A 144,179-nucleotide genomic window follows, 5' to 3' on the forward strand; every position below is an offset into this window, starting at 1 on the left:
TTATTTAGGCTGTCATGGCGAATAGGCTTTTCTATAAAGAGTGTTATCCTACATTGGAAGGTACTCACAAAGGATGATAGCAGGTAGAGATGGTGAAAGAGGATGCCTTAGCCAGGATGCAGGTCGCGAAGAAGGCAAAAGAAGCAAAGCAGGCCAAGCTGAAACGACTGAGGAAGGAAATGGCAGCCTTTAAGGTTAAGGAAAGGGAGTTCCTTGATAAGCTCAAAGCGAGCAAGGCTGCGCGAGCTAAGGCTGAAGCTGAAGCAACCGAGGCTGCGAAGAATTTGGCACAATAGCGAGGTGCCAACAACAAGTTGAACTCTGAGCTTTCCTTGGCCCAAAAAGTTTCCTTGGATTGGGAGGCTAAGTTCAAACAGACCTTGCTTAACCTTGCTTAGGAAGCGGAAGGTTGACGGAAAGCCGAATTGAGGCCAGGCAATTCAGGCTTCAAATTGAGGAGATGAATGAGTCCATCACCACTCGAGCCTAACAGACGTCGGTGTTCCTCGTACAAAAGTTCTTAAAGCCCACCCTTTAATCAACTTCTCTTTCCTTCCAGGAGCCTATTAGAGGGAGGTCGATAGGATGAAGGCCGAGGCTTAGGGAATGGCCTACGTGTCCTCAGATGGCTCCGAGGATGATGGTGAGGGCTAGGAAGAAGTCGAGAAAGGTAAGGAGGAGATTGACCTCAAGCAAGAAGTCGAGGATTCGGCACCCCTGGCCACACGTCCCCTTAGAGAGTTGCCGACCTTCCCCTAGGCAAGGTTCCCAACCTTGAAGAGGCCACTACCATTCCTTTAATCAAAGAATCATCTCTTCCAATCGACGACGAGCTCCCTGGATTAGCCAAAGATGATGCCTCCGCTCCTCTAGCTGCCTCTTTTATTGAAAAAGCATTTTGGTCGTGAACGACCTTACAATGAATTATAAAAGAAAGACTTAGGTGAAACCTAAGCTGCTTATTGGTAATGCCTTCACAAATACTTGGCGTTCCAAGCTCACAGTATTGCTTCGCCGTTGAGGTATTCTAGGTGGAAAGTTCTTAGCATAAGCTTTTCGGAGATCTTGAAAGGACCTTCCCATTTAGGCCCAAGAACACAAAAGTTTGGGTTTTGGATACCATGGACGACCTTTCTGAGAACTAGATAGCCCATTTCAAAGTCTTTGTTTTTGACTTTGGTGTCAAAATATTGTTTGGCTTGCTGCTGATATGAGGCGAGCCTTAACTGAGACTTGGGCCAATGCTCTTCGATTAGGTCTAGCCTCAAGCGAAGAAGGTCTTCATTTATTTCTTTATCGAAAACTTTCTTTTGAAACTAACTAATCCTCATTTCAATTGGGATCATTGCTTCACACTTGTATGATAGTGAGAATGAGGTTTCTCCAGTCGAGCTCTTGGCTATCGTTTTGTAGGACCACAAGGCCTCAGGCAATTCTTCGACCCATCTTCCCTTCAAGGCATCGAGCTTCTTTTTAATGGTATGCTTGATGACCTTGTTTACAGCCTCTACTTGGCCATTGGCTTGACGTCGATAAACAGTAGCGAAACTCTTCTTGATGCCAAGCTGTTCGTAGAAAACTTTGAAGTCTTCATTGTTGAACTGTTTCCCATTATTGGTTATTATTGTGTGGGGGATTTCAAACTGACAAATGATGTTTTTTTAGATGAAATCCTTTAACTTGTTCGATGTGATGGTAGCTAAAGGCCCGGCTTCTGCCCACTTGATGAAGTAGTCAACATCAACCACTGCAAACTTAATGCCCCCTTTTCTTTGAGGCAAAGGGCCAATTAGGTTGATACCCTAGATCAAATGGCCAGGGGCTTGTTAGTGTGGTTAATTCTTGAGGTGGAGCTCGTGGAGTATCTGCGAATCTCTGGCATCTGTCGCATCTGCACACATAGTCTGCTACATCGTCGAAAACCATTGGCCATTAATAACCTTGACGAAGAACTTTGTATGCTAGAGATCTACCTTCTACATTGTTCCTACAAATTCCTTCATGGATCTCCCTCATAACATAATCGGCGTCCTTGTGGTTAATCATCGCAGTAGCGGTACATTGAATTCGCGCTTATACAACTTATCATTGATGAGTGTGTATCGAGCTGACTTCGCGTGGAGTGTTCTAGCTTCAGTTCTTCTTTCTGGTAGTGTACCATCCTTTAGGTAGGTAATGATTGCGTTTATCCAAATGTATCTCCGACTCGTTGTTAAAACTGGCTCTTGTGGAGCGGAGGTGCTTGGTCTTGGGAGGAACTTAACTGGTATGAAATCAGCTTTCTCTTGGTTCATTGTAAAGGCTAGGCGGGCTAAAGCATCAGCTACTAAGCTCTTCTCACTTAGGATCTAAAGAAATGTAAAGGATATAAACTGCTTGAGCTCGGATTTCACCAGCTGGAAGTAGGATACCATCATATCTTCATTCACTTGGTACTCATTGGTAATCTGGTGGATTACGAGCTAGGAATCACTATAAATTTTAATCAACCTTGCCCCCATTTCTTTGGCAAGGCGGATCCTGTGAGTAAAACCTCGTACTTAGCCTTGTTATTGGAGGTAACAAACCACAAATCTTATTGTAGCTCTGATCGGGTTTCCTTTTGGACTTTTAAGCAAGAGCCCTGCTCCTGCCTCCTTCTCGTTCGAGGAGCCATCCACATACAGAGTCCATTGCCATAGGTCATAGAGCTTTGACTTCAACTACTCGACTTCTTTCGAGGTATTTGCCTTTGGCAGGCTTAGTTCCCCTTCCGACTGATAGGAGAATTCTGATATGAAATTTGCCAAGGCCTGACCTTTGTTTGCTCTTCTCAAGATGTACTTGATATCATGCTGACTCATTTTCATAGTCCACTAGATCAATCTACCTGATGTCTCGGGCTTTTGTATTATTTTCTTCAAGGGAAAGTTGGTCAGCATGTGAATGGAGTGCGCTTGTAAATAAGGCTGTAGATTCCGGCTAATAGTAGAATTTTGATATGAAATATGCCAAGGCTTGACCTTTGATTGCTGTTCTCGAGATGTACTTGATATCATACTGACTCATTTCCATTGTCCACTAGATCAATCTATCTGATGTCTCGAGCTTTTGCATTATTTTCTTCAAGGGAAAGTTGGTCAGCATGTGAATTGAGTGCGCTTGGAAATAAGGCCACAGCTTCTTGGCAACGATGATAAGGGCATAGGTGAGCTTTTCCATTTCAGGGTATCTCGTCTTCGCATCAAACGGCCTTTTGCTTACATAGTATACTGACCATTAAACTCCTCCCTCTTTGCATACTAATGTCGCGCTGATAGCGAACTTTGATACTAACAAATATAATAGCAATGGCTCACCTTGGACAAGCTTTTACAATAAAAGAGGTTGTCCAAGATGTTTCTTTAGCGCCTGGAAGGCTCTCTCGCACTCCTCTGTCCACTTGAAACCTTTCTTCTCTTTCAAGGTCTCAAAGAATGGTAAGCATCTGTCTATGGCTTGGGAAACAAACCTCCTGAGCGTGACCACACGTCCTATCAAGCTTTGTACATGCTTTATGATGATCAGGCTTTTCATATCCAGTAGAGCTTGAATCTTCTCTGGGTTGGCTTCAACACCTCGTTGATTTAAAAGGAACCCTAAAAATTTTCCCGAGCTACTCCAAAAGCACATTTTAGGGGGTTGAGCTTCATTCTGTGTTTTCCAAGGATGTCAAACATTTTCCCCAGATGCTCAACATGGCTTTCGACAACCTTTGATTTGACGAGCATGTCGTCGATGTATACCTCTATACTCTTACTGATTTGGTCGGTGAACATCTTGTTCACCAAGCACTGGTAAGTCGTCTCAACATTCTTTAGGCCAAATAGCATAACCTTGTAACAATAAATCTCACAGTCAGTAATAAAGGAGATATGCTCTTCATCGGGCTCATGCATCGAGATTTGGTTATATCCCGAGTATGCATCCATGAAGCTAAGTAGTGCATTTTCAGCTGTTGCATCTACTAGTTGGTCGATTCGTGGTAGCGGAAAGCTATCTTTTAGACAAGCTTTATTTAGATCCGTGAAGTCGACGCAAGTTTGTTACTTGCCATTCGACTTCTTAACTAGGACTGGGTTGAGGAGCCAATCCGGGTATTTCACTTCCTTGAGGAAGTTGATGTTCAAGAGTTTGTCAACTTCATCCTTGAGCGTTTTAGAGCGCTCTGTATCCATAGACCTTTTTTCTGTTTTATTGGCAGAGCTTTTGGGTCAATGTTCAGCCTGTGACATATTACCTTGAGGCTGATCCCCACCATATTCGCATGCACCAATGCGAACATGTCGAGGTTTTTCTTCAAAATGCAGGTTGCCAACCAAAAGATATGATTTTTGGCTAAAACAGCCAAAATCACCAAAAGGGTATCACTCTTTCGAATCAGACAAACCAAACAGAAATAATTTTTAGTCCAAATAGCTCAAAAACGAGAAGAGTTTCCCAATTTTAACTCAAATAGCCAAATGGTATTTGTATCTAGATCAAACAACGCTTGTAATTAAAACCAGAATCGGAACCGAATTGTGTCAGTTCCATTGATTTGGGAACCGGAACCGATACCCTGGGTATCCATCAGTTTTGGTTCTACCCTAAGAATTTGCAAACCTAAATTTTAATTGTAAGGTTACCAAAAAAAAAAAAAAAAAAATTAAGTGTATGATCTTAAAATCCTTTAAAAGGGCCTTTCATCTTAAGAAATGTAAAGAGATTGAGCAGAATACACTAAATAAGAAGAGAATCTTCCATAAATCGAGCTTGTTCAAAATTGGAGTATGTTGGTCATAGAAGTGTCTATATGAGAGGGTTAGAACCTTATATCTAGGGAGAGAATCTTCCATACAACAATCACAAGCTCGAGTTTGAAATGAGAGTCCATTGATCATGGTTACGAATCTTAAGATGGTGAAAGTGAGCAATTACCATTAAATAACAGGCCCATAACTCTTAGTATATCGTTATACAGATATATTAATATAAAATTCATAAAATAATATCGTAAAACTTGTAATACAGTATTGTAGCCTAAGCTCCAACATATAATTTATATCAATGCGTATTAGGTGACCCCCCATGAGATATTAGTTTTCCTCAACTACCTCAAATCACCGTTTGCTAACAAAAAGGATGGAAAGAAAACACGTAACATCCATAATGCTCTATAGACTTGCTATCAGTCCTGTCATTCTAAATTGGCTGTTTTTAATGTTAGGCAACCTTTTCACATTGTCCTGAACTGATGGAATAATATAATATATAAGATTTCTTTCTAATCACGCGGTAACAGGTAAATGTCACAATCGTTAGCAGCCAATTCTTATTGGATCTCAAACTTTCCTTCCAACTTCCAAGGCCAGCACATATATATATATATAAATAAATGAACGTAAACTTCTCAATGAATATTAGGCAACCTTTTCACATTGTCCTGAACTGATGGAATAATATAATATATAAGATTTCTTTCTAATCACGCGTTAACAGGTAAATGTCACAATCGTTAGCAGCCAATTCTTATTGGATCTCAAACTTTCCTTCCAACTTCCAAGGCCAGCACATATATATATATATATATGAACGTAAACTTCTCAATGAATATTATGTGTTAATTACATTTAATTATCATCTATAGGTTGCTTTGTTACCAGGATGCTCAGCTGCATATATCTTATCTTATACTCCAAAAATATATATATTAATGAAAAGCGAAACAGTTAGGCTTAATTTGATGTAGCAAATCCTTTGATTTATTAATATAAATTAGAGTAAACGACATATTCCCACCCAAGGTTTGACAAAATCTCAAGTTGGTATCCAAAGTTCTATTTATTCCAGATTCTCACCCTTAAAATAATACTGTTAACAATTTTTAGGATAGTGAGAGTGCAATTACCATAATGCCCTTAACCATAAATTAATAAATTATGTTTTAACCCCTAAATTACTAAAATTATAAAATTAACCATCTTATTTTGAAATTGCTTCAATTACACCCTCAGTGACTGGGCACAGTCTCGGTTTTCATCGAATCTGGGCTATTTTCGATGGCGGCGAACCCCCTGATCACCTACATCACCTTCCCCATCGTCTGTCATCCAAAACACCTCTGGTTCCCGACTCATTAGGCCCTCCAATCGCCGGCGCCATTAGGCTTAGGTTTTCGTCGTTCTTCATTGGATTCTGATCGATTCTGGCGACGAAAATGCAATTGGACATCACCACTGCAACCAGCATCTCCAAATCTACAAAACCCCTATGTCCCCAGCAACCGTTTAGTGGCCATTCATCGGTGGAGAGCAACGAAAACCAGTCGCATGTGGCGGTTATCGTGGCTGGCTATTGACGAGTGATGAGGGGTTGTGAAGGGTACGGTTTTGTAGAGGGAAGGATGAGTGTTCGAATGGTGGTGACAAGGGTGATTTTGGGTGGAAGAATCACCGGAAAAGGGCGAAAAAGGTTTGGCGGTGATGTTGGCTAACATGCGCCGGAGTTTTGTTAGGGACGGCGATCTGCTAATGTGTGCCTCCTCTGCAAAATGACTAATTTACTCTTGAGCGGTTATAGCTAACCATTTTCCGTTACTTTGAGAGTGGAAATCTGGAATAAATAGAACTTAGGGTATTAACTTGAGATTTTATCAAACCTTGGGTGGGAATATGTCTTTTACTCTATAATTTATTATTATCCTTTTGTAAATAGAAAAGTACTGGAAGGTGGTAATCTTCCCGTATATTCTTGCTTGGTTGATTATTTGATAAGTTAATTAAGAAAGTTACTTTTTTCTCTCAATCTCTCTTTATTCGTGGGTGGTAGGAGGGTGTTATGAATGTCAACTTGGCATGACGTGACAAAAATAATTAGGTATTTTCACGTAAACATCAGACAGTACGAATTGAAAATTCTTTATGAGAAATTTCTGGTTATATACTTCAATAGCCAATGACAGTGTTAGCTATATTCTTTGAGAGCAATTATTCTGATATGTACGGTCTACAAAATGATGATGTCCTTAACAATAAGCAACTCATTTGTCAAAGTGAAAGAGACAAACAATTTAAAGCTGATTTGATGTGACGTATTCTCAGTTTCTCACAACAATATGGAAGAATCCATGATCTGTGAATTTTTTGTCGTAAAAGACTTTTAATGATTTTGTCAAATTCATAGGACCCACAACATATAATTCGCCTATATAAACTCTTATTCTCTTATTTTTCTCACTGTCATTCAATCTCGCACTTATTTTCACTCTGTAAGTCTTTATTATTTTGTTTTCAAGTTAAGAACATAATGGCTCGATTGTTTTACATGAAGCATCTTACCTCTTCAGATGTCACCAACATATTAGCTATTGAAACCGACCATCTTGAGGATTTCCCGCCTTTCCCACACGGCCAACATTTTCAAAATTTACGATTTTTGGACGAGGAATGCAACATTGAGTGGAACTTTTGTCTAACCGTCCGACAGACTGCCAGTTATTTAAAGCCAACTATTGGCGGCGGTTGGATACAATTCTGCAAGATGAGGGGCCTTCAAGAAGGACATATCATTCTATTCTTTCAGGAAAGAGATGAAGCAACTGGACAATTCAAATATAAGATTAGACCCTTTTATAATTTTCTTTAATTTGGCAGTTTTATTGGTTGACCAAATGGTTTATTAGCGTTTAATTTGGTAAGTTTATTTGTTGAATAAATAGTTTATTAGTGTTTGGTCTTTGAATTCGAGTCATTTCAGACATTAATATAGGTGATTACAGAATGGATTTATCCGGTTGTTAATTTCAGGGTCACAATGGATTAGTTAATGTATGCACAAGCTTGTCTGGACACCTCTAGTCAACAAAAAATAATAATGATAATAATAAATAAAATATATAATTTAGTAATGTTGCACGTGTAGTTTCTTTTCCTATCTTCCTTCCTTTCTTCTATATATATAATTTACGGGCCCTATCAGCACAGCAAGTGCAGTGAAGTAGTGTGTGAAAACTAAAGAGTTGGGTATATTAATTCATGATAACATTGTAGATCAAAATTATTGTCCTTTTGATCCTTTTGCTTCTTTTTCTTCAACACATTTGGCTAAAAAGTTTTATTTATTTATCTTATAATAAAAGAAATGGAAGCTTCAGAGCAATATAACCGATTTTGTTTTCCTGTAATGATAGAATATACATCATACTCACATCAAGAATAGGAAGAGGGCTTTTTTTTTTCTTTTTTTTTGTTTTCTTTTTCTTTTTTTGGGTGATTAGGGGTGTTTGGGGTAATTTACACGTACTTCAACTAATCTCTCAAGGCCTTGAAGTGAACGGCTGGGTAAACTCCTTAGTGGCCTCTTATTAGTGCTTGGGGGGACTCGAACTGAGGAGTCCCATATTAGACCTCTTTACACTTTTACCATTAGACCAATCAGTTATGGTTATGAGAAGAGAGCTTCGAATATACATGATAAGGCAATTTGATTTAGAATGTCTCCATCCGAAATGTGTTAAAGCTGCTTGATTGACCAGAACTACTACAATTGTATGACTTGTAATATATATAGGGTGTGTTTGGTTGGGGATAATAGGGGATTACTGAGGTAATGTCATCTTATATTACTTGATTACCATGTTTGGTTGTCAAGTAATATAAGATTCCGATAATCTTTCAAAACGAATAATAATTATTGTTGGTAATATAGGAGGTAATTTGATTACCTCAATTTTCTTAAGTATTTTAAGATTACTTGATAATCTTAATTTTGTTATAATTTTACCCCTTATTTTGGAATTAATTTACAAATATATTCATAGACTATTTTATCCTTATATACAAATTTTTTAAGACATAAATACCCCTGGAATTTAAAATAATTACTCAAGGGTGGTGGCCGAATCTTGCAACTACTGCTAGCCATCAGCGGCTGACGACGACGAAGGAATGGCTCACGACCGGCCGAATCTGGCCAACTGTGCGAGGGTAAGGCTGTTTCATGACCAGATCTATGGCTGCTTCACAGCCATAGATGTTGCTGTGAAACGGCTAGATCTCCACTATCGCCACTGTCGGTGGTGGTGGCAAGCTGCCGACAGTGGCTTGGGGTGGGTGCGGGTATTTTTATTAAGTTTTAAACTTTTTTGGTTGTTGAGGTGTTTTACCTAAATCTAAAATGTTGGGGCTAAAAAAAATTATTCAAAACATAATAATAAAAATAATATTATATTAGTATTTAAAAAAGAGGGCAATTTAGTAATTTATATAACATATCCACAAAATTTATTCCTTCCAATCAAACATATTAATATAACATACCCACCAGTTTATTTCAACCAACCAAATACATTTTTATAAACATTCTCAGTAATCTTCAAAGTAATCTATCTTTCCATTAATATAACATTCTAGCTACATTTGGACCGAGGGCATATAAGATAACAAGGGTAATCTTCGTTTATTTTGCAAGGTTCTGGTGTTTGGTTTGCAAGTAATAAAATATTACGGAAATCTTTTATTGTAAATAGTGTTTACTATTGGTACTGTTGGGGGTAATCTGATACCCTCCCCGCCGGGATTAAAACATTAACGGGTAATCTTTTTTTACCTATTTTGCCCTTAATTAAATGCCATTTCGAACACAATTGTCTTCAAATGTCTATCAAATAACAATTACCTAGCCCTCCTACATTTGAAAAATTAGCTAAAACACCTCAGCCGCAAAAAAGTTTAAAAGTTAACAAAATACCCCCAGCCACACAAGACCACTACCAACGTCAGTTGTTGTAATGATGCACGGCTGCTAAGATCTAACCGATCGTGCATCGGTAAGGTGGATCACAGATCCATGGTCGGAAAAATTTAGATCTGGTGTTTCTATGGCCGTTTCACGGCCAAAGATGTGGCCATTTCACTGCCATATATCTGACGGTGAAATGACCATAATCTAGCTGTGAAACGACCATGGATTTGTGATCCATAGACAAAAATGGCTTTGCCCATGCACGACCAACCATATACGGCCATTCATACATCATTTCGTCGACTGCGGGCGACAGGTGGTGGTGGTGGCTGGCTGCCGGCAGTGGCTTAGATTGGGTGGGGGTTGATTTTGCTACAAGTTAAAGTTTTATATGGCTAGGGTGTTTTAGCAAAATTTCAAATATAGGAGGTTAAAAGAATCATTCAAAAAAATTAATAAAAAATACTATTATATTATTATTTAACAAGGAGGGCAATTTAGTAATTTATATAATATACCCACCCATTTATCCTTCCAATTAAACATATTATTTACCAATTTATTCGAACCAACCAAACACATTTTTTAAACATTTTTAGTAATCTTCAAGGTGATCCATCTATCCGTTATTATAATATCCCTCTATAATAAAACATTATATAATCCAAACGTCCCCTCCGAGTAATACAATATTCCCTAGACTAGGAACATAACAAAAATAGGTCGGCAGCGTGGTAGTCTATTGAAGCAAAAGATCCACCATGGTTTTGGGTCACATTTTGCATACCCATTTCAAATATAACATGATTCCTGATCATGATGATGGGCTTGGTTAGTTTTGAGTCAAAACTTTGCCATGGCTGCTGATTATCAATCATACATTGTGGTTTTGCCATGGTTGGTTGGTTGGTGGGGTTGTTGCTTTATGCTAAATGTTGAAGATGTTGATTTGTGTCAATGACTCAATAATGAATCATCTTATCAAGAAGAGAGATCACATAATCAAAGACTAGCTAATTGCAGCATTCTGCATTGGAATATAGAATAATTTCTAGTTCAGACGCAAAGTAAATCAACTATTACAATATTGCGATTACTATTGATAATAAGAAAGTTGAAATTTTAATTGATTTTGAAGGTAGCCGAAGCAATAATATTTCAGACTTTGACGAATCACACTTGGGGGCGCATATTTGGGCAATCGGTGCAGCAGAAGCGACCTTTAGCTTGACATTTTGAGCATCCGATTGACTTTATTTTTTGTTCATCACCACCTAAAATTGGATACAAGTCATCCATGAAATTGAAATTGAACGGTTCATTTGATTTAACTAATCCTGTTCCTTTACATCTTGAGCATGCTATGCTATCAATCTCACATCGCCACATTTCTTGCACATTCCCAAAGAACTGCATTTCAAGACAGGAAAGCATACAGTTATTAAAACGTATACATCCGTATGTACATAAAACCCAGGAAGTAAAATGTTTACATTGAAACATTAATATCTTTCTTTCACAACAGTTCAGATTAGTAGTTGGCAATTTTGAGGTGTAATTAACTGAGGCCACCTAACTCAATTCACTATTGTAGATGCCCAATTAACGCAAGTCAGCTACGCGGATTTATTTTCTTGTCTTGTGATGATAAAATGTTATCGATGATTCAGTGACCTATAAATTTGGATACAGCTATAGAGATGAAATCTCAGTAATACACATAGAGAAATGCTTGGGAAATATTCTGTAAGTTAAGAGTTCAGAAACATAATTAGCAGCTGAGTACGGGAAAAGCGCAATTAGTGTTTTTTCTCGGGCACCTGCCCTCTGCCACTAATTGCTCCTCTCTGCACTGCATTCCAGAGATTGAAATGGATTTGGAGTTGAAATTAGTAATCTTTTACTACAACTGTGCATTGTAAGCTTCTTAAAATTTACTTTCCGCCTCTTTTTGCAACTCAGAAATGATTCTCTTTTTGAAGATGTCAGCTCATTCCCCGTGTTTATTTCTGAAAAGAATGGAAAGGCAAAGAACCTAGTTGGGATTTATCTAACTTGCATTTTGAAAAGCAAAATAACTTAATTGATAATGTTCTACAGTTGATGCTAGACAATCAGCTGCAGTTTCCATCTTGGATCTAAAGATCCCCTGATCGGAAGAGATCCTAACAATCACAGGATAGGTGGTGGTGAAGACAAGAAGCTGAAAAGGCAACACTTTTAACACATATGCTGCAAGTTGAAAATCTAGATGGTGACAATGTTGGTTTGATAGTAAAGATTATAAACCCTTGTCTAGCATTTCAATCAATACTCCAGTCCAGTGCCAGGAATTCCATGTTTTCAGTTTTTTCATAATTGTTTTATGAAGTCTTCCTCCTTATAAGAGTGTGTTTAAATTTGGATAAGTGAGTCCATCAGATTGCACTGCTAATAATGTTATTCTCATAATCTCTTCTCATTAATTTTTTCTTACAATCTCGACCTGATAATTCATAATTAGTTGATAACCTTATCTCATATATTACTTGATATTTATTAAATGTTTAGCTTTCTTTAGAGTCAATGGCCTATTAGATTAGTTGATTAGAGCGTCATGCTAATAACGCGAAGGTCGCAGGTTCGAGACCTGCATGGGCCAATCTTGATATTAAGCAAAGTACGTATTTGACTGCCTGTTTGCGCCTGCATGTCTGCATGTATCATACGTTAATTAAGCAATGCTGACTGCGTTTACTTCACTTAAATATTATCCATGATGCTATAACATGCATATATGCATGATATTAAACCAATTTAACATAATTAAGAACTACTCATGATCACATTTTGCTTGCTCCTTCTCTCTTTCATTCGATCTTTGTCTTCTTAAAATATATAGTATCCTTCGTTGTAGCATAATTATTATTTGCCTCCCCTCCAAAAGAAAAAGTTGTCCCCGGCTGATTTTGCATAGCCATCTTGTTGCAATTACTTGTTTCTTGGTTACCATGCTGCAATGGAACCTCAACTTTCCACAGCCCTTAATCTGCTACCACATGCTGATCCGACGGCCCAGATGAAAAATCCTTATACGTAACAGCCGGCAAGAACTGATCGTACTCCAAAGTGGCGTGTATGAAAACCGTTTGCGGCTTTTCTTGTACTTCTCCAATGATATTTTTCACATTATTGCTTATATGATTATTATCTGCATGAGATGAGACGACCTTGAGCTTATTCATGTTATCTTGTTGTTGTTGTGCCTGTTGCTTTTGTTTTAGAAGTTGAGCCTTTCGTTTCTCTTGCTTTTGAGATGCTTTTTCTTTCTTCTTGAAATGGGTTCTCCAGTAGTTCTTTATCTCATTGTCTCTTCTCCCAGCAAGTATCCTGCAATTGTTGACCACCTATAACATTCATATATGCATTAATTAAACATATATATTTTTATCTTTATGTGAGTGAGAGAAGAAGAGAAAGATGCATTACTTGTTACCCCATAAACCGTGCAGTTAAAAAATAATCCCTTCTTCCTGAGGTGTTGATTGGCCTCTCTTGAGTCCAGGTCTTAGATAATTTACCCATCTCAGCCTGCAGCTCTTTCAACTCCTATTCAAACCTGAAGATAAATACACAAAATAATTAATGAAAAACAACTCAGAATTATGCTAATTAATTAGACTTGTATAATTAATAAAAAAAGTCAAGCTTCCCTTTAATCTCATCTTCCCATTCAAATACTTACCAGCTACCTGAAAGACAAGTTAGCTCCAGTCAGTAGTACTACTGTTTTTTCTTCTCTATACCTTTAACATGGAAACAAGTTTCTTCCTTATAACACTCCCACAAATCAACAATAGTGAAAAACAACTCACAAAGTAACAATATTCTTGTCAACTATATGTATATGATGCTAATTATGCTTGAATAACTAATTTTGTAAAGCATGTCAGGCTTCCATTTTGATCTCTTCCCACCCAAAAAGTACAGTTTTAAATTCACCTGGATGCTATAAGAATTATATTAGTCATCAACTATCTAAGACTAAGAGTGAAGCAGGGATTAATTAGCATAGAGATGATTAATTAAATTAAATTAATTAACTGAAGACCTGGCCACAGAACTCCATCTTCCTTCTCCATGCAAGTTGAAATACTTAGTAAGTAGCTTATCTTCTTCAGCAGTCCAAGGACCCTTCCTTCAACCTTGTTCTGTTGCTTCCCAACCCATCATTCCCATCATTATAATTCACTGTCACTTGCTATCTCGACATAAACCTTCCTTTATACATGGATGCTCCTCTTTGTAAACTGCAGCAAGCTTCAGTTCAAGCAGCTAAAGATTTCGATTCTCAAATTTCAAGACTTTCTATTTCTCTCAAACAAACTGCAAGTAGATCAAAATCAGTTGAACAAGTTGACAAGTTGCGGCTGATATTGTTATGCAAGTTGTTGTTATTCATTTGTTATGCAAGTTGATAAGTTGTTATCCATTAGTTATGCAAGTTGACAAGTTGCCATGCAACTTGTATCAACGTAAGTAAATCCAATGGTTAGAGTAAAAACATGCAACTTGTATCAACGTAAGTAAATCCAATGGTTAGAGTAAAAACTTTGTAATGTAGAATGAGCGGCTGAGATTCTAGAGAATAGGGACAGCACCTGACTTGCTTTCTTTATAAATTGTAGACGTAAAAGACAAAGATGATTCAGTGGAAAAGGAAGGAAATAAATGCTTCATTATTGATTTTTTTAAAGTCTGTTCTTACTCTCTGTTTCAGAGTCTTTACACTGTTTTTTATATTAATAATTTTATATGGTATCAGAGCTATAATTGACAAACGTCAATGGCTGATCCTAGGTACCCTGCATCAACTTACATCAACATTGATTGAAAGGTCTCAAGCTCGGTATCATCCTTTCCTCTGGCAAATGCTCTACCAAACATCATCGTCAAACTAGGAGAGAAGAACTATGCCTACTAGAAATCACAAGCACTCCCTGCATTGAAAGCTTACGAACTTGAAGGATTCGTTACAGGTGATAAACTGTGCCCTCTAGCTTACTTAATCTCTCAAAATGATAACTCTAGAAATGTTAACACTATATACACCATGTGGAAGAAACTAAATCAATTCCTGTTTGGCTGGTTGATGTCCTCCATTTCTGAAACAATGTTTAGGCATGTAGCAAATTGTGAAACAAGTTTTGATGTTTGGAAAACTTTAGAAATTCACTTTCTTATTGATTCAAAAGCTAGAATACTACATCTGCGAAATCTTCTACGAACAACCAGAAAAGAAAACTTGAGTATCAACGACTATGTACTGAAAATGAAAGAAGTTGATGGATCATTAACTGCCAATGGAGTAGTTGTTAATGATGAAGAATTGCTTATGTATATTCTTGATGGCCTGGGAACCGAATATGATGCAGTTGTAGCAAATTTAACCTATCGAAGTGGAGATGTTTCTCTTCAAGAAGCGTAGTTCCTATTACACAAGCATGAGATGAGATTAGAGAAACAACACTCAGCGTATATAGGATTTCATGAAGCAGCAGTTTTTCTTGCAAATAAACAGACCATGAACTCTCAGCCAAATCAACAAAACTCAAATGCAACAGCTTACCAATCAAACCAACCTGTGTATGGATCATCTCAAGGACAGATAGATTCACAGAATTTCTACTCAAGTAGTCAAGACATGCATTCAATGACTGGAAGCTTTGGAAGAGGCTGTGGCAGAGGTAGAAACTTTTATAAGCCAAGAATGATATGTCAACTATGTGGGAAAACAGGACACATGGCACTTCAATGCTATCTCAGATTTGATACAAATTTCCAAGGTACTCAGAATCATAGGCATCAATCTACACCAAATTTTTCCTTTACACAAGTTTATTTTGCAAACACATATCCTGCACCCTACTATACGAACCAATCTCCTTTGGTCCCCATGAATAAAATAAGTAACCAATCTCCAGCACTGAAGTATCAACCACATGCACTCAACTCACAACAGTAGCACCCTTTAGGATCAGTTACACGTGGTCTTGAAACAGTCTTTGATAACCGCCAAAATGAAAACTCTTCACAAATGGCTTCCCCTCTTACAGTCATGGATCCAAATTGGTTTATTGACTCAGGAGCAACTCATCATATCACCCCTGACCTACAAAATCTGCCTCTCAAAAGTCATTATAATGGTCCAAAAACTTTACAAGTTGGAAATGGACAAATCCTTGAAATCTCACACACAAGTATGACCACTTTTCCCTCGAATGATCTAAACAAATCCATTTACCTTTGAAACATACTCTGTGTACCTCATGTAACAAAAATTTTACTAGTATCTCTAAAATTAAAAAAGACAATAATGTTGTTGTTGAGTTCTCTGTTGATGGATGTATCATTAAAGACAAGTTGTCACAGAAAACTCTGCTTCAAGGAGTTCTGAATAATGGTCTGTACCAGCTTACAATACCAACCATCGGGAAGACTGAAAATAAATCAGAAGGTGACTCTCTACACAGCTTTCTCAAGACACTTCCTTATCAGTCCATTGAAATGGTTCCTCAACCTTCTCTACATGTTAGCTCGTGTGCTTTAGCCAAGATTCACTCTAACAATAACGTCACCAAACTGGTAGAAACTTCTCTAGCTAAACTGAGTGACGATACTGTGTTGTTATGGCATAGAAGATTAGGCCATCCTCATGCTTCAGTTCTTGAGACCATTGTGAAAAATATGAATGTAAAGCATCATGCTGATATAAATAAAACTCACTTTTGTGAAGCTTGTCAGTATGGAAAACTTCATTTCAATGTCCAGGCTTCAACCTCTTCCAAATCTCTTGAACCTTTTGAATTGGTGTTTGCGGATGTTTGGGGACCAGATCCAATTATTTCAGCTACTGGTTTTAGATACTATCTACTGTTTATGGATGATTATACCAGATACACCTGGATTTATCCTCTGAAATTTAAATCTAAAGTTTGTGCCACTGTCATTCTTTTCATCAAACTTGTTGATCAACAATTTGACAAGAAAGTTAGAGCTTTTCAATTTGATTGGGGCGGTGAATTCAGACCTTTAGCTACTTATTTTTCTTAACAAGGAATTCACTTTCGTCATCCATGTCCCTATATTCACATCAAAATGGCAAGGTCGAACACAAGCAACGCCACATTATTGAAACTGGACTTACACTTCTAGCTCAAGCCTCCATGCCACTTCGTTACTGGTGGTTTGCGTTTCACACAACAGTGTATTTGATAAACCGACTTCCCTCAGCCACCTTGATGCATAACAATCCTTTCCAAATGCTATTCAATAATGCTCCTGATTGCACAGCACTCAAAACCTTTGGATGTCAATGCTTCCCTTTTATCAGGCCTTATCAAAAACAAAAAATTTCTTTCCACTCTGAAGCATGTGTATTGTTGGGTTATAGTTCACATGACAAAGGCTACCTATATTTAAACAATCATGGCAGAGTTTACACTGTCCAAAGTGTAAAATTCAATGAAAGTTGTTTTCCTTTTGCTCAAAGTTTCTCTGACACAAATTCCACCCTTTCTGAAGTACCATAGCCAAATTCCACAAACACGCAGTCCCCTTGGCAACTACTTTTACCACCCTCACCTGTTCCAAAACCCTTTTCCACACTCCCTCAACCTCTTACTGAAAACCACTTACGAAATTCCATTTCTTCCTCACACCTTTCTGCTATCCATTTGGAGGTTGATCTTCGCCCAAAATTTTTTCACAACCTTTACAAACACCAACGCCTGCCTCTGTTGCTCCAAAAAAACAAAATTTTCATCTCATGGTTACAAGAGCAAAGGCTGCTGCTCTTCTTAGTACTACTGCAAACACTACTACACCTATAGAACCTTTATCAGTTTCAGCAGCTTTGCAAGATCCACTTTGGCATGCAGCTATGATCTCTGAATTTGAAGCACTGCAAAATAACACCACCTGGTCTCTTGTGCCTTACTCTCCTGACATGACATTGGTTGGTCACAAATGGGTGTTTCGTACTAAAAATAATGCTGATGGCAGCTTCCAAAGATGTAAGGCTCGACTTGTTCAAAAGGGTTTTCATCAAACCCTTGGTATAGATTATCTTAATACCTTCTCCCCTGTTGTCAAAGCCTCCACCATTAGAGTTATTCTCACCTTGGCAGTTCACCATGGCTGGGATGTGCAGCAAGTGGATGTAAACAATGCCTTTTTAAATGGAGACCTTTCCGAATCTGTTTACATGACACAACCAGAAGGTTTTATTGACAAACATCATCCCACCCATGTTTGCAAATTACATAAAGCTTTATATGGATTAAAACAGGCCCTCGGGGCATGATTTGATAAACTCAAAGCTGCATTTATGTCTCACGACTTCCACAACTCCACCTCTGATTTCAGTTTATTTTTTTTACCATCAAGGAGCAACTAAACTATATATTTTAGTCTATGTAGATGACATAATTCTCACCGGGAGTGATTCTAAACTGATGAACCAAATTGTTCAAGACCTTGACCACACTTTTGGTCTTAAGATACTCGGCAAACTACACTACTTCCTCGGCATTGCGGTTCACCATACTGCTTTTGGTTTACTCTTAAATCAAAGCTCCTATGCGCAAGATCTGTTAGTTGAATATGGAATGTAAAATTGCAATCCTTGCTCCACACCAATGATACTCTATTCTAAATTGTCCTTTGACGATAGTCCACTATTTGATCAGCCTTCACTTTATCAAAGTCTTATTGGTGCACTCCAATATCTTACCCTCACATGGCCTAACCTGTCCTTTGTGGTTAACAAACTCAGCCAATTCCTTAAAGCTCCAACAGTAAATCATTGGCAAGCTTGCAAACATATCCTTCGGTATACTCAAGGGACTCTTCATCATGGTTTAACCTTCATCAAAAGTGACACTTTGCAACTGGAAGGCTACACTGATGCTGACTGGGCAAGTAACATTTCTGATCGCAAATCTACCACCGGATATTGCATCTTTCTTGGTTCCAACTTTGTTCCAACTTGGTTCAGTGGTGTTCCAAAAAACAATATGTCGTAGCTTTGTCTTCCACTTAAGTTGAGTATAGAGCCCCTGCCCAAGCCTCTACTGAAATTGCTTGGCTTCAGAACCTGTTCCAAGAGTTGTGCATCTCCCTTCCGGGAATCCTTGTTCTTAGTGTGACAACACTAGTGCGGGAGCTCTCGCTTCAAATCTTGTTTTCCATGCCCACACAAAGCACATCGAAATCGATTTCCATTTTGTTCATGAGATGGTTTGTTCCAAACGTCTTGTAGTCCAATATGTTGCCACTGTCTTTCAAGTAGCTGACATCCTGACAAAACCTCTCTTTGGTTCTCGTTTCTGCACTGATCAACTTCACTTAGCTTCCTATGCTCCCTCTTCCTCGTTATTGCTTGAGGGACAATCAGGTTCAAGGTAAGCTACAAACTTCAAATTGTGGGACAATAAGGAAGATAACAAATGATTTTTTTTTAAAGAAAACATGTTTGGATTGAACGCTTGAGCTTCAGCTTGAGGGACGATGTAAACTGTAGCAAGCTTCAGTTCAAGCAGCTAAAGATTTCGATTCTCAGATATCAACACTTTCTGCATTTCTCTCAAACAAACTACAAGTGGATCAAAATCAGTTGGACAAGTTGACAAGTGATTGTTATGCAAGTTGACAAGTTGTTATTCATTTGTTATGCGAGTTGATAAGTTGTTATCCATTAGTTATGCAAGTTGACAAGTTGCCATGCAACTTGTATCAATTTAAGTAAATCTAATGGTTAGAGTAAAAACTCTGTAATGTAGAATGAGCGGCTAAGATTCCAAAGAACAAGGATAACATCTGACTCGCTTTCTTTATAAATTGTAGACGTAAAAGACAGAGATAATTCAGTGAAAAAAAAAGGAAATAAATGCTTCTTACTCTCTGTTTCAGAGTCTTTGCACTCTATTTTTTTTTTTTTTTTTTTTTTGGCCTTAGTACTTCTTATTCTTCAATATCAATCACTCACTTCCCAACTTTATTTTAATAAAATTTTAATACTAATCTGATTTCGTTATAACCAGCTCCATCACATACATATCTTTGAATCAAACTTTGATTTAGTTCCTTTCTTCGAAACCGAACCTCCCCTGGATTTAGCACAAGTGTTATTCGTGGTGATCACCACCTTATTTCAATATATTATCTTCCCCAATCATATTCCAAAATTTGGATCTTCTAAATTCTTGGTCACTGTAAGGCATATCATCAGCTGCAATATTCAGACAAGGCGATTCCGTACCTCATCAATTCGAAGCACATATAAAATCTTGATTTAGCTGAAAAAGCAATTGTGGGTTGTTGATGTTTCCTTGACAGCGGCTTTGTCTCTGTTAAAGTTGGTGAACTCGATTTCTTGTTTATGTGCCCATTTTAAAGTGCAGCGGAATATTTACCAAGTTGATTATGCAATTCCAATTAAAACACATCAAACATAAGTGCCAAAAATAAAGAACATAGCCATATACACAGTTCGCCTAAATCCACTTTTAGCCTACATCTATGGGACCTTGTTCAGATCAAAGCAATCCACTAAGTTAAAAACACATTACAAGATATAGTTTAAAGCTGATTTAAGTTACAGTAAAAAGAACTCCCAGTTCAACTTTACACTTAGCACCACTCTCTGAATCCTTGACGTGTAGTTACTCCTTGGATCTTCTTCATGCCGGGAACACACCCGAAAACAGCTTGTGAACCACCAAGCTTCAAGCACTGACATGACGCACCAGCATCAGTAAAAGAACCATGTTCCAAGAGCCATCTAGTCTATTTTGATATGGTGAGGTTTTGCCACACGAGAAATGAACCTTGAACCTCAAGATATAGAATACTCTAAGAAATTCATAGTACAATGAAACAAAATGTCAACAAGTTAGATTCATACATGCAAGTAAGAGTATTATATAAAGAAGGGTTTCTTACTCAACAATAAAGTGCTAAGCCAGCCAATAAGGGACTGACTAATGTTTGTCCAAATAAGGAAAGTATTCATTCTTTTGGTTTGGACCACAAAACAAATTAGGAAAGATAACTTTATTCCCTAGGACCACTTAAGGATATTATGACACATGTAAAATGTCCTAAAAAGCAAGAGACAAAGATAAACAATATGCAACTCGTGTTGGACTGCAAATATCTGAAGCAAGAGTGTAAGCACAAACCGTTGTGCACACACTCGAAACAAAACAAGCCAAGACACAAGTCTGGCAATCAGTGTGCACGTAGAACTGATGTGCACACACAAGACAAAGGAAATAAGCCAAATCATAAGATTGTCAATCAGTGTGCACACATAACTATTATGCACACACAAGTCATAAGTTTGACAAATATGAATATTCCACATTCTCCTCATTTGTCAAACTTATGAACAAAGAACATAAAAGAGATCAAGTGCAAACATGTTTAAATCAACCAATTAAGACCTGCAGATTTGTGCAAACAAAAAAAGTAGCAAACAAAGTAACAAACTCCCCCATGGAAAGATTAAAAATGGTTTCAAAGTTTAGTAAAAATAATCTCAAAAAAAAAAAAAAAAAAACTCGCCCATGCTTCTTGCTCCCCCTCTTTGTTCATAAGTCTTGAAGACTTTCGAGAGGGTAGAGAAGAGTGACCAGCTTTCCTCTTGGTTTTGCGTTTTAAAGGGGCAGTGATGGTGACCTGAGAGTCCTCTATTTGAACTTCTGGAACCGCAGCAGAGGAGGGATAGCAGTTTCATCTTGAATTGGAGAGGCATCATCAGTGTGCACATGGGAATCTGTTTGAGCAGCATGTTCATGAGTTTTTATATCTTTATCAGTAGGTTCTTGGTCATCCTCATCACTAACTTTTTCTTCTTCCTCAATAGTAGTGTCTTTCTCTTTTCATAAGTTGCCTATTCTTCTTCAACTTGAATCTCAAGAGCAGCATCTTTAGCAGGCATGGTAAAAGTAGGAATGACTGTAGGAGCAATTGGCGGTACCACATTCTGATCAGTAGGTTCTGTCAGAAAAATCTTATTTTTCTTCTTTTGCTTCTTTTTTAGATTAGCCTCCATTTTGTCCATCCGTGAACAGAGAGAAATGTGAATTTCCTTCACATATTGAAGGACATACTCCATTGAAGTTTCCAAATCCTGCATGGCAATAAAAAGCTTGGACTGCCAAGTGTAAGTCCTTGCTTGATTAGTTGAGGAAAATGGGAGCAAGTTCCCTATAGGCTATCTAAAAGATTTCTTGGTGACAGTCTTTATCTTTAAAATAGGTTCCATTTCATAGGATTTAGGCTTGTAAGTGGAAATGATCTTGCAGAGTAAAGAAGGAAAGCACAAAATCTGCAAAGAATGAGTTGATAGTGCTGCAACTCTAATACTAGTGAAAATGAACTCAGCCAAATCAATTTTTTTCCTTTGAGCAATTCCATAAAGGAGTTGTGCCTGTTCTGGTTGGCAGTTGAATTGTGCATGGAAGGAGACCAATTTGTCAAAGAGATTTTAAACAACAATCTATAAAACAGTGTGAGCACACCAGACTGAAGAACACCAGTTCTCGACTAAACAACAAATGAACCATTAGCGATGACTTTGACAATTTTTTCTAAGTCTAAACTCTTCAAATAAAAATTCTTTTTGCTCTTCTTCAAACCAAGGGCATCCCTAGCAACATCCTCCATAAACAGGACCCATTATCATTGTGCACAATTGAATTCGGTTCAACATTGTCCATGCCAAAATTGGCGTAAAACTCTTGAACAAGAGTTTGGATAGGGGCAGTCGAACTAGTGACAGTTCCTAACCAATTTCTTTCCTTCATCAAGGCATGGAGTTTATCAAAATCTTCTAACCTAACACTTGCTTCGCTCACAACTATCTTCTTAATGATGTGGCTCCTAAATCAAATCTCAGTAGCAAGTAAAACAAAAAAAGAGATTTTACTGGTCGAAGGCTCCTCCATAGCATCCTTTCCTTTCTTTTTTGCCAACTCTATTGGAGTCAGAGGCTTTGAAGGCGTGGCCTTTGAGAAACCTTCCTTGCGCAATTTCAGAGTGGCTATCAGCGTTTTATTTGAGGTGCAGTCTGATGCCGAAGAGGATTTTTTAGGCGTCTTCTCAAGTGAGGCAGACACAGACTCCTTCTATGAGCGCATGAAGTCTTGGTTATCACTAGAAGCAAGGGAAGAGATAGGTGAGGATGAACGACTGGTCTCTTCTTCATAGGACTCCTCTGGTGTCACTAAATCAAACTCCGATGGCGTTTTTTACTTCATCACCCTTTTCTTGCTGGATTTCTTCAGGTCTTGAAATCCCTTCTTGAGTGATTCCTCCATGGCCTTTCTTTTTAGGTTCTCAATAGCTTTCTTTCTTGAATCCATGTGTGAAAACAAAAGAAAATCAGTGAAATTTGAGAGAAAAAATAGTGAAGAACAGAGAACACAGATGGCTCAATAGGGCTTAGAATGTGAAGACTGACACAAAAATAAATAAATTAGGGTAACACATTTATGGCAAGCGATGATTCTAAGATGCTAAAAAAGAGTTATACAAAAAATGGAACTCTATCTTAAAAGAGTGTAAATATGATGTTGTGTGAGCACACAGCATCCCAAAAGAACACCATAATTTTTCAAAAGACTGGAATTTATCGAATAGAATTAAAAACATAAAATTAAGATGATGAAATGCTTCACATAAATTTTTTGAAGGTCAAGACAGTCAATCTGTGCAAAACAACCTAAGAGATCACATTTTCAATCTTAAAAAGGCAGAAAAAAAAACCTCATACGGAAGTTGTCAACATAATGCAATCAAAACAACACTTTCTTGATCACACACAAGAGAAATAAAGTCAGAAGAGCTTGTCTAAGTGTGTGATAATGTCCTTAAGTGGGTAAAACGACACATTGGTCAATGTTAAATTTTGCAAGATAAGCTCCCCTTCCGTCATCCCCAACTATATTATGTATTTTTCTTTTTCAGTATAGGAAATAAAGATTTTTCTTTTCATTTTGATTAAAGGGCTAGTAACTCTCATAAACGTAACCAAAATGTAGATTTCACACTTGCAAGAAGGAAGTCCTCTTAATGGTAGATTTTCCAAAATATAGGGGTTTCTACAAATGAGAAAATTACTCAAAACAACTTTCACACTTCATGAAAGGTAGCTCTTTCATAATGGTGACAATAATAGAAAATCAACTAATGATACAATAAGGTCATGTTATAGAGAGAGTCTCAGTGGACACAACATACTAGAGTTAGCACACAGATAAGAGAAAATAAATGACAATTAGAGTGTCAGCACAGATCAAGGAGTCTTGACAAACAAAAATAAAAGTAGCATGTTGATGCGTGTTTCCTACAACATGCAAATGTAGCAAGTATACTAGTTGTAAAAAGTAATAAAATGATGAGTGAGTATCGTTCCTACGAGGATTGTTAGCTAAGCACTAAGTTTTCTACCGTTTTCAAGTTGGAGCAACCGAAATCTTTTGGATAATTGGGAGCAATTTAACCTATTACTAAACTGCGAATTAACTAAGAATTCGAGATGAAAAACACGGATAAAAATCAATTCAATTAAAACGGGTAGGGTTTTGACTTCATTCAGATTTTATGGGTTAAACCTAAAAATTACATTACATTCACATTCATATGCATTGGTTGTAAACTGAACTCACTAAGGTGTTAAACATACCTTCTCAGGCTATGTTTTCCTATTCTTCCTTTTTAACTTTCCGCACCCAACAATTTGAAAGTTAACAATTCCAAACTCATTAAGCATAAGAATCCTACAATGATTTCATTAATTCTTGAATCTATCTCTAGCATCCAATACTATAATGGTGATTACCCAAGAAGCCTAACATGAATCATTTCTCAATCTCATCATATTCATCACATAAAACATTTAAAACTCAGAGCAAACACACAATCAAAGCATAGTCATATGAACATAACATGATCAATAACTTAACCCATTAGAAATCCGAATTACAATCAAAACCCTAACCCAAAATGGGTTAGTTCATAGCTAAATTAACACTACAAATAAGAAAAACGATAATAGTCAAGTTCAACATAATGAAAAGTAAGAGAGAGGACAAGAAATCTCCCCAAATGATGAATCCCTTGGTTCAAAATCCAATCTTCACCCTTCTAATCGCTAAATCTCTCCAAGCTTAATCAAAAACAATGTAAAAGTTGCTAACCCTAATTCCTGGACGACCCTGGCAAAAAGGTTAAGTGTTTCTTTTATACCTAGCCCCAAATTTCTCACTCTGCTTACATCTTCGATTCTCGGTGCTTTCTCTTTGGAACAAGCCTCATCGTGCTTTATCCTGCTTCAGAACTCTCCTAACTTCTGAGGTCCGCTAACTTCTGAGTCAAAAACTTCCAATTTTGTTCTTATTTGCTCAAAATGTCCATTTTAACCTGATACACAAAATGTAAAGAATTAAGCAATAATTTAGGTAAAAATGCACTAGAAAGTGTCTGAAATCCGATTAAAAAGTCTAATGAAAACTGTATAATCCACAGATTATCACATGTTCATGCTTTATTCATCAACTGAAATGAAAAACTATTCAAGTTGAAGTAGTCCAATGGACTTCCTCAATAAAACAAAAGTATCATAGTCAAGTGCTTTTGTAAATAAATCAGCCAATTGGGATTTTGTGTTCACATGAGCAAGTGCAATGATATTCTTCTCATTTAACTTTCTAATAAAATGATGTCTTATGTCAATGTGCTTAGTCTTAGAATGCTGGATTGGATTCTTAGAGATGTCAATGGCACTCGTGTTATTACAAAAAAATTGTCACACAATCTTGATCAACACCATAATCATTCAGCATTTGCTTTAACCATAAAACTTGAGTGCAACAACTTCCTACAGCAATGTACTCAGCCTCGGTAGTAGATAAGGAGATTGCATTTTGCTCTTTGCTGTACCATGTGACAAGATTGTTTCCAATATAGAAACATCCACTCGAAGTACTCTTTCTACTATCCAAACTTCCTGCCCAATCTGCATCACTATATCCAACCAAACAATTGTTAGAATCAAATGAGTACTATAGACCAAAATCACACACACCTAAAACATATTTCATGATTGTTTTCACTACATTCAGGTGCAACTCAAAAGGGTTAGCTTGAAACCTAGCAAAAACACCAATACTAAAACAAATATTAGGCTAACTTGCAGTTAAGTAAAGAAGACTTTCTATCATGCTTCAGTATATCTTATTGTCTACCTTTTTACCACGTTCATCTTTGGACAGTTTAAGGGTAGCACTCATAGGGATTTTAGCACACTTTGCATTCTCTAGACAAAATCTTTTCAACATGTTTCTAGCATACTTTGATTGGGAAGCAAACATGTCATTATATATTTGTTTAATTTGAAGTCCAAGAAACATATTCAATTCCCCTACCATCCCCACCATACTCATCTCAAACTTATTTTTCATCAATCTAATGAATTCAAGTGCATGTGAATGAGAAGTAGAACCAAACACAATATCATCAACATAAATCTGTGCACACATGATTTTATTGTTAGCATGTTTGATGGAGAGGGTTTTGTCAGCATTACCTCGTTCATAATTATGCTCAAGAAGGAAATTTGTCAACCTTTCATACCAGGCCCATGGGGCTTGTTTCAAACCATAAAGAGGTTTCTGCAATCTAAATACATGATCAGGTTTGTGGGGGTCTTAAAAGCTAATCGGTTGTTCAACATACACTTCTTCGGTGAGCATTCCATTCAAAAAGGCGTTTTTGACATCCATTTGGAACAATTTGATCTCAAGGCAGCAGGAAACAGAAAACAGCAGGAAGATTGATTCAAGTCTAGCAATGGGGGTAAAGGTTTCATCAAAATCGATTCCCTCAACTTGAGTATATCCTTGAGCTACAAGCCTAGTTTTGTTCCTGACAACATTACCAAACTCGTCATTTTTATTTTTAAAAACCCATTTGGTACCAATTATGTTGATTCCCTCTGGTCTTGGTACAAGCGTCCAAACATCATTTCTTTCAAATTGTTTCAGTTCTTCTTGCATAGCCTCGATCCAATTTTCATCTTCCAAAGCTTGTTTGGCATTCTTCGGTTCTGCAAGAGACACATAACAAAGATGGTTAATTTCATTTTCTCTTCTCCTCCTTGTAACCATTACCTCATTTGGGTCTCCAATCACAATTGAAGGTGGATGAGCTTTTTGAACCCATGTCAGTGGATCTTTTCTTCTTTGGTTGCTCTTTTGAATGCTTTCATTAGAAAGATCAACAACTAGCCCTATTCCTTATTTTTGCAATGATGAATCGTCAGATGATTCTTTGCATGGAGCAGATCCTGTTGCTATAGCACCAGAAGCAGGTGACAGCACATTTGACAAAGGTTTAGGTTCAGGAGATTCCAAACTGTTCACACCATCTTGTGTGGGCACACGAGGAACAAATAAGTCTTGAATTTCACATTCTTGAGTAATGGTGGAAAAATGACCTGCCCGGCCCGACCCGTGGCAAGTTATAGGGGTTGGTGGGCCGGGCCTAACCGAGCCCGCCAACAATGGCAGGCCGGGTTAGGCCCGCCTCTTGGCCAGAAAGGCTGGCCTAGCCCAGCCCGCCAACCCTAACTCGGCGGGTTATGATGCGGGCCGGGCCGAGTTAGCCCACAATTTTTTTTGTTTTTTAATTTTTAATTTTGTGTAATTGTTTTTAGTTAACTTTTCAAATATCAATAATTCAATTAAATTTTTTTTTCGTCAACATTTCAAATATTAATTCAATTTTAATACAATAAAATTGTAATATAAGAAAAATTAGATTTATTCATTTATCAAAAAATAAAATAAGAAATTACAACAATTATTACCTCGTTAAAAGCCTTACCAAGAAAAACCCAATGGGACAAAAACTTGGTAAGGAAAAAAGAGTGCAATAATTGACAATTAATTTACAAGTTACAATTTACAAAACAACTAATTTGGGGGTTGACTAGAACCTCCCTCATCCGTATCATCTGTATTACAAAATTGAAATGATTCTATTAAAGTATTATCAACAACCTTGTATTGATCTTGATGGCGCGACCATTCCCAATCTCAAAGACATGTGAGGACTTCAATCATTTTTTGTGAAAGTTTAGTCCTCCTTTCATTTAAAATTCTTCCACTTACACTAAATATTTGTTCGGATGAGAGGTTGAGACAGGAACAGCAAAAACATCCAAGGCAAGTCTTGATAATATCGGAAAAATATATTTTCTAGTTTTCCAATATTCTAAGACATCAAAGTTAGCTCTTTGTTGTGGATCTGCTGGTAACACTTCAAGGGTTCCCAAATATTGTTGAAGCTCATTACTCTGTGACTGCATGGAGGACAGTACATTCTCGTTGGTGCTTCTAAAGAGGAGGTCGTGCTTCGAGTTCGAGTCCTCTTCGGCGTATTAAGTGCACTCCAGGAGTCGAAGTCTTCATTTGTTTCTTCTGATGCAACTTCCCTAGGTATTTCGCCTCTTTGCTGGTTCTCATACCTATTTCATATTGCAAATATACCTCTACAAGACACTCTCTTACCTCTCCTAGTTGATTGGCATATGATTCGTTTTGTAAATTTTCAGTTAATGTGTCTAAACCATTTTCTAAACCTGCTATTTTAATTATAGGATCAAATATAGCACCTAAACAATCAAGAAAAGGAATGGGTTTCCAATTTTTTTTTTTTTAAAAAAAATTCCATTGCCTTTATTGGTTCCCCTAAAATTTTATTGTTTCTGTTTTTTCTAAATAAATCTGAAATTTTTATAATTGTATGTATTACCAATGGACTAATAAGATAATACACACCAGAAAGTTGTAAAGTGGATTGGTAAAAAATTTTAAGAAAAGAATGAAATTTTTTAGCTATATGCCAATCATTTTCTACTAAATAATGAGGACCTCTGTTATTTGCTAAAAAAAACTAATTAAATTTGCATAAGGTAAACATGAATCAAGCATTAAATAAGTACTATTCCATCTGACATGTATGTCTAATGCAAAAGTTCTGGGAGACATATTTGATTTTATGCAAGCATCTTGAAATTCAACATTTCTTTTATTACTATTAGTAATCCAAACTAAAGAATCCCTCATTCTATCAATATTATCTCTAATTGTTTTCATACCACTTTTCACAATTAAATTAATAATTTGACATGCATAGCATTGGTGAAAAAACTTCAAATTGTCATAAAAAAGGATAATTAATTTTAAAAAAAATCTATAGCTGTACTAGTAGCATTTGCATTATCTAAAGTTTATTAATAACATCATAATCTTCTAAAACTTCAACAATTCTATTATAAATTTGTTGACCACTATGATCCACATCTATTAATCTAATTTCTAATAAAAATTTATTTAATTTACATTCGTTATCAAAAAAATGACTAGTCACACAAATATAATCTTGTTTGGCTCTACCACTCTATATATCGGAGGTTAGAGCCACACTACCATGAAAACTATGTATTTTATTTTTTAATTCTAATTTCATTTTCTCAAACAATTTCATCAAATCATTTTTAGTTGTAGTTTTAGAATAGCTTTTAAATCTTAGAAAAAATGAATTTTTAATAAATCTTTTAAAATATTTATCTTCAGCCATATTAATAGGTTGATCAGTTGTAACAATATATAAAGCTAATTGTTCCCTCTATACATCAGAATTATAACGCCAAATAGTACCCACATTAGTTATTTGAGTTTGATAGGTTTCTTTATTTCCATGTTCAATAATATGTTTATTAGCATGTCTTTTTAAAGTACTAGTACCATTACCTGAATCAGCTTTATAAATATTTCCACAATACTTGCATCTTGCTTTCTTCACTTGAACTCCATTTTCTGTCTCATAAAACTTATCGAAATGCATCTAAACGTCTGATGTGTGCCTATGGTTTCAATAGCAGTTGATGAACCCCGCTTCTACTTGAGATGAAGTTGGACGAGGATGACTTCTATAACCATCGGGACCTATAACAGCGTGGGGAGGAATTGGAGGAATATTATGAGGTGTATCGGATTTTGAGACTGGGAAAGCGAGACTATTTGAATCTACTGTATTTATGTTAGTAAATTCAGGGGGACTAGGATAGTAGTTTCCTTCATCATCGAAATTGATGGGATGGAAATATCTATCTAATGTAGTTAAAAAAACAAAAAAAAAAATGATATAGAAGAAATAAAAAATTAAAGAAGGAGAATTGGAATTTGGAATTTGGAAATATGAATTGAAAATTGCAAAAACTAATAAAAATAAAAATGAGAGCAAATTGACAACAAAGAGAATAATTGAGAGATTTCAATAGATAGAGAAAATGAGAGAATGAGATAATTTGGGATGTGAGAAAATATGAGAGTTTATCGAAACCAACATCCTAGGTACCCGTCAGTTTCGGTTCTACTCTAAAAATTTGCAAACCCCTAAATTTTAATTGTATGGTTACCAAAAAAAAAAAATTCAAGTGTATGGTCTCAAAATTCTTTAAAAGGGTGTTTCATCTTAAGAAATGTAAAGAGGTTGAGCGGAATACACTAAATAAGGAGAGAATTTTCCAAAACTCGACCTTGTTCAAAATTGGAGTATGTTGGTCATAGAAGTGTCTATGAGAGGGCTAGAACCTTATATCTAGGGAGAGAATCTTCCATATAGCAATCATAAGCTTGAGTCTAAAATGAGAGTCCATTGATCATGGTTAAGAATCTGAAGATGGTGAAAGTGAGCAATTACTACTCTATAACAGGACCATAGCTCTCAGTATATCGTTATACAGATACATTAATATAAAATTCATAAAATAATATGGTAAAACTTGTAATACAGTATTGTAGCCTAAGCCTCAACATATAATTTAGATCAAGGCCTATTAGGTTTTCCCAAAAAACTCTGTTAGAATCCCTAGCCACCTCCCGTGAGATATTAGGCTGTATTTGTTTCACTATTTTTCCACTATCTTGTTTCACTAGCATATCTTAAAAACTCAAAAATACATTTGTTTCAATATTCTCAAGATTCAATCCTACTTTATTCAACTTAAAATATTAACAATTACCTTTCTCATAAAAATAACTCAATTCAACTCAATTTTACTTTTTTTTTTTAAAATACTATTATAAAAAGCATCAGAATAATGAAGCAACTAAGCCTTGGTTTTCCTCAACAGCCTCCGTCATCGTTTTCTAACAGAAAAGATGGAAAGAAAACGCGTAATATCCATAATGCTCTATAGAGTTGCTATGAGTCCTGTCATTCTAATTTCGCTGTTTTTATTGTTGAGCAACCTTTTCACATTGTCGTGAGCTGATGGAATAATATAATATATAAGATTTCTTTCTAATCACGCGTTAACAGGTAAATGTCACAATCGTTAGCAGCCAATTCTTATCGGATCTCAAACTTTCCTTCCAACTTCCAAGGCCAGCACTAATATATATAAAAATGAACGTAAACTTTTCAATGGATATTACGTGTTAATTACATTTAACTATGATTTGTACGTTGCTTTGTTACCAGTATGCTCAGCTGCATATATCTTATCTTATACTCCAAAAATATATATAGTAATGAAAAGCGAAACAGCTAGGCTTAATTTGACGTAGCAAAGGATCTATTAATATAATTTATTATTATCCTCTCGTAAATAGAAAGGTACTGGAAGGTGGTAATCTTCCCATATTTTCTTGCTTAGTTGATTATTGATAAATTGATTAAGAAAGTTACTTTTTTCTCTAAAGCTTTCTTTATTCGTCGGTGGTAAGTGGGTGGTAGGTGGGTGTTATGAATGTCAACTTGGCACGACGTGACAAAAATAATTAGGTATTTTCATGTAAATATCAGACAGTACGAATTGAAAATTCTTTATGAGAAATTTCTACTTATATACTTCAATAGCCAATGACAGTGTTAGCTATATTCTTGGAGAGCAATTATTCTGATATGTATGGTCTACGATATGATGATGTCCTCAACAGCATCTAAATAAGAAACTCATTTGCCAAAGTGAAAGAGACAAACAATTTAAAGCTGATTTGATGTGACGTATTCTCAGTTTCTCACGACAATATGGAAGAATCCATGATCTGTGAATTTTTTGTCGTAAAAGGCTTTTAATGATTTTGTCAAATTCGTAGGGCCCACAACATATAACTCGCCTATATTAACTCTCATTCTCTTTTTTTTTTTCTCACTCTCATTCAATCTCGCACTTATTTTCACTCTGTAAGTCTTTTTTATTTTGTTTTCAAGTTAAGATCATAATGGCTCGATTGTTCTACATGAAGCATCTTACCTCTTCAGATGTCACCAACATATTAGCTGTTGAAACCGACCATCTTGAGGATTTCCAGCCTTTCCCACCCGGCCAACATTTTCAAAATTTACGATTTTTGGACGAGGAATGCAACATTGAGTGGAACTTTTGTCTAACCGTCTGACAGACTGGTAGTTATCTAAAGCCAACTATTGGCGGCGGTTGGATACAATTATGCAAGATGAGGGGCCTTCAAGAAGGACATATCATTCTATTCTTCCAAGAAAGAGATGAAGCAACTAGACAATTCAAATATAAGATTAGACCCTTCTATAATTTTCTTTAATTTGGCAGTTTTATTGCTTGAATAAATGGTTTATTAGTGTTTAATTTGGCAGGTTTATTTGTTGAATAAATGGTTTATCAATGTTTAATTTGGCAGATTTATTTGTTGAATAAATGGTTTATTAGTGTTTGGCCTTTGAGTTTGAATCTCTCCAGGCACTAATAGAGGTGGGTGACCATTGAAGAGATTTATCCAGTTGATAATTTCAAAATCTTAAGAGATTAATGGAGATACGTGTAAGCTAGCTCGGATACCCCTGGTAAACAAAAAAAAAAAAGAATAATAATAATAATAATAAATAAAATATATAATTTAGTAATGTTGCATGTTAGTTTCTTTTCCTCTACCGTCCTTTCTTCTATATATATGATTTATGGGCCCTATCAGCACAGCAAGTGCGGTGAAGTAGTGTGTGAAAACTAAAGAGTTGAGTATATTAATTCATGATAAGATTGTAGATCAAAATTATTGTCCTTTTGATCCGTTTGCTTCTTGTTCTTCTACACATTTGGCTAAAAAGTTTAATTTATTTATCTTATAATAAAAGAAATGGAAGCTTCAGAGCAATATAACGGATTTTGTTTTCCTGCAATGATAGAATATTCCTATTGTTTTAACTTCTCTATACCTATAACATGGCAACAAGTTTCTTCCTTATAGCACTCCCGCAAATCAACAATAGTAAAAAAACAACTCAGAAAGTAACAATATTCTTGTCAACTATATGATGCTAATTATGGATCATTTGCTTGAATAACTAAATTTGTAAAGCATGTCAAGCTTCCATTTTGATCTCTTCCCACCCAAAAGTACACTTTTTAATTCACCTGGATGCTATAAGAATTATATTAATCATCAACTATCTAAGACTAAGTGAAGCAGGGATTAATTAGCGATAGAGATTATTAATTTAATTAATTAATTAACAGAAGACCTGGCCACAGAACTCCATCTTCCTTCTCCATGCAAGTGGACATACTCAGTAAGTAGCTTAATTATCTTCTTCAGGAGTGCGAGTGCAAGGACCCTTCCTCCAACTCTGTTGCTCTCCAACCCATCATTCCCATGATTATAATTCGCTTTCGCATGCTATACAACTTATTATTTGTCTCGAAATATAATGACACAAACTCAACATAAACCTTCCTTAATTTATATATGGATGCTTCTCTTTAACATCAATCACTCACTTCCGAACTTTATTTTAATAAAAATTTTATACAGTCTGATTTCGTTATAACTAGCTCCATCACATACATATTTTTGAATCCAACTTTGATTTAGTTCCTTTCTTTGAAACCGACCCTCCCCTGGATTTAGTACAAGTGTTATTCATGGTGCTCACCACCTCATTTGGATATATTATCTTCCCCAATCATATTGCAATATTTGGATCTTCTAAATCCTTGGTCACAGTACGGCATATCGTCAGCTGCAATATTCAGACAAGGCGATTCCGTAACTCATCAATTCGAAGCACATATAAAATCTTGATTTAGCCGAAAAAGCAATTGTGGGTTGTTGATGTTTCCTTGAAAGCGGCTTTGTCTCCAATAGTATAGTACCATTTGTTGGCCTAAACACTCATAGTCACATGGTTAAGGAATTTTTTAATCGCTAATGATGCTTAATTAATTAGCATAAAGAAGTTTCTAGCATTCCAATTAAGGTACTGGAGGGTAATTAAAATATGAAAAAGTTGATGACTAGCTTTGCTACATGTGGCCCTTTAGACTGTATGCAATTAGCATAATTAGATTAAACTCAATTGTTTATGCTTTGCATTGCCTATTTATAGGCAAGAATAAGATATCAAAAGATGGCGAAGAGGGCGTTGAGGATCTTGTTAAGGTACTAAAATCTAGTAAGAAAAGCTTGATTTGATAGTGAGAAAAAAAAATATACATAGAAAGAGGGAGAGCTTTATGGGTTTCTGCTTTTGGAGTTCCCATTCAAATTAGACTATGTGGGACATGTTAATTATTGCTAAGAAAGTTATTTTCATAACTTTAGATAAAGTTTGATAAGAAAATTACTTTTTCTCTAATATAAGATTTCTTTCTAATTTAAATTTACATGATGTCATCAGCGTACAAATTATAGAATTTTGATTAAATTAATCGAAATGGGATATCCATGTTCATGTTTCATCCCATGACCCACCCACGAATAAAGAGAGGTATATAGTGATACTAGTATGGCCTTGGAAGCAAGGTTTGACTTTTGAGTTCCAATAAGATTTGGCTGCTAACGATTGTGACATTTACCTGTTAAAGCGTGATGCCCTTTTTATGAACCCCCAGCCTGGCGGCGATGATAACCCGAGAAATGGCATTAATTAATATTACAATTAGTGACATGTTTAATATAAAGTAACATTTATCATGAAATGATCAGCTTTAACTATAAACTATACATCATAAGATTGCTTTACAATGTTGACAGTTAAAGAACATGGGTTGAAAGAGGTTCCGTATTCGCATTGGACTAAGCCGGACAATGACTAAAAGTAAAACAAGTGGACTAGATATTAATGTATGTGAATTTAAATTAGAAAGAAATCTTATATTATAAAAATAATTTAATGGACAGTACTCAGAAGAAATTTCATCCTGTGAGCAGTGTTCTTACACCACGTAGAAAACATGTGCACGTGAATTAAAAAGGTCAGAGAATTCAGAAATTTTATCTAAATTATCCCTCTCCATTGATAGGTTACAGGAAAGCGACTTCACAAATTATCACATAAAGCTAAACATCATAAATTCACCACTTTAACTTTTGCTATGCTATCTCATTGTTGTTCTATAAAACTGGGATGTATTAGTTAATTAACCTAAAAAAATGTTGGCAACCAATGCCTTCCTAGTCATCTTGAAATCGTAAGCTGTAGAAATGCTGCTCGTATTGGAAAGTTGGGAACTCATTGAGATACTTGGTTTCAATCTGAAAATGTAAAGTGTCTTGTTGTAAATTAATCGAGCCATTCTTAAACAAAATATCAAAGAGAATGACAGAGTGATAATGAGTTCAAGAATATGCGTTCGATATCTATATATACTTACCACCTGACAAATAATTTTTAGAAACTTTTAATTAACTCAGGATTTGAAGAATCTTCTTTTTGCTGACATCCTTTAACTATGGAGCATATAGGATTTAAGGAAGCCAGCACAGATTCTATATCCACATGCTATATCAAATTGCCTTATCAGGTATCATTAAAGGAAACTAAAATCGGTTATATTGCCCTGAAGCTTCCATTTTATTTATTATAAGATGAAATAAATAAATCTGTTTAGCCAAATGTGTAGCCGAAAAAGAAGCAAAAGGACAATACTTATATATATAGAAGAAAACACAATTAAAGAGTTGCCGTCGGAAGACTTGACAACGACTAAAAGGAAAACACGTACTAATTCACACACACACTACTCCACAGAGCAAATTTATTCAAACACTAATAAACCATGTATTCAAACTTGTAAAAGAGATTAATCATATATCTGAAGTCTCCAGTTGCTTCATCTCTTTCCTTAAAGAACTGAATAGTATGTCCTTTTTCAATGCCCCTCCTCTTGCAGAATTGTATCCATTCGCCACCAACAGTTGACTTGTCATAGTTCCCAGTCATCATGTGTAGCCGAAAAAGAAGCAAAAGGACAATACTTATATATATAGAAGAAAACACAATTAAAGAGTTGCCGTCGGAAGACTTGACAACGACTAAAAGGAAAACACGTACTACTTCACACACACACTACTCCACAGAGCAAATTTATTCAAACACTAATAAACCTTGTATTTAGGATTAAAAAAATCATAAAAGAGATTAATCATATATCTGAAGTCTCCAGTTGCTTCATCTCTTTCCTTAAAGAACTGAATAGTATCTCCTTCATCAATGCCCCTGCTCTTGCAGAATTTTATCCATTCGCCACCAACAGTTGGCTTGTCATAGTCGCCAGTCATCCGGACGGATAGACGGAAGTCCCACACATAGTTGCACTCTACGTCTAGAACTTGGAAATTCCGAGAATGCTGGCCTGGTGGGATACGCGGGAACTGATCAAGACAATCGGTTGCAATGGCTAACTTGTTGATGACATCTGAAGAGGTAAGTTTCTTCCTGTAAAACATTTGAGCCATTATGTTCTTTACTTGAAAACAATATCAGGAAGACTTGCAGAGTGAATAATGATGAAAGATTGAATGAGAGTGTAAGAATAATGCTACGAGGGATGGTATATATAGATGATTTATATTGATAAATTATATGTTGTGGGCCTTATGAATTTGACAAAATTCATAGATCGTGGATTCTTCCGTCCGGTTTTGAGAATTAGTGACATCAAATCACCTTTAAACTGTTTTGTCTCTTGCAGTTTCGCAAATGATTTAAACTTGTTTTGTCTCTTGCACTTTGGCACATGTTTATAATTTAAGTGCACGTTGCGTGTTGAGACTTTGTTGAGGACTTAAGTACTCGCTCCGCCACTTCACAAATTAGATGTATCCAAAGTGCACTAGAAAATCAGAGTGATTGGCTATATGATAATTTCAAATCGTGATCAGATGACTGCTCTAGATCAATGATTTCTAAAGCAAGCATATATTTTACTTCTTGAAATATCTATCATACTTTACATATATAAACCAAGCATGTTTTGTAACTAATTAAGCCAATCATTCGTTGATTGACTATAGACATCAGATTATCCAAACACTCAGTGCCACGTAATCACTGTGATTTTCATGTGCAGTTTGGTTAGCCTGTTCATAAAAAGGGAATCACGCTCGGTGTTCAAACTTCAAAGTGCTCTAATAAATTGAATAAACAATGTCGAACGGAAATTAATGGACAGAAATGTTGAAGGATACTTGTAATTAACTTGATTTTGAAACACTTGGAAGTTTATTATTAACAAATTAGAGAATTTTGATTAAATTAATAAGTCTGGTAAGAAACAGAAAATCAAAAGCTGGATAAGAAAAAGAAATATTGGTCTCTGCGATGAATTAACGGTGAATATTCGAAACAAAAAGTCAATAATATTGATTAGCAGCAGTTATCTAATCACGATTTGAAACATCGTATGCAATAACCAATCACTTATGATTTTAGTGGAGTGGGATACATTTAATTTGTAAAGGGACAGACCAAACGCTCACTGAAGAAATTAATGGCACTACGTGACAAAAAATTAGGTATCTACTGTAATCATTGACAGTACGGATTGAAAATTCTTTGAGAACAATTTTTTTTATGGAAAAGGATAGAGTTACCCAAAACTCAGATTAATATATGTTAATATTTTTTGTCCTTCTCCAACAAAACCGTTTCACCAAGAGACTCTTCGTTTACCTTGTTGGATAGATCATTGGCCAATCTATGCAATGACACCAACGATGTGGTTGGACTCGCCTGCCAATGATTAAACTATCGACGGTGGTTAGCGGAGTACATGTCAGCCATTTTTTATTATCCACCTTAACTATCCATTCCCACTCGCACAGTCCGCACTCCATCCCTACACCACCAAAAAGTACATTCCAAACCATTTTGGGTAGGAAAATGTTTTTTTTTTCAAACTTTTGGGTGGAAAGGAATTACGCTAAACCTTGGGTGCGAAATGGTAATCTGACGTTAACTTTATATTTTTTTTTATAGAAATAGAAATAGACATCTGAAAGCGAATACTTAAGTTGACTAGTCATACACCAAACACTCACGGAGAAATGAATGGCAAGACAATCGACATGACATAAATAATTATTCTCTTCAAGTCAAAAACTTCAAATCATTTTGATTGGGTCAGGAAATCTTTATCATAGATACACACTCTCATTCTCCAACTAAAATTAAGTAAGCAATTTGATTTACAGTTACCGACAAATTGGAAATTTTAGGTTTGAATTTTTTTTTTTTTTTAAGGTATTAAATAATTTGTGAAGTCGCTTTCATATAACCTAGCCAAGGAGTGGGATTAGAAATAGTTGTAGGGTGCTTCTGTTGTTGGGAGAAAAGAGTTTTCCTATAAGTTTTGGCTTTCGTTTTTCATTTTTTACTGCCTCGTTTTTTGTAGTTGTTATCCTCTATAATAAGGAGGGCGACTCTATATGATATTAGTCATAGTGAAAGTTAGATGCCTACCTCTTTCAAGTTCATATAAATTTGTTTGTACCTTTTCGTCAAGTGCTCTTCTAGTTCTCATGTGAAAGTCATGACCTTGACATTATACTGAATAGAGGATTAGATGTTTCAATATGCTTAACTGAAATTGGATTTATCCTGTTAATTGTGCTATATCCTGTAAGTATTTTGTCATATTATGATCCTATTTTATGTCTTGCACAATCTTTAGGTTTATTTGTCAGTGTGACCACTCTCTCTAAATGTAACCACTTTCATGAGTGTGGGCACTTTAGAATCTGTGTGGTCATAATGTATTTGGTAGATATTTTTCTCTCATACGCACAACACGCACCTGTTTTGTTTTTGGGACAAATATATTCCTTGATGATATTTTGTTGTGGTACAATTCCACTTGTCCTCCTATTATTCGTTGTGTAAGAAAAGTTGTTTTGCTTTTGTTTGTGGTCCCAAGTTTCTTTTGCAAAATGCAAAACAAAAAAGTTAAACTTTAACTCTTTTGTCCGCAAACCCCTGATGCCTTGAACTTTATATATTCATATTTTTCTGGCATTTTCTTCAAGAACTCTGTTTCTTCTCTGAATATACTTTGAGGTTTTCGTTTTTGTTAAGGTTTCTTATTATGCTTCGATAAGCTTGAAATTACCTTCTATTCTTGTACTTGTGTGACAACCTTGGAACTTGATTCCATGTTAACGAGTGCTTGCATGTAAGTTGTTGTCCCGAAGATTGGTCTTCGTTGTTGAAACTTGAGAGGAGCTCAATTTCAACATGGTGATGGTGTGCTCATGAAGCTTGTTGTGACGACTTAAAGTTCAACTAAAGAAGATAGAGTTGTCGTGTTGAAAACAAAGAGTGTTTTGCAACTATATTTATCTTGCTTTGTATTTGAACTCATAAGTGTTTCATAGTGAATTTGCTTCTTTTGAACTTAGTCCCATGGATGTAGGCATGTTGCCGAACGATGTAAAAATAAGTGTGTTATTTACTTGCTTTGATGAATTTTTCCTTTATGTCTCTCACAACTCATTTGCACTAAAATGAACAAACAACCAATTTGGCATAAGTTTCAATCACTTGGTAACCTCCTTAAAACTTACATACCCTGGTGGATAGAATTTGAGACTCTTTGTTTTGTCTAGTCACTTCATACTGTTTTATATCAAAAGCTTGTTCCTGCACTATTTGGAAAATACTGGTTTATTGTTGTGGCTTCATATTAAATTTACATCCTTGTGATTTAGTAGTTGGCTTTTTTTGTTTTTTTTAATGGTTCATGCTATTTTTAGGTCCAAATTTAAGATCCACCTTTGAGCATTTGCTGAGGCTATGTATGTTTTTGGGTTCACAAAAGACACTTTTGCTGATGATGAGGATTCTTTCGAGTTCCCTTGTAAGCACCCAAAACTACGTCACTACCCAATCACCTTGCTCCTATCATGGATTTCAACATATATCCTTCCAATGATGCTGGTCTGGAACCTCAAAGTTTAGGTAAATAATTTGTAATTACATGTATTTAGAATTTTGGTTACAATTAAATTGATCTTCTTGCCTCATGCAATAGTGGAGAATGAATATTCTTCAATTGTTGTTGCTGTTGTTGTTGTTGTTGTTTTTTTTTTTTTTTTTTTTTTTTTTTTTTTTTTTTTTTTTTTTTTTTTTTTTTTTTTTTTTCTTTTGACTAAATTCCAATATGAAGATGATGGAGCTGGCCACAGCTTCAGCAAATGTCAAGATCAAAAGACATTTGCATTTGACTCTGTTACAGAAGTTTCAAATGGGACTGATGAGGAATTTGAAGTAGGTACTTCCGGCTGCATTTCTCAATTTCTTTGGGAAAACAGCTGCATTGCTGAAGCATATGCTAAGTTTGAGGCAGCATTTCATCTGCCATCCGCCAATTATTGCTTTATAAGATGTGGAACCAGAAATGATTGTAAAGGCATTGATAGGGATTCTATTGATTGTGTCAAACAACATATTTTGGAAGTTAGAGAAAAACTTTGGGAAAACCTTGGGGGAAAGATATTTGAGGAGTTAGGTTTCTGTGAAATGGGAGAGGAGGTCTCCAAGAGATGGGCTAAAGAGGAGGAGCAAGCTTTCCATGAAGTTGTCTTTTCTAACCCTGCATCGATGGGAAGAATTTTTGGGACCATCTCTCATTGGTGTTCCCCTCCCGAACAAAGAGGGACGTTGTTAGCTATTATACGTCTTTATACTACGGAAACGTGCCGAACAAAACAGGTTTGACCCGCACAATGTTGACAGTGATAATGATGAATGGCAAATAAGTGAACATGAAGCTGGCATGGCAGAGGAAGATGAGGACTCTGGTGTTGAATCTCCGACCAATCAAGATGCTCCCGCTTGTCAGGAGGATCATGCAAAGGATTGCCAAGATGACATCGAGGGTGAGTATGAGTGAGATGATTTTAAGAATGGTGCTCAGGTTGTCTCAACTGTTGCAAGTGATGAAGATGAAGGAGATGTGGATGATATATTTGTACAATATGTTAAGAACTCCGTTGGTGACTCTGGTGGCAACACCGACTTACATCTTTTGAGTAAAATTCAAAGCAGTTACAGGGAGGGTGATGATGTACAAGATGATTCATGCACATCATATGAATTTGAGCAAATTGAAAGCTGTGATCCACTTTATACAGGGACTGATCAAAAGCAGTCTGATGAAGATTGATGCACGTGCAGTATGTATTACGAATAATACTTTGCGTACTAACGGATTTTACTAACCAGTGTACTAACCTTTGTTAAAATCACACATAGTACCCGTACTATGCGTATGGTATCCGTACTATGCTTTAGTTAGTACACAGATTAGTACCCATCCGTTAGTACCCATAGCATCACTCATGTATTAAATGTTGTTGGGTTAATTGAGCATGAATAGGTTATGTTTTGAATCCTTGCAATAGTAGAGCTTGGATACTTACACAATAGGGAAAGAGTTGATTTTGTTAATGAGTTTTCCTCAACTACCTCCCTTAGTCACCGTTTTCTAACAAAAGAAGATGGACCGAAAACATGTAATATCCATAATGTTCCAAAGAATTAATTGCTATCAATTATCATGTCATTCAAAATTGGCTGTTGATGTACTGTTTTTATTGTTGGGCAATCTTTTTCACATTGTCGCGAACTGATTGAATAAGTCAATATTTTACTAAACTAATAAATTAAGGGCCATAGGCATTTTTTTTCTACTAAGTCTTTTATGAAAGATCAAAAGATGAAATAATTAATAAACATTTTACTAAGTGCTGCACACGTGCATTTTTTTCCTACACCAAAAGAACTAATAAATTAATGGCCATGGGCCCATGTGTTTATTGAAAGTTACTATTTTATGAATATTTTCTCTTTCTAAATTAAGCCACATTACCACTAAATATAAGCTAAGTTTGTAAAGATGGATGTACCCTTGGTCAACATCGTTTGACGTTCCAAAACGGTGCCTAGGGGAGGATTTGAGGATTGTTAATACCTCAAGGGAGGTAGTTGAGAGCTTCTGAAACGTCAGGGAGTTTTTAAAAATCTTAAACCTTAGTTGAGGTAATTAATAATAAATTTTATTTTATCTTAATAAAAATTAGATCAATAGAAAATCTTAATCTATATCATTGATGCGTAAAGAGAAAAGAATTTTAACTTATAAAAACATTAAAATTAGAAAAAAGAAAAAAAATAGTTTTATAAAAATCAGATCGTGAGAAAATCTTAATCCTATATGCACGTACATTAAAAAGAAATATAATACGATGACGCTATGAATCAACTAATATTTATCCAAAGTGCGTACACTAAGAAAAAGGATTGACGACTTGTAATTATGTAATTAAAACTTCATTGAGAATTAATCCTATGCACCAAGCAAAATTCTTAATGAATATTATGTTTTAATTACATTTAATTATGACTGGTACGTTTCTTTGTTACTAGTATTCTCAGCTGCATATATGTTATCTTATTCTCAAAAAATATACATATTAATGAACAGCGAAGCAACTAGGCTTAATTTGATGTAGCAAATCCTTTGATCAATTAATATAATTTATGATTATCCTTTTGTAAATATAAAAAGTATTGTAAGGTGGTAATGTTCCCATATATTCTTGCTTCGTTATTATTAAAAATAAATTAAGAAAATTTCTGTTTCTCTACCTCTCTCTTCATTCGTGGGTGGAAACCATAACCAGATTCAATCAACTGATTGAAAATCCTTTGATACCACAGTGTCCGCTATGTACGGGTTGAAAACTGAGTCCCAACAAAATCTAAAATTCTAAATAACCAATCAGAATTTGCCAAAGTGAAAAAGAAGAATCCATGCGAGATGAATTTTTTGTTGCAAAATCCTGCTAATGATTTTGTCAAACAAATTGCTTCTTAATGTGAAGTTGATATAGCCCACATTCGTCTATATAAATACTTCAAGCTCGAACTCATTTTCATTCTGTAAGTCTTTTTGAGTTTGTTTTCAAGTTAAGAACATAATGGCTTGCTACTTCTACAAGAAGCAACTTACCTCTTCAGATATCACCAAAAAATTAACTGTTGCAACCGACCTTCTTGAGTCTGATTTTCCGCGTTTCCAACCCGGCTAACATTTTAAGAAATTACGATTTCTGGAAGAGGAGTGCAACACTGAGTGGGAATTCAGTCTAGCCGTCCGGCAGACTGACCCCCATAAAAAGCCAACTATTGGAGGCCATTGGAAAAAATTCTGCAAGATGAGGGGCCTCCAAGCAGGAGATGTTATTCTGTTCTTTAAGGAAAGAGATGAAGCAACAGGAGATTTCAAATATAAGACTAGACGCTCTTATGAATTTCTTTAATTTGGCAGGTTTATTTGTTGAATATATATATATATGGTTTATTAGTGTTTCAATAAATATGCTCTATCAGCACAGTACGTGCTGTGCACTAGTGTGTGAAGTAGTACTTGTTTTCCTTTTAATAAGTGTACGCAACTCTTTAATTGTCTTACGGGTTTGTTCAACTTTGTTACTTTATCTTTTTGTATTTTTAATTATGCAATTCAATAATTGTTACTCCTTAATAATTCCATGGCTGAATTCTTTAAGAAATTTCTTCATATATATATATGTTGAAGTGAAGCCATTAAAACGTTGTCGCATATGCTTAAATTGAATAAGTTGTGCACTACCGTTTTAATAAAGCTTGGGATAATGCTGATCGTTGATGGAAACAAGTGATCCAATGGCTGAGATTTACCCTTCAAGTCAACATTAAAGCAGCCCCAAAAAGTGCAGAAAAATAGATCAGTCTTCTTCTCTTCGTTTCGAAAAAACAGAGTGCTCTCAAAAGTGAATCTTTACAATATATAATTTAATTTAGTTTGGCAGGTTTATTTGCTGAATATATGATTTATTAGTGTTTCAGGAAATTTGCTCTTTCAATAAAATAGATAATTCAGTAGTGTTACTGTTACTAAAAACATGTAGTTTCTTTTCCTATCTTCTTTCCTTTTCTTTGTGCTGTGAAGTACTGTGTGCAAACTAAAGAGTTTGGTATATTAAGTCATGATAAGATTGTAGATCAAAATTATTGTCCTTTTGATCCTTTTGCTTCTACACATTTGGCTAAAAAGTTTTATTCATTTGGTTCAATATTATAAACCTATTTTATTCTATTATTATATCCTAAAAACCCAAAAATGCATTTGTTTCAATATTTTCAAAATCCTACTCTTCTTTATTCATCTCACAAAACATTAATAATTATATTTCTTGTAAAGATAACCCAATTTTAGTTTTTTCAAAATACTATTCTAAAAATCATCAAATAATGAACCAAATGAAGCTTCAAGCCAATATAACCAATTTTATTTTCCTGTAGTGATGGAATATACATGAGATGATACTCCAACAAGAAGGGAGCTTCGAGTATACCTGATAACGCAGCAACTCTCCACATCAATTCATTGTTTAATATGCATCAAACTATGGAGACATGCTCTATATAGTTATTGCTAATTTCATTGGTTAAGAAATGGATGTCGGGCCCATAATCAGGAAAAGGAAAATTCTTCAAATGCTGACTTCAATGTTTTTAGACGTTATGTTGAATACGGAACCTCTTTCTGTGCAATTCTTACTTTTATCTTTTTGAATTTACTAAGATTAATAATTTAATAGGATTCTATGATGTAAGGTCTGAGCATTTCACAATGTCTTTATACAACTACGGAAATGTGCCAATCAAAACAGGTTTGATCCGCACAATGTTGACAGTGATAATGATGAGCGGCAAATAAGTGAACATGAAAGCTGGCGCGGCAGAGGGAGATGTGGATGATATATATCTGTACAACATGTTAAGAACTCCTTTGGTGGCAATACCGACTTACATCTTTTGAGTAAAATTCAAAGCAGTTACAGGAAGGATGATGTAGAAGATGATTCATGCACATCATATGAATTTGAGCAAACTGAAAGCTGTGATCCACTTTATACAGGGACTGATCAAAAGCAGCATAATCAATATGTGTTAAATGTTGTTGGGTTAATTGAGCATGAATAGGTTATGTTTTGAATCCTTGCAATGGTAGATACTTAAACAATAATTTTTTTAGTTAATTTATTAATAATCAACAAAGCAAGAATATATGGGAAGATTACGACCTTTCAACCCTTTCTATTTACATTAGGTTTGAGTGGCATGTGAGGTGAGTGCTTTCTTCTTTGTTTTAATTGAATTAAAAAATTAAAGTAGTTGGTTTGAAAACTTCATGTCCATTGAAATCATAAAATTTTGGTGCTTAATTTGGGGAATTGATGGTTCAGAGGTGACAAAATGTTACATCAAAAGTTCATGGATGTAGATTTGACGGGTGGATATGAAGCCACATATTGTCTAACAAACAGAGAAAAAAGAAAGTGTAAACACAAAATAACAAGGTTTAGAAGGATTAAGCATTACACCTCTTGATTCTCTAAATTCTTCAAATTAGGCATTACACCTCTTGTGTAATCCTCATTCATAATGTCATTGTATATAATATATTATAATTTGTATATAAATTATAATATCTAGGCAAATAAAATATGATATTTCAATCAATTTTCACATATTTAACTTTTAGAGGACGTTCGGTTGGATCTAATATGAGATTATTGAGGTCATGTCATCTTATATTGCTTGATTACTATATTTGGTTGTTAAGTAATATAAGATTTCGGTAATCTTGTATTACCAATAATTGTTACTGTTGGTAATATTAAAGGTAATCTGATTACCTCCATTTTCTTATGTATTGGTAATCTTATTTTTGGTACAATTCTCTCCCTTATTAATAAAAATTTTGGACAATAATGCCCCTATTTTAAAATCAATTTACATTAATATATTATTTCAATCTTACCTTTATCTAATTAAGTTTTTGGACAATAATACCCTTATATTTAAAACAAATTACATACCACCACCGCCACCCCGCCACCATCGCCGACAGCGGCCCAACCACCACGGACCGCTGCCGGGAAGTTGTGTGAGTCCCTAAAAATGATCGAGAGTCGCTGGGAGGCTCCGAGAAGCTTTGATATGGCCACTCCTAGCCATATAGATGGTCGAAAATGACCATATCAGGCTAGATCACTAGCCATTATTGGTCAAATCTTGCCCAGATCTAGCGAATAATGCCAAGGATCTGGCCGTTAACAGCCAGATCCATCAATTAGGCGCGAAATGGTTATAATAGATCTAGCCTGATATGGCCAAAAACAGCCATATCGGAGTCTCGCGGTCACAGTGAGCTACTCACAGTGACTTTTGACGACTTCCGATGGTGTTAACAGTGGTGGCAGGCGGCGATAAGGGGTGGGGGTGATTTTGTCATAAATTAAAGTTTTATATAAGCGGTGATGTTTTAGCTAAATCTGAAATATTAGAGGTTAAAAAAATTATTTAAAAATTAATAATAAAAATAATATTATATTAATATTTAAAAAGAAGACAATTTAATAATTTAAATAACATGTCCACTAATTTATTCATTTTAACCAAACATATTAATATAATATACCCACCAACTAATCAAACACATTTTTCTAAAGATTTTCAATAATCTTTAAGATAATATAAGATTTCAGTAATCTAATATTTTTAATAATCTAACATTCCCTAAACCAATCACACCATTATAATTATGTTCTCCGTTATCTCACTTTAGAGTAATGCTACAGTTATCGATGGGTGTGTACCGAATTTGTACACCGAATGACGTGACAAAATTCTGACCGTTGATTCATTATAAGTTAATATTAATCAATAGTCAAAATTTTATCACGTCATTCGATACACAAATTCGATGTAGATAACTCTATCATCTTCCCTCACTTTAATAACAAAATCAAATTTATTCTCCTAATAGTACAAGAGAATTATCAACGCATTAATATATACTTAATAGCTGATCATTTCCTTCCATTCTTTAATTATTATTTCTTGACCACGTAGGCAGGTACACTTTTGTGCTTGACGTTATGTTGGAATGCACGGAACTTCTAAGTTCTACCAACGAAATTCTTCGATTGTCTCACCTATGTTGTGTGTACGCGGTCAATTGTCTCACCTGTGTACCACATAATACATATATAAAGAAGGGGGTGTTGATAAGACAGCCACCGTTTTTGATGAGACAAACTCTGAAAGAATAATTATATTTAATTTTGATTGGTAAGTTGCTTTTTTTTACCTGTACTCAGCCGCATATAACCCACACAATCAAGAAATAATGGAAGTTGGTACTTGGTACAACCCATACGGATGTTTGCTTTCCTCATGCATGATTGGTGATGATGATATCACCCATCAAGTCAGCCCTTATTATGGCCTATGATAACTTATTCATGATCATCTATCTAAAGACAAACTCTGAAAGAATAATTGTATTTTAAGTCAGCATTGGTATCATTCAATGCGCATAAGAATGATTGTGGCTGTTAATAGTTTACAATAATAATTATATTTTCAGTCAGCATTAGTTTGAATAATTTTGAATAACAATTGTTCAAAATTATTATTCTTCAATATCACGTCGTTAGGAGGGTTGGAATGTCGTAATCTTCCCATATATTCAACCTTATTCTTCTCTGTTTAGGTAAACTGAGATAACAGAGAAGATTACGACCTTTTAATTAAAAGGTTTTGGCAATATCTATCATAATCTAAGACAATGTCTCAATTAAAAGGCTCTGGCAATATCTCCTAATGTAAGCCTTTTAATTGAATCAGTGGATGATGTCATCAAATCAGTTATATTATATATACTCATCATTCAATAGGAATATCATCATTTCCAGTTTCTTTTGAGTCTACTTGGGTTCAAGCAAGCCACAATCATGGCTCAACCGTTCTACGCAAAGCAGCTTGCACGTTCAGATGTCGGAAACAAATTGGCGGTTGAAAACAGCCATCTTGAGGATTTCCCGCCTTTTCCACCCGGCCAAAATTTTCAGAATTTACCATTTCTGGACGAGGAGTTTAACACTATGTGGAACCTCCGTCTAGCCGTTCGACGGAATGGCGCCTATTTAAAGCCAACTATTGGCGGCAATTGGAGACAATTCTGCAGGACAAGAGGCCTTCAAGCAGGACAGTTTATTATGTTCTTTAAGGAAATAAATGCAGAAACTGGTGAAGTAAGTTACAAGATTAGACCTTTTTATACTTTTCTCTAGTCTATGTTTCTAGAGTGGCTTGCTGGTGTGTGGGGGGCCTGATAGATTATTCATCATACAGTATGATGAATATTCTATCAGGCCCACCTCCCACGGCAATAAGGAAGCGAAGCGGAGTCTGTTGGTGGCTGGGTGGGTGGTGGCGAGTGTGGCGGATGTGGAAAACTCATGACTATGACTATGGCCAAAAACTCATTAGCTATGGCAGCTGCGGCCATGGCTATGGCTAAAAACTCATTAGCTATGACTGTTGGTGGATGTGGGTGGTGCAGCGGTTGAGGAGGACAGGGCCGCGGGCTGCGACTTTGTCAACTCGGGCTGAGGGAGCGAGGGAGCTTGATGTTTAAACGTACTGTATGTTTTCTTTGGCCATAATCAAGAAAAAGAAGATAGGACGGAGGGCTGCGCCTTTGTCAGCTCCGGCCGAGGGAGCGAGGGAGCTTGATCCTTAAACGTGCTGTAAGTTTTCTTTGGCCATAATCAAGGAAAAGAAGATTCTTCGAATGCTGACTTCAAAGTTTCTAGAAAATGTATTTTTGTAAGCTATTAAGAGTGTGTGTCTATATATATATAAATATACATATAAGGCTCATCACCCACTGCAATAAGGAGGCGGAAAGGCTGCAATAGCTGAGTGGAATCGAGTATTAACTGGAGAAAGACACGAGCTGAGCTCGAGCTCAAGCTTGACAAGTTGAGAAAGGTAGGGCGCGTGCTCGAATTCGAAGCCCAAAGCTCGAGCACGTCTTGAATAATCAAAACTCGAGCCCAGCTCGAGCACGGCATGAATAATCAAACTCGAGCCGATCACAAGCTCAAAATCGAGCCCAAAGAGCTGATCGTGAGGCACACATGAGGCAGACACTTTTTCACTGTTTTCAGTCTCTCTCGTGAATCGTGATGGCTATACCCATTAAGTCACTCTCTTTCCTCTTGCTCGAACCCCACCTCACTTTTCTCCATTAAAGCTTAGATCTTTGCTTCTGTTTCACTCTACAAACACTGCAGGTAACACTTGTATTGTAATACCCCATATTATTTTTTTGGGGACTTTTATTTAATTAATTTGATGTTTTCGGGAGGTATATTGCAAGTTTTTAAATTATGTTGGCGTGAAAACGAACAGAGAGGAGAGGAAAGAAATAAAAGAGAGAAGAGAGGAGAGAAAGAAAGAAGAAGGAAGTTTGGCTGAGAGGAAGAGTGGGTGAAAGAAAGAAGAGAAAAAGCGAAAGAGGAGGAAGATGTCGGCCAAGAGCTTTTAAAATTCAATTTCTCACCATGGGTAAGACATGCATGTGGATTTTATGTTCATTTCACTTTGTCATTTCCTCAATTTTAGGTTATTTTAGTCTAATTTGTCTATGTTGGCTCAATAGGAGGAGAAGAGGAAGATCCTTGCGAAAATTAAGCAAAATGGGAGGTGAGTAAGCTTAAATGTTCTATTGGTGGTGACTGATGTTTTAATTGGTTATGAACTCTCTCTTGGTTTGTTCTGTTTAAAGTTTGGGTACTAAATGCATGAGCTTTAATCTGAAATTGATAAGGTTATATGCGCAGAATATGTACATATATGCTGATTCTAAAGACCAAAGTTGGCTTAAAATTGTGACTATTGATATAAACAATTACCTGTGAAATTCTGACAAGCTGAGTTCCGAAAATTTTAACTATGTTTTGGGTTTTCGATCTAAACTCTAATCAAGATATTTTGTTTTAGACTTCGTAAGGATCGCTTGATAATTTACTTCACTAATTGGAGGCAGGGAAACCCACAGAAGGCCAGAAGGCTATCAAAGCATTGCAAGATGTGTATGCACACTGGGTCCCTGAAGACAGAATTCTAACCACCAACCTTTGGTCCCCTGAGCTCCCGAAGGTTGCTGCCAATGCCTTCTTGGCCCAAAGGATCTCCTCTGTTAATGCCATGTCAGCACTTTGTGAGGTAACTGGAGCTAATGTTACACAGGTGGCATATGCTGTTGGTACAGACTCAAGGATTGGACCCAAGTTCTTGAACGCTAGTGTTGGGTTTGGTGGCTTCTGCTTCCAGAAGGAAATTTTGAATTTGGTTTACATTTGTGAGTGCAATGGCCTTCCAGAAGTAGCCGAGTACTGGAAACAAGTCATCAAGATCAATGATTATCAGAGAGTCGTATTGTGAACCGTGTTGTTACCTGTATGTTCAACACGGTTGCAAGAAAGAAGATTGCCATTCTCGGATCTGCCTTCAAGAAGGATACTGGTGACCAAGGGAGAACCCAGCCATTGACGTATGCAAGGGGCTACTGGGAGATAAAGATCGTTTGAGCATCTACGACCCACAGGTCACCGAGGATCAGATCCAGAGGGACCTTACAATGAACAAATTCGATTGGTACCATTCTCCTCACCTCCAACCAATAAGTCCTTCAACTATCAAGTGGCTGTGGTTTGGGATGCATACGAAGCAACAAAAGATGCTCACGGTCTCTGCATTTTGACCGAGTGGGACGAGTTCAAGAACCTTGACTAAAAGAGGATATACGACAGCATGCAAAAACCAGCTTTTGTGTTCGATGGCAGGAACGTCGTGGACGCGGACAAGCTGAGGGAGATGGTTTCATCGTGTACTCAATCGGTAAGGTGAAAGCAAGAAGCTCTATGTTTTGCCTTACATCGTATTTCATTACATCACTGTTTGTCTGTTGTTTAGAAGAAAAAAAAAAAGAACTTGATTGATTTTTCACTATATAACAGAATAAAGTAAAAATCCTACGAAACAAAAACCCTTTAAAAATCCACTTGAAAAAGAAAGAATTTATTATCCTCAACTCAACAAAATGCTAATGAAAATCAAATAAATTCACTTAAGAAAAAAATAGAAACCAATTAGAAAACCACTTACCTCAACTCAACGACAGCTCCAATAGCTCTCAAGTCTCAACCGACGAACGTACAAGTCAACAGGCCTGTGCCCAATGTCACACCCACCAGGCAAACCCACTACTGCTTCTTCTAATCTTCTGCTCTCTATCTTCTCAACCTAACTTCTCTTCTCTCTTGAGATCTCAAATCGACGGGAAGAGTACAGAAAGAGGCTGCGTCGGCGGCGACAAGAACGGCGTCGGCAGCTTCTGGAGATTAGAGGTACAGGTGGCGTCGACGTCGTCTGCGGCAAATCTGACGGCGAGAACAACGGCAAATCGGAGAAAAGACGTTGTGGAATCGATGGTTTTGTGAATTGATAGGGATTTCTGATTTCTGATTTTGATTAATGTAGCCTGAATCCCTGATTATCGTGTTTTAATAATTTTAACATTGGGGTGATTTGTCATATTTAAAATGTTTAGTTATTAAAATGATTGTAATCCCCCATAGTTTCTAAAAGTATCTAAAAGAACCCTAAGTGACTAAGTGTGCGAGTCAACTTTGGCTTGCAAGCCTATCGTAAAGACCCATGTACAATTGGTCAACAATGTTTGACCGTTACGAAACGGTGCCTAGGTCCAGGAGTAGGGGAGGATTTGAGGATTGTTAATACCTCAACTCAAGGGAGGTAGTTGAGAGATTCTGAAACGTCAGGGATTTATGAAAAGCATAAACCTCAGGGGAGGTGCTGATATTACTATAAAATTGTGTGATTTAAGCTAATTGTTAAAAAAAGAAAAAAAAGAACTACAAATATATTTGGAATGCGTTAAACGATAAGTTTAGCATATTTTAATCAAACTCTTATTTCATTGTTAATTACTGGTATCCTTGCTCTCCATATATAGTTATTGTGAAGATATAATAAATTATAATTTGTATATTAATTATAATATCTAAGCTAGTAAAATATGATATTTCAATCAATATTCACATAATTTAACTTTTATATTTATCTTCTGTTATCCCAATTTACCTAAACCGGAATAACAAAATCAAATATCACTTTTATTCTGTTGATATTCTCTTAATAGTACAAGAGTTTTTACTATCAATATTGCATTAATATATACTTAAGAGTTATTACTTAATTACCTACCCTCAAACCAATATGAGGCAACCATTGGTAAAGACCGAATCTTGAGCATGATTAAACATGAAATTTGGCTTGCTGTGATGTATATCGTTATAAACTATTCAAAATAAAAAGTTTTCATATAAACTTACAGTATGTCGTTATATACAGATACATTAACTTGTAATACAGTATTGTAGTCTAAGCCCCAACATATATAGATAATTTAGATCAAGGCGTATATAAGCAGGTACCCCAGAGGTTTAAGGTTTTCCAAATAAACTATCTGAAATTCCAGAATCCCTAAACCCTAATATTCATAATGCCCCAAAGAATTGGCTGGTGGCCTGTTGCGGCCAACTGTTGGGTGGATTGAGTATTTTTATTAATTTATAAACTTTTTATTTAGAAAATTAATTATTAAATGATTTAAGTTGAATATAATATAATTGGATTTTGAATTAAATAGTTAACATTAAAACAAATATGTATTTCACTAAATTGGACAAGATAATAGGATAAAATAGGGTTTGAAAAGTTAAACAAAGGGGGTTATATTCTTTGCCGAAGTCAAAGAGATTAAACAATTTAAAGCTGTATTACGGAAGTGCACTAACTCGTTCTCATAACAATATACAAGAATCCATGACGAATGAATGATTTTTTTTATTTTTGTTCGTAAACGACTTTTAATGATTTTTTCATATTCATAGGGCCTACAACATATAATTTTATCTATATAAACTCTCACTCTCTGAGCCATTCGCACTCATTTACGTGTTTTTGATTTTGTTTTTAAGTTCATAATGGCTCAATGCTTCTACAGGAAGCAACTTACCCCTTCAGATGTCAAATACAAATTAGAGGTTAAAACCGACAATCTTGGGGAGTTCCCTCTTTTCCCACCTGGCCAACATTTTCAAAATTTACGATTTCTGGACGAGGAGGAGGGCACTGTGTATAACTTCCCTCTAGCCGTCCGCCAGATTGGCCCCGCATATATTGGCGGCGATTGGATAAAATTCTGCAAGAAGAGGAAACTTGAAGCAGGACGGGTTATTCTATTCTTTAAGGATGAAGCAGCTGAACAGGTCAATTATACGATTAGACCCTTCTATAATTTTCTTTAATTTAGATGGCAGTGTGGCTTGGTGTTGGCTGGGTGGGAATGGGTGGTGGCACTTGGTGGTGGTGGCACTATCAGCAAAGCACGTGCGCTGAAGTACTATGCGCTCCATCAACTTGTAGAAATGATGGCAGTGTGGCTTGGTGGGTGTGGGTGGTGGCACACTGGCACTTGGTGGTGGCTGCGCCGTCAAAGAATAATATATCATATCATTCTGTATTGGCAGGAGGGATGTGCACGGCGGAGGGAGGCGGGTATATATATATATATATATGAGAAGAAGTCAAGAAGACGTACAGTCTTGCCATTCTCTTTGATATTTTCACTACAACAAAAAGGACTTTTAGCTACGATTTTGTTAGCGATGATTTTAAAATTCGTCACCAAAGGTAATTATTAGTAACAAAATATGAAATTGATCGCTAATAGTTTCGCGGACTTTTTAATCCTCGCACAAGATGGCGGGAAACAAATTAGCGACGGACTTAGCGATGACTTAATTCGTCATATAATGTTTTTTACGAAGAAAATACAAAAAGTCACGCCCAAGTTGTTTTCGTGACGTAACCATATGTCGTCGTGGATACTTTTTAGAGACGAAAATAGTACAAAACGTAGCCAAAAGTATTTAGCAACGCAAATGCACAGTGCCATAAAATGTGTTTGACGATGAAAATATAGAAAGCGATGCCAAAGACGTTTAGCTATGCAACAAAATGCTCATCGTAACAGCTTTTTGGCGACGACAATAAAGAAAGCAACGCCAAAGACATTTAGCTACGGAACAAAAGGCCCGTCGTAACAGCTTTTTGGCGACGAAAATATAGAAAGCGACGTAAAAGACATTTACCTATGCAACAAAAGGCCCGTCGTAACAGCCTTTTGGTGACAAAAATATAAAAAACGACGCAAAATCCATTTGGCTACGCAACAAATAGTTCGTCGGAAAACATTTTTAGCAACGCAAATATAAAAAAAAAAAAAGGCCAAAAACATATTGCGATGCAATTTATGTTTCATCGTGAAAACGTTTTGGTATCGATTTTCTTAAAATCATTGCCATTAGTATGTTAGAATTTAATTTTTAATGTAATTTTATATTTATAGGACAATAACTAAAAGTGTAAAACCAATCAGTAATAAAAGAAATCAAAATTAAAAACAGTGTCAACTGTGAATATAAAAGTTTGGCTCTTGAATTTGACATTCAAGCATGTACTTCAATTTAAGAATGTTGCTAGTAAAGAATTTATTGTTTCACTTAATAGATTGGGTTGATTATTATTTAATACTTATTTAAAGCCTTGATTTACAAATATATATAAATATTTATTAAAAGCTAATGACAATGCTCTTATTATTATTATTATTTATTTTGTAAATACGAAAAGCACCATGGGATAAATTGTTTTTCAGGTTTTCACTGTTGGTAGCTTATATTTGGTACTTGTTTGTTGCTGTTTGGGATCATTATTATTATTTTTATAATATTATTTAATATTTATATTTAAATGTCAAATTTAGTACATTAAATAATATTTATTAATATTAAAGCAAACAAATCAAAATTAATGCACAAAGAAAAATCACATCACAATTATACAAATTAAATTTAGATAACAATAATAAATATTATTAATTCTCAATATCATCTTCAACTTATACATCTTCACTTTATATCATCATCACCAATTCTACTACTTGGCTCCATAAATTGAACAACTTCTGGTTCCACATCCACCCTACGAAGTTCTTCTTGTTCATTAACTTCTGCATCAATATAAAAACTAAATTCATCTAAATTAGTGGCTTGATATGCATCATGAGTTGTCAATTGATCTTCCTCAATTTTATTGGGAATGTCGTACAAATGCCTATGTTGTACCTTCTGTATAACTTTCCAAATCGGGTTGACGTGTAATCTAGTTTTTAGAGAGAACCGGGCTTTTAAAGGTACTGGATTTTGGTCCGACAAACTGGTACAATCCGGTTATTTAAGTAGTGGATTCGGGAATTCACATCATAAGAATGTGATACATGTAAAACTCAATGCTACTAGAAAAACCTCCTTCCTTGACAGAATGAGTTGACAAATTTTCTTACTGTTTTCAAAAAACTGTTAAGAATTGTAATTCTTGACTGATTGTTGACCGTTTATGAACTGTCAAGAATTTAAAATAATCCTTGACCGTTTTGGATGATTCTTAACTGTCAAGGAATTGGTTAAAAATAAATTTTGTAAATCTTGTTTTTGACTATTGTAGTCTAAATCTTTGACAGTTTTTAACAGTCAAAGATTAAGTATATAAAAAACAAAAAACAAAAAAACAAAAAAATTTGCCTTTCTTTGCCACCAATTTTTCATTCACTATTCCCATAATTTTTTCCTTAAAACTTATGCTTACCTTCTATTTCATTCATTTTTGCAAACCCTCATAGTAGACCTATTTCCGGCACTGGAAAACAAGTTTTTGTTTCCACCAGTCCTGTTCAGTAGATGACGACTCGCTTAGTGACTTTGGCGCTTACCCCCATGTCTATTCCGACGGATTTTGTTAACTTCGGTGAGTTCTTGTCAAGGCGTATCCCCAACACCCAAATGTAGGGGTGTTCAAAAACATGTAGAAACCGAACCGAACCGAGAACCGAAGTGGTTTTCCGGTTATCCAGGAAATAGGTTCGGTATTGGTCCATAGAAATAAAGAAAACCGAATTTCCAATTTTATTAAAATAAATTAAAAAGTAAACAATTTTTCGTTGAAATTAAAAAAAATTAAATTAAAAAGATTATAAATCTAAAATTAAAGAAAATCACAACCCCAAACTCGGTTTTAAAAATAAATAAAATATAACCATTTTTCCCACCTCAAAATTTTCACCAAGGCAAATTCTCCCACCCATTTTTCATTAAGTCAAAGCTAGGGTTATAAACTATTAGAATAACCCATTTCTTCTACCCAAAATTCCGGCGCCCAAAATAACTTTCTCTCTTCTTTCGCCAACCCACTTCGTCAATTTACTTGTTTTTTCAATAAACCTTTTGAAATTTCAGATGCACTGTTCTGGAATTGAGGGTTTTCTTTCCTGGAATTTTGGGTTTTTCTTGTAAGTAGTCTATCTTATATATCTTATAGGAATGGGTTTGAATTTTCGTAATGATATTTGGGGTTCGTGGAGTTTTAGCGGTTTAGACAAGGAATCGGAGAAGAGTATTGGTTTGAGTTGCGATGACGTCTGGGTTTCATGGAGTTTTAGCAGTTTAGATAATCACTTTTTAGATAAGGAATCGAAGGATAGTTTTGACCAAGAACTGGGAGGCGTTGTGGATGAGTTGCCTGTGCCGACGTTCCCGGTAATCATTCAAGATTTTGAGACGAGTATTGGAGATTTATGGGGGTGTGAGAGTGAGAAACACAATGGAGATCAAAAATCCTTTTCTGGTCGCAATTTGGTGAGGTTTCAACAAGGGAAGGGTAACTTGCAATTTGATAAATTATCGATTCCAATTAGTAGTTTTAGTCAAATTGGGATTGGAAATAGGGTTTCTTATGGTGATAATTCTGGTTGTAGTGGGAATGTGAATGTGAATGATGGGGTTGTTTGTAAAAATGAGGCTGAGGAAGTTTGTTTCGATTGTGGTGGAGGAGGTGTTCCCCATTATGCCTTATTTTTTTGCTCTGGGTTATCTGGGAGTGAAAGACCTCCTTTCGGTTGAAAGAGTTTGTAGGTCATTGCGTGATGCAGTTAGGAGTGATCCTTTGTTATGGAGGAGCATTCACATAGATCAACCTTTGAGTTCGAAGATCAGTGATGATGCTCTTGTGAAGTTAACTGGCAGGGCAGTTGGTACTCTGTTTGAGTCTTGTGAACTGTTGTAGAATAACCGATATTGGTTTGAAGCATGTGCTCGAAAGCAATCCAGGGCTGAAGAAGGTTAGTACTCGTGGCTTAATTAGATTTCTTAGTTAAATCTATTTCTTATGCATAGTATTTGTAATAATAGCTTTATGGTTCTTTATTTTGCTTTCCTCTAGTAATGGTTTGATGATTTTGCTAATATATTTACACAAAAGACACTGTAATTTTATGATATATTATGTTGTATTTAGATTCCATATAGTTTAAGCAAACAATAATTGGAAAGGTGGAGAGTGTTGATGAATATTTTTGTGCCCTCATTTTGCAAAAAGCTTTCTCTTAGCCTTCTGGATTTCTATTGAAGGGAACATATGGTTCAAATCAATTTACAGAACAATCTTTATCCTTCTTCCTAGAATAATTTAATACTCAATCCCTTCACTACAAAGTTACCTTAATAAACTCCCCTTTCTTATTGATGTAATTTTTCTTTCAAATTGTTACATGTACATTTTAGATAGGTACTCAGTATGGTTTAGTACATAAATAACACATTGTCTTGTTCTATGGCTTGATGCATGTTCTCTTACCTTTTCTTATTCTTTCGGGCTCCTTTAATTGTGTCAATTATCCTGAATCTAGAACTCTGGTGGTTATGCTCTTAAAATTTACTTCTCATCTTTTAATTTGTAGATTCGAATAGAGACACCATCTGGCATTAAAGATTCCATACCTGCTTGGATAAAGTTCTTTGTACAAGCTCTAGGTGAAATCCCATACAATGGTATATACTATGATCCACTAGAAGAGGTATGGTTCTGCAATCTTTTATTTCTCTAGGTTTGCCAAAACATTTCTGAGAAATTTATGATTTAGGCATGTCTAAGAATCTTTAGTATAAAAGCAAGAGTGACTTCAAATTCAGCAATAACATTGGGAAGGATTTATGTATAATTTTTAAATGATTGTGTAATTTTGAGTATGCTATATTACATAGAACTCTTACCATACCATAACATTGACACTTGTGGAGATGCACTTTGATAAACTTTGCCCTCAACAAGTAGAGGAACAAAACCTGGTTATTATCGTGGATTGGGTTATGGTTCAAAACCACCTGCATCTTCTAAGACTTCAAGGCCAGCCAATCAAGAAATTTTAGAGAAACTCACACACTTGCGTGAGGAGGTGCAAGAACTAAGAGGCATAAGGGAAGAATTTCGCCAATATAGGCAAATGATGGAGAAGATGCAACAGTTCATCTCAGTTAATATGGGTTCTTGTTCTACTGGCTCACAGACATTTCTGGCCAATTTCCACCGGATCCTCCACCACCTGCAACAATTTGAGTTTTTATGTCACTTTTTGTTGAATATTAACAATTTAGTCAACTTTATATATTTTTAACTTTTTATTTGAAAAGAAACATATATAGAATAATATATTTGGTTTGATATATTTGTGTGATTTCAATTAATTACATTTACAAATTAATATTTATGTTTTAGAATTAAATTTTAAAATGTTCAAGACCTTGACCACACTTTTGGTCTTAATATACTCGGCAAACTACACTACTTCCTTGGCATTGCGGTTCACCATACTGCTTTTGGTTTACTCTTAAATCAAAGCTCCTATGCGCAAGATCTGTTAGTTGAATATGGAATGCAAAATTGCAATCCTTGCTCCACACCAATGATACTCTATTCTAAATTGTCCTTTGACGATAGTCCACTATTTGATTAGCCTTCACTTTATCAAAGTCTTATTGGTGCACTCTAATATCTTACCCTCACACGGCCTAACCTGTCCTTTGTGGTTAACAAATTAACTCAGCCAATTCCTTAAAGCTCCAACAGTAAATCATTGGCAAGCTTGCAAACATATCCTTCGGTATACTCAAGGGACTCTTCATCATGGTTTAACCTTCACCAAAAGTGACACTTTGCAACTTGAAGGCTACACTGATGCTGATTGGGCAAGTAACATTTCTGATCGCAAATCTACCACCGGATATTGCATCTTTCTTGGTTCCAACTTGGTTCTGTGGTGTTCCAAAAAACAATATGTCGTAGCTTTGTCTTCCACTGAAGTTGAGTATAGAGCCCCTGCCCAAGCCTCTACTGAAATTGCTTGGCTTTAGAACCTATTCCAAGAGTTGTGCATCTCGCTTCCGGGAATCCTTGTTCTCTAGTGTGACAACACTAGTGCGGGAGCTCTCGCTTCAAATCTTGTTTTCCATGCCCACACAAAGCACATCGAAATCGATTTCCATTTTGGTCATGAGATGGTTTGTTCCAAACGTCTTGTAGTCCAATATGTTGCCACTGCGTTTCAAGTAGCTGACATCCTGACAAAACCTCTCTTTGGTTCTCGTTTCTGCACTCTACGTGATCAACTTCACTTAGCTTCCTATGCTCCCTCTTCCTCGTTCTTGCTTGAGGGACAATCAGGTTCAAGGCAAGCTACAAACTTCAAATTGTGGGACAATAAGGAAGATAACAAATGATTTCAAATGATTTTTTTTTAAAGAAAACATGTTTGGATTGAACGCTTGAACTTCAGCTTGAGGGACGATGTAAACTGTAGCAAGCTTCAGTTCAAGCAGCTAAAGATTTCGATTCTTAGATATCAACACTTTTTGCATTTCTCTCAAACAAACTACAAGTGGATCAAAATCAGTTGGACAAGTTGACAAGTGATTGTTATGCAAGTTGACAAATTGTTATTCATTTGTTATGCAAGTTGATAAGTTGTTATCCATTAGTTATGCAAGTTGACAAGTTGCCATGCAACTTGTATCAATTTAAGTAAATCCAATGGTTAGAGTAAAAACTCTGTAATGTAGAATGAGCGGCTAAGATTCCAGAGAACAAGGATAACATCTGACTCGCTTTCTTTATAAATTGTAGACGTAAAAGACAGAGATGATTCAGTGAAAACAGAAGGAAATAAATGCTTCTTACTCTCTGTTTCAGAGTCTTTGCACTCTATTTTTTTTTTTTTTTTTTTTTTGGCCTTAGTACTTCTTATTCTTCAATATCAATCACTCACTTCCCAACTTTATTTTAATAAAATTTTAATACTAATCTGATTTCGTTATAACCAGCTCCATCACATACATATCTTTGAATCAAACTTTGATTTAGTTCCTTTCTTCGAAACAGAACCTCCCCTAGATTTAGCACAAGTGTTATTCGTGGTGATCACCACCTTATTTCAATATATTATCTTCCCCAATCATATTCCAAAATTTGGATCTTCTAAATTCTTGGTCACTGTAAGGCATATCATCAGCTGCAATATTCAGACAAGGTGATTCCGTACCTCATCAATTCGAAGCACATATAAAATCTTGATTTAGCTGAAAAAGCAATTGTGGGTTGTTGATGTTTCCTTGACAGCGGCTTTGTCTCTGTTAGAATTGGTGAACTCGATTTCTTGTTTATGTGCCCATTTTAAAGTGCAGCGGAATATTTACCAAGTTGATTATGCAATTCCCATTAAAACACATCAAACATAAGTGCCGAAGATAAAGAACATAGCCATATACACAGTTCAGCTAAATCCACTTTTAGCCTATATCTATGGGACCTTGTTCAGATCAAAGCAATCCACTAAGTTAAAAATACATTACAAGATATAGTTTAAAGCTGATTTAAGTTACAGTAAAAAGAACTCCCAGTTCAACTTTACACTTAGCACTACTCTCTGAATCCTTGACATGTAGTAACTCCTTGGATCTTTTTCATGCCGGGAACACACCCGAAAACAGCTTGTGAACCACCAAGCTTCAAGCACTGACATGACACACCAGCATCAGTAAAAGAACCATGTTCCAAGAGCCATCTAGTCTATTTTGATATGGTGAGGTTTTGCCACACGAGAAATGAACCTTGAACCTCAAGATATAGAATACTCTAAGAAATTCATAGTACAATGAAACAAAATGTCAACAAGTTAGATTCATACATGCAAGTAAGAGTATTATATAAAGAAGGGTTTCTTACTCAACAATAAAGTGCTAAGCCAGCCAATAAGGGACTGAATAATGTTTGTCCAAATAAGGAAAGTATTCATTCTTTTGGTTTGGACCACAAAATAAATTAGGAAATATAACTTTATTCCCTAGGACCACTTAAGGATATTATGACACATGTAAAATGTCCTAAAAAGCAAGAGACAAAGATAAACAATATGCAACTCGTGTTGGACTGCAAATATCTGAAGCGAGAGTGTAAGCACAAACCGTTGTGCACACTCGAAACAAAACAAGCTAAGACACAAGTCTGGCAATCAGTGTGCACGTAGAACTGATGTGCACACACACGACAAAGGAAACAAGCCAAATCATAAGATTGGCAATCAGTGTGCACACATAACTATTATGCACACACAAGTCATAAGTTTGACAAATATGAATATTCCACATTCTCCTCCTTTGTCAAACTTATGAACAAAGAACATAAAAGAGATCAAGTGCAACATGTTTAAATCAACCAATTAAGACCTGCAGATTTGCACAAACAAAAAAAGTAGCAAACTCCCCCATGGAAAGATTAAAAAAAGTTCCAAATTTAGCTAAAAATAATCTCAAAAAAAAAAAAAAAAAAAAAAAAAAAAAAAAACTCGCCCATGCTTCTTACTCCCCCTCTTTGTTCATAAGTCTTGAAGACTTTCGAGAGGGTAGAGAAGAGTGACCAGCTTTCCTCTTGGTTTTGCGTTTTAGAGGGGCAGTGATGGTGACCTGAGAGTCCTCTATTTGAACTTCTGGAACCGCAGCAGAGGAGGGATAGCAGTTTCATCTTGAATTGGAGGGGCATCATCAGTGTGCACATGGGAATCTGTTTGAGCAGCAGGTTCATGAGTTTTTATATCTTTATCAGTAGGTTCTTGGTCATCCTCATCATTAACTTTTTCTTCTTCCTCAATGGTAGTGTCTTTCTCTTTTCTTGAGCTGCTTGTTCTTCTTCAACTTGAATCTCAGGAGCAGCATCTTTAACAGGCATGGTAAAAGTAGGAATGACTGTAGGAGCAATTGGCGGTACCACATTCTGATCAGTAGGTTCTGTCAGAAAAATCTTATTTTTCTTCTTTTGCTTCTTTTTTAGATTAGCCTCCATTTTGTCCATCCGTAAGCAGAGAGAAATGTGAATTTCCTTCACATATTAAAGGACATACTCCATTGAAGTTTCCAAATCCTGCATGGCAATAAAAAGCTTGGACTGCCAAGTGTAAGTCCTTGCTTGATTAGTTGAGGAAAATGGGAGCAAGTTCCCTATAGGCTGTCTAAAAGATTTCTTGGTGACCGTCTTTATCTTTAAAATAGGTTCCATTTCATAGGATTTAGGCTTGTAAGTGGAAATGATCTTGCAAAGTAAAGAAGGAAAGCACAAAATCTGCAGAGAATGAGTTGATTGTGCTGCAACTCTAATACTAGTGAAAATGAACTCAGCCAAATCAATTTTTTTCCTTTGAGCAATTCCATAAAGGAGTTGTGCCTGTTCTGGTTGGCAGTCGAATTGTGCATGGAAGGAGACCAATTTGTCAAAGAGATTTTAAACAACAATCTATAAAACAGTGTGAGCACACCAGACTGAAGAACACCAGTTCTCAACTAAACAACAAATGAACCATTAGCGATGACTTTGACAATTTTGTCTAAGTCTAAACTCTTCAAATAAAAATTCTTTTTGTTCTTCTTCAAACCAAGGGCATCCCTAGCAACATCCTCCATAAACAGGACCCATTATCATTCTGCACAATTGAATTCGGTTCAACATTGTCCATGCCAAAATTGGCGTAAAACTCTTGAACAAGAGTTTGGATAGGGGGCAGGCTCGAACTAGTGACAGTTCCTAACCAATTTCTTTCCTTCATCAAGGCATGGAGTTTATCAAAATCTTCTAACCTAAACTTGCTTCGCTCACAACTATCTTCTTAATGGGTGGCTCCTAAATCAAATCTCAGTAGCAAGTAAAACAAAAAAAGAGATTTTACTGGTCGAAGGCTCCTCCATAGCATCCTTTCCTTTCTTTTTTGCCAACTCTATTGGAGTCAGAGGCTTTGAAGGCGTGGCCTTTGAGAAACCTTCCTTGGCAATTTCAGAGTGGCTATCAGCGTTTTATTGAGGTGCAGTTGATGCCGAAGAGGATTTTTTAGGGGTCTTCTCAAGTGAGGCAGACACAGACTCCTTATGAGCGCATGAAGTCTTGGTTATCACTAGAAGCAAGGGAAGAGATAGGTGAGGATGAACGACTGGTCCTCTTCTTCATAGGACTCCTCTGGTGTGCTAAACAAACTCTGGTGTTTTCTACTTATCGCCCTTTTCTTGCTGGATTTCTTCAGGTCTTGAAATCCCTTCTTGAGTGATTCCTCCATGGCCTTTCTTTTAGGTTCTCAATAGCTTTCTTTCTTGAATCCATGTGTGAAAACAAAAGAAAAAACACAAAATTGAGAGAAAAAATGTGAAGAACAGAGAACACAGATGGCTCAATAGGTCTTAGAATGTGAAGATTGACACAAAATAAATAAATTAGGGTAACACCTTATGGCAGGCGATGATTCTAAGATGCTAAAAAAGAGTTATACAAAAAATGGAACTCTATCTTAAAAGAGTGTAAATATGATGTCGTGTGAGCACACAGCATCCCAAACAACACCATAATTTTTCAACAGACTGGAATTTATTGAACAGAATTAAAAACATAAAATTGAGATAATGAATGTTCACATAAATTTTTTGAAGGTCAAGACAGCAATCGTGCAAAACAACCTAAGAGATCACATTTTCAATCTTAAAAAGGCACCAAAAAAAACCTCATATGGAAGTTGTCAACATAATATAATCAAACAACACTTTCTTGATCACACACAAGAGAAATAAAGTCAGAGAGCTTGTCTAAGGTGTGATAATGTCTAAGTGGGTAAAACGACACATTGGTCAATTTTAAATTTTGCAAGATAAGCTCCCCTTCGTCATCCCCAACTATATTATGTATTTTTCTTTTCAGCATAGGAAATAAAGATTTTTCTTTTTATTTTGATTAAAGGGCTAGTAACTCTCATAAACGTAACCAAAATGTAGATTTCACAATGCAAGAAGGAAGTCCTCTTAGTGGTAGATTTTCCAAAGTAGGGTTTCTACAAATGAGAAAATTACTCAAAACAACTTTCACACTTCATGAAAGGTAGCTCTTTCATAATGGTGACAATAATAGACAATAACTTGATACAATAAGGTCATGTTATAGAGAGAGTCTCAGTGGACACAACATACTAGAGTTAGCACACAGATAAGAGAAAATAAATGACAATTAGAGTGTCAGCACAGATCAAGGAGTCTTGACAAACAAAAATAAAGTAGCATGTTGAGCGTTTCCTACAACATGCAAATGTAGCAAGTATACTAGTTGTAAAAAGTAATAAAATGATGAGTGAGTATCGTTCCTACGAGGATTGTTAGCTAAGCACTAAGTTTTCTACGTTTTCAAGTTGGAGCAACCGAAATCTTTTGGATAATTGGGAGCAATTTAACCTATTACTAAACTGCGAATAACAAGAATTCGAGATAAAAAACACGGATAAAAATCAATTCATTAAAACGGGTAGGGTTTTGACTTCATTCAGATTTTAGGGTTAAACCTAAAATACATTACATTCACATTCATATGCATTGGTGTAAACTGAACTCACTAAGGTGTTAAACATACCTTCTCAGGCTATGTTTCCTATTCTTCTTTTTAACTTTCCGCACCAACAATTTGAAAGTTAACTTCCAAACTCATTAAGCATAAGAATCCTACAATGATTTCATTAATTCTTGAATCTATCTCTAGCATCCAATACTATAATGGTGATTACCCAAGAAGCCTAACATGAATCATTCTCAATCTCATCATATTCATCACATAAAACATTTAAAACTCAGAGCAAACACACAATCAAAGCATAGTCATATGAACATAACAGATCAATAACTTAACCATTAGAAATCCGAATTACATCAAAAACTAACCCAAAATGGGTTAGTTCATAGCTAAAATAACACTACAAATAAGAAAAACGATAATAGTCAAGTTAACATAATGAAAAGTAAGAGAGAGGACAAGAAACTCCCCAAATGATGAATCCCTTGGTTCAAAATCCAATCTTCACCCTTCTAATCGCTAAATTTCCAAGCTTAATCAAAAACAATGTAAAAGTTGCTAACCCTACTTCTGGACGACCCTGGCAAAAAGGTAAGTGTTCCTTTATACCTAGCCCCAAATTTTCACTCTGCATACATTTCGCTTGATTCTTCGATTCTCGGTGTTTTCTCTCTTGGAACAAGCCTCATCGTGCTTTATCCTGCTTCAGAACTCTCAACTTCTGAGGTTCGCTAACTTCTGAGTCAAAAACTTTCAATTTGTCCTTATTTGCTCAAAATGTCCATTTTAACTGATACACAAAATGTAAAGAATTAAGCAACAATTCAGGTAAAAAGCACTAGAAAGTACCTGAAATCCGATTAAAAGTCTAATGAAAATGTATAATCCACAGATTATCACATGTTCATGCTTATTCATCAACTGAAATGAAAAACTATTCAAGTTGAAGTAGTCCAATGGTATCCTCAAAAAAACAAAAGGATCATAGTCAAGTGCTTTTGTAATAAATCAGCCAATTGGGTTTGTGTTCACATGACAAGTGCAATGATATTCTTCTCATTAAATTTTAATAAAATGATGTCTTATGTCAATGTGCTTAGTCTTAGAATGCTGGATTGGATTCTAGAGATGTCAATGGCACTCGTGTTATTACAAAAAAATTGTCACACAATCTTGATCAACACCATAATCATTCAGCATTTGCTTTAACCATAAAACTTGAGTGCAACAACTTCCTACAGCAATGTACTCAGCCTGGTAGTAGATAAGGAGATTGCATTTTGCTCTTTGTTGTACCATGTGACAAGATTGTTTCCAATATAGAAACATCCACTCGAGTACTCTTTCTACATCAAATTCTGCCAATGCATACTATTCCAACCAAACAAATGTTAGAATCAAATGAGTACTATAGACCAAAATCACACACACCTAAAACATATTTCATGATTGTTTTCACTACATTCAGGTGCAACTCAAAAGGGTTAGCTTGAAACCTAGCACAAACACCAATACTAAAACAAATTTAGGGTGACTTGCAGTTAAGTAAAGAAGACTTTCTATCATGCTTCAGTATATTTATTGTCTACCTTTTTACCACGTTCATCTTTGGACAGTTTAAGGGTAGCACTCATAGGGATTTTAGCCACACTTTGCATTCTTAGACAAAATCTTTTCAACATGTTTCTAGCATACTTGATTGGGAAGCAAACATGTCATTATAATTTGTTTAATTTGAAGTCCAAGAAACATATTCAATTCCCCTACCATCCCCCACCATACCTCATCAAACTTATTTTCATCAATTAATGATCAAGTGCATGTGAATGAGAAGTAGAACCAAACACAATACATCAACATAAATCTGTGCACACATGATTTTATTGTTAGCATGTTTGATGGAGGGGTTTTGTCAGCATTACCTCGTTCATAATTATGCTCAAGAAGGAAATTTGTCAACCTTTCATACCAGGCCATGGGGCTTGTTTCAAACCATAAAGAGGTTTCTGCATCTAAATCATGACAGGTTGTGGGGGTCTTAAAGCTAATCGGTTGTTCAACTAAAATTCTTCGGTGAGCATTCCATTCAAAAAGGGGTTTTTGACATCCATTTGGAACAATTTGGTCTCAAGGCAGCAGGAAACAGAAAACAGCAGGCAGATTGATTCAAGTCTAGCAATGGGGGTAAAGGTTTCATCAAAATCGATTCTCAACTTGAGGATATCCTTGAGCTACAAGCCTAGTTGTTCCTGACAACATTACCGAAATCGTCATTTTTATTTTAAAAACCCATTTGGTACCAATTATGTTGATTCCCTCTGGTCTTGGTACAAGGTCCAAACATCATTCTTTCAAATTGTTTCAGTTCTTCTTGCATAGCTCGATCCAATTTTCATCTTCCAAAGCTTGTTGGCATTCTTCGGTTCTGCAAGAGACACATAACAAAGATGGTAATTATTTTCTCTTTCCTCCTTGTAACCATTACCTCATTTGGGTCTCCAATCACAATTGAAGGTGGATGAGCTTTTTGAACCCATGTCGGTGGATCTTTTCTTCTTTGGTTGCTCTTTTAAATGATTTCATTAGAAAGATCAACAACTAGCCCTATTCCTTATTTTTGCAATGATGAATCGTCAGATGATTCTTTGCATGGAGCAGATCCTGTTTATAGCACCAGAAGCAGGTGACAGCACATTGACAAAGGTTTAGGTTCAGGAGATTCCAAAATGTTCACACCATCTTGTGTGGGCACACGAGGAACAAATAAGTCTTGAATTCACATTCTGAGTAATGGTGGAAAAAAAGACCTGCCCGGCCCGACCCGTGGCAGGTTATGGGGTTGGTGGGCCGGGCCTAACCTAGCCGCCAACAATGGCAGGCCGGGTTAGGCCCGCCTCTTGGCCAGAAAGGTGGGCTAGCCCAGCCCGCCAACCCTAACTCGGCAGGTTATGATGCGGGCCGGGAGTTAGCCCACAATTTTTTTGTTTTTTTTAATTTTTAATTTTCTGTAAGTTTTTTAGTTAACTTTCAAATATCAATAATTCAATTAAATTTTTTTTTTGTCAACATTTCAAATATTAATTCAATTTTAATACAATAAAATTGTAATATAAGAAAAATTAGATTTATTCATTTATCAAAAAATAAAATAAGAAATTACAACAATTATTGCCTCGTTAAAACCTTACCAAGAAAACAACAATGGGACAAAAAACTGGTAAGGAAAAAAAAGAGTACAATAATTGATAATTAATTTACAAGTTACAATTTACAAAACAACTAATTTGGGGGTTGACTAGAACCTCCCTCATCCGTATCATCTGTATTACAAATTGAAATGATTCTATTAAAGTATTATCAATAACCTTGTATTGATCTTGATGGCGCGACAGGTCCCAATCTCAAAGACATGTGAGGACTTCCATCATTTTTTGTGAAAGTTTAGTCTCCTTTCATTTAAAATTCTTTCACTTACACTAAATGTTGTTCGGATGAGACGGTTGAGACAGGAAAAGCAAAAACATCCAAGGCAGTTTGATAATACTGGAAAAATATATTTTGGTTTTCCAATATTCTAAGACATCAAAGTTAGCTCTTTGTGTGGATCTCGTGGTAACACTTCGGGGGTTCCAAATATTGTTGAAGCTCATTACTCTGTGATTGCATAGAGGACAGTACATTCTGTTGGTGCTTCTAAAGAGGAGGCCGTGCTTCAAGTTTGAGTCCTCTTCGGCCTATTATGCACTCCAGGAGTCGAAGTCTTCATGTTCTTCTGATGCAACTTCCAGGTATTTCGCCTCTTGCTGGTTCTCATACCTATTTCATATTGCAATATAACCTCTACAAGACACTCTCTTACCTCTCCTAGTTGATTGGAATAGATTCGTTTTGTAAATTTCAGTTAATGTGTCTAAACCATTTTCTAACATGCTACTTAATTATAGGATCAAATATAGCACCTAAACAATAAGAAAAGGAATGGGGTTCCAATTTTTTTTTTTTTTTTTAAATTCCATTGCTTTATTGGTCCCCCTAAAATTTTATTGTTTTTTTTTTTCTAAATAAATCTGAAATTTTATAATGTATGTATTACCAATGGACTATAGGATAATACACACAGAAAGTGTAAAGTGGATTGGTAAAAAATTTTAAGAAAAGAATGAAATTTTTTAGCTATATGCCAATCATTTTCTACTAAATAATGAGGACCTCTATTATTTGCTAAAAAAAACTAATTAAATTTGCATAAGGTAAACATGAATCAAGCATTAAATAAGTTATATTCCATCTGACAGGTATGTCTAATGCAAAAGTTCTTAGAGACATATTTGATTTTATGCAAACATCTTAGAAATTCAACATTTCTTTTATTACTACTAGTAATCAAACTAAAGAACCTAATTCTATCAATTATTATCTAATTGTTTTCATACCACTTTTCACAATTAAATTAATAAGTGACATGCACAACATTGGTGAAAAAACTTCCAATTGTCATAAAAAGGATAATTAATTAAAAAAAATCTATAGCTGTACTAGTAGCATTGCATTATCTAAAGTTATTAATAACATCATAATCTTCTAAAAATTCAACAATTCATTATAAATTTGTTGACCACTATGATCCACATCTATTAATCAATTTCTAATAAAAATTTATTAATTTACATTCGTTATCAAAAAAATGACTAGTCACACAAATATAATCTTGTTTGGCTCTACCACTCTAAATATCGAAGGTTAAAGCCACACTAACATGAAAACTATGTATTTTATTTTTTAATTCTAATTTCATTTTTCCAAACATTTTATCAAATCATTTTTTGTTGTAGTTTTAGAATAGCTTTTAAATCTTGGAAAAAATGAATTTAATAAATCTTTTAAAATATTTATCTTCAGCCATATTATAGGTTGATCAGTTGTAGCAATATAAAGCTAATTGTTTCCTCTATACATCATAATTATAACACCAAATAGTACCCCTATTAGTTATTTGAGTTTGATAGGTTTCTTTATTTCCATGTTCAAATATGTTTATAGCATGTCTTTTAAAGTACTAGTACCATTACCTGAATCAGCTTTATAAATATTTCCACAATACTTGCATCTTGCTTTCTTCACTTGAACTCCATTTTCTGCTCAAAAAACTTATCGAAATGCACCTAAACGTCTGATGTGTTCTATGGTTTCAATAGCAGTTGATGAACCCCGCTCTACTTGAGATGAAGTTGGACGAGGATGACTTCTATAACCATCGGGACCTATACAGGTGGGGAGGAATTGGAGGAATATTATGAGGTGTATCGGATTTTGAGACTGGGAAAGCGGGACTATTTGAATACTATGTATTTAGTTAGTAAATTAGGGGGACTAGGATAGTAGTTTCCTTCATCATCGAAATTGAGGGATGGAAATATCTATCTAATGTGTTAAAGAAGGAGAATTGGAATTTGGAATATGAATTGAAAATTGCCAAAAACTAATAAAAATTAAAATGAGAGCAAATTGACACCACAGAGATAATTGAGAGATTTCAATAATAGAGAAAATGAGAGAATGAAATTTGGGATGTGAGAAAATATGAGGTTTATCGAAACCAACATCCTAGGTACCCGTCAGTTTCGGTTTACTCTAAAAATTTGCAAACCCCTAAATTTTAATTGTGGTTACCAAAAAAAAAAAAAAAAAATTCAAGTGTATGGTCTCAAAATTCTTTAAAAGGGTGTTTCATCTTAGAAATGTAAAGAGGTTGAGCGGAATACACTAAATAAGAGAGAGATTTTCCATAACTCGACCTTGTTCAAAATTGGAGTAGTGGTCATAGAAGTGTCTATGAGAGGGCTAGAACCTTATATCTAGGGAGAGAATCTTCCATAGCAATCATAAGCTTGAGTCTGAAATGAGAGTCCATTGATCATGGTTAAGAATCTGAAGATGGTGAAAGTGAGCAATTATACTCTATAACAGGACCATAGCTCTCAGTATATCGTTATACAGAACATTAATATAAATTCATAAAATAATATGGTAAAACTTTAATACAGTATTGTAGCCTAAGCCTCAACATATAATTAGATCAAGGCCTATTAGGTTTTCCCAAAAACTCTGTTAGAATCCTAGCCACCTCCCGTGAGATATTAGGTTGTATTTGTCACATATTTCCACTATCTTATTTCACTATCATTCTTAAAAACTCAAAAAACATTTGTTTCAATATTCTCAAGATTCAATCCTACTTATTCAACTTAAAATATTAACAATTACTTCTCGTAAAAATAACCCAATCAACTCAATTTCACTTTTTTTTAAAATACTATTATAAAAAATACCAGAATAATAAACCAATTGAGTCTTGGTTTTCCTCAACTGCCTCCGTCATCGTTTTCTAACAGAAAAGATGGAAAGAAACGCTTAATATCCATAAGCTCATGAATTGCTATGATATCATGTCATTCTAATTTCGGTTGTTTTTATTGTTGAGCAACCTTTTCACATTGTCGTGAGCTGATGGAATAATATAATATATAAGATTTCTTTCTAATCACGCGTTAACAGGTAAATGTCACAATCGTTAGCAGCCAATTCTTATCGGATCTCAAACTTTCCTTCCAACTTCCAAGGCCAGCACTAATATATATAAAAATGAACGTAAACTTTTCAATGGATATTACGTGTTAATTACATTTAATTATGATTTGTACGTTGCTTTGTTACCAGTATGCTCAGCTGCATATATCTTATCTTATACTCCAAAAATATATATAGTAATTAAAAGCGAAACAGCTAGGCTTAATTTGATGTAGCAAAGGATCTATTAATATAATTTATTATTATCCTCTCGTAAATAGAAAGGTACTGGAAGGTGGTAATCCTCCCAAATTTTCTTGCTTGGTTGATTATTTATAAATTGATTAAGAAAGTTACTCTTTTCTCTAAAGCTCTCTTTATTCGTCGGTGGTCAGTGGGTGGTAGGTGGGTGTTATGAATGTCAACTTGGCACGACGTGACAAAAATAATTAGGTATTTTCATGTAAATATCAGACAGTACGAATTGAAAATTCTTTATGAGAAATTTCTGCTTATATACTTCAATAGCCAATGACAGCGTTAGCTATATTCTTGGAGAGCAATTATTCTGATATGTATGGTCTACAATGTGATGATGTCCTCAACAATATCTAAATAAGAAACTCATTTGCCAAAGTGAAAGAGACAAACAATTTAAAGCTGATTTGATGCGACGTATTCTCAGTTTCTCACGACAATATGGAAGAATCCATGATCTGTGAATTTTTTGTCGTAAAAGGCTTTTAATGATTTTGTCAAATTCGTAGGGCCCACAACATATAACTCGCCTATATTAACTCTCATTCTCTTTTTTTTTTTTCTCACTCTCATTCAATCTCGCACTTATTTTCACTCTGTAAGTCTTTTTTATTTTGTTTTCAAGTTGAGAACATAATGGCTCGATTGTTCTACATGAAGCATCTTACCTCTTCAGATGTCACTAACATATTAGCTGTTGAAACCGACCATCTTGAGGATTTCCCGCCTTTCCCACACGGCCAATATTTTCAAAATTTACGATTTTTGGACGAGGAGTGCAACATTGAGTGGAACTTTTGTCTAACCGTCCGACAGACTGGCAGTTATTTAAAGCCAGCTATTGGTGGCGGTTGGATACAATTCTGCAAGATGAGGGGCCTTCAAGAAGGACATATCATTCTATTCTTTCAGGAAAGAGATGAAGCAACTGGACAATTCAAATATAAGATTAGACCCTTTTATAATTTTCTTTAATTTGGCAGTATCATTGGCTGAAAAAATGGTTTATTAACGTTTAATTTGGAAAGTTTATTTGTTGAATAAATAGTTTATTAGTGTTTGGTCTTTGAATTCAAGTCCTTTCAGACACTAATATAGGTGAAAACAAAAAGGATTTATCCGGTTATTAAATTAAGGGTCACAGTGGATTAGTTAAGGTATGCACAAGCTGGTCTGGACACCTCTAGTCAACAAAAAATAATAATGATAATAATAAATAAAATATATAATTTAGTAATGTTGCACGTGTAGTTTCTTTTCCTATCTTCCTTCCTTTCTTCTATATATATAATTTACGGGCCCTATCAGCACAGCAAGTGCAGTGAAGTAGTGTGTGAAAACTAAAGAGTTGGGTATATTAATTCATGATAACATTGTGGATCAAAATCCTTTTGATCCTTTTGCTTCTTTTTCTTCTACACATTTGGCTATTAAAGTTTTATTTATTCTATAATAAAAGAAATGGAAGCTTCAGAGCAAAAACTGATTTTGTTTTCCTGTAATGATAGAATATACATCATACTCACGTTAAGAAACGGAAGGGGGCTTTTTTTTTTTTTTTTTTTTTGGGTGATCATGGGTGTTCAGGGTAGTTTGCACACACTTCAACTAATCTCCCAGGGCCTTGAAGTGAATGGTCGAGTAAACCCTTTAGTGGCCACTCTTATTAGTGCTTGGGGGGACTCGAACTGAGGAACCTATATTGGACCTCTTTGCACTTTTACTATTAGACCAACCAGTGATGGTTATGAGAAGAGAGCTTCGAGTATACATGATAAGGTAATTTGATATAGCATGTCTCCATCCGAAATGTGTTAAAGCTGCTTGATTGACTAGAACTACTACAATTGTATGACTTGTAACATGTATAGGGTGTGTTTGGTTGGGGATAATAGGGGATTACCAAGGTAATGTCATCTTATATTACTTGATTACCATGTTTGGTTGTCAAGTAATATAATATTTCGATAATCTTCCAAAACCAATAATAATTATTGTTGGTAATATAGGAGGTAATTTGATTACCTCCATTTTCTTAGATATTTTAAGATTACTTGATAATCTTAATTTTGTTATAATTTTACCCTTTTATTTTGAAATTAATTTACAAATATATTCATAGACTATTTTATCCTTATATACAAATTTTTTAAGACATAAATACACTTGGAATTTAAAATAATTACTCAAGGGTGGTGGCCGGATCTTGCAACTACCGCTAGCCATCGGCGGCTGACAACGACGAAGGAATGGCGCACGACCGGCCGAATCTGGCCGACCGTGCGCCAGTAAGGCCGTTTCATGACCAGATCTATGGACGCTTCACAGTCATAGATATGGCCGTGAAACGGCTAGATCTCCACTGTCGCCACTGTCGGTGGTGGTGGCAAGCTGCCAACAATGGCTTGGGGTGGGTGGGGGTGTTTTTGTTAAGTTTTAAACTTTTTTGGTTGCTGGGATATTTTAGATAAATCTAAAATGTTGGGGCTAAAAGAAATTATTCAAAACATAATAATAAAAATAATATTATATTTGTATTTAAAAAGGAGGGCAATTTAGTAATTTATATAACATACCGACAAAATTTGTTCCTTCCAACCAAACATATTAATATAACATACCCACCAATTTATTCCAACCAACCAAATACATTTTTATAAACATTTCCAGTAATCTTCAAAGTAATCTATTTTTCCATTAATATAACATTCCGGCTGCATTTGGACCGGGGGCATATAAGATAACAGGGGTAATCTTCGTTTATTTTGCAAGGTTCCGGTATTTGGTTTGCAAGTAATAAAATATTACGGAAATCTTTTATTACAAATAGTGTTTACTATTGGTATTGTTGGGGGTAATCTGATACCCTCCCCGCCGGGATTTGAACATTAACGGGTAATCTTTTTTAGCTATTTTGTCCTTAATTAAATGCTATTTCGGACACAATTGTCTTCAAATGTCTATCAAATAACAATTACCTAGCTCTTCTACATTTGATAAATTAGCTAAAACACCTCAGCCACAAAAAATTTTAAAAGTTAACAAAATACCCCCAGCCACCCAAGACCACCACCGGTGTCAGTTGTTGTAATGGTGCACGACTGCTAGGATCTAGCCGATTGTGCATCGGTAAGGTGGATCACAGATCCATGGTCGGAAACAGTTAGATTTGGTGTTTCTATGGCCGTTTTACGGCCAAAGATGTGGCCATTTCACTGCCACATATTTGACCGTGAAATGACCATAATCTAGCTGTGAAACGACCATGGATTTGTGATCCATAGCCAAAAATGGCTTTGCATGACCGACCATGTATGGCCATTCGCGCATCATTCCGTCGACTGCGGGCGGCGGTGGCTGGCTGCCAGTAGTGGCTTGGATTGGGTGGGGGCTGATTTTGCTACAAATTAAAGTTTTATATGGTTGGGGTGTTTTAGCAAAATTTTAAATGTAGGAGGTTAAAAGAATGGTTCAAAAAAATTTATAAAAAATACTATTATATTATTATATAAAAAGGAGGGTAATTTAGTAATCTATATAACATACCAACCCATTTATCCTTCTAATCAAACGTATTATTTATCAATTTATTCGAACCAACCAAACATATTTTTTAAACATTTCTAGCAATCTTCAAGGTGATCCATCTTTCTGTTATTATAATATCCCCCTATAATAAAAATTTATATGATCCAAACGTCCCCTCCTAGTAATACATATTCCCTGGACCAGGAACATAACAAAAATAGGTCGACAGCGTGGCAGTTTATTGAAGCAAAAGATACGCCACGATTTTGTGTCACATTTTGCACACCCATTTCAAATATAACATGATTCCTGATGATGATGGGCTTGGTTAGTTTTTAGTCAAAACTTTTCCATGGCTGCTGATTATCAATCATACATTGTGGTTTTGCCATGGTTGGTTGGTTGGTGGGGTTGTTGCTTTATGCTAAATGTTGAAGATGTTGATTTGTGTCAATGACTCAATAATGAATCATCTTATCAAGAAGAGAGATCAATAATCAAAGACTAGCTAATTGCAGCATTCTGCATTGGAATATAGAATAATTTCTAGTTCGGACGCAAAGTAAATCAACTATTACAATATTGTGATTACTATTGATAATAAGAAAGTTGAAATTTTAATTGATTTTGAAGGTAGCAGAAGCAATAATATTACAGACTCTGACGAATCACACTTGGGGGCGCATATTAGGGCAATCGGTACAGCAGAAGCGACCTTTAGCTTGACATTTTGAGCATCCGATTGACTTTATTTTTTGTTCATCACCACCTATAATTGGATACAAGTCATCCATGAAATTGAAATTGAACGGTTCATTTGATTTAACTAATCCTATTCCTTTACATCTTGAGCATGCTATGTTATCAACCTCACATCGCCACATTTCTTGCACATTTCCGAAGAACTGCATTTCAAGACAGGAAAGCATACAGTTATTAAAAATATACATCCGTATGTAGATAAAACCCAGCAAGTAAAATGTTTACATTGAAACATTAACATCTTTCTTTCACAACAGTTCAGATTAGTAGTTGGCAATTTTGAGGTGTCATTAACTGAGGCCACCTAACTAGTTCAATTCAATATCGTAGATGCCCAATTAACGCAAGTCAGCTACGCAGATTTATTTTCTTGTCTTGTGATGATAAAATGTTATCGATGATTCAGTGACCTTTAAATTTGGATACAGCTATAGAGATGAAATCTCAGTAATATACATAGAGAAATGCTTGGGAAATATTTTGTTAAGCTAAGAGTACTTTAGAATCATAATTAGCAGCTGAGTACGGGAAAAGCGCAATTAGTGTTTTTTCTCTGTTTACAATTCATGCAACTTTCTCTGTTTTTCTATACTAAACTGTGGACTAGAAATTTTTCTTCCAAATTCCTTCAAGATTCACATGATATCAGAGCCACCAACTAACTGTCAATGGTGAATTCCTTGGATTCTAATCAATCAGTGAAATCAGGGACTGACATGCTCCATAGCTCGTCCAGCTCCTTCACTTCAACCTTTCCCTTTAGCCTCCAAGTTGTAAACCCTAAATTGACAAGAGACAATTACAGGGACAAATATAGATTCTGGAAATCACAAGTTCTATCGGCAGTTGGAGCTCATGAGCTTGAAGACCCTCTAACAGGTTTAGTTCTCTACCCTACTCCCTTAATTGATAGTGAGAATGAAACCACTTCAGAAACAAGAGAAATTAGGGCAAGAAATTTTGTTAATCCAGCATATGTAGCTTGGAAAATGACTGATAAATTTCTGATTTCTTGGTTGCTAGCATCAATATCTGAATGTATGTTTAGCTATGTGTCCAAGTGTCAGTCATCTACTACTATTTGGCTCACTCTTGAGCATGAGTTCTTAAATGACTCTAAGGCAAGAGCTTTGCATCTTAAAAACCTTCTGCAGAATACTCAAAAAGGGAACTGAACTGCTAGTGAATATGTGAAAAAGATGAAAGGTATAGCTGAGAATTTATCGGCAAGTGGACAATTGATTTCTGATGAAGATTTGTTGCAACTGATTCTGGATGGTCTTGGTCCAGAGTTTGATGCTGTCATCATCAACTTAACCTCTAGGATTGAATCTAAATTTGATTATGTTTCATTACAAGAAGCGCAATACTTGCTTCAAAAGTATGAAATATGAATTGAGAAGTTTAATTCTCCTGACTTCTCAAATAATGTTGTCCATATTGCTGCCACTAATAATTCAGGTAGTTCAACATCCTATTCCACTCTCCACAATAACACAATGTCCAACACAATGTCCTCTAATAACCTTTCTCTATTACCAAATACGCCACAACCAGCTTCCTCTATTCCAAATATACCAAATCATTCCTTTACACCTCAACATTACCTTCCAAATTATCACTTCAGCTTCTTGCTTCCAATACGGGAGTTTTACATTCCATTAATCCCTATCCAGCTTCAGCTCACATAGGACAGTATGGAAATCTTTTTTCTAGTAACAACACTCCTGGTTTTCCTCAAATTGGAAAAGGAAGAGGTAGAGGAAACAATAAAGGCAGACTGGTTTGTCAAGTGTGTTGCAAAGTTGGACTCATTACTGTCCAATGCTACCACAGGTATAATTCATCATACAATGGTGTACCTCCCTACTCTGGAGGTCAAATTGGTAATCTTGGTCAGCTCCAAACTTTACCTACTTACTCAAGAGGACAAATTAATAGTCCTGGTCCATTTCAGCCTCATAACAAACCATCTTATCCTCCTATCTCTAGGGGACAGTAGCTTCCAATTGGACTTCCTTTTATCTCTCCTTATGGAGTGAATCAGGTCTCTAAGCTGAATCATGGTAGTTGTCAACAACAACAATTTTCTGGGCAGTAGCCATATGGTTGGACATCAATTTTCTAGAGCTACAAGTTCCAGTCCTAGTTAATCTAGGTTTACAGTACCTAGTCAGCAACCATCTTGATCAACTCAGGCATATTTTGTTACTCACCATAACCTACCTGGTTATGCATATTCTGGTTCTGCAATAACAGCCACACCAGCAGTCATACAAGACCCCGCCTGGTATATAGATTCCGGGGCTACGGATCATGTTACTGCGGACCTGAATCACCTCAATCTTAGCAGGAGCTATGATGGAATAGAGTAGCTACAAGTTGGCGGCGGTGAGTACCTAAATATTTCACATGTTGGCCTTACATATTTACCTAGTTCCTTACATTCCAAATGTCTTTATTTGAAAAATGTTTTATGCGTACCTAGAATTATAAAAAATTTACTTAGCATTTCTAAATTTACTAAAGATAACAATGTTATAGTTGTTGTGTGGTTAAGGACAAAATCACTAGTATAGTGTTGTTGCAGGGAGAACTTAAAGTCGGGTTGTATCAGTTGAACCTCCCTTCTGCCCTTACTTCTCAACCTTCATCAAATTCAGTTTCAACTAAAATTCCTACACAATCTGCTTTTCCTGGTTCTCGGTCCTTTGTGTCTTTAATAGAGTCTAATAAGTTTCCAAGTACTCTTACTCAATCTAGTTGTGTTTCATCAAGTACTAAACATTCTCATAATTCAATACATGTTGATGTTAGTTCACCACTTTTGTTTTTGTCTAATTCTGATATAATGTCTGCAAGTTGTACTGACAGTCACATTACTCCTAATAATGTCAATTGTACACAGCAGCCAATCAATGAAAGTACTTTTTGTTCACTACTTAATCCAATGCATGCTGATGATATGAATGATAATGCACATGTTGTGTCTGCTACGAAATGTTACTTACCTATGAATTTTTTGTGTTCACCTAAGAATGATAATACTTTGAGCAATGTGTTAACTACTACTGTAACTGATTCTTTATGTATTGTTGCTGAAGTAAGGAATTCCTTGTGTTCTGATGTTAGTGTTGCTAAGTCTCCAATTGACATTTTAAAACCTCCAGTTCATACTTCTGCCTTCACATGTCACGCTGATTCTAGTAAAGATTCTACATCTAGATATGGCAGCAAAGATTAGGCCACCCTCATGCTGAGGCATTTTCCAAAATCATGCATCATATTCCTTGTACTTCTTTGTCTAAAACTAAATCAATGTCTACTGTAGCTTTCTGTGATGATTGCTTACTTGGAAAAATGCATAAAAATCATTTTCCAGCCTCTCACTCAAGGGCCACTGAACCATTTGCTCTTGTGCATAGTGATGTTTGGGGGCTCGCACCTTTAAACTCCTTAGAGGGATTTAGGTACTACGTTCAGTTCATAGATGATTTTAGCAGATATACTTGGTTGTTTCCATTAAGAACAGAGGCTGAAGTTGCATCTGTTTTCATTCGATGTCTGTAGTCAGACCAAGGGGGAGAGTATAAAGGCCTGGTCTCATATCTTACCAAGGTTGGTATTCAATTTCGATATTCATGTGCATATGTGCATCAACAAAATGGCCGTAGTGAAAGAAAATATAGGCATGTCGTCGGGATTGGTTTAACATTGCTTGCACATGCATCTATGCCTACGAATCTTTGGTGGTGTGCATTCGATACAGTTGTATTCTTGATAAATCGTATGCCATCATCTGTTTTACATTTTAATTCTCCATATCAGATTTTATTTGGCAGATTGTCTTTGTATTCTACATTGAAAGTTTTTTATTGTGCTTGTTTTCCCTACTTAAGGGATTTTAATTCTTATAAATTCAGTTTACATTCCTCCAAGTGTGTCTTCATAGGGTATAGTCTTATTCACAAGGGTTATAAATGCATGAATTCTAATGGAAAAGTCTATATTACACCCAATGTTAAATTTAATGAGTTAGAGTTCCCTTATGCACATGATTTTGGCCATCCCACCTCATCACATATCCATGTAGCTTTACCTTAACATAGGCCCTCCAATTTTCCCTTTGTCTCCTCCATGCAGAGCTCTCGGTCAACTGATGCAGCACCTCCAGCTCCAAAGTCTCTAGCAGTGTTCTGTTCTCTGCCAAGTCCACCACTGGCAATTAGTAAGGGTACTCCTTCTACAACATCTGTTTTACCCTTCACATCAAACACTACCTCACATAATCAGTCCACCATCCTGAACAATCTGCACTACATAAGTCACCTTCTACAGCACCTGTTACATCCTCCACATCAGATTTTTCCTTACACAATTAGTCCACCACTCCTGAGCAGTCTTCCCCATCTAAATCACCTTCTTTTTCATCATCATCATTACCACACACTTCAGCCGGTCTCGCTAACACTCCTCGCAATCTGTTTCCTTGCACCTTAGAAGTCGATTTAACCTTATTTAAATTTCTGTCCTCACCTACAATATCTGAAACTTCATTACCACCATGCCATCTTCAAGTTGACTTGACTTCCTTATAGTTTTCTTCTAAGACTCAAGATGCTTCAACTCTCACAAAATGTGCATCCAATAGTCACTAGATCCAAGGCAACTCAAAACAAAACTGCCCTTATTACTATTCCTGGGGTCTCTATCAAAGCTGAACCTACTTCAATGAAAGAGGCCTTAAGAAGTGAAGAATGGAAAGAGGCAATGCAGGCTGAATTTAATGCATTAGTCAAGAACGATACCTAGATACTTGTTCCTATAACTAATGATTTACATGTTGTTAGCAACAAATGGGTTTTCCGAACTAAGTATAATGATGATGGTAGTCTTCAAAAATATAAGGCTAGACTTGTCGCTAAAGGATTCCAAAAAACACTTGGGCTGGATTATTTTGAAACCGTTAGCCTGTTATAAAGCCCTCCACTATTCGGATTATCCTAACTCTTGCTATGACTTATGGCTGGGATATCAAGCAAATCGATGTTAACAATGCATTCCTAAATGGGACTCTTAGTGAAACAGTCTTTATGTATCAACCTGCGGGTTTTGAAAATCACTCTTTCCCTAGTCATGTTGGCCAACTTAAGAAAGCCCTTTTATGGCCTCAAACAAGTCCCAAGAGCTTGATATGAAAAGCTGAAACAAGCTCTTTTGGATAAGGGTTTTCAAAATTCTGTGTCAGATACCAATTTATTCACCTACAAACTTGACAGCTGCATGATCTACATCCTTATCTCTATTGATGATATTTTGATCACTAATAGACATCCTACTTTCATTCAAAAACTGAAGACTTAAATCCTCAGTTCAGTCTTAAAGATCTTGGTTCAATACACTATTTTCTTGGTATTGAAGCTACTAGGACAACTCATGGTATTCATCTAAGGCGGGCCAAGTAAGTTTCTGATCTTCTTGCAAAAACAAGAATGTTAGAAGCAAATGTGTGTACTACACCTATGGCAGTTGGTACCAAACTATTTTCTACTGACAGTATTGGCTTTCAAGATCCTAGCTTGTATAGAAGTACAGTTGGGGCTCTTCAATACCTCACTCTAACAAGACCTGACATCAGCTACACAGTTAATAAGTTGAGTCAATTTCTTCAGACCCCCACTAAATTGCAATGGCAAGCCTGCAAAAGAGTGTTACGACATCTAAAAGGAACTCAAGATCATGGTCTTCAATTTAAACCGGCTGCTTCTTTGAGTGTTGAATGTTATGAAAATGCTGATTGGGAAAGTAATTTAGATGATCACATATCCACTATGGTTATTGTGTCTATCTAGGGCCTAATCTTATACAATGGAGTTCAAGAAAACAAAGAGTTGTAGCCTTATCCTCTACTGAGGCGGAATATAGGGCCCTTGTGCACACAACCACTGAAATTGCTTGGTTGAAAAGCATGTTCTCTGAATTAGGAATACCTTTAAACACTTCTCCTATCATATGGTGTGATAATGTTAGTGCAGGAGTTTTAGCAGCAAATCCTGTTTTTCATGCCCGTACTAAGCATATTGAAATCGATGCTTATTACATTAGAGACCAAGTTATTGGGAAGAAGCTGGTTGTCTAGTATGTTCCTTCTAAGATGCAAATTGCCAACATCCTACTAAGGCTTTATCTGCCTCTCAATTTCAGTTGTTGAAAGACAAACTGACTGTTGTTGCTTCTGTAATTGCTTCTACATTTTAATCAGTCAGTCTTTAGCCTTATATGGTGTAAGAAACACTGCAAAAGAGTACAGTTGCATCTTTGTTGAATGAAGTTCCTGGTGTAAGAAGCAATGCAAAAAACTGTAGTCGTGTTGCACTCAAAATGGTATGGTGCATAGTTGTTAGTTGAAGTTGTTTGCAATACGTTTTCTTGATTGATTGAAATGGTATGGTGCATAGTATGTTAGAGTTGTTTTTTGTTTGCTGGTTAAAAAGGTCTACTGTAGTTGCATTCTTTGGCTAATGGAAATGGTTTACTAAAGTTGCATTTTTGTTGGGAATGTTAGAGTTGGTTTTTGGTTGCTGGTTAAAAGAAACAGGTCTGCTATAGTTGCATTCTTTGGCTGATGGAAATAGTCTACTGAAGCTGCACTTTTTGTTGAGTTTTTTTTTGGACTGACTTAGTTTTCTAACTCTTAAAGAGTTGAGAAGTTGAAGCCATGTATTTCAGTAATTAACTGCAGAGCAGATTTTTCTTAAGATTGAGGAGTTGAAGCTGTGTACTGAAGATACTGAGTGCGGAGTTTTTTTTTTCTTTATACTTCATTCTGACAATGCCACTGATATGAAGTTGGCACTGTGGAGTAATTGACATTCCGGACCTCAGCTTTCTTCTGTGAGGTTAAAATTTCTTTTTGATCAAAAATATAACCCAGCAACAATCAATTCAATGACAAAACAATTCAGAAGTGTCAGTTGTGCACATTGCAAGATATGGGAGACTCTTGGCTCGGTTTCAGGGGGACTGTGGATCAAAGAGTCAGACTGCGAAGTGAAGAAAGCTAAGAAGTCAGATTTGCAAAGAATAGACCTTGGCTTGGTTTCAGGGGGAATGTGGATCAAAGTGTCAATCTATAAAGTTAAGGGTTTACTTGTAAAAGCGCCAAAGTGATGTCGTTTCAATGAAGTTGTTAGACGAAGTAGCTAGGCTCAATTAACTACGCTGCTGCTCTTGTATATAAAGCAGTCTCTAATCAGTTTTTCCTCAATTAACAAAAAATAAAAAAATAAAAAAATAATAAGCTTACAATTCACGCAACCTTCTCCGTTTTTCTTTACTAAACTGTAGTCTAGAAATTTTTCTTCCAAATTCCTTCAAGATTCACATCTATCACCTGCACTATAAAGTGCATGTTGCTCTGTAAATTATTTATCAGTCAATTCAGAAGACAAGAAGCATAACTTCTAAAATAGAACACCCAGACACTTAAACTCTATATGAGTACACAACTTTTGTTCCCTCATTAATTCTCAATGTTAGACGATCACTTATTTCTCAAGAGTTAGTCAAGGTCTTATCTTCACAAGTAACTAAACATCAATTTCAATACCCAGATGGACCAATTCAATTATTTAAGATCACAATTTATCAATAGTAACACACAGAAGTTTAAGTTGAGGTTCCAATGATGTTGTATATAAAGCTAATTAATTAGTGAACGTTGAAATCTTATGATTACAGAGGTTCAAACACAAGCTGAGAATCAATAAGCTACCAGAAAGTTAGTCCTTATTGAAACCAAAAAAGAAAGAGATATAAATGCTCATGGATACTCACTTATATCTGATTCAATCAATATAATAACCTTTGCCCATTAATTGCAAGGATGCTCATGGATACTGTAATAGCCCGTACTTTTTTTGTATGGAGTTTTATTAAATTTTATTTTATGACTCTGGGGTAAAGTGTAATAATTTGAAAGTTCTAACCGAAATAAGTGGGGACTAACTGAAAATTTTTCAGATATTTTGGTGAACAGTGACCATTCAATGAAAGGGGGAGGAAGAAGAAGGAAACAAAAGAGAGGAAAAGAGAGAAGGAAAAGGAGAGAAAGAAGAGAGAAAGAAGAAGAAAAGAAGGAGAGGAAGAAGGAAAGAAAGAAAAGAAAGAAGGGAGAGAAAGATGAAACCAAGAATAGAGAGAGAGGGGAGAGAAGAGACCGATGGAGGTGGCTGGAAAAGTGGCCACCGGCGAGCAAAACTTTGGTGATCGGAGAGTGGAGGAAGATCAAGCATATGGGAGGTGAGTAAAGGTTAAAATTTCCCTTTTTTTGATGAGTTTTAGTTCCCTAGATTGTATTGGTTATAATTGAGTGTAATGACATGAGATTGCACAATAATAGGGAGATTGATTTTAATAATTTGGTGTGGGTAGAACATACATGTTGTTCCTAAACAAAAATGGGTTAAAGATATAATTTTTGATAGAAGGGTTTATTGTACAAAAATCTGACCATCTAGAACTCCGAAAATTATTTGTATGTTTTGGGTTTTTTTTTAAGCTGAATTTTGGATATGTTGTTGTAGACTTCTTGAGAAGTGTTTAGAAATTCATTTCACTCAAAAACTCAAAGAATTGAATTTTATATGGATTTTTGAAGTTGCCTTGTGAATTCGGGAATTTTCGTCTTCTGCAGAACATGTATTTTTGGAAAATGAATTGATGTATCAATTCTTATCCAAATTGTGATTTTAAATTCTGGTGAATTCTATATGTGTCTAGTTTAATTCTGGAGAGTTTCATGAGGTTTAGATTAAGGTCTGAATTGTTATGAATTTTACAAGTCAGTAACCTCAATTCTGGAAACAGTTGGTAGATTTGAATGAGTTGAAAGAAAATTTTTTTAATATGATGACCTGAGTGCTTAATGGTTCTTATTGCGATTGCATTATGCTCTGTTGCATTCGAAATATATGTTAGTTAAAAAGAGAAGAAAAGATATTGCTATAATGCTCCAGGAATTGAGAACATGCTATGGCATTAGTGTGACACGAGGCTTGGCCTTGCCTACCTAGCCATGGACTGAGATTAGAAATAGTCGTAGGATGCTTCTGTTGTTGGGAGAAAAAGAGTTTTCCTGTAACTTTTGGCTCTGGTTTTCCATTTTTGACTGCCTCGTGTTTTGTAGTTGTTGCCTTGTATAATAAGGAAGACGACTCTATATGATATTAGTCATAGTTAAAGTTAGATGCCTACGTCTTTCAAGTTCATATAGGTTTGTCTGTACCTTTCTGTCGAGTGCTCTTCTAGTTCAAATGTGAATATCATGACCTTGACATTATACTGAACAGAGGATTAGATGTTTCAATATTCTTGACAGAAACTAGATTTCTCCTGTTAATTGTGCTAGCTATACCCTGGTGGACAGAATTTGAGGCTCTTTGTTTTGTCTTGTCACTTCGTACAGTTTTATATCAAAAGCTTATTCCTGCCCTATTTGGAAAATACTGGCTTATTGCTGTGGCTTCATATTAAATTTACATCCCTGTGATTTAGTAGTGGGCTTTTTTTTTTTTTTTTTCAAGCTATTTTTAAGTCCAAATTTAGGATCCGGCTTTGAGCTTTGCTAAGGCTATATATATCTTTGGGTTTGCATTTTTAAATCTCCTAAAGAAAAATTGACTTTTCAGGGAAAAATGATTCACAAAAGACGCTTTGCTGATGAGGACCTTTCGAGTTCCCTTGTAAACACCTAAAACCATGTGACTACACCAATCACCTTGCTCCTATCATGGATTTCAATCCTTGCAATGATGCTGGTCTGGAACCTCAAACTTCAGGTAAATAATTTGTAATTACATCTACGTAGAATTTTGGTTACAATTAAATTGATCTTCTTGTCTCATGCAGCAGTGGTATTATATTCTGCAATTGTTTTTTTTTTTTTTTTTAATATTATTGACTAAATTCCAATATGAAGAAGATGCAGCTAGCCACAGGTTCTGCAAATGTCAAGATCAAAAGACATGTGCATTTGACTAGATTACAGAAGTTTCAAATGGGACTGATGAAGAATTTGAAATAGGTACTTACGGCTGCATTTCTCAATTTCTGTAGGAAAACAGCAGCATTGCTGAAGCAGATGCTAAGTTTGAGGCAGCATTTCATCTGTCATTTTTTCCAGAATATTTTGCACCTCAACACCAGCTAAGGGCTTTGCTTCAATCCAATGAGACTTATTCATCTCTTCTTGAAGCTCCTCCTTTGATTCCAGTTTCTATTGGACCTTAGCATCAAGCTGATGTTCCTGAATGGAACCCAAGGGGTTCTAAGAGCTTCGTGGATAATCTGGATGTGTCAGGCCATCAAGTTGAACCTGCACCTTCGCCGGATTTTAGCCTTGTTGTTGATGATGATGATGAGGAGAAGCTGAGGGGTACTTGTGTCATTTCAATGCCTGATTATGAAAGGTCCGCCAATTATTGCTCTGAAAGATGTGGAACCAGAAATGATTGTAAATTCATTAATAGGGGGTTCTGTTGATTGTCTCAGACAACATGTTATGGAAGCCAGAGAAAAACTTTGGGAAAACCCTGGGGGAAAGATATTTGAGGAGTTAGGTTTCTGTGAAATGGGAGAGAGGTCTCCAAGAGATGGGCTGAAGAGGAAGAGCAAGCTTTCCATGAAGTTGTCTTTTCTAACCCTGCATTGATGGGGAAGAATTTCTGGGACCATCTCTCATTGGTTTTCCCCTCCGAACAAAGAGGGACCTTGTCAGCTATTATTACAATGTCTTTATACTACGGAAATGGGCCAATCAAAACAGGTTTGAGGCAAATACACCAATGATGAAGCAGATTAGACATTAAAGTTGGCTCAACGAGCCAACTAAAAGACCAAGACAGTGGCTGAATATATTGTGAGTAATTTACGTATTAACTAAATTTTATTAATACAAATATTGGATTATGTAATCAAATTATACTACTCAAATACTTGAATTGCATAGTTTTTGGTTAGTTTACATAGCATTATTCTTATATTATTTATGCAAGACAGACACCCTGTAAAATAGAAACCAATTCGCATACAAAAATGCAATCCAACCAAGCAAATCCACAAGTAATAATCAATAAACCAAAGCCTTTATCAAATAAAGCTGAACACCGACAGGTAATAATCAATAAAGTCAAGTCTTTATCCAATAACGTTGAACACCATGTTACAATTTAAATTCAACTGTCACATCACAACACATCCAAAGGCTATATATACCTCGCTTGAGCACGCATATCATCATTTCAAGTTTCTTCAGTTTTACTTGGGCAATTGGGCTCAATAGAAAGCACAATCATGCCTAAGCTGTTGTACAGGAAGAAACTTACCATTTCGGATGTCACCGAGAAATTATTTGTCCAAGCCAAACATCTTAAGGATTTCCCGCCTTTTCCACCCGGCCAACATTATCAGAATTTACTATTTTTGGACGAGGAGGAGGGCACTGAGTGGAACTTCCGTCTAGCCGTCCGCCAGAATAGCCGCTGTCCAAAGCCATATATGGTGGCGATTGGATAAAATTTTGCAAGAGGAGGGAACTTAAAGAAGGACTGGTTTGTCGTTCTCGAGGAAAGAAATGAAGCAACTGGACAGGCCAATTACACGATTAGACCCTTTTATAATTTTCTTTAATTTACATGGAAGTGTGGCTGGGTGTGGCACTTGGTGGTGGCGACTGGGGGTGTGGCACTACGGCAAGCACGTGCGCTGAAGTGCTATGTGCTCCATCAAATGTGAAACTGATGACAGTGTGGCTTGGCTTTGCTACGCTCTTAAAAGATAAATATATTATAGTTAAATTATCCGTGTTTTTAACGAGTCATAATTGAATTAGTTAAATAAGGATAATATTGATTGTGATAGATTGTGTTTGAGTGATTACCTCCTATTGCATTAGCTCTATTATCTTATATTATGTCAATTGAATCTCTTATATGATGAAGCAATAACAAGGTGTGCGTTTTATAGTAAAAAAGGTGCTGCTTTGAGGTCTTGGTTTCCACTATTAAACCAACAATTAATTTATTTTTTCAGCTAACTCTAGTCAACGATATAGGTCCTTCTTAAAAGAAAAGTCAGTTCATACCACACTTGGTGATGGGACTTGGTGGTGGCGGAGCCTTAAAGAATAATATGGTATTTTATAATTCTGTATTGGCAGGAGGGATGTGCACGGCGGAGGGAGGAGGGAAATGCTACGGTGGAGACGCGAGGAGATGCAGGCCGGCCGGAGTAGCCTCATTGATCGCCGGTCGTGCGCGGGCTTTGGGTAGGCTGTGTCGCGCGCGGGAGGAGAAGGAGAGATGGCCACGCTTGGTGTTTGCACTTGGTCGTGGCTGGGCGGTGGGTGTGGGTGGTGGTTGCACCGTTATAGCCTCACTTATCGCCGGCATGCGGGCTTTGGGGAGGCGTTGTCGCACGTGGGAGGAGAAGGAGAGATGGCTGATCAGGTCGAGGTGCAGCACTTTGGGGAGGCGGTGTCACGCGCGGGAGAAGGAGAGGCAGCTCAGGTCGAGATCGGCCGGAGGTGTAGCGGTTGAGGCGTCGAGGGAGGCGGCCGCCTTAGTTAGTTATTGCTAATTTCATTGGTTAAAAAAATGGATGTGGGCCCCATAATCAGGCCGAAGAAGATTCTTCAAATGCTGACATCGGAGTTTATAGAAAATACAGGTTTGTCAGCTAGTAGTGTATGTATAAAGGCGAGGGCTACGAGTGACTAGATCAACTCCCATTCTCAGAAGTTTCTTTTTGATATGAGGGTTCCAAGAGTTCTTGATTTGGAACACTTACCAGGAATGGTGTTTTCAGGGGGTCTGCAATTGCTTCTCACTTACCTGGAAGAACTGATAACGAAATCAAGAACTATTGGAACACTCACATCCAAGAACTATTGCGCCTCCGTCCTCCTCAACCGCTGCACCATCCAAATCCACCGAGCCACAGCGGCCACCACAGTTATTATTGCAGCCTTTTCGCCTCTTTATTGCCGTGGGTGGTGGGCTTGATAGATATTCATCATACCGAGTCAGTGACTCAGTATGATGCTCATCATGAATATTCTATCAGGCCCACCATCCACCCAGCCACCAACAAGCCACACTTCAATCTAAATTAGAGAAAAGTATTACATATATGTATGAGAAGAGAAGAATTCAAGAAGACGTACACTCATTTCATTCTTTCATGTTTTGTCTTAAAGTTAAGAATGGCTCCCTGATTTACTCTTACATTTTCAGATGTTAGCACAAATTAGCAGTTGAAACCAAGTATCTCTCAATGAGTTCCCAACTTTCCAATACGAGCACCATTTCCAGAACTTACGTGGAAGGCATTGATTGCTAACATTTTTTTAGGTCAATTATCAGTTTGAACCCAATTAAATAATGCGTTCCAGTTGTATAGAACAACAACGAAGTTTGCAGAAGTTAAATATGATTGGTTTGAATCTTAGTCCAGGAATCGCTAAGTGGCACATCATGTAATTTTCACAAGGTCCTTACCTCTTTTGATAAATTTCACAAATTGTTAATGTTCACCGAACAAACAACCCTATAAAGTCGTTCGTAATCGTGCCCTAACTTTACCCAATTTGGTACCGATTTGTAAATCACAATCTCTCCGATTTGGATCCAAAATTCTTCAGATTTATTATTTTGTTCTTCGATTCGATTTCTTTTTCGTTCGATTCGATTTAATCTCTATCGATTGACCCGGCTCTCGTTTCTTATTGTTCTGGGATTTCTATTCTAGGGTTAGGGTTTCGAAAGTCTCTTAAAACATTTGATTCGTTTCGATTTTGTTTGATCTGTGAACCTTAGGGTATCTACTAGCGTTTGATTGTCCATATTTATCTGGGTCAGCCTTCATTTCTTGGATTCTTTGAAAAGTTTGAAACTTTATCGGGGCTTTCGAAGCTTCGAATTCTCGATTTATTTATATTGTGAAAAATTGGGGAAGAATTTATTTGGAGTTTCAGTATTTTATCTTCGTATGTTTTCTATATAATCGTTCAATAACAAGGAAGCTAGATTTCTGGTTTTGTAAATTGGGGTTTTTTATATTCGGTTTATTTGAATTTTAATTCGTCCGCCGGTGTTATTTATTGAGTTCTTCAGAGGAAGATTTAGGTGAGAACTACCACCTTTAGCCCTTGTGTGATATTTTTGGAATGTTGTTTCTAATTTAATTCTTATGGGAATCTTGGAATTTATGTATGTGGATGCTTTAATATATATGTAGTTTCATAATTTATTTTCATTTATACGGTTAGGACCTTTATATTGTTATATGGATAGCATATTGTGGCTTCGTAGATGCACTGAAGAACATTTTACGGATATCGTATTGTTATTTTAAAAGTTGGAAATGAATTTTTTAATGTTATGACCTGAGTGCTTAATGGTTCTTTTCGCCATTGCATTATGCTCTGTTGCATTTGAAATAGATGTTAGTTAAAAGAGAAAAAGAGATTTGAGAACATGCTATGGCATTAGTGTGACACGAGGCTTGGCCTTGCCTACCTAGCCGTGGACTGAGATTAGAAATAGTTGTAGGATGCTTCTGTTGTTGGGAGAAAAGAGTTTTCCTGTAACTTTTGGCTCTGGTTTTCCATTTTTGACTGCCTCGTGTTTTGTAGTTGTTGCCTTGCATAATAAGGAAGACGACTCTATATGATATTAGTCCTAGTTAAAGTTAGATGCCTACGTCTTTCAAGTTCATATAGGTTTGTCTGTACCTTTCTGTCGAGTGCCCTTCTAGTTCAAATGTGAAAATCATGACCTTGACATTATACTGAACAGAGGATTAGATGTTTCAATATTCTTAACAGAAGATTTCTCCTGTTAATTGTGCTAGCTATACCCTGGTGGATAGAATTTGAGGCTCTTTGTTTTGTCTTGTCACTTCGTACGGTTTTATATCAAAAGCTTGTTCCTGCCCTATTTGGAACATATTAAATTTACATCCCTGTGATTTAGTAGTTGGCTTTTTTTTTTTTTTTTTTTCTGTTCAAGCTATTTTTAAGTCCAAATTTAGGATCCGGCTTTGAGCTTTGCTAAGGCTATATATATCTTTGGGTTTGCATTTTTAAATCTCCCAAAGACAAATTGACTTTTCAGGGAAAAATGATTCACAAAAGACGCTTTGCTGATGAGGACCTTTCGAGTTCCCTCGTAAACACCCAAAACCATGTGACTACACCAATCACCTTGCTCCTATCATGGATTTCAATCCTTGCAATGATGCTGGTCTGGAACCTCAAACTTCCGGTAAATAATTTGTAATTACATCTATGTAGAATTTTGGTTACAATTAAATTGATCTTCTTGTCTCATGCAGCGGTGGTATTATATTCTGCAATTGTTTTTTTTTTTTTTTTTAATATTATTGACTAAATTCCAATATGAAGAAGATGCAGCTAGCCACAGGTTCTGCAAATGTCCAGATCAAAAGACATGTGCATTTGACTAGATTACAGAAGTTTCAAATGGGACTGATGAGGAATTTGAAATAGGTACCTCCGGCTGCATTTCTCAATTTCTGTGGGAAAACAGCAGCATTGCTGAAGCAGATGCTAAGTTTGAGGCAGCATTTCATCTGTCATTTTTTCCAGAATATTTTGCACCTCAACACCAGCTAAGGGCTTTGCTTCAATCCGGTGAGACTTATTCATCTCTTCTTGAAGCTCCTCCTTTGATTCTAGTTTCTATTGGACCTTAGCATCAAGCTGATGTTCCTGAATGGAACCCAAGGGGTTCTAAGAGCTTTGTGGATAATCTGGATGTGTCAGGCCATCCAGTTGAACCTGCACCTTTGCCGGATTTTAGCCTTGTTGTTGATGATGGTGATGAGGAGAAGCTGAGGGGTACTTGTGTCATTTCAATGCCTGATTATGAAAGGTCCGCCAATGATTGCTCTGAAAGATGTGGAACCAGAAATGATTGTAAATTCATTGATAGGGGGTTCTGTTGATTGTGTCAGACAACATGTTATGGAAGCCAGAGAAAAACTTTGGGAAAACCCTGGGGGAAAGATATTTGAGGAGTTAGGTTTCTGTGAAATGGGAGAGAGGTCTCCAAGAGATGGGCTGAAGTGGAAGAGCAAGCTTTCCATGAAGTTGTCTTTTCTAACCCTGCATTGATGGGAAAGAATTTCTGGGATCATCTCTCATTGGTTTTCCCCTCCCGAACAAAGAGGGACCTTGTCAGCTATTATTACAATGTCTTTATACTACGGAAATGGGCCAATCAAAGCAGGTTTGACCCGCACAATGTTGACAGTGATAATGATGAGTGGCAAATAAGTGAACATGAAGCTGGCGCGGCAGAGGAAGATGAGGGAGATGGGGAGGGGGAGATGTGGATGATATATCTGTACAACATGTTAAGAACTCCTTTGGTGGCAATACCGACTTACATCTTTTGAGTAAAATTCAAAGCAGTTACAGGGAGGAGGATGATGTCCAAGATGATTCATGCACATCATATGAATTTGAGCAAATTGAAAGCTGTGACCCACTTTATACAGGGACTGATCAAAAGCAGTCTAATCAAGATTGATGCACGTGCTGTATGTATTAAATGTTGTTGGGTTAATTGAGCATGAATAGGTTATGTTTTGAATCCTTGCAATAGTGTAAAGCTTGGATACTTATACAAGAGGGAAGGAGTTGATTTTGTTAATGAGCGTTCACGTCTGATCTCCTAAATTATATATGGCCATGGTTGGCATAAAATATTGGTGCTGGAAGCCTTTGAGGGATGGTTGGGAAGGGACTCCCAGAAGGTCCATGATTCTGACAAGTAACAGGACTGCAGTTAAATTTTCTTTGATTTAATCTCGTATCATCACAAGAATAATGTATTCCAAATCCATTTTATCTTGTATTTTTGTTCGATGTTATAACTCAATAGTCAATACTCCATTTGGTTCCAAAAGCCCTTTTCAAGTAAGTTCATTATTTACCATTTGAAGTTTATGGTCTCAAAATCCCTTAAAAGGGTGCTTTGTCTTAAGAAATGTAAAGAGGTTTTCCTAAAAAAATCTCTAAAAATTCCAGAATCTCTCACCACCTCCCCTGAGATATTAGGCTGCGTTTAGTATACTTTTTTTAATAGGATTTGTAAAATCCTATTCTAAATACATTTTAGGATAAGATTTTGAGAATGTGTCTGGTATAATATCGGAAAATATTTAGATTACTTTTTAACCCTCTATATTTACTAATTTTCACTCTCTAGGTCCTTTTTAAGATATTCAATGGCTAGATCTAATCAGTCGTATATTGTTCGGACGTTAGTGGTTGGCAGTGGTAGTGTCGACTATGACAGTGACTAGCAACAATAGTGGTTGCTAGTAGGTGATAATGGCTTGGGTGGGTGAAAGTGTTTTTATTAATTTATAAATTTTTATTGTGAAATGTAATTATTAAATATTTTAAATTAAATAGAATTGAATTGAATTTTAAATTAAATAATTAATATTAAAACAAACATATTTCTCATTCAATTGGATAAAATAATAAAATAGAATAAAGTACGAAATGTGTCCCCAGGACAACCCTAGTTTCCTTGGCTACCTCCCTTCCTCACCGTTTTCTAACGAAAAAAGATGATAGAAAACGTGTAATATCCATAATGCCCCAAAGAATCGCTATCAGTCATGTCATCCTCTCTCCCTTCCCTTTTAACAACCAATTTCCACCTGGCTTTATTAGGCTTATCACTTTATACATGAAAAGTGCACCAATCTGTTATAATAACAAGGAATTAAGGATGTCACAACATTTATGATAACAAGTTTCATTAGCAGGTAGCTTTATTTTCCTAATTATACTAAATTTTATAATATTTACAAAAATTTAATATAAGATTGAGAAACCTCTGTGGTAAGTTATATAATATAAGATTTCTTTCTAATTTTGCTTTATCATAGAACAAAAAAAAGAAAATAAAAAACTGTATGAGTTTATTGGCACTTGGATTTGATTTCAGTTTCTGGTTGGATCCCTCTTGTAATTTTCTCATCTGAAAATGAGTGTACAGATTCTCAAAACATTTAAACATTCTGCAATCATAAAAGCCTTCAGTTTTCATGTCATCTTATAACATTCGAGTCCATACTCCCAAGAAGCAATGACCCATCTGAAAGAGATCCAGAGATGAAAAAGAGTGGGCTGGAGTTTGATCCATGGAAGTTTAACAACAACCGATATCATTGATATGGACCTGTCCATTTATTGGCATTTGTCAATGTACGTTGTCAATGTGCATATGGAATTAACTGTCACTTATTATTATTTGATTTTGACTAATTTTGACTCTTTTAATATGATAGGGTTAGAGCACAAAACACAAAGCTCCTTATTAAATAAGTGATTATACTCTATGCTGATTAATTAATAATATCTTTGGGGTTAGGTCAAAAGATTTGGAATGAGAATGTTGTTCCTCATATAAATGATGAAGATATACATCTACCAACACCCTCCAAGTTTGATCCCAAAATGCTTTTAGAAAATTATATATCTTTCTCCTAAATATGGCTAAGAGAATATTTCCTCCTTTTTTACCAGAAAAGTTCCTTTCAAGGTTGTCTTGGACCTCTGCCTGTGCCTGGTTAGCTTCAATTCTAATTATCTAATTTAATAAATCAAAATAAATTTCTGAGCAGAGTTTTATTTTCTCTAATTCAAGCCTGTTAATTACAGCTTACTTGCAAGAATGAATTATCTAACTTTTATAATAAGTTGATACAAGACTCCAGTGAGTTTTTCATTCAAAGTCTCAATACATCAATCATCACGAAGTAAATATATAACTTAAAACTGATTAAATATACATGAATACTGGAGATGAAATAAAGAAGAAGCCAAACTTTTGATTAAAGAAAATGGGTGATTTGCAAGTTAATTTGTGAAGTGGTAGAGCGAATAATTAAGTTAACTAGACATCTGGAAGCTTAGACCAAACACACACCGAAGAAATGAAAGGCAGGACACATAAATAGTTAGATCATCTTCATGCAATCACTAGAGTTAAAACATAACCAATATGTAAAATTCATATCTATTTCTTATTAGGGTTTAGAAATTTCAGATTCAAGTTTGGATATCATGAATATGAGATGATATACGGATTCAACATTAAGTCCTCAACAAAATCTAAAAAGCCACCAGAATCCACTTAATATACCATGCCAGTGGATTCGACTCATTTAATGACTTGATGTGATGTATGTGATGTGATGATCCACTCGTTCTCACAACAATATAAGAGAACCTTTTAATCACTTTTTCCAGTGATAGGGCCTAATCTTATGTAAAAGATTTTTCAATGGTGACAAAGGAATGGTGACAAAAAGGACGCCCCCTATCAGTCCATCAAGAGGGGCCACAAAAAGCCAATACTCTCCTATGAAGTTTCTTAGAAAGCTTTAAAGAAATCTTCTCCGCTTCAAACTTCATATATATAGATCGATATGCATACTCTCATTCTCTTACTCATTTTTCTCACACTCTCATTCAATCTCGCACTCATTTTCGGTAAGTCTTTTTTATTTTGTTTTCAAGTTAAGAATATAATGGCTCGATTGTTCTACATGAAGCAACTTACCTTTTCGGATGTCACCAACAAATTAGTCGTTGAAACCGACTATCTTGGGGAGTTCCCACCTTTACCACACGATCAATATTTTCGAAATTTACGATTTCTGGACGAGGAGTGCAACACTGAGTGGAACTTCCGTCTAGCCGTCCGGCAGACTGGCCCCCATGAAAAGCCAACCATTGGAGGTGATTGGATAAAATTCTGCAAGATGAGGGGCCTTCATAAAGGAGATGTTATTCTGTTCTTTAAGGAAAGAAATGAAGTAACTGGACAATTCCAATATAAAATTAGACTCTTTTATAATTTTCTTTAATTTGGCAGTTTTATTTGTTGAATAAATAGTTTATTAGTGTTTGGTCTTCCAATAAAATATATAATTTAGTAGTGTTGCATGTGTAGTTTCTTTTCCTATCTTCCTTCCTTTTCTTCTATATATATGATTTAAGGGCCCTATCAGCACAGCACAACACGTAAGGTGAAGTAGTGTGTGAAAACTAAAGACAAGGAGTTGGGTATATTAATTCACGATCAGATTGTAAATAAAAATTATTGATCCTTTTACTTCTTTTTCTTCTACACATTTGGCTAAAATGTTTTGTTTATTTATCTTATAATAAAAGAAACGGAAGCTTCAGGGCAATATAACCGATTTTATTTTCCTGTAATGATAGAACATACATCATACTCACGTTAAGAACAAGAATTAAGGGATCTTTGAGTATACCTAATAAGGAAATTTGATATAGCATCTCTCACATCAATTCATAGTTTGATCTACATCAAATTGTGGAGACATGCTACATCAACAGATAATTCATCGAATTTGGCCAGCTTCCTTAAATCCTATATGCTCTATAGTTATTGCTTATTTCAACGATTAAAAAAAGGATGTTGGGTTCATATTCAGCAAAAACGAGATTCTATATTCTGACTCAAAAATTTCTGGGAATGTTATTGTTGTCAACTGGTTGGGCTCGCAATATACAGATACTTTATGGGAAAATTTTCTTTAAAATTATATTTACTTTATGCATTAATATATGGTCTACTTTATGTATACTTGTTCTCCTTTTAGTCATTGTCAAGTTATGGCCGATCATTTCATACTTGTCAAAATTTATTCTATTTTTTACAATAAAATTATTATTTCTTGACCCGGTTTACTCCTGTGCTGGACGTCATGTTGGAATATGGAGCCTCTTCCAACGCAACTTTTTAATCGTCTTACCGGTGTGGTCAGCATAGTTACTTTATCTTTTAGTAATGTTAATTATGTAATTCCTTAAAAATTCCATGGCTAAATTCAATAAGATAATTTCTTCATTTTATGTATATATTGTCTTTGATTTACGTGCTTTGTCTACAAATGTTTAAACTTCTGCCTTTGTTTATGCATGGATTTATTACGTACATTTTATTCACAGCTTAATGCTGGCATGTAACTTATAAAATATTATTATTAATAATAAAAGGATTAAAATATTATGCAAATCATTCGCTAGCTATATATAAGAGCCAGACACTATGCAGAAGCTCTAAAGTTCTAAACCCAAGTGTTATATATATAAAAAAAAAAAATATATATATATATTATTTTTTGGTAATTTTATTAATAGCATTTCGACTATGCTAAAGATATATATAATACATTCTAATTTGTATATACATTATAATATCTAAGCTCATAATTAATTATGATATTTCAATCTATTTTCATATATTTAACTTTATATTTATTTTATGTTATTTCACTTAACCTAAATTGGAATAGCATTATGGAAATGTTTTTAAACATAATAATATAATAAAAGGATTGTCTGATTGCATTCTACAAATTATATGTTAAACAAGAAATTCATATTATTTGATACAAAACACCTAGATTCATAATGTATAGATATGATGATATTTTATCTTTTATAAATGCTCAATTTAAAACTATTCAAAATAGTAATTTTTTATAAACTTTTGATATATCGTTATACCAATATATTAGCATAGAATTTGTAAAATAATGTCATAAAGCGTGTAATACAGTATCGTAGCCCTAAGTCTCAAAATATAATATAGATAAAATTTCTGAATGCTCTGACATTTTAATTCACGTGGACATGCTTTACACGTGGCGTAAGAACACTGCTTACAGTACGAAATTCACCGGACATAATCATTTTCTGAGACCAGGAATCACAAAGTGACACATCACAATGTTGTCAGATATTATTACAATTGTTGATAGTGATAATGATGAGTGGCAAATAAGTGAACATGAAGCTATTAACAACTCCTTCGGTGGCAATACGGGAAAATTCAAAGCAGTTACGGGTAAATGGCGCCAATTAAGATGTCTGTGAAGCATGGGAAAAGCTGCATAACTTTTATCCTTAATGGCCTTATGTTTGTTTTTAGAGTATTGGCATGAAAAATACGAACGAAGTGGGACCGTTCAAAAAGCATAGGATGCTAATCGAAGGGTAGAAATATCTGGAAAAGGAAATTAAAGTTGTGTAGCAACAACAAAATATCTTTCCTTAAAGTCATAGGCATTTATATTAAATTATTTGTAGAAATAGCCACGTTAAATTGATTACATGTCTACTTCTACAAATTGTAGTATACGTAGTAAGAGACTATTAATTTGAAAGTGCATGTGGTTATTCCACTTAGAATAAAATGTAAATTTAAGGAGGTAAGAGATGTAATGCCTATTTAGTAATTTTATTTGAAAACTTTGTCCATATCGATGTCGATCCTCAACGTTGAGAGTCAGTATTTACATCAACATTCAAAATTTTCTTTTGATTGAGGATCCGATTTAGTAATAAAAATAATTATTATACAAAATATATAACATATTTATTCTAAGATGATTTGATAAATGAAAGGTGTACAATTATTCATTCGAAGTAATATACAAAATCTATAAAAGTTGATGTTAATTAGATAAAAATAAAAGGGAAAAATTGCATATATTCAAAGGCTTATCTAAAATCCTGAGAAAATGAGAAAGGTGACCAAACACAAACCGAAGAAATTAATGTTACGACATGACATGAATAATATTATCTACTTCAAGAGCTAATCACTGTGTTGGGTGGAGACCAATTTTTGTAAAACGTAATATTATGTATGGTCCACAATATGATGATATACAGATCGAAAATCGAGATAATACCACTTAAATTATGATGATATACAGTATTGTAGTCCTAAGTCTCACAATATATTTTTCTTTTGAGTAATACTATACTTATAAATAAATTTTACAAAGATCTTCATATAAAGTGATGTGACAAAACATGAATGGAAGAGTGAATTTAATGAGTTTGACTTTTTGTTTCACTCTTCCATTCATCTTTTGCCACCTCACTTCGTATGTAAATCTTTGTAAGATTTCTTTATAAATATTGTATTATTGTTTTCTTTTTTCCATAGAAGAAGACCATCAAGTCCAAAGTAAGTCTAAAAGATTTAAGAAAAAACATTGGCAAGTGTATACTCAATATAGTTTTTCTTTTTCCATAGAAGAAGACTAAATATAGTTTTTCTTTTTCCATAGAAGAAGGCTATTAAATCCACAGTAAGTCTAAAAGATTTAAGAAAACATATTGAATGTTGAAGTCTCGGATACATTCCAAATGTATCACTACCGCCATTATTATCATCAACCATTTTAACTCAAAAGTAAATTAAATCCAGAGTTCTTTCTTGGGCGGTAAGTCTTTTGTCTTCAAGATATAGACAAAAGTTTCATGCAATGTTAACTAATACATTTATGAGCATGAACTAATTGGCATTGGCGAATTGCAGCTACACTGGCGTCGAATTCTGGCGATGGTTATGGCGAATTGCAGATTTTAGTTGAGAATTTCAAAATCACGGATATAATTCAAGAGAAACTAGAAGCATGAATTAAATATAATTGAAAAAAAAAAACACCAAAACGGCAAAAACAAAAGCAAACACCCGCCCAATTTTAAATAAAACAGGCCTTCGGATTGTGCGTATTACCGTACTAGTACTAAAATGGTGAGTTTAAAGCCAACATCATGCTTATTAGTTGTAATTAAACCTATAGAATTAGAAAGAAAAAGCAATTGAGAGAGAGAAAGAGAGACTCTGGTAATTCTAGTTGCAATGCAAAATTGCAGCGCAGTACGTGCGGTCAAACAGTAAGACTACTGTTATAAGCTTGACACGACAAGTACACAACAAGACAAAGTTGACATGACAAATACTTTTATAAGCTTTAATGAGCCTATAAATTATACTCTCTTTCATTTGAATCCCTTGCTCATTTTTCGCTCACATCTCTCACTCATTCTCACTCCGCCAGTCTTTTTTATTTTGTTTTCAAGTTAAAATAATGGCTCGGTTTGTTTACACGAAGCAACTTACCCCTTCAATGTCAAATACAAATTAACCGTTGCAACCGGCTCTCTCGATCAGTTCTTCCCGTCTATCCCAGAAGGCCAAATTTCTCAGATTTTTCGAGTTCTGGACGAGGAGTGCAACACTGACTGGAGCTTCAAGCTAGCCGTCCGGAAGAATGGCCATTTAAAGCCAACGATTGGCGGCGATTGGATAAAATTCTGCAAGATGAGAGGCTTTCAAGCAGGGCAAGGTATTATGTTCTTTAAAGAAAGAAATGAAGTCACTGGACAAATCAAATATAAGATTAGACCTCTTTATAAATTTTTTTCAACTTAGATGGCAGTGTGGCTTGGTGGTGGCACTTGGTGGTTGTTGATGCTCGATTTTGACACCAACTATTCGCACGTGAGAAATGCTGAGTAGGCTCAGAAGTCACATGTGATTATGGAAGTGTTTAATCAATTGAAAGGTGATGAACAATGTTTAAAGTGGTTCGGATGCTCACGAGACGAATCCTACGTTCACTGATATTGTATCAGTAAGTGAAATCAGGTTGCGTTCAGCGAGTTGAGCAATAGCTTAGAGAATACAAAAAAAAAAAGAGTATGCTATTTCAGAGTAGAATTAGCTAATCCCACAAATGGGAGAGAAGTTCTCTATTTATAGTGGGATGGACTAAGGTAATGATTACTAAATCTGTGAGTGGGGTAGATGTCGTGCAAATCTATCTCTGCGTCCCATTGCTCACCTGCCCGAGTAATTTCCTCGACTCGTGCAGAGATTGGACACGTGGATCGTTTCCCACCATTTGCCAACCTGGCGCACACCTACTACACTGGTAGGGGCATGCCGCTCACATCATCACGGGACGTGGCCGCATCTGAGCAGTTGTAAAACCTTCTTAAGCTCTGACCACCCATGCTGACAAGGCTCTGCGTCAACCCTACTTTTCTAGGCATAACAGTGATGGTGATGGCTGGGTTTAATGAATTAACTGGACGATTCAGATATAAGACTAGACCATTTTATAATTATCTTTAATTTGGCAGTTTTATTTGTTGAATATGTATTTTATCAGTGTTATAAAACGCCGTTGTTACAATATAAATATTGTATTTAACTTGTTTTGTTCTTAGCGTGAGTATGATGTAATGAAAGTTTATTTTTCACATCCACTCTCCTCGTATTAGCAGTGAAATCAAATATCTCAACGAGTTCCCAACTTTCCCAATACCAGCAGTATTTCCAGAACTTATGAGGAAGGCATTGATTGCTAACTTTTTTTAAGGTTAATTATCATTTTGAACCCAGTTAATCTACGTCCCAGTTTTATAGAACACCAATTAGATAGCAGAAGTTAAATAATGATAAAGTGGTGAATTCATGATGTTTACTTAATCGATTAGTGTTATTGAAATGTGCTACCATACGCATATTGATTCGGCGAAATCGTTATACCCGTGGTAGGTGAGAATTTATCCTGTAAATAAAAATTGATCTTCAGGTAAATAATATGTAACCTCAAACTTCAGGTCAATAATTTGTAATTACAGGTAAAAAGCAATCTTCATTATGAATGTCAATTTAGCATTTGATGAAACATAAATATGGATAGCTTAATTTGCTTGAACATTGTAAGAGGAATTAGCTTGTGGCGTGACGTTTGAGCCACAAGTATTCTATGTCTTGTTGTTAAGACAATGTTAGAGTTTTGAGTATCAGAAAAAAAAAAAATTATTGGTCTCTGCAATGATTTAACGGTGAATATTCAAAACAAAAAGTTTTAATTTGTGAAGTGGTAAAGCAAATGCTTAAGTTGACTAGACCAAACACTCACTCAAGAAATCAATGGCACGGCGTGAGAAAAATAATTAGGTTATCTTCATGTAATAATATAGGGTACCGACTACCAAGTCATTGTTTGTCACAGCAATTTTCAATAATCTACAAGTTGTGGGCTCTGTTTGGTTCATTATTATGATAATTTTTAAAATAATTTTTTGAAAAAAGTTAAATTAGGCAGGTATTACGATGTAAAATTTGAAAATTGATAAATATATACCCTATGTTTATTTATTTACTAAACACCCCTATAATAAAATATTAAAAGTTAACAAAAATACCCCCAACCCATCCATTAAATACGAACAGCCGGCCACCACCACCGGAGGGTGGCCGGATTATTTTTGCAATTTCTAAAAAAAAAAATTTGGTAGTGTTTAGTTAAATTAACAAATTTAGGAGGTTTAAAAGAAATTGAAAAATATAGAATAATATTTTGGGAATAATGACATTTTGGCCATGTTTGGCTTATTATTTTTATCCCTATTCCCAATCCTATTCTCCAAATAATGTTTGGCACATTATTCCAGAAATATTACCCTATTTTTTAATTACTTTTAGACCCAATAAGGTTATTAATTTCATCAAATACACCATGAAAAAAAAGTTTAAAAATTATCAAAAACACCCCCACGACCCATACTTGCCAGATTTCGGCAACCACCGTCGGTGGTAGCCAGAATCTGTACAACGACCTACTTGACGACCATAAATGGCAGGAAGTTCACCGATCTGGCCTTTTCCGGCCAGATCCACCACGGATCTGGCCGAAAAAGGCCAGATCTGACCGTGAACGACGGCCATATCTTTGGCCGTCGTTTTGGCCTTTTTCGACCGTCGACGGCCACGGCAGGCCTTAGATCTGCCCTTTTCCGGTTAGATCCGTGGTGGATCTAACCGGAAAAGGCCATAACGACGCGTTACGACACAGATCCGACCGGTCTGTGTCGTAACGAGATTTTCCGGCCAAATTCCGGCGGTGGTGGTCGGAATCTGGCACTGCAGGTGGTGGAGGTATTTTTGTCATTTTACATGTTGGGGTATTTATTAAGTTAGTAAACTTAGGGGTTTTTTTTTATAAATTTTTAAATTTAACCTCGTAATACTCTCATATTCAATTATCCAATACTATTTCTAAAATATTATCCAAAATAATAAATCAAATGCAATTTTGCTGTTTAATTTGTTTGGGAATACTAATAATTGTATTCTCAAAACTGAACCAAACGAAACCGTGACTTTTTGGGCGAAGATTTTGTCAAACTTGTAGGGTCCATGTATGATCCAGCAGTACATACTTTCATCTCATGCCCTTCGTCATTTTCATTGAGTTAGGTATATTAATATATTTATCTTATCTTATTTCACTTTACTTTAATCGGAATAACAAAATCAAATATCAATTTTATTCTCTTAAAATTCTTGTGCACAGAGCAGTTACTATCAACACAATTCTAACATAATTTTAGACAAAAGTTTAATAAGAAACCGAAAATCAAAATTATCATTCATACCAAGGCATTATGAAAATGCATTTAGACGTAATATTATAATAAAAGGATTGTCTTATTAAATTCTACAAATTATACGCTAAGATTATTAAACGACAAATTTTTATTATTTGATTCAAAACACCTAAATTCATAATGTATAAATATGATGATATTTTATTAAGGCTCAATTTAAAACTGCTCAAAATACTAATTTTGTTATAAACTCATAATATATATAGTTATACCAATACATTAAAGTAAAATTCTAATTTCCTACAAGGGTTTTTCTCACACTCTCATAGAGTTACATATAATTCTATTTCCTATAATGGTTTTATCTTCTTTGAAATACATAGAATTCTATTTCCTATAAGGGTTTAAAAATTTCAGATTCAAGTTTGGATATGAATCCTAGTTAGTAAATAGGCATTTTATACGCGAATTATACGGTTAACCATATAATTCGCATATAAAATGCGTATTTACATATTTTGATAATGGTTGTCGAATTATTCGTGAATTATTGGAATATTTGTATAATTCGCGAATAATTCACAGATTATTTGCGTATTATTCGCGAATCATTGCCCAAAAAAAAAAAAAAAAAAAAAAAACCTGATCCAAACCAGTAACAGATCTATGACTGGTAAAACACAAATCAATGACCCAAATCAAACTTTCCGTGTCAAAACACAGACCCCCACATTCAGTAACAGATCCAAACCAGTAAAAAAAAGAAGAAAAGAAACTCTCTTTACTGAGAAAGACAAAAAAAAACAAAACCAACCCATGAGTGTTTGACTCACAACGGAGCTATAAAAAAACGCAAGAAAGAAAAAAGAAAAGAGTGAATGGATGGATGGGAGAAGGAAGAAGGAAGGTGGAGGATGGATGGATTGGAATTGGAGAGATTAAAATAAAGAAATGATGATAACGCGTTGGTGATCTGAGAAATGAGAATATAAAGTCGCGGAAGATTCAAGAAACTGAGTCTTTGTCAAAGAAACAGTATCGTTTGGTGTTGTTTAGAATTTAGAAGAAGAAAGACTATAAAAACAAATCTAGATTGCTGTTGATTCTCTTTCACTTTTTATTGTTCTACTTAAAAATAAAAGTATAAAACTATTAGTCTATCTACCGCATGTCCGCATTGATTTCACTGTTTCATTTAAAAATAAAAATTTACCATTTCAATATTATTGACTGATGTCAATTAACAATATTTATTTATTACAAAATAAATATACGTTTTTTAAATTAAAATCCTGGGTTATTGTTCTTAATAATATAAAATAGAATTTGAGTATATTACTCAAGAGTCCTGAGTAAGAATCCCTACGACTACTAATAAAGAATAATCACTGAAGATTTATCTAACCGTTAACTTCATGGTCTCGACTCTCGAAAAATTCGTTGAGATATGCGTAAACTAGTTTGGACTCCAAACTAGTTTACGCGTATCTCAACGAATTTTGGTTTTGTTATGACTTATGTGTTTGGTTTGACACTATAGTTGAATTTTGACTAAATATTGTGTTTGAATCTGAAGACTATAATTTGAATATCAGTTATATATTGAGTATTTGTGTTATTGGTTAATTGGATACTTTACATTTGAAATACTATATTGATTTTAACTAGGTAGTCCATAAAAATGTTAAAACTAAGATTGATATTGCCGTATTTTTCTAAATGTATTATTGACAATGCATCGTGTTAAACCCGTATATACCTGTACCGTATTTTTCCCGTATCCGAATTTTATGGCCGAATTTTTATAAACTTATTTTTCACCGTTTGTCGTATTATACTCGTAAAATTCTTGTACCGTTTTTTTGCTGTACCTGTATTTACTAACTAGGGTAGAGAGTGGTGGTAAAGGTGAAAGAAGAAAATCATGTCATTACAAGAAAAGTATTTTTATTCATCCCAAAAAAAAAAAGTTGTAGAGAGTGGTGGTGAAGGTGAAAGAAGAACATGTCATTACAAGAAAAGTATTTTTATTAGCAGATGCCAAACATCCATCCGTACAACACCAACAAGTAACTCTTGGTCTGGCATTCGGTTTTCCGTCGTTTGCGCCTTAAAACCGCGTATCAAACCTGAATACGGATATCACACGTACGCGTCCAAAGCATGTACACTAAAAAGAACTGGCTTTTTTTTTTTTTTTTAAACAATCAATTTCCACCTGGCTTTATTAGCCTTATCACTTTATACATGAAAAGTGCACCAATCTGTTATAATAACAAGGAATTAAGGATGTCACAACATTTATGATAACAAGTTTATTAGCAGGTTGCTTTATTTTCCTAATTATAGTAAATTTTATAATATTTACGAAAATTTAATATAAGATTGAGAAACCTGTGTGGTAAGTTATATAATATAAGATTTCTTTCTAGTTTTGCTTTATCATAGAACAAAAAAAGAAAATAAAAAACTGTATCAGTTGGTTGGCACTTGGATTTGATTTCAGTTTCTGGTTGGATCCCTCTTGTAATTTTCTCATCTGAAAATGAGTGTACAGATTCAGAAAACATTAAACATTCTGCAATCATAAAAGCCTTCAGTTTTCATGTCATCTTATAACATTCGAGTCCATGACCCATTTGAAAGAGATCCAGAGACGAAAAAGAGTGGGCTGGAGTTTGATCCATGAAAGTTTATCATTATATGTACCTGTCCATTTATAGGCATTTGTCAATGTTGGGCTAACGAGATCAAAATTGAATGTTCAGTCCATAAGAGGGAATTTTGTACTCAACAAAAACCTTATAGCTTTATGATCTATCATCAATTAAGAAAGTTAAAAAAAAAAAAAAAAGAATTTTAAGTAAAATAAAAAAAAGGAGCATCATCTTACTTTGTAATATAATCAGTGGCGGAGCCAGGATTTTTGCCTGAGGGGGTCTCCACGACTCCTCTATTGTTTGCCGAACAATTAGTGAAAACTTTTAAAAAACTACCAAACCTTAAGCAAAAGAGTTTACAGTAATCACAATCCACCAAAAATATCCCACACAAATTTAGAGGTCAATCGCAACTCTAACACAAGTAAAATACATAAAAGTTTACAAAGAGATGGATTAAAATCACCAGAGAAGCAGTCAAACTTCATGTTGTGTAACTCCAAATCCAAACGTTAATATCAAAATTCAACCGTCTAGATTAAAGATCCACACATCTTCTGCGCACTGACCAAAAAATTAAGTTAGAATGGTATACCTAAAGATCTTCAATTTAACATGATTTTCCGCTTTGATATATTTTGAAAGTGTTCAATGATATCTTCATTTTCAATTGTAGCAAAAACTTCCTTTTCAATGTAAACCACCAAGCAATTGTTCATCCAGTCGTCTCCCATTCGATTACGCAAATTATTTTTCACAAAATTCATTGCAGAGAACACCCTTTTAACTGTTGTAGTAGCCACATGCAAAACCAATGCTAATTTAATAAGCAAGAAAACTTTGTTGTAAGCAACATCCTTCTTAAACTCAACCATTTTTTTAGCAAGGTCGGCAATCCCTTCGACATGAGTGAAATTGGCATTGGTGCTAACATCCTCATAATAGTTTTCAAGTTGATCATCGAACAGCCAAATATCGTGTTGAGGAAAATCGGCATGATAGAACTTTGCAAATTCAAGTAATCTATCTTTGTTAAATGCAACAAAAGAGTTACTTGGATTAAGAGATGCATACATTGAAGCAACCTCATATTTACTTCATCAAAACGATTATTGAGTTCTTCTTGAAGTTATCCAAAACTGTATACATCAATTCCACCTTAAAATGACTTTTATTCGTAATCGGCACAATCCTCTGTTTTGTCCTCCCAAAGTTATCTTCCATATTTTCCAAGATTGGTATGTCATTATCTTTGCACATATCATAAGCTTCTTTTAACAATATGTCGAAGCAAGTGTCTTCATTTCTCATTTTACGCAATCGACGCTTCAAAATTTGTACAAATTGTATGGCATTAAGAAGATCCTGATCTTTTCTTTAAAATGCTTGTGATAGTTCATTTGTGATTCCTAATACTCTTTTCATTAAGAATAACAAAAAGACGAATTCAAAATTCTCCATGATTCGTAATAAACTCCTTGCTTGACTTTTGTTTTGCAAAACGTCTCCTTCAACCTCAATCACCCTAAGCACATCAACAACAGAAGAAAATAAATTTATGACACAATGAATTGTCCCTATGTGTGAACCCCAACGTGTATCTTCTAGTCGTTTAATAGTGCATTCTTGATTCAAACCTCGTCTCATATGAAGATCACCATTAGAAATCAAAGATATCACATTTTCATATTGTTTATCACGTAGAATATCTCTGCGCTTACAAGATGCTGCTATAGTGTTTGATAACATAGAAAGAGATTGAAAAAATTGACCAAATACAGAATGGTTACTTAAAACTTTGACAAGCGCCAGTTGGAGTTGATGAGAGAAACAATGAATGTAGAAAGCTGATTTATTTTCTCTCAATATCAAAGTCTTCAAACCATTGAACTCACCTCTCATATTGCTTGCTCCATCGTAACCTTGTCCCCGTAAACTTGTCAAACTCAATCTATACTTTACAAAAAAGGCATCTATTGCAATTTTTAAAGATTTAGCAGAAGTATTCTTAACATGCACAACCCCGATAAAACGTTCAATAACACAACCTATTTTGTCCACATAGTGAAAAACAATAAAAACAATAGTCATTTGTTCTTTCACTGCCACATCACGAGATTCATCAACTAGTAAAGAGAACGGTTGTTTATCTCTCACAATTTTTGCAATAATTTTCTTGGTCGTTAAATGAGCACAAACACTATTTAATTCCCTTTGGATGTTGGGGGCCGTCATTTGATGGTTTCTCAGAGCATTTTCCAGCGTAACTTTTTTTATGTCGTCATTATGATTGGATAGAAACTTTAATAGTTCCATAAAGTTACCTTGATTTTCAGATTCAACAGACTTGTCATGACCACGAAATGCCAATCCTTGATGTAAAAGAAATCTAATGCAATCAATTGATGCATTCAAGCGAATGCGATAGTCCAATTTGGCATTTTTCGACATGCAAGCAAGATTTACATCGATGTGTTGCCTTTAGTTTATCAAATCAACACACTTGGCATGACATTGGTTATGAGTACTAGAATGATCTCCAAAATATTTTTTCACTTTCACTTTATCTTTCCAATTATTAAATCCCTTACTCACAAAAACTTCACCACCTACTTGGTCACCATAGTCAAGTTTTGAAAAGATAACAATTTAAACAAAAGATGCAATCTTTTGCCACACTATATTCCATCCAACTTGGACCTTCTTTATACCACTCTGGTATAAACCTATGCTTTTTATCTCCGAAAAGAATGAAAGGAAAGTTATGATCTTTAGGTTGGCAAGGACCTTTCAACAAGTATGTTTTTCGAACTTCCTCTTTTTGCTTGTCAATACAACAAATCTCGTTAATTGGTATCCTCAATCCTGGATCAGTTTCAAGCTCATCTAAATTGAACATCCCGACTGGAGGTTGAGCTTCTTTTACTTGGTGTTGTTGTTACTGATGTGGGGCTTCTTCTTCTAATGTGATTTGATTAACCTCAATATCAGTAGAGTCTTCATCAACAATTTCTGCTGAAATTTTCTTTAATCTTTTGAAATAATTGGATATCATAGCTATCAAATAAAAAAATAAAAAAAGATAATATGATACATGTAAAGAAAGATCAATGAAACTTTAATTAATAATATTACAAGGACTGACTTATCACGTTTTTAGATGTAACAATTAGATCTAATTAAAAGATTATTTTAGCAATTAATTAATCATTTTACTGTGTTAATTTTCTTTATTTAAAATGATTTTATTGAAATTTAAAAACTTATATAATTTGCTAATCAATTTTTTGACTTATTTAAATTATTAGCATAGATCAACTAGATTTAATTTAATTACTATAAGAGCATACTTAGTCAACTAATCACATTATTAAATAATAAAAATATCATTATTAATATATTAATGATTGGTGCAAATCAAGTTGTCCTCTAATTATATAAAAAAATAATTTTATAAATATATTTGTGATATCTAAAGTCACAAATTAATAATAATGTTTTCAACCAATTACAAAATCAAACAAACACAAAACAAACTCACAAGATTCATACTTTTTTTCATCAGAATAAAAAACCTCCATAAAAACAAATGCGATTTAACCCTAAAATAAACTAAACTAAAATAAGTAATACACATACTTAAAACTGATAAAGCAGAAAATAGTCTTCAAAAGTTGTAATTTCAACCGAGCCAGTAAGACAAAGAGAAAGAGAGGCACACTCACTAAATAAAATTAGGGATACAATCATACAAAAGTTGTGGTCCTATGGAGATTGGCCGGCACATATATAATATATTTATAATAATGAAACTAGTGGGCCAGCATAACCGCAATATTTATGATGGGTGAGCCTGACATTGCTGCATTAACATATTATAGCAATTAGTTTGATTGTGGCCATGCATATTTGTATATTTTTTATATAAAAATAATTAATTATAAATATTTGCAATTTTTTTTCAAAATCCAAGCCTACCCTCAAGGATGTTGGGTCCGCCCTTGAATATAATAGAGTAGCATTTCTTGAATAATCCAAGCAAAGGAAAAAGAAAATATGAGAGAAAATGAAAGGAAATGAAGAAGAAAGAAGAGATAAAAATAAAAGTGTTAATTAGTACAAAATTTTGTTGGGTCAATATGAATTTAATAAGGTTAAAATTGTAAATTATATAAAGTTTATAGACTTTATTTATTTTTTCAAAATTTTGAGTGGGATCACTTTGAACCCGCAACCTTCTACGTGGCTAAGTCCCAGGTGGTAAGTAACTAGTAAAACGGGTTTCTTGTTACAAAATTACATTTATTTTGGATTAATAACAATAATCCCCTTAAGTATAATTAAATAATAGAAATACTAATTATACTAATAGCAAAAATCTCTTTGTTATAATTTTTTTTTTTTTTTTTAATATACGATGTAAGAGAATTTAGTAACTAGCTAATGGCACACTACCAACACAAGTGATAGGATAATTTATGTTATTTTTGAAATTGAGTAAACGACATGTTCCTACCCAAGGTTTCGTGAATCTATACAAGTTCCCACTCCTGGTTTCATAAACTCTAGATTCTCACCCTTAAATTAACAGAAAATCTTTTAATGAAATGGTCAAAGGATAAAATGGTCATTTATATTAAATTAAAATGAAAATTTTGAAATAACCCTCCACATCTCAAATTTCTCTCACAAGCAATTTGTCTCACAAGCACCCTCCACATCTTAAATTTCTTTCACTTTTTCCCTCTCTTCTGAAGCTTCATTTCTTTCCCGTTAACTCCTTTTCTCCTTTTTTTTTTTTTTCCTCCTCTCTTTCCTTTCTTTCTTCTCTCCTTCTCTCCATGCATGGTTGCTTGGCCCTCGTGGTCGTTGAAACTAACCTTGTCATCAGATTTGAACTAGATATGCTTGTCTCCTGGGATCAAGAGTTAACGAGTCCCTATAAACCTTCCTGATCTCAGCCTCAAGCTCATTTTGATTCATACGAAAGATATCTTTCCAACCAGGCTTAAACATTGAATCACTTTGATCCGAGCTTTCTTGAAAATCATTATCTAGAAAGAATAAAGTATAGCAATCACTCATGGGACACAGCATTGAAAGCATAGCAAATGCCTGTTTGAGAATTTTTTGCATTTGATGCTTCAATGTCAAAAGACGATACTAGAGGTCCTTTCTAGCTTTATTAAGCCACTCATTTAACATTGTGTTTTTGGTTGCCTGCTTCCATGTGTCCTTCATTTTATTCTGCTAATCGTGAGTAAGAGCAGAAGTTACCCATGGTAGCATAGATTGGAGCACTTTGGCACCTTTAGATCCAATTATGTGACCAACAATTTTGTTTTTCTCCTCTAGAGAGAAATGCTTACCAAACAATTTCCACAGTTCATCTTATCTAAAAATATTATGATCAAGAGTAACCTTTATGGATTTACACAACTCTTGAAGTTTATTAGTTAGCTCAAGATACTTGCCCATTAACTCACCTCCATGGGCTGCAGAGAATTCAGTGTCACTCCGAATTAAATTTTCATTGAACTGGGCCCCTTGCAAGCTTTCATGTAGTTGTGAAATCTCAAGAAGAACACACGAAATATCTTCAAACAGTTTTTCCTCCTGCTTATGGTCCAATTATTATAAGTGACTCACATTATGCAGTGCTTCTTTTGCTTCCAGTGCTGGAAAAACAATTTCATCCTCAGCATTACAGCGGGCTCTGTATAAACCCTATAGGAGATGAAATCTTCCAATGAACTGCCGAAGGAATGTCTCATCACATTCAATCAACTTTCCAGATTCAACATTCAGATACTCCAAGTCTTTGCTAATGGCTTTATGAAATTTGAATATGCTATCAATCGGTCTTTCTGCACATCCAACATCATGCTAGTACTGGGAACAAGTCATCAAGGTATGTCTTTCTTGCAACCGTGTTAAACATAGAGGCATCAACATGGTTCACAAAACGACTCTCCTGATAATCATTGATCTTGGTGATTATCAGAAGAGTCGTTTAAGAAAGATAATGGTGACACAAGGGAGACGCTAGCCATTGACGTATGCAAGGGGCTACTGGGAGACAAAGCTTGTTTGAGCATCTACGACCCATAAGTCACCGAGGATCAGATCCAAAGGGACCTTCCAATGGGCAAATTCGATTGGGACCATCCTCTTCACCTCCAACCAATGAGTCCTTCAACTGTTAAGCAAGTGATCGTGGTTTGGGATGCATACGAAGCAACAAACAATGCTCACGGTCTCTGCATTTTGACCAAGTGGGATGAGTTCAAGAACCTTGACTACAAGAGGATATACGACAGCATGCAAAAACCAGCTTTTGTGTTTGATGGCAGGAACATCGTGGATGCAGACAAGCTGAGGAAGATCGATTTCGTCATGTACTCGATCGGTAAGCCCATGGATATGGGGTTGAAGGACATGCCTGCAATGGCGTAAAAAAGAGGAAATTAAGTAGTCAGTTTGATTCTTTACTATATCTTGTTGAATTTTGTTGTGCCTTGCTTTCCCACAGTAGTCAGGATAAATGGTGTTACCATCAAGGTGAAAGTTAGAAGCTCTATGTTTTCTCTTACATTGTATTCTATTACATCACTGTTTGTTTGTTGTTTGTTTAGGAGAAGAAGAAGAAAAAAAAAAAAAAAAAACCTTGATTGATTTTTCTTTGATTTAATCTCTTATCATTATAAGAATTTTGTATTCCAAAATCCATTTAATCTTGTATTTTTTTTTTCAATGTTAAAACTCAATACTCCATTTGGTTCCAAAATCCCTTTTTAAGTAAGTTCACTATTTACCATTTCAAGTGTATGGTCTCAAAATCCTTTAAAAGGGTGCTTCATCTTAAGAAATATAAAGAGATTGAGCACAATACACTAAATGAGAGAATCTTAACCCAGTTTAAAATTGGAGTACATAGGTCATAGAGGTGTCCATAAGAGGGCTTGAACCTTATACTTAGGGAGTGAATCTTCCATATAACAATCACAAGCTCGAGTTTGAAATGAGAGTTTGTTGATTAGTCATGCAAGTGTCTAATAAGAGGGCTTGAATCCTGTACTTAACAAGAGCAAATAACATGCTTGATTATTTTTTTTTTCTTTATGGATAAATCCAATAATTTTATAAAGAATAAAAAATGTCCAGCCTAAGGAAAGGGACTCCCCTTAAAAACAAAAACACATGGACAATGCCACAGGACAAAACAAAAACAAAACCCAAGAGCAGCTACGGGATAAACACCCATAAACACAAACAAAACAAAAAATATGGCTATACACTAAACCCTAAAGAACTATCCATAAATAAAAACTTTGCACAATTAGCAAAAACGCTGTCGGAAACAACACAAAAACATCAGCTTCCAGCGACTGATTCCATCTGCACAAGCTACTAGCACGTATCACTCCACTGTACAAAATGGACCAAATCAACAAATGAAAGATAGGGAACTTGGACTCCTGCCATAACAAAGAAAGCCTCCCAATATTACCCTTCTCCATCACGTCCCTTCTTTTGATAGTCTCAAGAATTTGTTGTTCTATGCACTCACGAGTTCTTCTTGTCCCTTTGAAAAGACAAAAGTTTTGCTTCTGCCAAATAAAATAGACCGACACCCCCAAAAGGAGTTTCTGAATCACAGAAAATATTCTTCCCTGTGAACTTCTGGGCACACCATAAAATAAAATGGTTCCAGTCAACATTAGGAGACCTAAATTACCCCTTTTCTTGGATAGTCCTCCAAATGGTTTTAGAAAAGGTGCATCCAAAAAAGAGATGGTCGTGGCTATCCAAGGGGACATTACAAAGAACACACCTCAGATCTTCAGTATTAAGCCATAATCTCATTTTGTCTTGGGTTAGGAGTTTGCATTTTTTGGCAAGCCAAAGTACATAAGAATGGCTTAGAATACTTGTACCTATCCAGATTAAAGAGGACCAAGGAACCATGACTCTTTAGGGAGAGAGATCTCGCCAGATCTGCTCAGACGAATACCTGGTTTTCTTCCCTTCAGAATTCTGCCAAAAGACCAGATCCTTGGTATTAGGAGCATGGAGAGGGGGCATTTGGGAGACTATGTGGGGGAAAGTCTCCTGAAAGGTTGCCGGCCAAATCCATTGACCTCTCTCAATGATGTCACTCAATCGAGCCTCATGACCCAATCCCAAGAAATAAAACAACTGAGCAGGCACCAGCTTGTAAAGAGAATCCAGAGGATGCTAATGGTCATACCACAGAGAAGTAAGTTGCCCATCTCCAACCAAGACTCCGATATGGCCTTTTATTGTATCTCGTAGCCTAAGAATTTTTCGCCAGCACTAGCTGGCGTCCCAGGGGATTTGAACTTGCCAAAAGCATTTGCCCCGAAGCCTTACATAATGGATCCATTTAACCCACAAGGAATCTTTACTCTTGATGTGATAAGTCATCAACGAGATATTCCACAAGCACAACCTTAAAGGTGCGTTTGGTTTAGGGAATGTTGTATTATTGGAAATGTTATATTAATGGAAAGAAAGATAACCTTGAAGATTATGGGAATGTTTATGGAAATATATTTGGTTGGTTGAAATAAATTGATGGATATGTTATATTAATATATTTGGTTAGGAGAAATAGATTGGTAGATATGTTATTTAAATTACTGAATTATCTTCTAATTAAACATTATTATTTATATTATATATAACCCCCCTACATTTAAAAACTTAGCAAAAACAACACTATAATAAAAGTTTGGAAAATCAACAATGCATCCCCGCCAATCCAACCACTGCCAGCCGCGGGTAACCACTGTCAGCCACCGGTAATTGACAACCTAACGACACACGGAAGGCCAGAAATGGCCGCTGTATGCCGATATGGCCATTTTCGGCTAAACATCTGGCCAAAAATGGTTAGATCGTGACAAATCTAGCCAGAAAATGGCTAGATATAATCTGGTCGTTTCTGGCCAGATTCATCGACATGGTCATCAACGGCCAAAATTGATGGCCGTTAATGGCGTTGATGGCTAGATCGATGACTTTGGCCGTTTTTCGGCTAGATTTGTCATGATCTGGCCATTTCGGCCAGATCTCTAGTTGAAAATGGTCATATCGACGCACTACGACCATTTTCGGCCTTCCATACGCCGTTTCGGCGGAGGTGGCAAGTGGGTGGGGGTGGTGGCTTGGGTAGGCTGTAATTTGTTTTGAATTCAATGGTACTTTTGTCCAAAAAGTTAATTAATTGGGGTAAAATTTTTAGAGTTAGATTCGTGTAAATTGATTTTAAAATAAGGGCATTATTATCCAAAATTTTGATTAATAAGGGATAAAATTGTAACCAAAATAAGATAACCAAGTAATCTTACAATACTTAAGAAAGTGGAGGTTATGAGATTACCTCCAATATTACCAATAGTAACTACTATTGTTATTAGAAGTCGGAAGATTACCAGAATCTTATATTTCTTGACAAATAAACATGGTAATCATGTAATATAAGATGACATAACTTTAATAATCATATATAACCTCAAACCAAACACCCCTAAAGGTCTTATCCCTAGCCATCTGCCCACTTAGGAGAGCAGATCATTCCATGCAACCTTAACCTTCCCCCTTGCCATGTCATTCCCTATCCAAAGGAAAGTTCTTAACATATTTTCTATTGTTTCAATAATAGATTTGGGCAGAATGAAGACCAAAGCCCAATACACCTGCATAAAGGACAAAACCGAGACAACAAGCTGGAGCCTTCTAGTATAGGACAAACATTTGTTTTTCTAGGCTTTAATCCTATTACTATTCATCTAAATCTTTATGGGTAATATAACAAATGTATATCTATTCAAACTTATGAGCTGTGTGTGTATAATAGTTATGTGTGTACAATAGTTATGTGTGTACATTAGTTGCCAATCTTAGGATTTGGCTTGTTTCTTTTGTTATGTGTGTGCATAGCAGTTCTATGTGTATAGTAGTTGCCAAACTTGTGCCTTGCCTTGGTTCGTTTCAAATGTGTGTGTACAATGGTTTGTGCTTACACACTCGCTTAAGATATTTGTAACCTAGCACGAGTTGCATGTCTGATAAAGTGAAAAGATATTTCTTTATCTTTGACTCTAACTTTTAGGTCTTTTTTACATGTGTCATATCATCCTTAAGTGGTCATAGGGAATAAAGTTATGTGTTAAGCAAGAAACCCTACACTATATATCATCTCATCCTGCGTCTTTGAATCTAATCTTTTGATCTTTTATTTCTTTGTACTCTAAAATATCTTATAGTACTCTTTCTCTTAAGGTTCAAAGGTTCAATTCCATTTAGTGCCAAAACCTCACCATATCATTCATTGTCTTGATGGCTCTTGGAACGTGGTTCCTTTGCTGATGCTAGTGCGTGGTGTCAGTGCTTGAAGCTTGGTGGTTCACAAGCTATTCTCGGGTGTGTTCCGACATGAAAAAGGTCTAAGGAGTTGCTCCACGTTAAGGATTCAGAGTAGTGGTGCTAAGCGTAAAGTTGAACAGGGAGTTGTTTTTACTGTATTTTAGATCAACTTTGAACTATAACTTATAATGTGTTTTTAATTTAGTGGATTGCTTTGATCTGGACAAAGTCTCATGTTTGTAGGCTAAAAATGGATTTTAGCCTAACCATGTATATGGTAGTGTTCTTTACCTTCTGCACTTGTGTTTGATGTGGTTAAATTGAAAATCTCTTAATCAACTTGGTAATACTTCCGCTGCACTTAAAATGGATAACCATACACTTAAGTGAGTTAACCAACAGCTCTTCCAACAGATACTACACCCACCCACCAGGATACTACCCACCTACCTCTTAATTAATTTATTAATAACCAACGAAGCAAGAATATATGGGAACATTACCACCTTCCAACCCTTTCTATTTACATTAAGTTTAAGTGATCATCTATTAAGTATATATTAATGCATTGATATATACTAATGATCATCTATTAAGTATATATTAATGCATTGGTAGTAACAACTCTTGTGCTATTAAGAGAAAATTAAGAGAATAAAAGTGAGATTTGATTTTGTTATTCCTGTTTAGGTAAACTAAACTGAGATAATAGAGTAGATAAATATAAAGAAATCAAACCTTGATAAACTCATCTGAAACTCCAGAAACTCTATCACCTATCAACTCCAGTTTCTTAAACTCAGGTTCAAGAATCTCAACGCAATCACGACTATCCTTTTGTCACGCCCCCTCCCGAGTATCCCTATCCCACCGGATCCGGGTGCTCCAGGAGACTCAAGATCCGAAAGGAAGGTGAATACTCTTAAAAAAAAAAACATTCATAAAAACAATTTCGTCTATAGATGAAAGTGAAAAGTAGTGCATTTGCATGTTTAAGGTTTAGAAAGTGGAAATACACAAATAATTATTCTAAAAACAGGAACTGAAATCCAGTTACAAAAGAAACATAGTATCAGAGTCCACTAAAGTTTGTAAAAGATGCAAATCATCATGCGTCAAGGCCAACCTAGAGCGTAGAGTATGCTCCACACGAACCCGATCTACGATCCTGGGGGAGGAAACATAAAACAGTGAGCTGGGAAGCCCAGTGAGCGGATAATATAGTTTATACGAAAATAACTTTAACTTTGAAAACATGTATGAATAATTGTATGCCACACAACACTAGTGCACTTACATGATAAGGCAACAACAATATATATATATTATTCTCGGATGCCATGAAATCACACACCACTATCATATAAAATAAATCAATTATCACCACCCTACTAGCACTTAGGGGCCAAGATCATAACTATCTGAACCAGTCCCTAACTCAGACATGAAGCTACACCACCCACAGTCTACCCTCGGGGTGGCACCATCCGCAGTCTACCCTCGGGATGGTACGAACATCATTGGATAACCATGCTCAACCCACAGTCTACCCTCGGGGTGTCATGATATGGTATCAAATATAATCTCGCCCACAGTCTACCCTCGGGGCGTCCAAAATCCCACACCGGCCAATAACCGCCTGGTGTAATCCCGCCTGGAGCTCGTCAGGCGTCCGTCTTGTTCTAGTAGGATATACCAATGGTTCGGTAGGACGGACCATCTCAATGCGCGCATGAGGATAAATATCAAATACTAGCTGATGTCTAGAGGGGGACGGTTACGGTTTCCAATCCGGGAGTCAAACATAATAATAATCATGCATATATGACATAACATTCAAAAATCACATCCAAGGGTGAAATTGAAAATTTCCAAACATGTTTTAAAACTGACAATTTAACCCAGATTAAAAATTACTTCCACATCACATGATCTTAGCATATAACCGATACAAATCATAAGCAAATATCACTTTTAAAAGTCAAAACTCATATAACACGTTATAATGATAATTAAACCCGAGAGCAATAATAATAATAATAATAATAATTCATATAAGGATAAATCATGCCAACATATGAGATTTCATGGAATATAGGGGGTAAAATGCAAGTTTTTAAAGCATGCTTTCAAAACTGACGAAAAGCACCCCATTTGCCCTTTTTACCGAGAAGATTATTTACCACATCACACGACTCAACCCATATACAATTCAACAAATTCTCAACTCCCAACAGTAGCATTTTATTCATATAGCATGACTATATACATATATACCAATAAACAAAAAGGTTAAAAAATTATAGTAATATCTCATTTAAATATACATATAACCATTTAACATTTTAACAGCCAAATTACCTTAATTTTCCAGCATGTTAAGACACCATTCAATCAATTATCTCAAAGGCATTCCAGCCGAGAGCATGCAAGTGGATTTACCTAGCCAACTTTTTAAAACAAAGTACAATCCAAGCACCTCTTAAAATATTGCCCAACCAAATTACATGCAGTTGAAATACCCAGCCAACGTCACATTTTTGTCAATCAACCGAATGCAAATAGATGCAGTTAGCAAGCAAAATACACTCCATTTTAAACCTCAAATTAAACAACCAAACATTCATCCAAAAGCATGGAGAGGAAAGCAAGTTCAGCAAGCTTCAATTTTAGCTCAACACTCATCAAAAAGCAAAAATGGCCAACTATATTTAACAAACAAACATAAATCTGAATTTTTTAAGGAAAACTTTCATTTGATCCACTCACACAAAAAATTTAGCTCAACCCGAAATACCCAGCTGCCCCAAGCATCATCCTTCTCTTCCTCTCACTTTCTCTCCCTCATTTATCTTTTTCTTTCCCTTCCTCCTTTGGCCGAACGTTCTCTCTTCCTTCTTCCTTCTTTTCTCCCTTCTCTCTCTTCCTTTCTCTCTTTCTTTTCTTTTTTTTTTTTCGGCTATCTCTCTTTTTCCACTCCACCATTCCTCATCTCAAAATTAATAAAATTTCACAACCATGGCAAAACAATGTGCCAAAACCGTGGGCTAATTCTCCTAAAGAAATTGCCTTTAATCCATCTTGCATTGGCCAATTATGCATGCATCCCTTAGTCTTTGATTCTTACATCTTGCACCCCAAAATCCTTTAAATAAAGTTAAGTTTTATCATGATCTCACCCCTGGAGAATTATGCATGTACCCTTGCATGACACAATATTAAAAGGACCCCTCATCTTAAACAATTTCATAAAGTTGTTAAAAGATTTTCACACTTCCAATTTCACACAAGTACTCTTGCAAAACTACCTAATAACCCACCATGCCTTATTTCTTACTAAAACATATCTAAAAAGTTTCAATTCTTACATATTACCCCCTAGATTCACATAAATAAAATTAAGTAAAACCCACAAAGAAAATACAGAGTATTACACCTTTCCTTCAGTGACATTGCTCTTTGGTACCACCACCCCTATCTCATAAACAATCTCATACTCTTCATGCCCATTCATTTCCAGCAGAATTCACACAAAAACCAAGAGGAAAGAAATCAAACATACCTTCTATAGCAGCCCAGAGGATCCAGTGGCGATAATATCAATGAAGAAAAAAACTTTCTTGCTAAAACGGCTCAAGTAGCCAAAAGGGCTCCTATTTCCACCCAAATTTGCTCTCTGTACCCAAATCCCAAGACTTTTCACATTGGATTTGGATAATAGCAAAAAGAAAAGAAGACAATAAAATTTAGCAAGGGTGGGAAAAGAATCCTCAAATCAATTGAGTCATTAATTAATTTGTGAGATTGTTGTTGGTGAGGAAAGGTTATAGATTGAGCTTATTTCCTTCATTTTATAGGCAACTTAATCGAGAGAAGAGTTAATAAAGTTAATAAAAAGCTTCTCATTTCAACCCTCCTTCTAGTATCAAAATTTTGATATAGAAATCTGTACAAACTAGAGTGATCCGATCGACCTTGATGGGATCGGAACTGGTGTGTGCATGATTACGGATAACTAACAATGGATGAATAATGAATGCAGTAAAGTAAATGGCAAAAAAGGATTTTAAAGTGGTTTTGCGAGATGAACTCTTAAGCCTATGTCCACTGTTCTTTTTATTTGTTGTGTGAGCTTATAGTAGTAATTCTAGGAATATGTTCCAACCCTTTGCTCATCGCTTAAGGGGGTATATATACAAAGTTTGTATAAAGGAAAGAGTGAAATTAAAGGGATTATAATTAAATTGAAATGCGACTCAGATATTTTCACGATTAGGCACTGTGATTACATAAGAATTGCTGTCAATCTGATCATTCCTGAGATATCTAGGAATTGATTGAATGATCATTCGGATTGTTCGTGACTAGCTTGTTTAAGGAGGGTTTATTGCGGTGGCTGCTGGAACCTTAAGTAAATCGCGTGCGCTCGTCCTGTGGTGTGAGCTATCTTGGGTGCTTGAACTGAAAGCAAATGTGGATAGGTCACCGAGTATTTCGAGCTTTGACACATATTTGCTTCTATTTCAGGTACCCAAAAGCGAGCTATAATTATGTCTTCTTCCAACAGTCACACGATTGATCGCATGTTTGACTCACCAGCAAGCTCGGCAGTCCTCGGGAGTTCAGTCCCCGAGGTTTTCGAGGAAATAATCATGCGAAGCTCAGACCCCGACACGACGGACTCATCCAATCGTGCCTCCATACGGTTGGCCCAATCCAAATAATCTCTAGTTCATAGACTGTGGAGGGAACCACAATCCTAGATTAACGTTGAGGACCTGAAGTGCATAAGAGAGGTTTATGCATCACAACTTGATTTGATGGTTCCAAGGGACTCTTCTCAGAAGAATCCTCTACCCGGATGGGTGGCGATCATTGAGAGCCTCCTAAGATGTGGGGTATCTATTCCTCCTCATCGTTTTATTAACAACGTTCTGAGACGATTTGATATCGTTCCTTTCCAGCTGCCTATGAACTCATACATAATAATTATAGGTCTGTATATAGCATACATGTTCGTCGAATTGGGTGAGCCATTTGTTTAGGAACTCGTTCATTTGTATAGACTTAAAAAAGGGTAAGACTAGACATACTACATTTCTAAGGCGAGGAAGGTACATTTCAACGAGCTGGTCGACTTCTTGAAAAAAGTCCCGCATTGGGACTCTCAATCTTTCTTTTACGAGGCTTAGGAGGCTGACGTTTTTGCTTCAGAAGCAAGTAAGACTTCGACTCTTAGTATGTGAGAGGATTGCTTTCAAACTTTATGTTTAAGCTAACTGAATTGCTTTGTTTTGCAGTTAACATCGAGTAAAACTATCTCCATGCTGTGAGCTTGTAGAGGCTTTAGCATTTCAGTGACCTTTCTGACAGATAGGGCAACGTCAACACGATTATTTTGCTTCCTCACTTGAAGGCATATGGCTTCTGCGAGGACAACGCCAAGTTTCTTACCATTCTCAAGAAAGGTAAGTTATCGCTTACTCGCGCTTACTCCTCCTGCATAGGTAGGTTGCTCACTATTTGTTTCTCTTTTTTGCAAAAATGTGGGCCGAGAAACCAAAGAGCCTTAAGAAGAAGGCGGTAGCTTCCATGGCTGCCGAGAAGACGTTGGCTGCTTTGGTGACGAAGCAACCCATTGATATTGTCGACGTGAAACGTGGTAGGGGCGAACTTGAGGAAGGCCCAAGTGAGAAGAAACCTGCGATTGCCTCGAAGGTAGTTGGTGGGAAAGGTGCCCTTGAGCCCTAAAAGGGGCCAACAAAGAAATTACATGAGCTAACTGGAGGCTCGGGGAAATAGAAGGCACTCAAGCAGTATGACATTTTGGGTAAGAAGAAATCTACCAAGCCTTAGGAGGGGTCAGGAAAGTAGAAAGTGGCCGAGCAACAGGTTGGCTGGAGCAAAGAGGTCACCGTGCAGGTTGGTGGCCAAAAGAAGACTATGGCCAAGGACTTGGTCAAGAAGAAGTCTACTCTTGCGGGCGAGGCTGGCGTTGTTAGGGGGAGTAAGTCCAGCTAGTCTTGACTAGGAGGCAAGAAGATAGACGAAGTAGCTGAAGCTGCGATCAATGTGCTGATCGACCAACTCCCCAACCATATCAGTGTCGGTGCCATGGCAACTAGAGATGGCATCACCCCACGAACATTCATAGAGACATCAGGGATTCATCTCCCATCGAGGTTTTGGCTTGGGTGTGCACACTATCAACATTTCTTGCTAACTCTCTCTCTTTTTTGCTTTTTTATGCACACTATCGGTATTTCTTGCTAACTCTCTCTCTTTTATTTAGGCTACCATGGCGAGCAGGCTTCTCTATGAAGAGTGCTATCCTACATTGGAAGGTACTCACAAAGGATGGTAGCAGGTAGAGATGGAGAAAAATGATGCCTTAGCCAGGGCCCAGGTCACAGAGAAGGCAAAGGAAGCAAAACAGGACGAGCTTGAACAGCTCATGGAGGAAATGGCAGCCTTCGAGGTTAAGCAAAGGGAGTTCCTTGACAAGCTCAAAGCGAGTGGGGCTTCATGAGGTATGGCTAAGCCAAAGTAACCAAGACTGCGAAAAGTTTGGCACAGCAACGAGGTGCCAATAACAAGTTGAACTCTGAGCTTTCCTCGACCCAAAAAGCTGTCTTAGATTGGGAGACCAAGTTCAAACAGACCTCGCTCGACCTTGCTTAGGAGACAGAAGGTTGACGAAAAGCCGAAGCTGAGACCGGGCAACTCAGGCTCAGTTGAGGAGATAAATGAGGCCATCACCACTCGAGCTTGGCAAACATCGGTCTTCCTCGTACAAAAGTTTTGGGAAGCTCACCCTTCAATCGGCTTCATTTTCTTTCCGCGAGCATATCAGAGAGTGGTCGATAGGATAAAAACCGAGGCTTAGGGAATGACCTACGTGTACTTGGATAACTCCGAGGATGATGGTGAGGGCTAGGAAGAAGTCAAGGAAGGTGAGGAGGAGATTGACCTCAGGCAAGAAGTCGAAGATCCGGCTCCCCTGGCTATAATTCCCCTTAGAGTTACCGACCTTCCCCCAGGCAAGGCTCCTAACCTTGAGGAGTTCGCTACCATTCCTTTTGTCGAAGAACTGTCTCTTCCAATTGGTGGCGACCTCCCTGGATCAGCCGAAAATGATGCCCCCGCTTCTCTAGCTGCCTCTTTTATTGACAAAGCGTTTCGGCCGTGAACGACCTTACAATGAATTATAAAAGAAAGACTTAGGTGGAACCTGAGCTGCTTATTGGTAATACCTTTGCAAATGTTTGGTGTTCTAGGCTCGCAGTATTGCTTTACCATTGAGGTATTCTAGGTGGAAAGTTCCTAGCATGAGCTTTTCAGAGATCCTGAAAGGACTTTCCCATTTAGGCCCAAGTACACCCAAGTTTGGGTTTTGAGTACCATGGACGACCTTTCTGAGAACTAGATCGCCCACTTCAAAGTCTTTGTTTTTTACTTTAGTGTTAAAATATTGCCTGACTTGCTGCTGATATGAGGTGAGCCTTAACTAAGACTTGACTCAATGCTTTTCGATTAGGTCTAGCCTCAAGCGAAGAAGGTCTTTATTTATTTCTACATCGAAAAGTTCCCTTCAAAATGAAATGATCCTCATTTCAATCGGGATCATTGCTTCACACTCGTATGAAAGTGAGAATGGGGTTTCTCCAATCGAGCTCCTGGCTATCGTTCTGTAGGACCACAAGGCTTCGGGCAATTCTTCGGCCCATCTTCCCTTCAAGGTGTCAAGCTTCTTTTTAATGATACTCTTGATGACCTTGTTTACAGCCTCTACTTGACCATTGCCTTGAGGCCAATAAACAGCGGTGAAACTCTTCTTGATGCCAAGTTGTTCACAAAAAGATCTGAAGTCTTCACTTTCGAACTATTTCCCATTGTCAGTTATTATTGTATGGGGGATTCCGAGCTGACAAATGACATTTTTGTAGATGAAATCTTTCAACTTGTTCGACATGATGGTAGCTAAAGGCCCGATTTTTGCCCACTTGGTGAAGTAGTCAACGTCAACCACTACAAACTTAACGCCCTCTTTTTCTTAAGGCAAAGGGCCAATCAGGTTGATACCCCAAATTGCAAATGGTCAGGGGCTTGTTAGTGTAGTTAATTCTTGAGGTGGAGCTCATGGAATATCTGCTAATCTCTGGCATCTGCGCACATAGTCTGCTGCATCATCGAAAATCGTTGGCCAATAATAACCTTGACGAAGAACTTTGTATGCTAGAGATCTACCTCCTACGTGGTTCCCACAAATTCCCTCATGGATTTCCCTTATAACATAATCCGCGTCCTTTTGGTCGATATATCGTAGTAGCGATACATTGAATCCGTGCTTATACAACTTATCATTGATGAGTGTGTATCAAGCTGACTTTGCGCGGAGTGTTCCAACTTCAGTTCTTCCTTCTAGTAGTGTACCCTCCTTTAGGTAGGTAATGAGTGTATCCATTCAATTGTATCTCCGACTTGCTGCTAAGACTAGTTCTTGTGGAGTGGAATTGTTGGTCTTAGGAGGAACTTAACTGGTATGAAATCAGCTTTCTCTTGGTTCATTGCAGAGGCTAGGCGGGCTAAAGCATCAGCTACCGAGTTCTTCTCCCTTAGGATCTGAAGAATTGTAAAGGATCTAAACTGCTCGAGCTCGGATTTCACCAGCTAGAAGTAGGATGCCATCCTATCTTCCTTCGCTTGGTACTCCTCAGTAATCTGGTTGATTACGAGCTGGGAATCACTATAAATTTTAATGGACTCTGCCCCCATTTCTTTGGCGAGGCAAATCCTGCGAGCAACATCTCATACTTAGCCTTGTTGTTGGAGGCAACAAACCACAAATCTTACTGCAGCTCTGATCGGGTTTTCCTCTAAACTTTTGAGCCAGAGTCCTGTTCTTACCCCCTTCTCGTTTGAGGAGCCATCCACATACAGAGTCCATTGCCATAGGTAATAGAGCTTTGGCTTCTGCCACTCGACTTCTTTCGAGGTATTTGCGCTTCATAGGCCTAGTTCCTCTTCCGATTGATGGGAGAATTCTGATATGAAATTTGGCAAGGCTTGATCTTTGATTGTTGTTCTCGACATGTACTTGATATTATGCTAACTCATTTTCATTGTCCACTGGATCAATCTACCCGATGTCTCAGACTTTTACATTATTTTCTTCGAGGGAAAGTTGGTCAGCATGTGAATGGAGTGCGCTTAGAAATAGGTCGCAGCTTCTTGGCAGCGATGGCAAGGGCATAGGCAAGCTTCTCCATTTCAGGGTATCTCATCTCTGCATCGAGCAACCTCTTGCTCACATAGTATACAGACCATTAAACTCTTCCCTCTTCGCATACCAATGCTACGCTGATAGCGGACTTTGATACTGACAAATATAATAGCAGTGGCTCGCCTTGGATTGGCTTTAACAACAAAGGAGGTTGTCCTAGATGTTTCTTTAGCTCCTGGAAGGCTCTCTCGCACTCCTCTGTCCACTTGAAACCTTTATTCTCTTTCAAGGTCTTAAAGAATGGTAAGCATCTGTTTTTGGCTCGGGAAACAAACCTGCTGAGTGTGGCCACACATCCTGTCAAGCTTTGTACCTGCCTTATGATGGTCGACCTTTTCATATCCAGCAGAGCTTGAATCTTCTCTGGGTTGGCTTCAACACCTCGTTGATTTACAAGGAACCCTAAAATTTTTCCTGAGCTTACTCCAAAAGGACATTTTAGTGGGTTAAGCTTTCTTCTGTATTTTCTAAGGATGTCAAACATTTCTCCCAGATGCTCAACGTGGCTTTTGAAGACCTTTGATTTGGCGAACATGTCGTTGATGTATACCTCTATAGTCTTGCTGATTTGATCGGTAAACATCTTGTTCGCCAAGCGCTGGTAGGTCACCTCAACGTTCTTTAGGCCAAACAACATAACCTTGTAACAATAAATCACACGGCCAATAATAAAGGAGGTATGCTCTTCATCAGGCTCATGCATCAGAATTTAGTTATATCCCGAGTATGCAACCATGAAGCTAAGTAGTGTGTTTCCAACTGTCGCATCTACTAGTTGGTCGATCCATGGTAGCGGAAAGTTGTCTTTTGGACAGACTTTATTTAGATCTGTGAAGTCGACGCAAGTTCGCCACTTGCCATTCAACTTCTTAACTAGGACTAGGTTGGCGAGCCAATCCAGGTACTTCACTTCCTAGATGAAGTTGATGTTCAGGAGTTTTTCAACTTCATCCTTGAGCGTTTTAGAGCACTCTGCATCCATAGACTTTCTTTTATGTCTTATTGGCCGAGCTTTTGGGTTGATGTTCAGTCTGTGACACATTACCTCGGGGCTGATCCCCACCATATCCGCATGCACTAATGCGAACATGTCGAGGTTTTTCTTCAAAATGTAGGTTGCCAACAAAAGAGATGATTTTTGGCTAAAACAGCCAAAATCGCCAAAAGGGTATCACTCTTTCGAATCAGACAAACTAAATAGAAATAATTTTTAGTCCAAACAGCTCAAAAACGAGAAGAGTTTCCCAATTTTAACTCAAATAGCCAAATGGTATATGTGTCTAGATCAAACAACGCTCGTAATCAAAACCAGAATCAAAATCGTACTATGTCGGTTCCATTGATTTGGGAATGGAACTGATACCCTGGGTACCCATAAGTTTTGGTTCTACCCTAAGAATTTGCAAACCCCTAAATTTTAATTGTATGGTTACCAAAAAAAGAAAAAGAAAAATTAAGTGTATGATCTTAAAATCTTTTAAAAGGGCGTTTCATCTTAAGAAATGTAAAGAGATTGAGCAGAATACACTAAATAAGAAAAGAATCTTCCATAAATCGACCTTGTTCAAAATTGGAGTCTGTTGGTCATAGAAGTGTCTATACAAGAGGGCTAGAGCCTTATATCTAGGGAGAGAATCTTCCATATAACAATCACAAGCTCGAGTTTGAAATGAGAGCCCATTGATCATGGTTAAGAATCTTAAGATGGTGAAAGTGAGCAATTACCATTTAATAACAGGACCATAACTCTTAGTATATCGTTATACAGATACATTAATATAAAATTCATAAAATAATATCGTAAAACTTGTAATACAGTATTGTAGCCTAAGCTCCAACATATAATTTATATCAAGGCGTATTAGGTGACCCCCCATGAGATATTAGTTTTCCTCAACTACCTCAAGTCGCCGTTTTCTAACAAAAAAGATGGAAAGAAAACACGTAATATCCATAATGCTCTATAGAATTGCTATCAGTCCTGTCCTTCTAAATTGGCTGTTTTTAATGTTAGGCAACCTTTTCTCATTGTCGTGAACTGATGGAATAATATAATATATAAGATTTCTTTCTAATCACGCGTTAACAGGTAAATGTCACAATCGTTAGCAGCCAATTCTTATTGGATCTCAAACTTTCCTTCCAACTTCCAAGGCCAGCACTACTATATATAAATGAACGTAAATTTCTCAATGAATATTATGTGTTAATTACATTTAATTATGATCTGTACGTTGCTTTGTTACCAGTATGCTCAGCTGCATATATCTTATCTTATACTCCAAAGATATATATATTAATGAAAAGCGAAACAGCTAGGCTTAATTTGATGTAGCAAATTCTTTGATTTATTAATATAATTTATTATTATCCTCTTGTAAATAGAAAAGTACTGGAAGGTGATAATCTGCCCTTATATTCTTGCTTGGTTGATTATTGATAAATTAATTAAGAAAGTTACCTTTTTTCTCTCAATCTCTCTTTATTTGTGGGTGGTAGGTGGGTGTTATGAATGTCAACTTGGCATGACGTGACAAAAATAATTAGGTATTTTCATGTAAACATCAGACAGTACGAATTGAAAATTCGTTATGAGAAATTTCTGGTTATATACTTCAATAGCCAATGACAGTGTTAGCTATATTCTTTGAGAGCAATTATTCTGATATGTACGGTCTACAATATGATGATGTCCTCAACAATATCTAAATAAGCAACTCATTTGTCAAAGTGAAAGAGACAAACAATTTAAAGCTGATTTGATGTGACGTATTCTCAGTTTCTCACAACAATATGGAAGAATCATCTGTGAATTTTTTGTCGTAAAAGACTCTTAATGATTTTGTCAAATTTCATAGGGCCCACAGCATATAATTCGCCTATATAAACTCTTATTCTCTTATTTTTCTCACTGTCATTCAATCTCGCACTTATTTTCACTATGTAAGTCTTTATTATTTTGTTTTCAAGTTAAGAACACAATGGCTCGATTGTTTTACATGAAGCATCTTACCTCTTCAGATGTCACCAACATATTAGCTATTGAAACCGACCATCTTGAGGATTTCCCGCCTTTCCCACACGGCCAACATTTTCAAAATTTACGATTTTTGGACGAGGAATGCAACATTGAGTGGAACTTTTGTCTAACCGTCCGACAGACTGGCAGTTATTTAAAGCCAACTATTGGCGGCGGTTGGATACAATTCTGCAAGATGAGGGGCTTTCAAGAGGGACACATCATTCTATTCTTTCAGGAAAGAGATGAAGCAACTGGACAATTCAAATATAAGATTAGACCCTTTTATAATTTTCTTTAATTTGGCAGTTTTATTGGTTGAATAAACGGTTTATTAGCGTTTAATTTGGCAGGTTTATTTGTTGAATAAATAGTTTATTAGTGTTTGGTCTTTGAATTCGAATCCTTTCAGACATTAATATGGGTGATTACAGAAGGGATTTATCCGATTGTTAACTTCAGGGTCACAGTAGATTAGTTAAGGTATGGACAACTTGGTCTGGACACCTCTAGTCAACAAAAAAATAATAATAATAATAATAAATAAAATATATAATTTAGTAATGTTTCACGTGTAGTTTCTTTTCCTATCTTCCTTCCTTTCTTCTATATATATAATTTACGGGCCCCATCAGGACGGCAAGTGCAGTGAAGTAGTGTGTGAAAACTAAAGAGTTGGGTATGTTAATTCATGATAACATTGTGGATCAAAATTATTGTCCTTTTGATCCTTTTGCTTCTTTTTCTTCTACACATTTGGCTAAAAAGTTTTATTTATTTATCTTATAATAAAAGAAATGGAAGCTTCAGAGCAATATAACCGATTTTGTTTTCCTGTAATGATAGAATATACATCATACTCACGTCAAGAATAGGAAGGGGGCTTTTTTTTTTTCTTTTTTTCTTTTTTCTTTTTGGGTGATCATGGGTGTTCAGGGTAGTTTGCACACACTTCAACTAATCTCCCAAGGCCTTGAAGTGAACGGCTAGGTAAATCCCTTAGTGGTCACTCTTATTAGTACTTGGAGGGACTCGAACTGAGGAGCCCATATTGGACCTCTTTGTACTTTTACCATTAGACCAACCAGCAATGGTTCTCAGAAGAGAGCTTCGAGTATACATGATAAGGCAATTTGACATAGCATGTCTCCATCCGAAATGTGTTAAAGCTGCTTGATTGACTAGAACTACTACAATTGTATGACTTGTAACATGTATAGGGTGTGTTTGGTTAGGGATAATAGGGAATTATTGAGGTAATATCATCTTATATTACTTGATTATCATGTTTGGTTGTCAAGTAATATAAGATTCCGATAATCTTCCAAAACCAATAATAATTATTGTTGGTAATATAGGAGGTAATTTGATTACCTCCATTTTCTTAGGTATTTTAAGATTACTTGATAATCTTAATTTTGTTATAATTTTACCACTTATTTTGAAATTAATTTACAAATATATTCATAGACTATTTTATCCTTATATACAAATTTTTTAAGACATAAATACCCCTGGAATTTAAAATAATTACTCAAGGGTGGTGGCCGGATCTTGCAACTACCGCTAGCTATCAGCGGTTGAAGACGACAAAGAAATAGTGCACAACCGGTCGAATCTGGCCGACCGTGTGCCAGTAAGGCCGTTTCAAGACCAGATCTATGGCCACTTTACAGCCATAGATGGGGTAGTGAAACGGCTAGATCTCCACTGTCGCCACTGCCGGTGGTGGTGGTGGCAAGCTATCGACAGTGGCTTAGGGTGGGTGGGGGTGTTTTTGTTAAGTTTTAAACTTTTTTGGTTGCTGGGGTGTTTTAGATAAATCTAAAATGTTGGGGCTAAAAAAAATTATTCAAAACATAATAATAAAAATAATATTATATTAGTATTTAAAAAGGAGGGCAATTTAGTAATTTATATAACATACCCACAAAATTTATTCCTTCCAACCAAACATATTAATATAACATACCCATCAAATTATTCCAACCAACCAAATACATTTTTATAAACATTCCCAGTAATCTTCAAAGTAATCTATCTTTTCATTAATATAACATTTCGGCTGCATTTGGACCGGGGGCATATAAGATAACAGGGGTAATCTTTGTTTATTTTGCAAGGTTCCAATGTTTGGTTTGCAAGTAATAAAATATTACAGAAATCTTTTATTGCAAATAGTGTTTACTATTGGTACTGTTGGGGGTAATCTGATACCCTCCCCACCGGGATTAGAACATTAATGGGTAATCTTTTTTTACCTATTTTGTCCTTAATTAAATGCCATTTCGGACACAATTGTCTTCAAATGTCTATCAAATAACAATTACCTAGCCCTTCTACATTTGATAAATTAGCTAAAACACCTTAGCCACAAAAAAGTTTAAAATTTAACAAAATACCCCCAGCCACCCAAGACCACCATCGGCGTCAATTGCTGTAATAGTGCATGACTGCTAGGATCTGGCCGATTGTGCATCGGTAAGGTGGATCACAGATCCATGGTCGAAAACAGTTAGATCTGGTGTTTCTATGACGGTTTCACGGCCAAAGATGTGGCCATTTCACTGCCACATAACTGACCGTGAAATGACCACAATCTAGCTGTGAAACGACCATGGATTTGTGATCCATAGCCAAAAATGGCTTTGCCTATGCACGATCAACCATATATGGCCATTTTTGCATCATTCCGTCGACTGCGGGCGGCGGTGGTGGCTGGCTGCCGACAGTGGCTTGGATTGGGTGGGGGCTGATTTTGCTACAAATTAAAGTTTTATATGGCTGGGGTGTTTTAGCAAAATTTCAAATGTAGGAGGTTAAAAGAATAGTTCAAAAAAGTTAATAAAAAATACTATTATATTATTATATAAAAAGGAGGGCAATTTAGTAATCTATAAAACATACCCACCCATTTATCCTCCTAATCAAACGTATTATTTACAAATTTATTCGAACTAACCAAACACATTTTTTAAATATTTCTAGTAATCTTCAAGGTGATCCATCTTTCTGTTATTATAATATCCCCCTATAATAAAACATTATATGATCCAAACGTCCCCTCCTAGTAATACAATATTTCCTGGACTAGGAACATAACAAAAATAAGTTAGCAGCATGGCAGTTTATTGAAGCAAAAGATCCACCATGGTTTTGTGTCACATTTTGCATACCCATTTCAAATATAACATGATTCCTCCTGATGATGATGGGCTTGGTTAGTTTTTAGTCAAAACTTTGCCATGGCTGCTGATTATCAATCATACATTGTGGTTTTGCCATGGTTGGTTGGTTGGTGGGTGATAAGAGTGTAATTTATATATTTTTATTCCTTCCATATTATGTTTTTTGTTATGTTTTATGCCTAGTTGAGTTGGTTAAAGTTTATTTTGTAAGTTTAGCATATTCGGATAGACTTTATGAAATAAGTGAGAAAATATTAGGAAATTCCAGATTTTTGTTATTCTGACCAGTGCTGCGTTTTTCAGGTTTTTCATGGAGTCAGATTTCTCGATTGCAAAAGTGTTCTTCAGAAAAAGTAAATTAGACAAATCAAGCTTTCTAGGAAGGTATTATGGGCGAGAATCTGAGTTCGTTTGGGTCCTCATTAGTTGTTGCAAAACTGGACCTGGAATCCTACTCGCAGAAGGATTCCTGGCTGAGTGTTGAGTCTTCGAATGGGTCTAACTAGAGTTTCAGATATCAAAAGCAGGTGATTCAAAAGCCCAAATTCATCTACACATCCGGGACTACAACTTTTATGAAGTGACCAAGCCCAGAAGAGTTCTTTTACATTGCAAGAATCCTGGTGCAACCTGGAGACGAATTCTGTTTTCCATATCTGATAAGATTTTGACAATTTTGGAAGTCTATCTTTTAGCAAAGACCTAGGAAAGTAATTTCCGTGATTCTTGGGGTAGAATTAAGGAAAACACGTATTATTTATTGATGAGTTGTTAGGTTAAAAAGGAGGGAGAGGAGAACAGCAGTAGAGTTTAGTTTCTTTCGGTTTTCTTTTACTTGCTATGTCAAGATGTGCGGCTGATCTTTCTTCTCAGTTCAAGGGGATTTTGAAGCCTGAATTCATGTCATTGGTGTAACTTAACTTCAGTAACATTGTTCTCAATTCGTTTTTATTGGAATTGTTTATGTTATTCTATTTTAATTGTTTATAATTTTCTGTTTGAGTGATTTAGTAATGGCCTGTTGAATTGTTTAATCAGAATTTCATCTGTTAGAATTAGGAATTGTGATACATAATTGTCCTATTTCTATTCAATGAGTAACACATGGTGATAGATGATTATGGACAAGTTTTCAGTCTGTCACCTTGAATAACATAACCTAAGTTAAATAATCCGAACTTGCGTGATTGTTGCTTGGATTGATCTATTTTCCTAATTCTTAAGGCTGCCATTGAATTAAACTTAGAGAGCTTATTCTAGGTTGTTCAAGGGTTAGGATCTAACTGAAGAGCTTATTTCAGTAGTGGCAATTAAGGGAAAATTCAGGTAACAGAGCTTGTTGTTTCCTAGGGTCAGTAATTCTGTAATAACGAGACAGAATAATGTTACAGTTAGTATGTCCAATGCATGTTTAGGTGGATCTTGAACTGAGAACTAGTGTTTTTAATCTGATATTTTCTACCATTATTTGTTTTTAGTTTAGATTGCATTGATCACACCCCCTTTCGTTACTCTGTCGTCCTGTTTACTGTTTAGGGTTTTATTGTATTTTTCTGTAATTTTCATTGTGGCTATTGGCATAGAATATAGGATTTAATTGAATCATTCCCTGTGAGATCGACCCTTGCTCACCCTATATACAATTTAGTAGTTAGGTTAGTAAGGTTAATTAATTTGGTGCATTTGGCATATGCTGCAAGTTGAAAATCTAGATGGTGACAATGTTAGTTCTATAGTAAAGATTATAAACCCTTGTCTAGCATTTCAATCAATGCTCCAGTCCAGTGCCAGGAATTCCATGTTTTTAGTTTTTTCATAATTGTTTTTATGAAGTCTTCCTCTTTATAAAAGTGTGTTTAAATTTGGATAAGTGAGTCCATCACATTGCATTGCTTTGGGTCTGACTCAGATACTATTTGAAAGAGACCCAAATATGCAATTCAAAAAACTAGCCTGGTAGGTGGAGTGTTTCATCCTTCTTATAAAGCCTAAGACCTCTTTAATCATTCAATGTTGTCAATTTAGAATTCCCTCGACTAAACATAAACAACGGTAAAAATTGGAAAATTGTGAACAAACTCTCATAATAGTACGTAGACATGCGAAGGCAATAAATTAGATTATAACATAAAGCTGTACGAAATACCATGAAATCAGAATTTATGAATAATAAGATTTCTGTACACTCCCAAAACTTAAAGTGCACTATAAATCTATTGTGGATCAAAGTGTTAGTCTATAAAGTAAAGGGTTTAGTTTGTAAAAGTGCCAAAGTGATGTCATTTCAATGAAGTTGTTAGACAAAGTAGTTAGGCTCAATTAACTACTCTGTTGCTCTTGTATATAAAGCAGACTGTAATCATTTTTTCCTCAAAATAAAAAAAAAAAAAAAAAAAAAAAAAAAAAAACCAACTTATAATTCACGCAACTTTCTCTGTTTTCCTATACTAACCATAGTCTAGAAATTTTTCTTCCAAATTCCTTCAAGATTCACATGGTATCAGAGCCACCAACTAACTGTCAATGGCAAATTCCTCGAATTCTGATCAGTCAATGAAATCAGGAACTAACATGCTCCATAACTCGTCCAACTCCTTCACTTCAACCTTTCCCTCTAGCCTCCAAGTTGTAAACCCTAAATTGACAAGAGACAATTACAGGGACAACTATAGATTCTGGAAATCGCAAGTTCTATCGACAGTTGGAGCTCATGAGCTTGAAGACCATCTAACAAGTTTAGTTCTCTGCCCTACTCCACTAATTGATAGTGAGAATGAAACCACTTTAGAAACAAGAGAAATTAGGGCAATAAATTTAGTTAATCCAGCATATGTAGTTTGAAAATGACTAATAAATTTCTGATTTCTTGGTTGCTAGCATCAATATCTGAATGTATGTTTAGCTATGTATCCAAGTGGCAGTCATCTACTACTATTTGGCTCACTCTTGAGCATGAGTTCTTAAATGACTCTAAGGCAAGAGCTTTGCATCTTAAAAACCTTCTGCAAAATACTCAAAAAGGGAACTTAACTACTAGTGAATATGTGAAAAAGATGAAAGGTATAGCTGAGAATTTATCGACAAGTGGACAGTTGATTTCTGATGAAGATTTGTTGCAACTAATTCTAGATGGTCTTGGTCCAGAGTTTGATGTTGTCATCATCAACTTAACCTGTAGGATTGAATCTAAATTTGATTTTGTTTCATTATAAGAAGCGCAATACTTGCTTCAAAAGTATGAAATGCGAATTGAGAAGTTTAATTCTCCCAACTTCTCAAATAGTGCCATCCATATTGCTGCCACTAATAATTCAGGAAGTTCAACATCCTATTCCACTCTCCATAATAACACAATGTCCAACACAATGTTTTTACCAAATACGCCACTACTAGCTTCCTCTATTCCAAATATACCAAATCATTCCTTTACACCTCAACATTACCCTCCAAATTATCACTCTCAGCTTCTTGCTTCCAATACGAGAGTTTTACCTTCCATTAATTCCTATCCAGCTTCAGGTCACATAGGATAGTATGGAAGTCCTTTTTCTAGTAACAACACTCTTGGTTTTCCTCAAATTGGAAGAGGAAGAGGTAGAGGAAACAATAAAGGCAGACCGGTTTGTCGAGTGTGTAGCAAAGTTGGTCACATTGCTGTCCAACGCTACCACAGGTATAATTCATCATACAATGGTGCACCTCCCTACTCTGGAGGTCAAATTGGTAATCTTGGTCAGCTCCAAACTTTACCTACTTACTCAGGAGGACAAATTAATAGTCTTGGTCCATTTTAGCCTCATAACAGACCATCTTATGCTCCTATCTCTAATAGACAACAACTTCCAAGTGGACTTCCTTTTATCTCTCCTTATGGAGTGAATCAGGTCTCTGAGCTGAATCATGGTAGTTGTCAACAACAGCAATTTTCTAGGCAGTAGCAATTGTCAGGACAACAATTTTCTAAAACTACAAGTTCCAGTCCTAGTCAATCTGGGTTTACAGTACTCGGTTAACAACTGTCTGGATCAACTCAAGCATATTTTGTTGCTCACCATAACCTACCTGGTTATGCACATTATGGTTTTGCAATGATAGCCACACCAACAGTTTTGCAATGATAGCCACACCAACAGTCACATAAGACCCCGCCTGGTATATGGATTCTGGGGTTGCAAATCATGTTACTGTGGACCTGAATCACCTCAATCTTAGCAGGAACTATGATGGAACAGAGCAGCTACAAGTTGGCAGCGGTGAGTACCTAAATATTTCACATGTTGGCCTTACATATTTACCTAGTTCCTTACATTCCAAATGTCTTTATTTGAAAAATGCTTTATGCGTACCTAGAATTACAAAAGAATTACTTAGCATTTCTAAATTTACTAAAGATAACAATGTTATAGTTGAGTTCTCATCTGATTGCTGTGTGGTTAAAGACAAAATCACTAGTACAGTGTTGCTGCAGGGAGAACTTAAAGCCGGGTTGTATCAATTGAACCTCCATTCTGCCCTTAGTTCTCAACCTTCATCAAATTCAGTTTCAACTAAAATTCCTGCACAATCTGCTTTACCTGGTTCTCGGTCCTTTGTGTCATTAATAGAGTCTAATAAGTTTCCAAGTACTCTTACTCAATCTGGTTGTGTTTCATCAAGTACTGAGCATTCTCATAATTCAATACCTGTTGATGTTAGTTCACCACTTTCGTTTTTGTCTAATTCTGATATAACATCTGCAAGTTGTACTGACAGTCACATTACTCCTAATAATGTCAATTGTACACAGCAGCCAATTAATAAAAGTACTTTTTGTTCACTGCTTAATCCAATGCATGCTGATGATATGAATGATAATGCACATGTTGTGTTTGCTACGGAATGTTACTTACTTGTGAATTCTTTGTGTTCACCTAAGAATGATAATACTTTGAGCAATGTGTTAGCTACTACTGTAACTGATTCTTTATGTATTGTTGCTGAAGTAAGGAATTCTTTGTGTTCTGATGCTAGCATTGCTAAGTCTCCAATTGACATTTTAAAACCTTCAGTTCATACTTCTGCCTTCACATGTCACGCTGATTCTATTAAAGATCCTACATCTATGATACGGCATCAAAGATTAGGCCACTCTCATGCTGAGGCATTTTCCAAAATCATGCATCATATTCCTTGTTCTTCTTTGTCTAAAACTAAATCAATGTCTGCTGTAGCTTTCTGTGATGATTGCTTACTTGGAAAAATGCATAAAAATCATTTTCCAGCCTCTCACTCAAAGGCTACTGAACCATTTGCTCTTGTGCATAGTGATGTTTAGGGGCCCGCACCTTTAAGCTCCTTAGAGGGATTTAGGTACTACGTTCAGTTCATAGATGATTTTAGCAGGTATACTTGATTGTTTCCGTTAACAACAAAGGCTAAAGTGCACTTTGTAAACCGAATGCTTAGCCTTAGACTAGACATCTGGAAGGAAAGCCAATCACATATTGATTGTTGGAAAGCTAACAAAAAATCCCACTGTCGGTGATGAAGAAAAGCAAGCAAAAAAGAAAAGCTAAAGCTAGAGTTCTAAATTTATAATTGCATTTCTTGACTAATTATCATCGGTGGAACTTTAAAAGATAATCGCCGTCAACTTAATCTAATTATCTAACACACCAAATTTGATAAAAAAGAACTTTTGTTTTATCCGATGATAAATAAAATAAACAAAACAATAATTAGATGTAATAAATATAAAAAACCAAAAAATAATTTCACAAAAAATATATTTTATCCAACAAAATTAAAATAATAAGTACTTTAATCAGAGAAAAGAAAATCTTAATTTTAAAATATTTTTAATGACATATAATAATTAAAAATACTAATATAACGATGCAAATTATAAAATTAAGAAATAAAATAAAAATATTAAGATAGATCTACTTTATTAGATAAATTATTTATTTACTGTATCCTTAATTTAGCTTACAAGACTAATTTTGCGATCCTATGAGACAAAAATAGAGATTTTTATTTTTAATATATGACTAAGTTTCAATGCATTTCCAACTTTACCCCTTTATCTGACTGATTAAGCTAATGACAAGTTACTTTTGGGTGAAAAATGTCTCTATATTGTAATGTTTGACTTGTTTCTATTGGCTTTAACTAATACTCAAATTAAACCTGAAGAATGTTTATGCTTTAAAGCCTGGTAAATTAAGGCTGGGATAAAACTGATGCGCCCAATGAAAAAATCAGATTAATTTGCGTGAATTTGGTAAGAGGAATTAGCTTGTGGCTGTGAATGTAATGGATACAGCTAAGCTAAGTTAAAGATGTACGTGTCGTGCAGATGCGCCACATCCGTGCTTCGAAGGCCTCTTAATTGGCGCTACTTTCAACTGAATGGCAACAACAAAATATCTTTCTCTTTTTTTATATGAATAATACAACTTGTGACTTGTAGTTAATGGAATTAAAAAGAAAAAGCTACTGAGAGAGAGAAAGAGAGAGTGGCGATATATTACAAAAGGATATGGATTTCGTATAGGGGTTTTGAAATTTCAGATTCAAGTTGGGATATAAATTATGGATTGGTTTTACCATACAAACTAAATTGTGTGATATTTCCAATCCATTCATGCATAATGAAACCTTTTATTAAATGGACAAATACAATTATATAGTTTATTTTATTACTAACTGCTCATCAATTTACTGTTTAATATGTAATCTTGTAATCTTGATCTTAATGTAATCTTGACGTGAAACATATTCCATTCAGTCATTGTCAGAGACTCACAGCCCAATGTTAAATGCTGTCTGAGTGAGGGTTTTTTTTTTTTTTTTTTTTTGGTTGGAGTATCAAGTCATTTCTGATGAGTTTTTGATATGTCTCATTTAAATGATTAATGATATTAAACGATTTTACAATTGCATCCTTGATGGTAGAATTTTACAACTCTCCGAAGCTGACCAAACTTGGTAAAGAGGTTTTGTACTAAATAATGATGTTTTCATTGAATAACTAAATAATGGAGACAGAAAAAGTCATCCAAAAAAGTTGTTGAGAATGGCGGTGAAGGTGAAAGAAGAAAATCATGTTATTACAATGGAAGAAAATCATGTCATTTTATTAGCAGATGCCAAACATCCATCCACACAACACCAAAAAGTAACTCTTATCAAACATGAATGTGGATATCACATACGTCCTATTAAAAAAAAACGTCGTAATTATTTTTTATTATTTTTTGTTAATAGCATTTCCACTACGCTAAAGATACAACACATTCTAATTTGTATATACATTATAATATCTAAGCTAATAAATATGATATTTCAATCTGTTTTCATATATTTAACTTTATGTTTATTTTATGTTATTTCACTTTACCTAAATCGGAATAGTATTATGAAAATGCTTTTAGATCTTAAGGATGAGAAATCTGAGAATGATTTGGGAGTATAAATACTGAAACGGTTGAGTAACTATTTAGGGAGTTAGGTAGGGTGGGCCCTATAAGTGACTGTTGATTGCTTTTATGTCAATAGATAAAAAAAAATTATACAATATTGACTTTTGATTGTCTGAAGATTACATGGAGATTACATGGCGATAATTGGTTGTTCATGCCATCATCCGGTATCTTATTTTCTTTTACGGATGAAAGAGCATGCATGTACGGATGAAAAGAGAAGGTCGGCTGAAAAGAGAAAGATTTCCAGGGACCATTTATAAGCGGGACTTTAGTAACATAAAAACAAAATATACAATATTGACATTTGATTGTCTTTATGTCAATAGATAAAAAAAAAATTATACAATATTGACTTTTGATTGTCTTTATGTCAATAGATAAAAAAAAATTACACAATAGTCTGAGAATGGAATTCTTACTTAAGGTGTGTAAGTTGGTCTCTATATCATCACACGTGGACCATACATAATATTACATATCACAAAAATTGGTCTCAAAGAATATGGAAGCCTGTTAATTAACAAATAATAACTATAGTTAATCGGATGGTTTTATTTTCTGTCTGAAGATTACATGGAGATAACGTAACTATTTATGTCATATGACCTGCCATTAAGTTCTTCAGCTAGTGTTTGGTCCAGTAAACGTTGATCGTCAATCGTTCTTTTTAGTGTACACGCTTTGGATAATTAGTTGGTTCATGCCATCATTAGGTATCTTCTTTCTTTTTACTGTACGTTTATAGGAAAAAAATAACAACGATCGATGCATTTTTTAATACGACGGGCGAGATATTTTCATGTTCATGTTTGATAAGCGGTTTTAAGGCACAAACGCCGGAAGACCAAGAGTTACTTTTTGGTGTTGTGCTTCTGCGGATGGATGTTTGGCCTGCTAATAAAGTCAATTATCTTACCATGAGTTAATATTACCAACTCTGTCTTTAGTTTTTACACACTTTAACGTAGCAGAGTTCCATTCTGAGACGATTTTATATTTTGTTTTTATCTACCTAACCCCCTTCCTCGCTAGTATTTATAACCCCATTCTCAAATTTCTCATCCTCAAATTTCTCCCCTTTCTCTCACTCACATTCACTCTGTAAGATCTTTTTGATTTTGTTTTCAAGTTAAGAAGATAATGGCTGATCAGTTGTTCTACGAGAAGCATCTTTCCTATTCTGATGTTAATGACAGGTTAGTCATTGCAACCCACTATCTTCAGGAGTTCCCGCCTTTCCCACACGGTCAAAATTTTCAGTTGTTACAATTTCTAGAGGAGGAGTCCAACACTGTGTTTCAACTCCGTCTAGTCGTCCGAGCCACAGGCCCCTATTTAAAACCATATATTGGTGGCTATTGGAAACGATTCTGCAAGACAAAAGGCATTAAACAAGGACAGATTATTCAATTTTTCAAGGAAAGGAATGAAGATGGACAACTCAATTATAAGATTAAAGTCCTTACACCCTTTTATAAGTTTTTTTAATTTGGCAGTTTTATTTGTTGAATACATGGTTATATATTATGTTTGGTCTTTCAGTAAAATAAATAATTTAGTTGTGTTGCGGGCTCTGCAGCACAGTACGTGAGGTGCAGTAGTGTCAAGTGTGTGAGGTCCACTTATTTTCATCGAATAAGTTTGTAAAATATCTTCCTATCAATGTATTAACGTAGTATGTGAGATTTTAATAATTATTTTTATAAACTTATAATACAGTATATCTTTCAATCAATATATTAACGTAAAATTTGTAAAATAATATCATAAAACGTGTAATAGTAATACAGTGTTGCAAAGTATAATTTAAATAAAGTTTCTGAATCCTCTGACCTTTTTAATTCACGTGTACATGTTTTCCACGTGGCGACAGCTTGAAATATCGAAATTTACCGGACGGAATCATTTTCCGAGCCCAGGAATCATAAAGTGGCACATCATGTAATTTGTATATCACAATCTCCCCGATTTCGCTCTAAAATTCTTCAGATTTATTTTTTTTGTTCTTCGATTCGATTTCTTTTTCGTTCAATTCGATTTAACCTCTATCGATTGATCCCGGTTTCGTTTCTAGTGTTAGGGTTTCGAAATTCTCTTAAACCATTCGATTCTTTTTCGATTTTGTTTGATCTGTGAGTCTTAGGGTATATTCTAGCTTTTATTTGTCCATATTTATCTGGGTCAGCCTTCATTTCTTGGATTCTTTGAAAAGTTTGAAACTTTATCGGGGCTTTCGAAGCTTCGAATTTTCGATTGATTTATATTGTGAAATTTTGGCGAAAATATTTATTTGGAGTTTCTGTATTTTATCTTCGTTAATTTTCTATATAATTGTTCAATAACAAGGGAGCTAGATTTCTGGTTTTGTAAATTGGGGTTGTTTCTATTGGGTTTATTTGAATTTTAATTCGTCCGCAGGTGTTATTAATTGAGTTCTTCAGAGGAAGATTTAGGTGAGAACTACCTCCTTTAGCCCTTGTGTGACTTTTAAATTTTTATTAGTTAGTGAATTTATTTATATGATGATATTTGGAATGTTGTTTCTCGTTGTAATACTTATCGGAATCTTGGAATTTATGTATGTGGATGCTTTAATATCTATGTAGTTTCATAATTTATTTTCATTAGACGGTTAGGACCTTTATATTGTTCTATGGATAGTGCATTGTGGCTTTGTAGATGCACTGAAGAACTTTTTACGTATACTGTATTGTTATTTTAAAAGTTGGAAGTGAAATTTTTAATGTTATGACCTGAGTGCTTAATGGTTCTTTTCGCCATTGCATTATGCTCTGTCGCATTTGAAATAGATGTTAGTTAAAAGAGAAAAAGAGATATTGCTATAATTTTCTAGGAATTGGGAACATGCTATGGCATTAGTGTGACACCACCTTTGGCCTTGCCTACCTAGCCGTGGAGTGAGATTAGAAATAGTTGTAGGATGCTTCTGTTGTTGGGAGAAAAGAGTTTTCCTATAACTTTTTGCTTTGGTTTCCCATTTTTGACTGCCTCGTGTTTTGTAGTTGTTGCCCTCTATAATAAGGACGACGACTCTATATAATATTAGTCATAGTTAAAGTTAGATGCCTACTTTCAAGTTCAGATAGGTTTGTTGGTACCTTTTTGTCAAGTGCTCTTCTAGTTCATATGTGAAAATCATGACCTTGACATTATACTGAACAGAGGATTACATGTTTCGATATTCTTAACAGAAACTAGATTTATCCTGTTAATTGTGCTAGCTATACCCTGGTGGATAGAATTTGAGGCTCTTTGTTTTGTCTGATCACTTCATACAGTTTTAGATCAAAAGCTTGTTCCTGCACTATTTGGAAAATACAGGTTTATTGCTGTGGCTTTATATTAAATTTATATCCCTGTGATCTAGTAGTGGCCCCCGTTTTTTTTTTTTTTTTTTTTTTTTTTTTTTTTTTTTTTTTTTTTTTTGTTTTTTTTTTTTTTTGTTCAAGCTATTTTTAAGTCCAAATTTAAGATCCAGCTTTGAGCATTTGCTAAGGCTATACATGTCTTTGGGTTTGCATTTTTAAATCTCCAAAAAAGAAGTTGACTTTTCGGGGAAAAATGATTCACAAAAGACACTTTGCTGATGAGGACCATTCGAGTTTCCTTGTAAGCACCCAAAACTATGTGACTACACCAATCACCTTGCTCCTATCATGGATTTCAATCCTTCCAATGATGCTGGTCTGGAACCTCTTAACTTCAGGTAATAATTTGTAATTACATGTATGTCGAATTTTGGTTACAATTAAATTGATCTTCTTGTCTCATGCAACAGTGGTGAATGTATACTCTTCAGTTTTTTTTTATTTTTTTTTTATTTTTTTTTTTTTTATTGACTAAATTCCAATATGAAGAAGATGCAGCTAGCTACAGCTTCTGCAAATGTCAAGATCAAAAGACATGTGCATTTGACTAGATTACAGAAGTTTCAAATGGAACTGATGAGGAATTTGAAATAGGTACTTCCGGCTGCATTTCTCAATTTCCGTGGGGAAACAGCAATATTGCTGAAGCAGATGCAAAGTTTGAGGCGGCATCCCATCTGTCATTTTTTCTAGAATATTTTGCACCTCAACACCAGCAAAGGGCTTCGCTTCAATCCAATGCGACTTATTCATCTCTTCTTGAAGCTCCTCCTCTGATTCCAGTTTCTATTGGACCTGAGCATCAAGCTGATGTTCCTGAATGGAATTCAAGGGGTTCTAAGAGCTTTGTGGATAATCTGGATGTGTCAGGCCATCAAGTTGAACTTGCACCTTCGTCAGATTTTAGCCTTGTTGTTGACGATGGTGATGAGGAGAAGCTGAGGGGTACTTGTGTCATTTTAATGCCTGATTATGAAACGTCCGCCAATTATTGCTCTGAAAGATGTGGAACCAGAAATGATTTTAAATGCATTGATAGGGGTTCTATTGATTGTGTCAGACATGTTATGGAAGCCAGAGTAAATCTTTTGGAAAACCTTGGGGGAATGATATTTGAGGAATTAGGTTTCTGTGAAATGGGAGAGGAGGTCTCCAAGAGTGGGCTGAAGAGAAAGAGCAAGCTTTCCTTGAAGTTGTCTGTTCTAACCCTGCATCGATGGGGAAGAATTTCTGGGACCATCTCTCATTGGTTTTTCCCTCCTGAACAAGGAGGGATCTTGTCAACTATTATTACAATGTCTTTATACTACAGAAACATGCCAATCAAAATAGGTTTCACCCGCACAATGTTGACAGTGATAATGATGAGTGGCAAATAAGTGAACATGAAGCTGGCGCGGCAGAGGAAGA

At 35.7% G+C, this 144,179-nt stretch overlaps 1 protein-coding gene, 2 long non-coding RNA genes, 1 other non-coding gene and 2 pseudogenes across 6 annotated transcripts in view; 5 read left to right on the plus strand and 1 right to left on the minus strand.

Moving 5' to 3' along the window:
* The first annotated feature begins 12,308 nt into the window (after positions 1-12,308).
* TRNAI-AAU lies at positions 12,309-12,382 on the plus strand. Its single transcript has one exon. It is a non-coding gene; the product is annotated as a tRNA-Ile (tRNA).
* Positions 12,383-12,590: 208 nt separating this feature from the next.
* LOC116146925 lies at positions 12,591-13,962 on the minus strand (annotated as a pseudogene).
* A 33,998-nt stretch (positions 13,963-47,960) lies between these two features.
* On the plus strand, positions 47,961-112,488 carry LOC116146926 (annotated as a pseudogene).
* LOC116146929 lies at positions 84,162-86,862 on the plus strand. The gene is made up of 3 exons (XR_004130586.1): positions 84,162-84,330; positions 85,719-85,868; positions 86,146-86,862. It is a non-coding gene; the product is annotated as an uncharacterized LOC116146929 (long non-coding RNA).
* LOC116146928 lies at positions 89,641-92,976 on the plus strand. 3 transcript variants are annotated; one of them, XR_004130583.1, is made up of 3 exons: positions 89,641-90,212; positions 91,186-91,352; positions 91,493-92,976. It is a non-coding gene; the product is annotated as an uncharacterized LOC116146928 (long non-coding RNA). The 3 variants fall into 3 exon arrangements; XR_004130584.1 differs by having other exon boundaries at positions 91,496-92,976; XR_004130585.1 differs by having other exon boundaries at positions 91,203-91,352.
* A 28,814-nt stretch (positions 112,489-141,302) lies between the features above and the next one.
* Positions 141,303-144,179, plus strand: part of LOC116146938 — a 3,374-nt gene continuing 497 nt past the window's right edge. The window contains exons 1-3 of the mRNA XM_031432367.1: positions 141,303-141,833; positions 142,942-143,107; positions 143,364-144,179. The exon at positions 143,364-144,179 is cut by the window's right edge and continues 497 nt beyond it. Coding sequence (XP_031288227.1) covers positions 142,963-143,107; positions 143,364-144,148 — 930 coding nt within the window. The 5' untranslated portion in view covers positions 141,303-141,833; positions 142,942-142,962 and the 3' untranslated portion in view covers positions 144,149-144,179. The remainder of the gene's footprint in view (positions 141,834-142,941; positions 143,108-143,363) is intronic.

Source organism: Pistacia vera, unplaced genomic scaffold (assembly GCF_008641045.1).
Source record: "Pistacia vera cultivar Batoury unplaced genomic scaffold, PisVer_v2 Contig485, whole genome shotgun sequence".
NCBI lineage: Eukaryota > Viridiplantae > Streptophyta > Magnoliopsida > Sapindales > Anacardiaceae > Pistacia > Pistacia vera.